The 144,179-nt window shown below is 45.4% G+C and overlaps 2 protein-coding genes across 3 annotated transcripts; one reads left to right on the top strand and one right to left on the bottom strand.

Annotated features, from left to right (window-relative positions):
* Nucleotides 1-2,350: 2,350 nt before the first annotated feature.
* On the bottom strand, nt 2,351-23,888 carry LOC136572487 (OCIA domain-containing protein 2-like). 2 transcript variants are annotated; one of them, XM_066573093.1, is made up of 8 exons: nt 23,832-23,888; nt 15,514-15,592; nt 9,065-9,149; nt 7,192-7,245; nt 5,323-5,370; nt 5,046-5,202; nt 3,496-3,589; nt 2,351-2,431 (listed from the first exon to the last, which is right to left on the bottom strand). In XM_066573093.1, the coding sequence occupies exons 2-7, from the start codon at nt 15,574-15,576 to the stop codon at nt 3,502-3,504; spliced, it is 495 nt and encodes a 164-aa protein (XP_066429190.1). In that variant the 5' UTR covers nt 15,577-15,592; nt 23,832-23,888; the 3' UTR covers nt 2,351-2,431; nt 3,496-3,501. The 2 variants fall into 2 exon arrangements, with proteins under 2 accessions (XP_066429190.1, XP_066429191.1); XM_066573094.1 differs by lacking the exon at nt 23,832-23,888 and having other exon boundaries at nt 3,466-3,589; nt 15,514-15,730.
* A 72,195-nt stretch (nt 23,889-96,083) lies between these two features.
* Nucleotides 96,084-138,968, top strand: DCUN1D4 (defective in cullin neddylation 1 domain containing 4). The gene is made up of 11 exons (XM_066573092.1): nt 96,084-96,211; nt 120,864-120,934; nt 123,558-123,597; nt 125,458-125,572; nt 127,199-127,290; nt 129,098-129,168; nt 130,014-130,105; nt 132,967-133,075; nt 133,996-134,100; nt 136,919-137,021; nt 138,471-138,968. The coding sequence occupies exons 1-11, from the start codon at nt 96,193-96,195 to the stop codon at nt 138,524-138,526; spliced, it is 873 nt and encodes a 290-aa protein (XP_066429189.1). The 5' UTR covers nt 96,084-96,192; the 3' UTR covers nt 138,527-138,968.
* Nucleotides 138,969-144,179: the final 5,211 nt, after the last annotated feature.

The raw sequence follows: 144,179 nt of genomic DNA, 5'->3' as shown, positions 1-144,179 counted from the left end.
GGAAACCATTGGTTTCATAATCTGCTTTTTTTCCTGACTCTCGCATCACACAAAAAGTGATTTTATCGCCCGTGTAAAACCAGCCCTATTGTGAAATGCTGCTGTGTTTCAGAATAACCACTTTGAAGTAGTGTAACTCTAGAAGGCCTCTCCCCCACCCGCACCATTGTTGACAGACAGCTCCCTTCCCTATAGTGTATAGGGAGAGCACTCTCACTCTTCATGCTGCGGGTGGAAGGAGTGGGCACAGCCGGCCTCTTTGACTCGCAGCTCCTTCCCAGAGTTACACTATTTCATACTATGCTGAAACACATACATGGGGCAATGGGGATACCTGTCCTGGGTTCAGCCTGCCAGACCGTCTGACAGGTTCCCTTATAGATACTCAATATTTTCTTGCTTTAACTGGTTAACTGAGTTTTTCTTCCCCCCACACCTATCGGGATATGATAATCCACAAGTATCCGTGCATGGTCTATACTGGCTTTTGTAATCGTTTCCTGGCCCCACCTTTTGCCAATTTAAATCCACCTACCAATTTAGGACTCATGCCCACAGCCAGGTCAGATTCCGCCTGCAAACTTTCGCAGCAGAATCAGACCCAGCGCCCCCCCTCTACTCACCTCTCCAGATCCACGGCGAGAGTCTTGGGCAACGTGCCTGGCAGTGCAGCGCATGACGTGCCAGTGCTGGGCTTTAACGCAAATTCCTGCGATACTTCCGCTGTGCTCACATTCCTCTTTTTTTTTTTTTAAACATACATACATGTGAACAAACCCATTAAAATGAATGTGTTCCATTTTCTGTACGTCGCACATGCAAAACACTTGTGTGAATCCGTCAGATGTACCTACTTGCACACTACCTTCTTCATATACTTAAGGGGATTATAGAAGTTCTGTCTTAACTACAAGAGGCTGGAAAAAGGGCTTCACATTTTGTCTTCTTTTACAATCTGCAGTTCCATTCCAGAGTTTTGTCTGAATCCAAAACACTAATAAGTTCAGGCCTCATAGCTTGAGATAGAGATATATATATATATATATATATATATATATATATATATATATATATATTAGGGCTGCATAGCCGTAGATGGGCCAGGGATCAGTATAGGCATTCTGACAATTACATGAGTCTCACAACTGGACCATGGAAGAAGGTGACCCGGTCTGATCACTTTTATCATGATGGGGATAGCCAGGTGTGCGTATGCATTGCTTACCTGGAGAAGCGGTGATACCAGGATACACTACGGGAAGCAGACAAGCCAACGGAGGCCACATTCTGCTGGGAAACCTCGATTCCTGGCATACATGTGGATGTTACTTTGATGTGTACCAGACCACCTAACTAAACATTGTGCAGACTGGTAGCCCCCCCCTTCACGGTGGCCGTCTCATTCAGCAGGACCATACACTCACCCACACTGCAGAGGTTATTCAGGAACATGACAAAGATGAAAGTAATGACTTAATGTGATCAATCATCTGCTCATGTACAGGAAAAACAAGTCTGATCCATGGAGGCCCTAAATCATAAGTAACAGGACCGCAAAAGATCTGGTGCTAACACCTTGCTGCCATATACTACAAGACTCCTTTAGAGGTCTTGGGGAGTCCATGCATCCAGTCAGCTGCTTTGATGGCACAAGGGAGGACCTACACAATACTAGGTGGTTGGGTTTAACCGCTGGATAGTGGGATTATGTATGCATTAAAAAAATAATAAAAAATGTACAAGTGTTGATACATCTGACATTTCTAAATGGCACTTGCAGAATTGCCTGCACATGTAGGAGTAACAGCCCCATTCAGATATGCAGTGTGTGAGTATTCCCATACACATGGCTACTAAGGATTTAATGCAATGGTCTGCATTCTTACAGAAAGATTAACCAGCGTTTCCATATGACAGATTCTCTATTAACTCCTTAAGAGCCAAGTGTGATAAATTTAAGGCACTTGTTCTGGGCTTGAATCCTGGCCAATAGCAAAAGTATGACACCGGAGTAAAGCTCCCGATTCTACAATCAAGCAGGAGCAGGTTGGATCCTCGCATGTCAGGCACAGCTGAGGATATGGAAGAGAAGGGAGAAGAGGTTTTTAATTGCTTCTGCCTTCTCTTTTCCAGGCTACATAGCGCTCAATGAGAGCTATGTACTAAAGAGATGGGTGACGTGACTGCCGGCCCCCCCCCCCCTGCACAGAAGAGCTGCAGGGTCCTAGCGGGCAGGGGTCAGCTTTGTTAGTGACAATGGTCACTACAGGGGAAGTTTTACGTAGATTAGTTTTCATGGGAGAGGAGATATGAAATCTACTTCAGAGTCATTTGGGACAAGATGCTGGAATTGTTTTTACAAAACTTTTATTAAACAAAAAGAGGATTAGATATTCAGGCCAGGCGGCGCTTCCACATTCATGGCGGTAACCTAAAGAGACAAAGAAGGAAAGATGAACACAATCCGGAATCACAACACAATCCAATGTGTTTAATGCGCTTGTGAATACGGCTTATCATAGCTGTTCATGTGACATTTGTTACACGGGTGGTTCAGGTGTGTACGTGGTTGGTCCAGTATTTGGTGGATGGGTCTATAGTGCTAGGTCTTGTAGTGACAGCAGTTGGGAGCACTGTGGCCCTTGCTTGCCCTCATAGTCCAGGTAGCCTGATATGAAGAGCACAAGCTCTGGGGGAGCCAAAGCTTTATGTCACAGTATGTTCCTCACATGGGCGTACTTTGTGCTCAAAAACTAAGATACGTACCAGGTTTTATTTTTGTGCACGAGCATAGCACACATTAAAGCCAATTTAACTTAATTGCCCATTAAAATCAATAAGCGCATACTTGCATGTACAAAACAAAACACCCACACATAAAAATACAACACCCATCATGCAATGGTCTTGGTATGAATAAGCTCTTAGGAGCAATATCTCTAGGAAATGTTGTGGTGCGACAGCATCAATCTGGAAATTTAAGTTCCAGACATGGGGAGGTCTTTAATCAGGGTGATCGCCCTGCTTCTAGGCGGGGTCCATCACACCAAAAGTTGGTTAGGGATTGCATTTCCATCCCCGTATTTCCATTGTGGTTTGCCCTACTTTGTGTTCTCTGCTTTCTGGCATTATAGTACATGTCTATTTAGCCAGTGTGGCAAAGCTATGTCAAAGGCTGCCATCACACTGGCAATAATAATCGTGCCATGTGAGAGCGAGGGAAAAAAAACATGCAGAATTATGGAACCCATGCTTTTGAATGGTTTCATTCACATCTGCAAGGTTTCTCCTCATGCAATGTTGCAAGACTGGGGGGTGGATAAGACGGGTCATGATTGGTTTCCTGCATCGTGCTGCAATGTAATACAGGAAAACATTGCATCTTTTGAATGGGGTCATACACATGAGCATAAATCTTGCATGATTTTCTCAGCCATGTGAAAACAGCCTTATTCTAATACACACACAGTCCCCAGCAGCGGAGAGGATACCCACGCGGGTTCAGGAGGAGTCGGTGGTGGGCTGGGTGGGCTGCTCTTTACCCTTGGTGCATTCCTTCTTGCAGTCCTCACAGGTGTGGTGACAATGCCTAGATGTACAGAAATACTATGGTTACTGTGGGGTTAGTCATCCAGGAGAGACTTGTATTGCCAGCAGTTATTTGTCAGTAAACACACACATCTAGCACAGTCAATAATGGATAATAAGTATGGCTGCCCCAGGGCCAAGGCTCCAGGGGGCCCGCAGTCACCCAAGTTACCCCCAATGATATTCTGGCGCTAAGGAAATGTTAAACGGAAAAGTTATACTCTTGCACCGCTCCTGGCCTCGCAGTCCATGCTGTCCACCCGCTGAGTTCTTGGTAGAGCGATCATGTGACATGCGTGTGATTGTTGCAGCCGATAACTGGCCTCATTGACCACTCTACCTGGAAGTGAGCGGGCAGCACAGACTGCAGAGGCGGAGCAACACGGGTGATTTTTTTTTCTTAATGCTATACACCACAACTCAGTGGGGGCAGGGGTCACCATTATTCAGTGGGGTGGGGGTGGGGCATAATTGCTAAGTGAGGGACATTACTCAGTGGGGGCAGGGGTGACCATTATTCAGTGGGGTGGGGGGCATAATTACTAAGTGAGGGACATTACTCAGTGGGATCTATATGGAGCATTATTACTGAGTGGGGCCATATATGGTGTGTTACTGAGTGTGAATGTCCTTTTGTGTGTATGTGTGCAAACACACGGGAGCGGGCAAGATACATGGGTATATGTGCATTTTGGCCGTGCAAATATGAGTTTGCAGGAATGCGCTTATGCCCGGGAGAATGAGCCCTTATGGGCAATCATGTTGGGCCTATTAGGGTATTTTCACACATCCACACAGTGCCTTATGTGGTGCAGAGTGCTAAGGCAGCAGAAATGCAGTCCTAAGCTCTCGCTCACAACCTGAAGGTTGTGAGTTCAATCTCCGCATGGTTCAGCTGGCCAGTTCAAGGTAAACTGAGCCTTCTATCCTTCAAGGTCGGTAAAATGAGTACCCAGCTTGGTGGGGGTAATAAATTACTTGAAAGCACTGTGGAATAAGTTGGCGCTAAACAAATAAGATTTATTTTATTACAATGGATTTGGTACAAAATGTATAGATCTGCAACAGAACAGCTGGAAATGGGACAACTCCTCTATGGCACGGTGAGCAGCAGCCTTGTTGCTGCCAAAAGCCATGTAGGCATGAAAGTCTGTGTAGTCTTGAAATCCAGCACTTTGTGTTAATTGATTGACAATTTAAAATGGTCATGTGATTTATGGGCCAACAATGAATTTTGAAATTGTCTATTAGGGCATGTGGACAGCGGATACCCGTAGGAGACAATCCCTTTAATAAAATGGTTCAAACTTTGTTTAGACCAATGTTACATTCTGATATTAGGGCTGCATAGAACGATCAATGTCATTTACATACAAGTCAGTGGATGTCATCAAGAGACTAATAAGCAGCTATACACGACAGCTCTGAACACCGGCGTCCATACTTTTTACACATACTTGTGATAATGTCTGGAAAACCCTGGACCGAAGGGACCAGCCATGCCTGGGGCAAAGCCAGCTTCGAATGGACACTCCAACCCTAGTTTCTCAAACTTTTTCTGGCACGCTCCCATATAGGACATCTTTCCAATGACAAACCCAAGGAAGCCAGCCACTATAACACAAGGACATTAGTTACTTCACAGTAGATTAGTCATTCATTTACCATTTTCCTCAAACATGTTTGCATTCAAAAGAGGCTGCGATTAGTAATAGACAAGGCCCTCGTACTTACATGCAAGCTTTGGCAGAGAACCAAAGCGTGGGTTTTTTGATAGATATCCTGCAAGGGAAAACAAGTCCAATTAACTATTATTTACAACATTTAGGCTAGCCATACATATTATACAGCAGTCAGTCCCCTCCCCATACAATATGCATGATCAGCTTGGTTGAGTGTGCATGTTTTCCCAATGGGGAGAAGGGAATAAGCTGCTGCCATACCCCTCTGACAGACTTATCGCCTCCAAGACTAAAAGGATAGGGGATGTCGAAATACAACTTCCCAACCCTTCTTAGTATCAACATCGGGAAGAGTCGTGAGGTCCCTTATACGCAAGAGATTGTCACCCACTCCTGCCATAATTGGTGGGTTTGACTGACGTTTATCTGAGGGCATACTACCATAGTATTTTTAGGGGCTCTGATTTTTGGGGTTTTTAGATAAATAAAATGTACATTTATTTAGCCACTAACCAATGGGTGATGTTTACATGCTTTAGTGTTGGCTGCTTTTTAGCTCTATAATCCACAGATGATTTTGAGTCAAAATCCATACCAATGGTGAGAAAGGTCAATGGGGGTCCCCTCTGAGTTAAAGAGAATCATTTTGCTGGCACAGAGAGGAGTTGTGTGCCATAGCTCAACAACATGTTATTAAAAGCAGCTGCTGGTGAAATACTCCCCTTGCTTCATGAATGATCCATGCACCCTTGAGAAACATGAATACCAGATGCCCAACTTCTCATACCCAAATATTCCTAAAGCAGTAGTAGTGTATAAGACAGCAGCAAGCTTCCCCGCTGTGCAGGAGGCCATGGAGCACCACCTCCCTAAGAGCCAATATATAGAGGGTCACAGCATTATGAGGGAGACACCCAACAATTCTAGAAAGCTGCCTTATTTACAAAGGACCAGTTACGATAGGAACAACACTTCAACATTTTGGAAGTTTTTCACTCAACCCTGCTGAACTTTATTCTAACTGGACCTCTGTAAATGAGCAGCTTCCTGGGATTGTTGGGATGCTATGACTCCATCTCCAAATATTCCTTAGACAATTTAAAAAAGGTGCGGTTGTAGACTGTAGGCATGCTTCTCCCAGGTTCAGCTCCTATATGGAGTAACTTGGGAAGACTCTACCTGCTGGCTGAGTAGTTAGGTAATCCAGTGGGTGGATATTTAAAGGAGCAGCTTACAGTCTAGTAGTGGCTCTGCTGAAAGCTGGTGTGTGTGACCTAAAAATGTGATCTGCAATTATAGTTGCTCAAGTCTATTGTTTTGTAAGCTGGCAGGGAGAAGCTCTCCGCCTGTTAGAAAGGGTTCTTCTGTGCATTATGGTCAGCTAACACCAGCATGCGGTAAAACTGGCTTTGTTCCGCAATTTTGACTGTGCATCTCATGCAGTCTTCCTGTTTTGTTTTTTTTGCTTCCTGCCCTGTCGCATTTTGATGCAGTGTAATTGCATCTGTATGGCGTTTTGTACACACCTAGAGCCATATTCTCTATATCGCATGCAATAACGTTTTGGAAAAAAGACATGATCCCAGCAAAGGCGATCCCAAGCTAGCCCACATCACAATGGGTATTCCTATACAGTATCATTCATGGCATTTCCAGCTAGAGGTCAAACCCACAATTATCTCCAATCTCGTTCTGGCTCACTGCAATTATGGAAACAACCCAACTATCTGTTACACATAGTTCCTATAACTTTCATTCACTTCTAGGGGAGTTATGGAAATAGTGTAGAACAGCCTGTTCAGCCGTTTCTATAATCCAGGCTACTGATTGCTGTGACATTAGGATGATTATTCCCATCTCAGCCTCATTCAGACTGCAGCAGATGGATCTTGTCCTTGTGTAGCTTGATACATATGCTTACCCTGATGAATGAGGACTTGCGTGCCTAGCATGCTTGTAACGGACAGAGGCAGAGCTGAAAGAACAAACACCAGAGATGAGGACCAAAATATTTAGATACAGCTTCAGTCAGGCATTACAGCATTAACTTTTTCATCCTTAAAATCTCTCTAATCATAGACAACCTTCCATAAATTGAAAGTAAAAGCCAATGAGAAGTTTTGTAATATGGCATATATTATAGCCCCCCCTTCTGCCCCGTGCACATAGACTTCTGTAGAAGTCTACATGTCTGTCTTCAGCTGCCAAGATGGCAAGCAACGAGGAAAGCTGAAGGGGCATAGCGCTTGTGTGAGCGCTGCAGCCTCCTCATTTCAGTGATCAGCAGGGGTCTCTGCAGCAGGAGCCCACCGATCCAACCTTGACAGTCTGAAAACAGTGCATTTACACTTTAAATACTTGCAAGAACTCCGCTGTGTAAACAGCCCAAGAGCCCATGCATATGGCCATATTATGACCGTTTTGTATAGTGCCGTAAGAAGACTTTTATGGAGGTAAATTACCCCGTTACTGTATCTCCATATATGGCCTTATTCAAAAGACAAGTCCCTCCCTGTCTGATACTGTACAAATCCAACAAAAGTAGAAGTTATGGCATGCTTTAAGCTCATAAAATTTGGCACATGTCCAATTTGCACAAAAATTGTGACCTTTTGACAGGTAAGCCAATTTTCCAAAAGGAAGAAGTGTCAGTAGTGGGCCAGCTCCTCTCTGCGCATGTGCTGCAGAGAGGAGATGCCGGGAGCCGGTGACCCGCAGGCCTCTGCAGGGACACGGGACCGCATCCCGCTGCGAGAATCCTCTCAGCGGGATCCAACCCGGACGTCTGCAGGCGGCCTATGATGCACATTTTACGCTCTATGCAAGAAACTAATGACCAATTCAATAAGGCTTTGTTTATAATTTCTGTAACTACATTGAAAAACCCTTCAGTAAAAAAAAAAAAAATTATATCATAAACTAGCGTAAATTATACTAGAAATCCAATCCAGTTCCTTGCTGGGGTAGACTTACATGCAGGAGCACAGAGCAGCCAAATACCCCCAACACTGTATATGAAGAGTTGTGTGCCTCTTTATACATTAAGTATATCGAACACAAACAGGGATAATATTAAGGCTTCATGGGCGGTCATGCATGCTCTATGCCACTGCGCATGAGTCCTAAGACCCAAACAAAGAACATATACTTAGACCTCACAAGTGTTCAGAATACGGTAGGACAGTCTTTGATTTAAGTGATGTCTGAATGGCCCAAAAACCCCTCCCCGGCCATTCCAAAAATTCCCAACCTTTGTATAACATAGTTTGTCTTCCCGCACAGAAGTGTATAGTAACAAATAGTAATAAACTTCAGGCGTGCTCTAAAAACGCACCTCTCAAGGAGGCCTACCATATCTCCTAAACCAAACCCCTTTGTACTCTGCCTGATAACATGCTCTCTGACCTACTGACTGCAGCTCCTGCTAGCTGTAATCTACCAGCATCTGCAGTCATATCGATTCCACCACTATATGGCCTGAGCATTGCCTGTGTGTATATCACCCCTCACACTCCACCGCGCCATACCGTGCACATCTCCAGCCCCTATAACGTCTGTATCACCCCATTACTTGTAGTATGTAAGCTCGTTGAAGCTGGACCCTCACCCCTACTGTCTCCATCAATTGATTACTTCATGTAACTGTGGTATTGTTTTATTTTCCCTGTATTGTAAGCGCTGCGGAATATGTTGGCGCTATATAAATAAAGATATCATCATTATCAGAGTTTGAAACCAGGTCTAAGAAGTATCCTTATATTTACACAAGATGTAATAGTAGTTATACTGATTACCTCTGTACCAGAAGCTCTCCTCTTTACATTCCTTGATAGTCTTAAAGAACTTTTCCCTGTTCTCATGAGACATGGAGGAATGCGTCTGTAATATAAGAAGTACAACTTCATGAACATGTATATAGACATGCATTTACAACACGGTATTCAAAGGAAGCAATGCAGAAAAGCACACACACACACACACACACACACACACACACACACACACACACACACACTTTTGGCTGCAAGCCCTGATGGTCAATCTGTGTACCAGATTGTTCTGTAATGCAGATACCTGCAGCATCTCGCCGTCAGTCATGCGCAGTACAGTTTGCCCCCTCAATATTTGTATTCCCTGCACCATTGCCCAGCAATCACACGGGTACCCGCAGCCCATATACAGTACAATGTTAATTGCATATGGGCTGCAGTTCGGATGGCCTACATTGACTTAAATAGAGTGAGTCCGTGGCAAAGTAGAGCATGCTGCGATTTTTCTTCCACTTGTGGAATACGCAATTCGTATCCACAAGTGAGAAGGAAAAAACAAAAGTTCATTCCTTTCAATGCCAACATTTTGCCGTGAATCCTCCACACGGACGCCAATCGCAGATTCCACAATTGGAATCCGTTTGTGTGAGACCCCCTTACAGTAATTGAACTTGCGCCAGTCTGACACCGAGGACCTATTATTTCTGTACGTTTGTGGTTGGACAGTCTGTTTACACTACATGGTGTGTGGCATGCCAGCGCTAATAAACATTCCCCATTGTATTCATGAGATATATAATTATTAAACCCACCTTCTATTTTACAGTTCCAAATACACAATCAAATGGGAGGCTAGAGCAGCATGAGAGAGCTTGTAAAGTTTGCTTTGTATGTGCTTGTTGGTTCAAGCAGTAGTTGCACACACCCTTACTGTAATTGTGGCGAGGGGTGGAAATGAGCGAGAGGTTAGGACAGTGAGTAACAAAACTAGTGACAGGGAACAAGTCTAGGCTGGACTGACATCTGCAGTGTTTACAGTATAAAGGAGGCCTAAGGGCCATATTACACGGGACGATCTGTCAAGTGCAGAAGTAACAGTCATCCCAGCGATCACGCCTGCCGATGACCACTCAGTGAGCGGAGAGCGCTCCATTCACAGTCAACAGGCAGTCGTTCATAGATGAGAGGCTACCCGTTTACACCGGCCAATCGATGTTTGATTTTTATGCCTGCACAATCTTAATGGGGAACAAATTATCGTTCAGATTCACACAATCCAGCAAGAATCTGAACCATAATCATTCCATGTAAAAGGGCTCCAAGGTCTCATTTGTTCTTGCAAACTTTGCTCAGCATTGTAAGTCAGTATTAATAAGGAGTAGGTCGAAAACACCGAGGAGGTACAAATCTTTCCATTATACATTTTATATGGTTGCGACTTAGAAATATTGATACAAGTATATCGCTCATATACCTTGGCACACGGTGGATTTATTGCAGAAATTTCAGTAATGGTTCTATTCCTTAGGGCTCTTTCCCACGAGCATATATCGGCCCGTAGTTTTCACAGCCGGCCAATATGCGCTGTGATCTGATGCATTGGATTCTAATGCATCAAATCACATGGGCGTATTTCTGAGACGTAAAAAACACCCAGCCAAGCCAATATAGCACCGGGCGTTTTTACGTCGGGCCCAAAACATAGTCCTGGAACTATCTTTTGGTCCGGAATACGTCGGCTGCTGCATGAGTTCCTATGGGAGCCCATGGCAGCGGTTGTAGGTGGAAGGGAGTTAGTTTAGCAGCGTGGCTGCTAAAATTCCCGCCCTCTGATGTCCTTTCCCCACGCAGGCTCCTCTCTTGTTCCTCCCTGCTCATTCTGTGCAATGGGAGGGTAGGGGCAGGGCGGAGCTAAGCGATGGTCTGCCCCACCTCCTCCCATTGATGGCCATGGACAGGGGGCGGGATGTGGGCTGAGCTAAGTGCCTGCCCTCTCCCCACCTCTTGTTCATAGACATCAATGGGAGGAGGCGGGACAGACCACTTAGCTCCGCCCCCATCCCTCCCATTGCACAGAATGAGCGGGGAGCCTGTGATGGGGAGGGAGGGGAAGTGGGCGATGGCCTGGTGAGCTCGGCCCATTTGGGCCGGGCTCACAAACGTTTCATTTGTGCGCCCGTTCACCAGATTTTCCTCTCCCAACGTAGTGCATATCAGACGGCTGTGAAAACGGCAGCCGATATGCGCTCGTGGGAATAAAGCTTTAGAAGGAGGCTTGCAAAAAATAAAATAAATAGTCTGTGTCCATGCAATTCCACCAATATGTATGTGTTACCACAATTTGCGCTATTCAATATACTGTGGGTGCCATAACCCTTCCCCTAAAAATAAATCAATACTCACCTATCCGGTGGCGTCTGGGTCCCTCGCGCTGATCTACGGCAGGCAGCCGTGTCCTCTGTGCTGACATATCACTCTTTCTGGTGACAGGGCTTTGAATACCCAGCCTCCAGCAAGCTAGTACTGTGATTGGATCAAGTGCCAGCCAATCAGAGGCGGCGCTTGATCTCTCACAGCCATTCAATGAATGACATCACTGAATAGCTGCGATTGGTTCATCGAGTGCCGGCTCTGATTGGCTGAGCCAGCGGCGCTCGAGATCCAGTCATAGCACTTGCTTGCTGGAGGTGGGGTATTCAGAGCCCCATTACCAGAAAGAGTGATATGTCAGCGCAGAGGACGTGGCAGCAGTGTGAGGGACCCAGACACCGCCGGCTAGGTGAGTATAAGCCCCCTCCCTCTGAAAATGAGACACTGCCTCTTTTGGGGGAAAAAAAAATCTAAGACAGTGTCTTATTTTCAGAAAAAGACTGTAGGTATTCAAATACAGGAAGGTGGGACATTCACGTACATTACAACATTTAGTATGCCAATAGGTCATTCTCATAGGGAGGCATTTGTGAGCTCGTTTACTGGGTAGGAGCTTCCCCCTTGAGCATGCTCTATTCATTTCTGAAAAACACGAAAGATGGCTTTATATTCCCAATAGTTGATCACTTGTTATAAGGTCACTGTGATATGAAGGAATGCTTCCATCCAATAGATGGCGCTGTAGAGGTATTTTTCCATCTTTCTTGTTCGTATATATTTCCCAGAGGACCACTGCCTTATAAGTCTCCTTACTTAGATTTAAGGTGTCCCCACACCCATTCTGGGGGCTCTCCTTGGGGAGAGACTGTACCATCCCCTGATTTACTCACCCCCTAGGTGTCTCCACAAACGTTTTGGGTGCTCTCCTTAAGGAGACATGACACCTATCCTATTTATTTCTGACTTGCTGTCCAGAAGAAATACTTCCTGTGTTTCTCTTCAGTCATTTCCTGTTCTTCAAACAAAGACATTCCTTTTTGCCATGCGGGCTGTCACTTGAGCCTTGGGATCTTCTGCTGATAAAACTAGTCTGACCTGTTTAGATCATACAGGAGAGTGGAAATGGTCCCTTCCCCAAGGAGTTTAGAGACTCTAGACATGAGTAAAGGTGCATTTACACGGGACGACTGTCGGGCAAATGATGCCAGACAGTCATCCCTGTGTCTCCGCACTCCCGTGCTGTCACACGGGAGCTAGCAGAGCTGTCTCGCTCACAGAGCAGCCAGCAGAGGGCGGGACAGTGCAGGAGATTCCTCTAACTCCCCCGCCCCTCTTTATTGCCAAAACACAGCGGCCGCTCACTATTGAACGGCTGCTGTTTAAACTAAACGATGAGCTCATCATTTATGAAGCATAAAAAAGTTATACATTGCTGTAGTTTATAATGCATTTTCTTATAGCGAAAAGAATCCATTTTTGTGATAATTGTGCTAAGAGCTGCCATAGTAATAAGAGGCTTGGTAAGTATTTTTTATTTATTTATTTATTTTTTTAATTCCTCCAAAAAGTGGGTGCACCAGGACTAGACTGTTGATGACCCATCCTCATGATAGATCATCAATATCAGATTGGTGGGGGTAATGAGCATCAGGCTGCCCCTATCCAGAAAAAGCACAGTTTCATGCTTTGTCCAGTGGCCTGGAATGATACTGCAAGCTCAAGAGAGCTGCAATACCATTCCAGACCACTACATGCTGTACAGAGCTGTGCCAGCTCCAGCACAGACCCTTCAAATTAGCTCATTGGTAGGGGTATTGGGGTTGGACCCCATTGATCTGATATTGATACTCTATCCCATGGATAGGGCTTCAATACTATAGTACCAGAATAAGCCTTTAATTTTCTGAGGACACATGCATGTGGCTTAATTAAAACGCTATTTAGTTTATAGCTGCCATAGATTGTACAAGTCCTCTACTGTACTTCTCTCATATACAAAGACACACATTTTTTCCTGCTGCATGCTATACAAATTAAAGGGAAATAAAATAAAAACAATCCATAGGCATGATGCTGTTGGGAAGTGATGCTTCCAGGGAAGAATATGCATGTATATTCCAAGTCTGACAGAACCTGTATGTAACGCACAAAGGCTGTGTGCCTCTGTACGACCTGCATGTACAGGACCCTGATGAAGGGCTCCTTCACATCTATACATTAAAGTACAGATCAAATCTGGATGCACAATACAGATTTAGTAATTTTTTGTTAAACGATTAGCTACTATTTTTTGCTGTTCTAATGTAACAGAAAACTAGATGGCAAGAAGAAATTATATATATATATTTTTTTAAATTGAAGCCGTTGACTTCTATGGGATGAAAACGGTAATCAACAAGAAAAAAAAAAGGCAGGGGCGAATGACAAACTTCTAACATACAATTGCGGTTGAGCAGAAGGCTGGATTTGAGAGGCGACAAGGGGGCATGTAGGTTGAGACATTGCAGCCTCGGCATATATGCACCAGGCCAGGGCAGTCTGCATAGGTGCACAAACGTTAGATTTGTGCATGCGTTTTTAAGTCGCCAGCGGACGAACATAACGCAGACGCGCGTGTGAATCCAGCCGAAGTCAAATTAGCAGGGCTAATTTGCGGAACTTAGCCCCGCCCCCACCTCCTTTCATTGCAAATAGTGCAGAGGGGCGGAGAGGAGGCAGAGAGGGGGCGGGAGCTCAGTTCCTGCTCCTGGCTCTTCCATCCTCCCCCCCTGCAGATGAGGACGACGTATATCGGCTCGGTGTGAAAACCGAGCCGATATATGTTTGTGTGAATTCAGCCTTAAGTAGGGTCTACGTTTATACTGAGCAGAATAATATGTTCTGGGTCTTCATAAAAACAACAAATACGGGTATTTACAGGGAACACATGATGATGAAAGAACGTCATTCATCATCGCTGCGCTCTGTATATGTTTACTTTCAGTTGTATCTTTCAGCTCTCTAAATGCTGGAACTGTATACTAAAAAGTCAAAACACTAATGTGGAAAGCACTTAAGACAAAGAATATAGTCACACAGGGCTTCCCCCACAGCCCTAATAAAAGCCATTCCATTTTTTCACCAGGTGTGCAATTTTCATCTGCTTATACACACAGAGGAAGAAAGAAAATCAAACAAAAAACCCAACCCACCACTTTGATTGGTTCTGTACACTATTTTTTTTTTAAACACACCCATAGACTTACATGGGCAGGTTTTGTATTTATTATATTTTTTTTTTCTTACATCTCCATATGATAATATGCTTTATTTGCTTTTATTTTTACAGACAGAATTATTGTTCGTGTGCATATACTGCAGCACAAGCAATTTTGGCTAGGGGCCCCTTCATACAGACAGCAGATGTTCACACTTCACATCTTTTTTGTATGTTGTTGAACTGTGAAAAAGAGAAAAAGAGCTACATGCGGTTTTTGAGCTACTTTGCGGTTCAGAAATGTACTAAAACTGCACCATAAGATGCAAACTGTGAATGCAGCCCTAGAGGAGCACCAAGCAATGCTGGTTTAAGTGGTCTTTAGATAGCCCAACACACTAGGGAAGAAAAACTAGTCCCCAATAAGGACCTTTCACACATATGGAATATTTCTGCAATACGCATCTAAAAAGGTGCAGCTGACTGCTACTGTGGAGTTCTGCTAATTATAATAAATATATATTACACACAACAAACGAGCATTCATTCATTCAAGGCAGATTTATACGGATTAAGGCTTGTGCCGGATCATCAGTCTGCATAAAACGGCCTGAACAATAGCACAGGTGTGAGCGCTCCTCCACCGTAGGCAGATACCAGCATCTACGTGCATTACTGACAAGCATTGCGAGCACGAACATAATAGGGGAACGTGCTAGAATATACTAGACAGTTGTGGAAATGTTATTCCACTCTTCAGTCTACGCAGGATTGTGCTGGACAATACGAGTCAGTGACCCCCAGCCTGTGACCCCCCAACTCTTGCATGCACATAGTAGCAGAGTCACAGGTTGGGTGGAACCAGGAATATAGATAGAGGAAAGTAGTCCATAAAATAATGACTTACTGAGCACTTCTTTACTGCATCATTGGCACTCTGGCCGGGAACTTCTTGGGAGTCAGCTGCCATCTCTTCTGCTAGTGATCTGCAAAGAAGGAGAGTCTATAACAAAGTGCATGCAAGAACAGGAGGAGACTGCTGCAGTTATGTAGTGAGGAGGCTGGGAGTGATTCCTGGAAACACCCTTTACTAGATGACGCTGCGAGTCTCTATGGGGCCTGCGCTGGGTGCATAGGGCAGCAGTGAGCGCAGGGCTGACTCTAATCATACAGGACTGAAGGTCGAACAAGCTGCACAGCAGATATGTAGCACTGAGACATAGTAATCCCAAAAAGGAGAACACAAGTATAAGTCCTCGAGTTGTCCTCTGCTACCGGGTTATTAACCCTTTGAGGGCGCGGCCACTTTTTTTTCCTTCCTGGTTTCTTTAAAAAAAACAAACATAATTTTTTAAACTTTTCCTCCTGTCCACGGGCGATATTTCACTGCGTTACCTGCGGCGATAATCCGCACACAGGTAACGCATTGAGCGTTTTCAACAGGATAACTATGGAAAGCGCAGCCCGATGTACACGAGCAGAAAATCACAGTGAAAATCCCCTCGCGTATAAAAATCGTGGCATGTGGAAAATCGCGGTGACATTAGTGCTCCCGGTATATCGCACCGCCCATGAACAGCCGGCCTAACTGTCTTGTTTTTTGAGAGGCAGATTGTAATTTTCAATGTTACTATTTAATGTACCCTATAATGTACTGAAAAAAAGTGCTAAGCGGAGTGAAATGAAAAAATCGTGCCATTTTTAGGGGGTCTTGTTTTTAGGGCTTATTCACACGTCCGTATATCGGCCGGGTTTCTACGCCTGGCTGGTAATACGGTGTCCCTTTCTGCAGGGGGAGGAGGTGGGCTGGGCCGGAAACAGTGCACTCAGCTCCCGCCACTATTAGCAATGGGAGGGGGCGGGATAGGGCAGAACTTAGCTCCGCCCCCACTCGACCCTCCCATTGCAAACAGTGGCATGGGACGTGTGAATAAGCCCTTATAGTGTACACAGTGCTACAAAAATGACATGAAAAAGTTATGATGTGATTCAGTACGATTACAGTGATACCAAATTTAGTTAGTTTTTTTTTGTTCTGGTTATTTAAAAAAAATAAACAATGTTTAAGGCCGATTCACACGATATGCGCTACATCCTTGCAGAATGAGCCTTGCCAATTTGCACGTGAAATTGCCTTTTTTACTGTACTTTATGAGCGCGCAAACTATGCGCTTTTGTGCATGCAAAAAGACACGTGACAATGCCATTGGAATGGCCAGTTTGTGTTATGAGTTCACTATGTGCTAATCCACAGGAAAATATAACATTGCGTGTTTTTTTACACAACTGAAATGCGCACACAAAACACATACATGGGAACGAACCCATTGAAATCAGCTCTGCTTGGTACACCATGCACATACCAACAGCTAACACAAGGTGTATGCCCAGCAATTCTGAGGAAGGGGCGTTGACCCGAAACGCGTCTTTTTTTGCTGGTAGAAAATAAAACGGAGAAGCTGCACCTACACCCATCACATTTTTCTCCTTCACACAAACCATCAGTCTATGTGAAAAAAATGCCTGTCCGTGTGCGGTCCGTGAAATACTCGAACAATACATAATAGATTTGCAGTGGAGTCTTCACAGTAGGAAAATCTACAACAAATCCTCACCAAAAATCTGCACCTTTTGGCGTGGATTTTGAAAGTTTTTGATAGATCTCATGTGCATATGCCTAAATAGGAATATTGTGATATTGGAATGGGCCCCTCTATTGTCCACGACGGAGGTTATATTCCTCATAGACTTGTTAGGGGGGTGGAGGATGCACTAAAAGGTAGGCCAGATGGGTCAGGGATCTAGCTGTTGAATTCCACAGGTGCATGGTAAGAGAATGCTGATACTAAGACACCCATATTTTTTCATATGACGTTTCATGGTCCATAAGAATAGCTGCCAACTTCTCATTGACCATGATCCAAGAAATCTTAGTTTTCACGAAGTCGATGCTAACTGAAGTCTTCCTCCACGAGCGAGTGATTGATATTCGTGCTGATAGAAAGCAATAAGCTATCCATTTGTGTATGGGTCTGGGAGTGTTGGGGATACTCCTGCCCAAGAGAGCTTCTCAACGTGATTTGTGTAGCGATAAGTATATGATGGAGAATAATAGGGTGTATGCCTGAACCCAAAAATGATGGAGCTTTGGGCAGTTCCACCAAGCGCATAAAAGGGTGCCCTCACCTCTACATCCCATAAAACATAGGCCTGATGTTCCCGGGAACATGTTGGAGATTCTCCTAGGAATCATGTACCATCTCATTAGGAGTTTCTTGCCAGCCTCAGTGATTGATGCATTGATGGAGAGTTTTGCTATAGTTAAAGTGATTTTATGCCAATCCTACATTAATTGATAATTCTTCGCCCAATTCCATTTCCCATCTCTTCATGTTGGGAAGCTTATCCATAGGTGTTGTAAAGTTAGAGTATAGTTTGGCAATTATTCCAGGGCCCCTGATATTTGTGTTGCAAAGGCTTTTGAAAATGGTCATATTGGCCAAATCTCGTGTGTTTACGGAGAGAGATAATACATAGTGCTTAATTTGTTGAAGGCAAATGATCTCTGAGTTTGGTTTTGAATGGACTGCTGGGAAATATTCGAATTGTCTGAAGCCTAGTCTGTCAACAAAGTTGACTATTACGGTGACTTTTCTAGCTATCCACCATCCAAAGTCAGTTTCATTGGTACCAGGGGGGAAAGCTGCATGGCTGAATATGCTTGATATAGGAAGATGTCTAGATATCAGGTTATATCTTTTGGATAGTCTGTCCCATAATGCCAGAGAGGATAGGGTAGGACTCATAATTGCTTTTTTGTGTTCCGTTCTATGCCAAAAAACCCTTTGAGTGATTGTGGGAAAACTGCCTGTGCTTCAATCGATACTCATTGGGGCTTATCGTGGTGGGAGAAAATAGAGGTTAATTGTGCTAACTGGGCTGCGTGGTAGTACTTTAGGATGTTAGGAACTCTCAGGCCTCCTGCGCTACAAGACACATATAAGGTGGGTTGTTGGATGCGTTTGGATTTGTTAGACCAAATGAAGGTCAACAGTTTGGATTGTAGGCATTTCAGATCTACTGCTGGGATTGGGATAGTCAAGGCATGAAAGAGATATAGAATTTTTGGGAGCCATGACATTTTGATTGAGTGGATTCTGCCTAACCAGGAGAGATTATGGGATGCCCAAGTATTCAGGTCTTTTTCCAGGGTCTTAAACAGGGAAGGATAGTTAGCTTGGTATAAGGTCTCAAAGGAGTTTGTGAGATGTATTCCCAAGTAAGGAAGGCTCTTAACAAACCATTGGAAGTTGAAGCTAAATTTCAAGAGTTTTAGCATAGGGGGATGTAAGTTTAGGTTTAAGGCCAGCGATTTAGTGTCATTGACTGTGACGCCCGAGATTACTCCAAATTTGTCCAGGATGTGATATATGTTGGGGAAAGAAGTAAGGGGGAGGGGGATGAACAGCAAGACATCATCTGTATAGAGGGAACATTTGTGTTCCTGTCCCCCAGTGTGGATACCCTTCACCTTTTCGTTTGCTCTGATCATTGTTGCTAAAGGTTCAATTGCTAATGTGAATAGGTGAGGCGATAAGGGGACAGCCCTGCCGCATTCCCCACTTAATGGTTATTGCGTCGGACTGGAAGCCACGAATCCAGACTGAAGGCGAGGGGAAGGAATACAGCGCTTGAATGAGAGTCATGAATTTCATTTCAAATCTCATTCCTTCTAGAATATAGAAAAAATATTGCCATGATAATGAGCCAAAAGCTTTGCGTAGATCTAGGCTAATGAGAAGACCTCGCTTATTCTCTTCCCCTTCCCATCGAGATCGCACGGCCGAGATTATGTCAATTGTCCGTCTTGTTTGATCAGTGGCTTGACAACCTGGAAAGAATCCCACCTGGTCGGTTAAATATACTGGCTTATGAAGGTATTGAGTCTAATGGTCATGATTTTGGAGAGAATGTTTAAGCCATTGTTAATTAGGGTGGTAGGGCGATAGTTTTCACAAGTTGTGTGATCCTTGTTAGGTTTGGGGATAACATAAATGAAGGCTCTATTGGCTGAGAGGGATAGATATGGGGTTTGTAGGAGAGACTTGAAAAACCCTACAAGAGAGACGCCCAGGGATGCATGAAATTTCTTGAAATAAATATTGGAGAAACTGTCAGGTCCAGGGGCTCTGGAGGGTTTAAGTGATTTTATTGCCATCCATGCTTCCTCCACCATCACCTCCTCTTGGAGGATGTCTCTGTGCTTCAGTGCTAACCTAGGAAGGGCTTTATCGAACAGTTTCCTGCACATTTGGCCTGGGAAGCGTTTTTTAGTGTATAGACTATTGTAGAACTGACCGAATGCTCCTTCACTCTCAACTGGGTTTTGGCTCAAGTTGCCATTCTGGAGACATAATTTAGGGAATGCTGAGAGGAAGGGCCTTGGGCGCAAGATGCCGAGCCAGTAGTCTACCCTGTCAGTTCCCTTGTGGGAAAAATTTATATCTGGACCATCTCAATTGTTTTTCTGCTATGGTAGTCAAACATAAATTTAGTTCTGTGCATACTTTAGCGATCTCAGACCGGAGATCCTGAGAGGGATTCGTTTTATGACGTTCGAGTATGGAAGAGAATTGGGCCTCTTTTTGCTGTAATTCCATTGCCCGTTGTGCCTTCAATTGGAATGAATTTCCCTTTAACCACCACCTTGTGGGCTTCTCAATTGGTAGCATAAGATGTGTCTGCAGGGTGGTTGTACATAAAGAAGTCCTCAATAGTATCTAGGATCTCCTTTTGTACAGATTCATAATTGAGGAGAGATTCATTCAATCGCCAGTGCCCAGTTGTTTTATAGCTGGCTAGTTCAGTAACAGAGATTAAGTATGCAGAATGATCTGACAACGGCGACATCAACATTTTTGCTTAGGAAATTTTGGGGATAAATCTAGTTTGGATTAAGACATTGTCTATTCTTGTGTTTGTATTATGAGCGACTGAATAATATGTATAGACTCTATCCGTGGAGTGAGAATCCCGCTAAATATCCACGAGATCGAAAGAATGCAAAAACTTAGGGAAGCGAAGGGGCAAGGCTGTTGGGGGGGTAGGTTTTGACCTGTCAGAATTAGATTTATCGAGGGAGGTATCTAAATTAGAATCTCCAAGCATGATAATTGGGCCTTTGAAGCAGGGGAGCCAAATGGAGATTGGGATTATGCAAAAATGGGAGTTGTTTAGTGTTGGGGGCATAATAATTAAGAAGAGTGACTTGTGAACCATTAGGTGTACCCAAAATTATTAGGGACCTACTCTCATGGTCCTGGCGGATCTTCTGTAGAGCATAAGATAGAAGCCTAGATATCCATATCCCCACACCTCTCTTCTTCTCCTGAGTGAAGGCCACAGTCCCTGTGCGGCATTGCACTGGGCTGGTTGAGCTGCAGCTTGCCTCTGTTGCCTGAGATGATATCCCAACTCTGTTTTACATAGTGTTTCTTACTATGATGGGAGGCACCAAGAAAAATTTTGCTCAGAGCGCCATCTAACCCAAGGCCGGGCCTACATGCGACTCATGTCACCGCGTAGCTCTAGCCTGAGCTGCAAATAAAAAAACATTCAGGTACTGTATATGTAATGAATATTTCTACAACCAGTCTGACAGGTGTGAACATGCTGCAAGCCATGGACCCTACATTCATCTATAATGAATGACGAATGGCTGGGGGCAATGTCACAATGTCAGGGACAAGGTAGACACAGGAACTCTTATTGCATCATTCACTATTAAATTGCACAACTATGGGAAGACTTTTCACCCAAAGACAAGCCTTGTGGCTGCAATCCAGTAGCAATCAGTGATCACAGATCTGAGGCAACAGCAAGCAAGGTGTCGGGCACATGAATGCAGAGCGGTGCAATTACTACTATGACCCTGTAGTAATGTTGTAACATTATACTGTATGGAAATAAGATTGGTAACAAATAGTTTTGTCTGAAGGTTACATCAGATATACGGGGGCAAGTAGAGGACAATAAGAACTTCCTGTTAAAATTCATCTATATGTTCTCTGCTTACTGTATCCAGAATTGGTTCTTTACAGGCGTTTTCATGTAGTTTTGTTAATGTATTGTTAAACTTCACCAAAGCTGTATGGGGAAAACCTCACACATTTCTCCTTCAATTTTTAGTGTGTTTGTGTTTTTTACTGGTGAAACATAAAATAAATGTTCCACCTGTTAAAACTCAACCGAATCAAAAACTGTGGCAAAAATGTGGACTATGATGCGAGCGAAATTAGGTCTTAGTCTTAGACTACGTAGTGCCTTTGACCGTCCGTGACCAAACATCACTGTGTAGCAATGCGACCTCGCACTGCCATTGAAGTCAATGGAGTCACAGGTAGCCACGACCATGACATCATAATAGCAAAAAATCCACTGAGGTCACGGAAACCTGCAACTTGCACTGCAACTCCATTGAGTTTGATGGCAGTGTGAGGTTGCAGTTCTATACAATGATCTTTGGTTACGCGATCTCTTTCATGGCCAAAGTTGCCATGTAGCTCTAGCCTTAAGGCAAATTTACATGCAAAGATATCTTTCAAATGATTGAAAGATTATCAATCGTTTTGCCTAAAGTACTAATGGGCACTAATGCCCATTAGTACTTTATCAGCTTCATTTATGTGCAAATGAGCCTCTGGGAGCTGTTGCAGAACTGTGCAGGTGGTCTGAGCTCTGCAATTAGCTGCACTGTTTAGCCACAGGCTGTTAAGAGAATACAGTTTAACCTCTAGGTCCGAGGAGCTAACAGCCCACTGTCTGTTTTCTCTCATGGGCTGCAGAGAGAATACAATGTAATCTCCTGCTCCCGTCGAGAATACAGCGTGTGGTCTGAACGATGGTTTTTAAACTCACCTAAAAATGATCGTTCAGATGAAAAGTGCACGATAGTAGCATTTACACGCAACGATTATCACTCAAAAGCCATTGTTTTAACAAATTTTGAGCGATAATAGTTGTTTGTAAATGGGCCTTTAGACTTGGCTCTGTGTTGGACAGGTAACAGGTAATAACAAAGAGAAAGGTGAAAGATTAGTACTAACTTGGGAAGATATCAGACAAGGTCACAAATAACCAAGTTACAGTTGCTTAGTCTTGACTGCAAGCTGATTCACAGGCCAAGATAATTCAGGCAAGCAAATGGGAGATGCTACAATGCCCGCCTATTAGAAGCAGTTTGACTGGAAATATAAGCCAAAGCCAGAGTCTTCTACAGAAGGAAAAGATATCTGGTGAAGACCTTGGCTTTGGCTTATATTCCGATTTATGTTACAAGGCCTGTTAGAAAGTTGGACATTGACTTGTAGGAAGGCTACCTTCTAGTAGGTAGCGCTGCTGAGGCATTGTAACATCGCCAATTTGCATACTAAATATCCCAGGGGAGCATTGCATGGCCTTATGTCTTGTTACACCTACTTGGTGGTCCCCATAAGGAGAAACTATACCGCTCCCCACCTGAATCAGGCAAAGCCACGAACCAGTTAAGGCAATGCAGTTAAATAGAAGATCTAACTGCTTGATTCATACCACACCAGACAATGGTATAAGAAAACGGACATGAGAAAGCAGCAGAATCGCAAGAGTGATGGGTTCACCTATGCTCACCCCATAGCAACTGCAAGGCTTTGGTTCAACCTAGCTGCTTAAAATTGGGTTTATCATCGGAAAGCCTAAAATAATATATATATAGGGACTACACAACAGACATACAGATGTGCAGTAAAAACACAGGAGATACACAGTAAAATAAGCCGGTTTGACCACTCCTAATCTTTGCCTTGAGAGACACATACATATTTGAATATACAGAGACTCTTGGAGACAAATTTGCAAGTCATGCTTATTTGCAGCATGTGGCGGAGTGCAGGAGGAGGATCGAATTCTCTGCTGCTCTAAATGAGTAATGACAGTTCTCTGAGTTTCTGTAATGTTTTCTCATTTGAAATAACGTCTCAATAACCAACAGAGATAATGCGAATACTGCTGAACAAGGCCTCCTGCACATGGCAGAGCCAGATTCCACATGCGGAATCTTGCAACGGAATCTGGCCGTGGCAGCGGCAACGTCCACACGTCCCTGTTTTCTTGAATCTTATATTACTTTTTGCCCCAAAAGAGGTACAGTCTCTTATTTTTTGGAGGGTAGGGGGGGCTTATGCTCACCTGGTCCATGGCGTCTGGGTCCCTGGCGCTGATGATCTCCAGCAGCAGGCTGCAGTGTCCTCTGCGTTCACACAGAAGCCCACCTCCAGCAAGCGAGTGCTGTGAATGGCTCACGAGCGCTGTGGCTCAGCCAATCACTTGCTTGCTGGAGGCGGGTTATTCAAAGCCCTGTTACCAAAAGGAGAGTCCTGTGTCAGTGCAGAGGATACGGCAGCCTGCCGCAGCCTCGGGGAGGATCGCGAAGAGTAGGTAAATATTGATGTTTTTTACTTTTCAATTTGCTAGGGCTTATTTTCAGTGGAGGGCTTATATTTCAAGCCCCCGAAAATATGAGTAGAGCTTATTATTGGAGTAGGGATTATTTTCGGGGAAACGGTACAAGAGCTGTCTGGCTCCTTTCTCCGGCCTGGCAGTCGTCTTCTGTCTTCTGTAGGCCGGGGATTGAAAAATCCCCGCCTCCAGAATGCGCTGCCTCTGATTGGCTGAACCATCATTGAATGACAGCTGAGCGCTGCCTGTGATTGTTTACAGCGCTCAGCCAATCACAGGCAGCTCTCAGCAATTTTTTTTTTTTACAGCCAAGTCTTATTTTCAGGTAAGGCTTATATTTCAAGCCCTTCCCTGAAAATCATTGCTGCGGTGTTTGCCTGCAGTGCAACCCATTGCTTTCAATAGGGCGGCAGCATCCCATTGAAAGCAATGGGATAGTTTTGCGGACCTTCGCCACAGCTGTGACAGCTGTGGAAGAGGATTCCTCCATCCCCGCGGAAATGGAGGAATCCCCTGCTATAGCTGTCACAGCTGTGTCAGGGGACTGCGATGTACTCTCTATATTTTCAATGGGGCTTGCGCTGCTGCTGCTGGCCCCGTTGAAATCAATGGGCGATGGCGCAGATTTTTCTTAGTGCTGCGAGGCTTCAGTGAAAACATTGCAAATGAGTATGAAACCATTGAAAATCATTGGATTCATAATCATCACTGTCGCATCGCAAGAAAATATATTGCTAGGGGGTAGAAGCCCTTAGACAGCGGCAATGCAGATTCAGTTTCTTTTAAAACATGTTTTTATAGTGCTAAAGTAGTAAAAAATAAAAAGAATCTATATAAACTTGGTATGGCAGTAATCATGCCGATCCAGATAAGAAAGTTATTACAGTATTTTTAACGAAACCCCCAAAACAATAGTGGAATTTCTGGACTTCTCTCAATCTCCCCTTTCCCCAAAAAATTTTTAGTAAAATTTATACAGCTCATTATATGCACCCCGGAGCGGTTCCATTAAAATATACAACTCATCCCGAAAGAACAAGCCCTCATACAGTTACGTTATGTTTCTTGCAATGTGATAATGATGATAATGTGGTACTTAAAGGGTTTTCTATGTTATTTCTTGTCAATAGTTTTCGGATTCCTATGCCAAAAATTATATAAAAGAAATGTACTCACGAGGTACCAGATCTCTGTCTTGGCAATCCGTCGCTGTGGCATCTGACAGGTGATGTCACCTAGCCAGAAGGCGCTGCAGCCAATAACAGAGCTAAGCAATAGCGTAGTCTATAAACGTGACATCAGAGGGGAGACATGGAGCCGGAACGCGGGACACAACGGGAGCCTGGAGAGGTGAGTATATGACCATTTGTTATATTACTGTGTGGGGAAGAGACTTTTACTGTACTAATATAACTCAGACCACCCCTAAATTAAAAAAAAATCAAATATATAAAAATTATATAATTGCTATTGCCTATTTGTATCCGTAAAAGTCTGAATAATTAAACTATCTTGTTATTTATCTCATAAGATGAACGCCATAAAAAACAATAAATAATGCCGGGATTTCTGTTTTTGGTGATCTTACCTCCCAAAAAATGGGATAGAAAGTGATCAAAAAAGTTGAATGTTCCCCATGATTTTACCAGTGAAAACTACAGCTTGTACAAAAAAAGAAGAACAAGCCCTTATTCAGCTCCATCGAGAAATAAATTAATTAGTTATGGGTCTTAGAATATGAAGAAATAAAATTTATATGACTCTTGGAATCCATGGATAAAAACACTGAAAGAGTCAGCGCCAAAATTGGCGGTGAGAGGAAGGGGTTAACAGAAAGGCTTTGTGTTGATATCTAACTCCTAGAATCAACCTTTGAGCTCACTAGCTGCTCATTAGCAAACTCCAAGATAGGTGTGTCACAGGAATGGCATTGACCCACAACAATAGAAAGAGTTCTAGAACTTGAGAGGTTGGTGCGCTTCTGTCCCTTGCAGTAACACACATGTACTGAGGCTACTCCTGAGGAATCAACCCGGAGGTTTGCTGCAGCGAAGGCCAGATACCTCTAAAAAAGGGGTTAAAGGGTGAAGACCAGAAGTGGCCTTCAGGAGTAGGCAAAGTCTCATTTCTGCCCTCCTGCCTGTCTCTTGGGTTGGACTTGCTGCTATCACGGCAATTTCAGAAGGCCCTTTTGTTTGAACTCATGGTCAGAGCTGCATTTGCCCTATTTCTTGGTACTGCGGCTATTATAACCTCTTCCTAACACCTCCACATGGCAGTGCCACAGCACTCAGCACCAGACTCCGCCTGACCTGGGCTAACACTGGGCACCTCCATTTGACTGGAAGCCAGCAGACTTATTTTCCTGGAGCACCACATAGAGTTGCTACTGCGGTTTCAAGATTAGGCGTTACCTGTTCTGTACAGAGGAGTGTGCCAGAGTCCCGGTCAAGATGGCTGGAGAAGGAGTGATGACTGGAGCAAGAACAGAAAGGGGACGTGTTGTTGTGTCAGGGCAGCATACATCCTAATGAGATGTCCTGAAATGGAAATCTGTGAGGTGGGGAAACCCGGCCACTGGTCATCACTTGTATTGTTCCAGGACAAGCAATGGGACTGCGTGACAGGGAGAGAGCCGCCCACTATTCACAGAAGTTGTACTAAAGTTAAAATGGTTGTGGATCAGAGCTTTGATCCAAAAAAAGGCAGGGTTTCTACCAGACAGTCAATTACTAGTTTAAGTCAGAGTGACCTTAGAAAATCAAAGGCACCTGGAGTAAAGAGCAAGTAGTCAAGGATGACTGACATTGAGAGTGCTTCTGGGCTGCTAAGCTGGATCTTGATAGAGACTTGCCACATCATATAGTTAACATTGTTTCGAGACAGCTGAAGTTTATCTATAGTCATACATTTATATGCCACATTGTCATACCTGTTACACCACTATATTAGTTGTTGGATAATGATCAGTAAAGACACCCAATTCTTGTCTTGCTGGTATTTTCACCATCTTCTTGCACAACTAAGGTTGCTTTCACATCTGCGATGGGGATTCCATTTTCCTGCTCTGTTCGGGGAACAAGAAAGGGGCATCTCTTGGCCGAATGGGTCCGTCTTATGACAGAACCGGACAGCACCAAACAGACCCCCTTGACTATAATGGGGTCCGTTCGGTTTCCACTCAGCTGCCCGGCATTGTACCAGAAAAAAGAAAAAGAGCTGCACTTTTTCTTTCGGTATGTTGTGCCAGGGCAGGAGTTTCCAGCGGAGATGTGAAACCACCCTTATACAGGCAACTGTTAATAATGGAAGTATTTGGTAGTAACCCTGTTTGCAGAAGCTGCTCAATGCAAAAAAAGAAAAGGAAACAGGTAGACACTAGGGGGCAAACAATGTCAAACACAATGAGGGTAGTTAAAGGGGTTGTCCCGCGCCGAAACGTTTTTTTTTTTTTTTTAACCCCCCCCCCCGTTCGGCGCGAGACAACCCCGATGCAGGGGTTAAAAAAACAAACCAGAGAGTGCTTACCTGAATCCCGGCGGTCCGGCGTCTTCATACTCACCTGCTGAAGATGGCCGCCGGGGTCTGCTCCCTCCGTGGACCGCAGCTCTTCTGTGCGGTCCATTGCCGATTCCAGCTTCCTGATTGGCTGGAATCGGCACGTGACGGGGCGGAGCTACACGGAGCCGGCATTCTGCACGAGCAGCCCCATTGAAGACAGCAGAAGACCCGGACTGCGCAAGCGCGGCTAATTTGGCCATCGGAGGCCGAAAATTAGTCGGCACCATGGAGACGAGGACGCCAGCAACGGAGCAGGTAAGTATAAAACTTTTGATAACTTCTGTATGGCTCATAATTAATGCACAATGTACATTACAAAGTGCATTAATATGGCCATACAGAAGTGTATAGACCCACTTGCTGCCGCGGGACAACCCCTTTAAGGTTAACTCTTAGATGCCTAAAGAACCCAGCATGCGTATGGTACAGGGGTGTAGCTATAGGGGTTGCAGTACTAGCAGTTGCTACCGGACCATGGAGCCTTAGGGGACCCAAAGACTACTATCACATCAGAAGACACAATATTATAAATGGCAGATAGGTGGCCTTTACAAATTCTGCACTGGGGCCTGGAGCTTCTACCGTGTTTCCCCGAAAATAAGACAGTGTCTTATATTATATATATTTTTGTTCAAGAAGGTTTAACTTTTTTACATGTATAGCTGCCTGGACATTATTTAAATTGACTTTTTTAAATTAACTGTTAGCAGGGATTAATTTTGGAGTAGGGCTTATATTTCAAGCATCCTCAAAAAGCCTGAAAAATCATTTTGCATCCCCAAAAATTCTGGAAAATCATGCTATGCCTTATTTTCAGGGTATGTTTTATTTTCAGAGAAACAGGTAGTTACTCCTCTGGTATGGTATGCATTGGTAACTGGAATAAAATAAAACAGAGTTAAAGCAACATAAAGTTCAGCTGGTTGGCAGATATGGTGCAAGACCCCTGCAAGAGACGGATGCTTCAATCCCTGCTAAAAGACCTGATGAAACAATATGAAATGGAACAGATCCGCTAAGTGTTTTACTTCAGCACAGCACACAGACGCCATCTAGTGGTCACTGTATATCCTGCACAAACAGGTCTCTATAATCCAGGAAGTGTCACTTACAAATAAAGGATCAGCTCATCATTATCGGTCTTCATTTATTCATTCATTCTAAATGAACAGTATACAATATATTAATTTACTGTAAGTTAACAGAATTCTGTATCATGTTCTTCTCTTGAAAGTATTTTTTAAAGGCTTTCTTGTAACTTGGGGCTTACTTTTTACTAAAAAGTTGCCTTTTGCGTCAATTATAAAAATCACAGCAAAAAAGTTTAATATAAAGTCTCATGCAAATGAACCTTAAGGCCTCATGTCCACGGGGAAATTAACAATTAAAATCCGCAGAGTTTTTCCTGCACGCGGATCCGCCCCATAGGGATGCACTAGACACCCGCAGGTAGTTAAATACCTGCGGATGTCATTTTTCCCTGTAGGCGCGGGTCCCGCGTGCAGGGAAAAATCCGGACATGCTCCATTTTCGTGCGGGTCTCCCGCAGGGACGGCTCCTGCAGACTTCTATTGAAGCCTATGGAAGCCATCCGGATCCACGGGAGACCCGCGCCTGAATTAAACTCACCTGCTCCAGACAGTGCGGTTCTTCCCTTCTTCGCGGCCGGATCCTCTTTCTTCGGCCCGGCGGATGTGCCCAGCACATGTACACGGCACGCAGCTGGCGTGCCGGGCACATCTGCCGGACCGAAGAAAGAAGATACGGCCGTGAAGAAGGAAAGACCTGCACCGTCTGCAGGAGGTGAGTTTTTTCTTATTTTTCAGCCTCATGTCCGCGGGGCAGGAGGGACCCGCTGCAGATTCTCCATGGAGAATCCGTAGCGGGCCTGATTTTCCCCGTGGACATGAGGCCTAAAGGGGTTGTCCAGGGCTTTACTATCAGGATGACAAGCGCAGAGTTTGAAAATTCTGAGAAAAAAACCACAAAACCCGTTCATGTGCAACTACCCTCCGTAGCAGCGAGCGTAGTTGCGCATATGCCTGTGTGTTTTTGCCCTAATATACTAGGTTTGGTATGGGTAGTTAAAAAAAAAGGACGAAATAGGTCAGCACTTCCCAATAGCAATCATCTGAAAACTTGGTCACCTGGACGTTGCTAGATGGGCCAATATGATTTGATCAAATGATACACCAAGCACCTTGCATTATTTAATGTGGTTAGGGTATTTATTATAGGTATGTATATTTCTTATATCAAATGTATTTTGAGTGCTGTTGGTACTTTTTGGTTTCTGCTTCTATGGTATAGGTAGTTAATCCTCACATTTAGGGCTTCTTCACACGGGCGTATTTTTCATTAGTGTTTTGTGAGCCCAAACCAAAAGTGGAACATACAGAGAGAAAGTAGAATGGAAAGATTTGTATTTTGGACCCAGTCTTGGTTTTGGCTCACGAAATATTGATGAAAAATACACCCATGCGAAGGAGGCCTTAGGATATGTGGAGAGTAGCGTAAAAAAAACGGACAGTTTTCCATCTGCGTGCAGTGCCATGCGCCATCCATATGTAGTCAGTGTGTCCACTTTATACTTCTGTATGTTGGTCCTTTTTCTCGTTCTGCATTAAAAAAAAACCCCACCTGAGGTCTTCTTCAGACGGGCGCATGCGCAAATACGGTCTCTGCTACAGAGTGTATTTGCGCATGAACCTGTCCAAAAACTTTTTTATCTTTGAACGTTCAAACTTTGCGCCAAAGCACGCAAAAGAAAACAAAATCAGAAAGGTAGGTCCTGTCCTATCTTTTCTCACACATATAAAAACTACACACAAAAAAGTTAGGGCAAAGCCTGTTTTTTCTCATGCATAGTAATATCATGCGTAGTCAATAGGGAGGGGGCAGCTGTGCTGGGGGAGAAGTTAGCCAGAGGGTTGGAAGAGTGTTTAAACTAGGGACTGGAGGGGAAAAAGCAACAAGAGCAATAGGGGGAAGACAGTGTAGACAGTGACCTGGGACTAAGTAATGAAAATAGGGGGGGAGCGGCGGAAGGGGCTAGTACAGTAAGAACTGGCAGAACAGTTAGTAGGGATACACGTAATATAAAAAATAACCAAAACCTTCTAAACTGTATGGTGACTAATGCTAGAAGTCTGACCAATAAAGTTGACAAACTGGAAGTAATAATGTCTGAGGAAAAATACGACATAGCAGGAGTAACGGAGACCTGGTTGGATGAAAGCTGTGACTGGACGGTGAACTTACTGGGTTACAGTCTATTCAGAAGTGATCATAAAAACCAAAAGGGGAGGGGTTTGTCTTTATGTTAAATCCTGTTTAAAGCCCACATTACGGGAAGATATATGGAAGGGAGATGAACATGTGGAGCCTCTATGGGTCAAAATACATGGAGGGAAAGCAACAAAAAAATCATAAGGGTTTTCTATAAACCACAAAATATAACAGAAGCTATTGAAAATCTATTGAAGCAAATAGATGAAACAGCAAATCAATCAATGAGGTAATTATTATGGGGGGTTTTAACTATCTGGATATAAACTGGAAGGTCGAAACCTGTGGATCTCATAAAGGTAAAAACTTTCTGTCGATTAGTAAAGATTATTTCCTTACTTAATATTAACCAACAGACCTGACAGAATAACAGGGGTGCAAGTTGGGGGGCATCTGGGAAATAGTGACCATAATATAATAAATTTCCAATAGTGTTTCATCAGGGAGCTACAAAAATACTAAACTTTCGGAGGGCAAAATTCATTTGGCTTAAAGATGCCTTTAACCTTATTGACTGGGACAATGTCCTCAAAAATAGGAGTACAAACAATAAGGGTAAATGTTTACGCTTACTATGAGTTCATTGGACACAGTATCGGTCAGCGGCCACTATATTTGAGAAAGCATCGTTCTTCTCGAGTAACTGCATACTCGTCCGAGCAAATGCGGGGGTGAGATGGGGGGAGAGAGATCTCTCTCACTTCCCCCCCTCCCCCACCCCCGCATTTGCTCGGACGATATGCAGTTACTCGAGAAGAGCAATGCTCGCTCGAGTATCTGCCTTTACCGAGCATGCTCGCTCATCTCTATTTATTTCCATATATACATATACAGGAAAATGAAACATTTATAGCGACGGAAGATGATATCAAGACAAATAATGTTATATATGACTATAAAATGTTCTTCTCAGGGGCGTAACTAAAGGCTCAGGGGCCCTGATGCAAAAGGTGAGCTGGGGCCCCCCCTCTATCTGTATCTGTAACCGTACCCATACCTAAACCATGCTGCACAGAGGCATAACTTGAAGCTCCCGGGCCCCAATGCAAAACTTGTAACAGGGCCTCCAACTATAATGCTTTACTCATAGTACTGGGCTCCCTATATGGAGAAGAGAGGCCTTATGGGCCCCCTAAGGCTCCTGGGCCCGGGTGCAAGCGCATCTCCTGCACCCTTTATAGTTACGCCCCTGGTTCTTCTGTTAATGCACACAGTTCCAATTCAATGTCCTGGAATATGTTTTTTTGTCTTTCACAAAATAAAAAAAAATCCCTTTGAACATAAATAGAGTGAGCAGTTCATACCTTACAGGAATAAAAGGGTTAGGATTAAAAAAAAAAAAGAACAGCCAATCAATGCAGCGCTCGAAGAACCAGTCAGAGCCATCGCTTGCTGGAGGCGGGGTTTACAAACTCTGTTACCAGGAAGCGATGTTCTGCCAGCTGCCGAGGACTGAAGCAAGAGCTCTGGAGACCAGCAGGAGCGACCCAGACGGCGCCTGGTAGTTAAGTATTGTTTTTTTGCAGCTAGGGCTTATTTTTGGGGTACGGCTTATATTTTAAGCCCCCCCTGAAGATCAGGATAGGGCTTATTTCCAGGGTAGGCCCTACTTTTGGGGAAACGTGGTACGTGTTATTTGGTTGAAATGAAACTCTCTACTTCACCAACTTTCTGTAATCCCCATATAGATATAGGCTTATTTATTAGAGGGAAGCATGCTGGATATTGGGCAGACGTATGCCTTTACCAAGTTCTATCTGGTCATATAACGTGCTCATTTTGGTGTTGCTATAATTGTCCCTTAGGCTGCTCTCACACAGCCGTTCAGCATGACGTGTCAAATGCTGCAATAAATGCAGTAAAGCACTGACATTGATTTCAGACTAACATTCGAACGCAGCTATTTTTGTATGTTGGTTTCTACACAACATAGAAGGGGGTTCTTTACTGTAACAGCAGTGAGACTTTGGAACTTTCTGCCTGACGACGTGGCGATGGCAAACTCGATAAAAGAGTACAAGAGGGGCCTGGACACCTTTCTTGAGCGTTATAATATTACATGTTTTAGTCACTGATTACTTCAGAGGGGTCGGTGATCCTGGGATTATTCTGATTGCCAGACTGGAATCAGAAAGGATTTTTTTCCTTTAAATGAAGAAAATTGGCTTCTAAACCATTGTTTTTTTTTTTTGCCTTCCTCTGGATCAACATTGGGGGTTAATACACTGAACTAGATGGACATAGGTCTTTTTTCAGCCTAACATATTATGTTACTATGAGGCCATATGCTGTCTGAGTCTAGTCCGTTTTTAACTGGGACAGCACACAGAGTGAAAAAAACCCGCTAGTTAGCCATAGACATTACTTGTGACTAGCAGTGATCTGCCTTGAACCTACTTTTGTCAGCAGTGGCTATGGTTTGGATTTATGTTTCCTTTCTTGGTTGGGCTCTATTGGCAGCTAACATTTGTGGCCATCTCATTTTGGAGTCTGGGTAATTTTACTGAGTCTCAAAGGAACATTGTTCACCCCCTGCCACCTGCTTCTATAGGGAATGTTCTCCTGCATGCTTCTGGCATAACAGGATCAGATTAGTTCTTCTAATTATTAGACTAGAAATATACATAAAATACAAAGGGAAGGATCATTTTCTGACCACAACATGAAACATAATTGCAGCTGAAATTAGCTTTTTAGGGTGTTTCACTATACAATATGAAGCCGGTACTTCTGTAGGACGAAAAATGACAATTATTAGAGATGAGCAAGTATACTTGCTAAGGCACATTACTCGAGCGAGTAGTGTCTTAGCCGAGTATCTCCCCACTTGTATCTAAAGATTCGGGGGCTGGCGGCGGGCGGGGAGATCTCTCTCCCCCCCCCCCCGCTCCCTGCCGCAACTCACTTGTCACCCGCGCCGGCCCCCGAATCTTTAGAGACGAGCGGGGAGATACTCGGCTAAGGCACTACTCGCTCGAGTAATGTGCCTTAGCAAGTATACTCACTTATCTCTAAGAATTATACTTTCCAACTTTACATTTTAGTCTCCTGAAACTCACTATATTTCTACAGGAAAATGAAGCCACAGCTGAACACAGGAAAGATGATGAAAAACAGGACTTGGCATCAACAGAAGGCCGTATGAGGTGACCCCACACCCTAAAAATAGTAGGAGCCATTAATCTAGATAGGAAGTTAGGATGGGTGTTGCCCAGTTGACCAAGGTGCAATATCACAGTTTGACTGGGTTCATTATGTAATTTGAGCTATGTTAACCCCTTAAGGACCAAGAGATGTAAATATACGGCACTTGATCCTGGGCTTAAATACCGGTAGATAGCAAAAGTACTGTGGGATTAAAGCCTTTGTTCCTGCAATCAAGCAAGTTGGACCCTCAGCTATCAAACAGAGTCAAGGACCCAGAGGAGAAGGGAGAAGCATTTTTTAACTGCTTCTGCCTTCTCTTTTCCAGTGTCTATGGGAGTGTTCTGCTACCTGATGCACCTGCCTAGCAATTATGGAGGGCTTTTATTGCTATCTTGGCTGTGGACTGGTGCTGATTATTCTTCTGTCTTCATCTGATGGTGGTTAGTGTCAGAGCTGAATCTTGGTCTACTGTCTTTTCCTGCTCATCTCAAGCTAAGTACTGTTGTTACTGGTGGATGTTGTATGCTTACTTAGTTGTTTACTTCTGCTATGGCAACCCGGAAGCCAGACAATGGCGTCTGGGTCTACCATGACCTACAATCGCTATTATTAGTGATAATACAGTGCAGTACAGAAGTACTTCAATGTATAATCATAGCAATTATAAGTCCATAGGTTCAAAGCCCCTACAGGGATATAAGAAAAGTTAGGAAAAAAAACATGTAAAAAACAGTAATAGAAAAAACATTTTTTGGGGCACTCTACACTCTTTGTTTTAAAAAGAAGGTTAAAAAACCCCAATGTTTGCTTTAGTCCCATTTGTAATGACTTATACAATAAATTGAATGCAGTTTTTATCCCGCACGGCAAATGCTCAAAAAAAGCCAAAATAAGTCAAACTGCTTTTTTTTTGCCAGAATTGATGTGTTTTTCTCCCTGCCCTACAAAAAAAATGAATAAAAATTATACATTATATGTACCCAAAAAATGGTACCAATAAAAAATACAGCTTGTCAAAAAAAAGCCCTCACTTCCGGATCCGGCGCCATGGAGTTAAGCAGCAGGGACACAGAGCTCTGGCAACCCCGCTCCAGAGAATACCACAAACACAGCTGCTGTCGGCCCTTCAAGAAGGAGAGCTTCACCGCTGCCGCGGAGAAGCAGTACGACGTATCGGAGAGTGAAGGGAGACGGGAGACAGCAGCGCAAACCCCACCAGCCCCGCTGCCAGCCGGCCGCGCGGCAAAGCAAAATCCCACTACTCCACATCAACCCTTACCTGCACCCTCGGAACCTGCTAGTGACGACCGCGGGAGAGGACGGGAACTCCACGGACCATAGCCAGCACAGCTCCCGACGGCGCTCCTGCTGCAGAGGGGACGGAGCCGCGGAGAACAGAAGTGAGTGCAGGAAGGTAGGAGACACGTGTCCCCCTCCCCCCAGGTGGCGGCGGCGGCCATTACAGTCTCTGCCTATGCTAGAAACTGCTGTGGGACCCCACAGGTGACGGGGAACGTGGAGACTGCCTCACCCATAAAAGTAAAAATAAAAAAAAAGTGCAGAGCTCAGCGAGGGGCAGAAAAGGAGGGTAGGCAACCCCACAAAAGCACTCCTCCAGTATATCAGAGGGCCTCCAGCTCTATGAGGGCATGTAATGTAATGCAACATACTTGACTACCTGGCCCCCTTGAGACCTGAACACCAGCAAAGTTACAACTCGGTACTCAAGACCCTGGCACTCGTGCAACAATATAATCGCAGGCCCTGCTCCCCCCGCCTTGACACTCGAGCAACAATATACCCAGCGCATATTCCCTACTACTCTGCCACTCGTGCAACAATAGACTGTGAGTGCAATAATTTTGGTCTGTCCGGACACTCGTGCAACAATAGACTCCAGGCGCAGTGCTCGCTACTCGGTCACTTGTGCAACAATATACTCTGGAGGCAACACCCGCTGATCTGACGCTCATGCAACAATAGACTCTGGGCACAGTGCTTGTTGATCTGACACTTGTGCACCAACAGATTCTGGGCGCAATACTCGCCGCTCGGTCACTCGTGCAACAATATACTCTAGGCAAGACACCTGTTGCTTGGCCACTCGGGCAACAAAATGCTCTGGGCGCAGTACCCGCTGTTCGGTCACTCGTGCAACAATAGTCTCTGAGCGCAACATCTGCTGTTCAGTCACACGTGCAACAATATACCTTGGGCGCAATACGGGCTATTCTGACACTAGTGCAACAATATACTAACCGCCTTCGGACCCGCCTGGGCCCAGGGTCGCCTGCGCTTGGGGCTGTTTGTGCTCAGAACCGCGTGTACCCGGAATCGCATATTTCCAAAACCATCTAGTTCCAAAACTGCTTACTGGTAACGCTGCCTGTCTACAAAACCGCTTACTGCCCGAGCTGCCTAGCAACGGACCCACTTATCACCAGAACCGCGCATCTTCAAAACTACCCATCTTCAGAACCGACCTCCGGTAAAATCACAGACCACCAGAACCGCTCGACTTCAAGACCACGTGCTCACAAATCCAGAGGTTTCCAAAACAACCAAAACAAGCAGTTCTCAGTACCACTCATCTCTAAACCAGCAACCTCGCAACCGCTAACAAAGTGCATACCCCAAGCCGCGGCTACATCATTGGATGGAGGACTTTATAGCTAAGATGGGCCGCACCAAAGGAGAACAAGTGGAGACAACCGCAAAAAACATAACTAAAATGACGCTGGAAAAAGAAGATACCGCTAGAGAAAACTACCCTCGAGCACCTAGTCCTAGTCTTTCCACACCATCAGACACTGAGACTCAAGCCAAACACGATACAGCGATCCTGGACTACAAAGCATTGGCGACTGAAGTGGCTCGAGTACTTATCTGACAACGAAATACATTTTAATTACCCCCAACTACTCTGGGATGTGGCAAAGGCAGTTATACGAGGTAGAATAATCGCATACATGGCATCACTAAAAAGAAATATTAATGACAAAATTAAGCAATTTAGCAAACAACTACGAAATGCCTACTCACGATTCCAAGAAACGCCGAACAATAACAACAAGCAAAACTGGACCATAGCAAAGGAATCATACGAATCCTGGCTAAATAAAAGAGAAATGCTAGCCTATTCACGCAAAGAAGCAAAGCTTTTCAAATTCGGCAACAAGGCAGGAAAATTAATGGCAAACCTAGCACGAGGGCCTTATCAGAAAAATAACATAGCAGGCCTGAAAGACACAACAGGGAAGGTACATGCGCATCCCAAAAAGATCAATCACATATTCTATGAATACTACTCAAATCTTTACTCACAAGCACAAACAGAAACAACTCCACAGGAGAACTTATTCTCAAACATAACCTGGCCCACACTATCCGACGAACAACGCGAAATGCTAAATTCCCCAATCTCCCAAACGGAAATCAAAGACGGCATCAAAGGACTAGGAAATAGTAAAGCCCTGGGACCCGACGGTTACACAGGCGAATTCCTTAAAATATTAAAAGATCAAACCACCCCAGTGCTAGAAAAACTGTTTGAAGGATATATGCGAGATAACCCCATTCCCTCAGACATGAACACAGCATACATCAAACTATTACCAAAACCAGGCAAGGACCCTGCCAACGCAAAATCATACAGACCAATTTCTCTAATTAACACCGACCTAAAATTAATGGCTAAAATCATGGCAGACCGTCTGGCCAATATCATGCTGCACATGCTCTCACCCATGCAAACAGGTTTTATGAAGGGACGCTCAGCTATCACAAATATAAGAAAGATCTTAACAATTTTAGACGATATCAAACTACACCCAACAGGCCACCCCACACCGGCCCTACTTACAATAGACGCGGAGAAAGCTTTCGATAACGTGTCGTGGAATTGGCTGAAGGGAACACTAGACAGAATGGGGTTCGCCGGACCAGTCTACACTTACATATGGAAACTATACTCCTCCCCTCAGGCGCAAATCAATACCCCAGGCTTCCTCTTACCAAGATTCCCCCTACAGAAGGGCACTAGACAGGGGTGCCACCTATCACCACTCTTATTTAATCTAGCAATCGAACCACTAGCAAGGCTACTAGAAAATAACACAGAAATCAGAGGTATAAAATTTGGGAAAAAGAGGTCAAAACAATGCTATTTGCAGACGACATTTTATTAGCACTCGCCCAGCCAAAATTGGACTTACCATGAGTATTTGCCCTACTGGAAGCTTTCGGGAACAGGTCAGGCTTCAAAATTAATACCACCAAGTGCGAAATACTAGATATCTCTCCTCAGGGAAAAATTACAGACAAAGATTTCGAAAAATGTCCAGTAACCATAGCACATAACCATATTAAATATCTAGGTATAAACATAGGCAAGAGACCGGAGTCCCTCTACGCTCTAAATTACCCTCCAACAATATTAAAAATAACAAAAGAGTTAGACAGATGGAACAACCTCCCGCTCTCCCTCTCCGGCAGATGCCACCTGATTAAAATGATCAGTTTCCCAAGACTCCTATACCCACTACAAACAATCCCACTTCTACTCCAAAGCAGCGACCTGACGAAACTGCACAAAGCGTTCTTGGCTTTCATATGGTCACGAAAGAGACCACGCATTGCCTTAAAAAAACTACCCAAGAATAGAGGAGGCCTCAATTTTCCTGACATTCGACTATACAATGTTGCTAGTCTCATGAGACACGCCTTGGACTGGCTGAAAGCCTCCAATGATCACTCGAATATTACCCTGGAAGCAGAACTGTTTGAGCCATGGAGTCTCAATGCCCTTATTCATACAACATATACCAACCTTCCAGGTGAATGCAAGCAGTCGATAATGGCTAGAGACACCCCAGCGGCCTGGAAGATAACCCGTAAATCATTTGGCTTATCATTTAAAATCTCAAAACATATGGATATATGGGACCATCCGGAATTCAAAGAGGGAAGGGAAAATAAAATGTTTAAACTATGGCGACATAAAGGAATTACAAAAGTTCACCACCTCCTCCACCCAGAGAACCCCAGATATAAAACCTTCGAAGAACTCTGCAGGGAATACAACTTGCCCACAACGCATTTCCTGCCTTTCGCTCAAGTGCGAAATTTCTTAAGGGAAAGACTAACAGACATATCAAAGGAAAAAATACTAAACCCAATTGATAGAATGATAAACAACCAGGCAGGTAAACAATCAATATCCGCGATATATCACAGACTTAGAGAAGGGTGGATGAAAGACAATGACGCTGCACTGTCTAAAAAATGGGCAAGAGACTTAAATGACCCAGAACTACCAGAAGGAATAATTAAAAGTTGGAACGCAATGAGGCAGACGACATCAAACGAGCGCGGGCGAGAAACCTATTTTAAACTGATCCATAGAGCAATATACGGGTTTGACAAACCTTGGAACCCTATTGGCCCGGACAGATTACAGGCATGCCCGCGATGCGCCCTGACACATTCAGATCTTCTACATGGTATCTGGCAATGCCCTAAAATCAAAAAATACTGGGAAGAAATCCTCAAAATAATCCGAGACATGGGGGAACTAAACCTACACGTAATACCGCAAATCTTTATATTCCATCAATTACCAGACAACACAAGAAATGCCAAACTGATCCACAACATCCTATTAATTGGTAAAAGATGTATCCTAAACAACTGGTCGATAGCCAAACCACCAGACATAAAAGACGTCATGCAACAACTAAAATACCTATTAAAAATGGAGAGGTTAGAGATAGAAAGATGCGCGGAGTCCCAAGCTAAAAATTTTTTCAGAAAATGGAGAGAATTCATAGAAAAATTTCTTGATCCCATTGAAATCAAAGATTGCATGCTCCAATTTGCCAATACGACATGGTACCATGAACAAAAGCACATGAACCGGCTGGGAACCCTTAAAATCAGATGACAAAATATAGTAGGAAAACAAAATGTTAAGCGGGATAGTTTAACAAACCATTAGTTATTTGTTAGATTTATATTCACTTAAAGGGACAACCCCGAGGCAGGGGTTAAAAAAACAAACCGGGTAGTACTTACCCGAATCCCGGCGGTCCGGCGTCTTCATACTCACCTGCTGAAGATGGCCGCCGGGATCCTCTCTCTTTGTGGACCGCAGGGCTTCTGTGCGGTCCATTGCCGATTCCAGCCTCCTGATTGGCTGGAATCGGCACGTGACGGGGCGGAGCTACACGGAGCCGGCATTCTGCACGAGCGGCCCCATTGAAGACAGCAGAAGACCCGGACTGCGCAAGCGCGGCTAATTTGGCCATTAGAGGCCGAAAATTAGTCGGCACCATGGAGACGAGGACGCCAGCAATGGAGCAGGTAAGTATAAAACTTTTGATAACTTCTGTATGGCTCATAATTAATGCACAATGTATATTACAAAGTGCATTATTATGGCCATGCAGAAGTGTATAGACCCACTTGCTGCCGCGGGACAACCCCTTTAAGTTTATACAGTAAAGTATTACGTTTTTGAGGAATTAAGGGAGGGGGGGGGGAATAAAAAGGGGGGAAAAAATGAAGGCATATAAATGTTACGAGCAAAGATTAACAAATGGAAACTGTAATGACAGCAAGTAAGATGTATACAAAAATGTAATCAGCCAGGGTATGTTTCTTTCATGTGTGAATTAATGCCAATAAAAAGAGTTTGAAAAAAAAAAAAAAGCCCTCATAGGGTTATATTGATAGAAAAAAGTTATGGCTTTTGAGAAGTGGAGATGAAAATCCCCCCAAAATTGTCACGTTCTAAGGTCCAAAATAGGCCATTTCAGGAGTTAACAAGTTCTGAAATAAATCTGCAGTGGTAGGCATGCTAATATTTTCTCCTTGTGTCCTCCTATTTTGTAATTTAGGACTAGTGCAAACAGCTTGTGTAGTCATGATCTTGTAGACACAGAGTATTCAGAATAGAAAAGCTGCTGCAGATCCAAGTGTGTCTGACTCCTGAAAGTGTAGACCTGGTTGAACGCAAAGTCAGCGTAAAAGGGGTCCAAATATCAAAGGCTGTACACAAGCCATACTGTTATGCCTGCCCCGGCCCGAGAGGTACAGCCAAACCATCCATTGCCTTATTAACAATTGTGAGAAAAGTTACAGTTTTGGGCATCCAAGTTGACCTCCACCATATTTATTATTCCACTGGGAAATTCCTATTTCCACACTAGGTGACAGTCGGAAGCCCCAGCTGCTTATCCACCACTAGTCAGGGGCATCAGGTATCTGGGTATATGGGCAAGCGCCATGAAAATTGTCCCTTATTACAAGTGCACCTCCTGCACTATATGTGCCGTATACTTAACTGATGCCTCCCTCAAACTGCATCCTCACTTCATCCAGCAGTGGAAGAGGACTGTGGTCACTTGGGTGGTTGCGCTTTGCTTGCAGCCTCAGAGTCGCTGGGCACCAGTCTTAGACATCTCTACCATAGGCAGTCAATTTGACATCTAATACAGAAGGCTGTCCCGGCATACACAAACAGGATAGGGTAAAACCTCCTATACTGGATTATATTGAATTTGTGTCCAGTACCCAAGGATGCTGAATCTCAGAGGGGGCAACAGTGCAGCTCAGTACCGGCAGCCACTGTCAGACTGGGAATCCTGTGCCTGGCCTTTGCCTTGGTCTATTTCTGTCCTGTAGGCTCCCTCAGTAGCTGGCTGACTGGCTCTTGCCTTAGACTATTAGCCCTCTTAGCTCTGTGAGTCTGGCATACACGAAAATAGCCGATGGCGGCTATTGCCCGCGGGTGTCAGCTGTACGTCCTGGAGCGGGAAAGGGTTAAAGACCAATCCAGATAGATCCATGGTTAGTATGAAAAGATCATGTTTTTTTGCTTTGGTCTGGTGCAACGGATGCGTTTGATGAGTTTTTAGCACACCTGAACAGAAATACCATCAGTCTAAAGTTGACACATCAATTACATTTTTTGATGTCTGTAATAACTGTTTCCAATCCACTGTCTGACTTTTTTAGACACTCTGATTGAAGGCTGTACAGCTCCAATGTCGGAAGACGTCTGATAGGGTATTCTTACTGTAGATTACCGGCCGCTCTGTTGTTGGGGGCCTCTCCAGCATGTTCCATACCGCAGTACTGGTTCTAGCCAGCAGATGGCAGAAGGAGAAAGCCCCCTAGGAAACCCTGAATCCACAATTGGATTGCAAAGGGTTAACAAGACAACAGAAGGTACTCTTTCGTCGAGTCTATTTAGGAAACCTACTGCTACCAACAGCCTCCTTTCATGGGAGAGCTGTCATCCATATCCCCTTAGAAGGGGTATCCCAAAAGGCCAATTCTTGCGTCTAAGGAGAAATTGCTTAAATCTGAAGGATTTTAGATAAGAGAGCCTCCATTTGGGTGAGAGATTTTAAATGCCGCTGTCAGAATTGACAGCGGCATTTAAAGCGGTAATATCTGCGATTGGCTGTGTGGCTGATTGCGGCTATTGCATGCGGGTGTCAGCTGTAATAAACAGTTGACGCCCCCGCTGTATGAAGAGAGGTCACCCCCCCCGTATGAGGAGAGGTCACCCCCTCTCTTCATACATACCCCAACACTGCAGGACATAAATTTACGTCCTAGTGCGGGAAGGGGTTAAAGAAAAAAAATTGATTCTGCATTGTCGCATTCGAAAGCCCATAAGATTTTTATGGGTATTTTATCTGGTAATGGATTTTGTGGCGAAAAATGTGTACTTTTTTCTTTTTAAATTAAACTTTATTGAACTTTTGACGCTATTTTTTAGTGTGTGAAGGGCACTTGAAGATGCAACTGATTAATCACTAGGATAGTACACTGCGTTACTTATGTACTGCATTACTTATCTACTGCATTCTACTAAAGGCCCATTTGCACGGAGTGATTACCAAAAATTGCTCAAAAGACAGCTTGAGTGACAGCTTTGAGTGATCATTTGCATAAACTATTAAGTAGCCACTCAGCTACTTAATAGCTAATTAGCGTGCAAATGAAGCCTTTAGCTGAATGCAGTTAATAGCCGGAGGGCTCTTATCTCCATTCAGCTCCTTTGTTCTCCGACGGGTTAAATAGCTGAAACAATACTATCAGCACTACATAGTGATAAGACCGCACAATGATTTTTAGTTTGGCTTGAATTTAACGATCAGCTAGCAGTGCACGATGGCCGCGCATTTAGACGTAACAATTATCGCTCAAACGATCGCTTTTTAGTGATTTTTGAGCGATCATCGCTCTGTGTAAATGGGCCTTAAGCCTTTGACAAAAGTTGTGATTTCCAAATACTTGTTAATGTTTAAAGGGGTATTCTGGAATTATTTTTGTCCATTGATCGACAAGTTAGATAGATGGTTGTTGGGGACTCGCCTCTCAGATTCCTGCTGATCAGCTGATTCCAGTTGTTGCTATATCCATGGTCAGCAAAGGAATCAACCAGGTCTGAACATAGCGCAGCAGCACAGGCTGGTACCGAATTCAACAGGAGCTTTGCCTGCAATACTAACCTGGGACACAGCACTATGGTCAGTGCTTTCTGCAGTGACAGCGGTGCAGGAATCTTTTTATCGGTGGGGTACCGATGAGCTGTGTCCAGTTTTGCAGTACATCCCTATGCAAGTGAAGAACTGAACTGCAATATCTGACAAAAGTCACGACAAAAAGTGGTGAGGTTTATGGGAGTACTTTTTGCTTTGGAGTTGCTGTGTAACCCTGTTTTTTTCTATATTGTGCATCTATAGGGGTGGCTTTTTCCATCTTGGATGTGCAGTCTTCCTCATTTGCCCATGGCTGTTTCTAATCAGAAGTATGGCTGGATCCTACTTGCCCCGAGTTCACTTCGTAGGCCTGTAAGCCCAGGAGAGGCAGGTCTTTTAGAGTTGGGGTCTCATCTGTAGAGGTCCCCTTATCAGGGCAGATGGGCTCTCACAATTTGATCAAAACACGCACCAAGAACCTCATATTTATAAGTGCAACAGTAATTAATTGGGAGTGCTGCTGCTTCTTCCTGCATAAGAATGTATGAGATATGGCCTGACATGGGGGAAGGACAAAGAAACATCATCAGGTTATGACAGTATAAATATATAATACATACAGTATGAAACAAATGCATCTAGAACTGTAGTACTGTAAGCCTGGGTTCACACAGGGCGGATTTACCGTGGATTTGCCGCGGTTTGCCGTTGCATATCCGCACTGCGGTCAAACCGCTGTGTTTGCAGTGCAATGCAGTGCAAATGTGTTTGGGCAAAAAGCTGTTCTCACAGGGCGGATTTTTTAAGCACAGCCGCAGTTCGGAAATGCAGCTGCGGTGCGGTTTTTCAAGACACAGCATGTCAATTCTTTTGACTTTTCCACAGCGCTTTTTTGTCCATAGACCTCTATGGACGCACCAAAATCCACACCAAAATACGCTGCAAAAGTAAAAAAGCGCTGCAGAAAAAAACGCTTGCGGATTTTCCGCGCGGAAAATCTGCAAGACAAAAATAACCTTTGAAGCAGTTTTTCTGCAGCAAATCCGCCCTGTGTGAACTCAGGCGAAACTCTGGCGAAACTCTAGGACAGTGATGGCGAACCTTTTAGAGACTGAGTGCCCAAACTGCAACCCAAAGCTCACTCATTTACCGCAAAGTGCCAACAGGGGGTGGGGCTTATCACGACATATGATTTTACCACCATCATCCTAAAAAGGATGGGGCCGCTTCAAAATAGACAGGGTGCAAATTTTAACTGCTTTTTGGATGCAGAAATGCTGCAGAATGTCCTCAGCGGAACTTTCTGTGGAAAATTCTGCAGCATTTCCGCATCCAAAAAGCAGTCAAAATTTGCACCCTGTCTATTTTGAAACAGCCCTGCCCATTTCCGCCACATGTAAACATACCCTAGCAGTAATAGCGACACCCCACAGCAATAATAGTGACATCCCACAGCGGTCCCTAGCAGTAATAATAGTGACACCCCCCAAAGCAGCCCCCCAGCAGTAATAATAGTGACACCCCTAGCAGCCACCCAGCAGTAATAATAGTGACACCCCCCAGCAGCCCTCCAGCAGTAATAATAGTGACACCCCCCAGTGGCCCCCAGCAGTAATAAGTGATACCCCCCCAGCAGTAATAATAGTGACACCCCCCAGCGGCCCCCAGCAGTAATAATAGTGACACCCCCCAGCGGCCCCCCAGCAGTAATAATAGTGACAGCCCCCAGCAGTTAAAATGGTGACACCACCCCAGCAGTAATGATAGTGACAACCCCCAGTGGCCCCCCAGCAGTAATAATAGTGACAACCCACAGTGGCCCACCAGCAGTAATAATAGTGACACCTCCCAGCAGTAATAATAGTGACATCCCCCAGCGGTCCCCCAACAGTAATAATAGTGACAACCCACAGTGGCCCACCAGCAGTAATAATAGTGACACCTCCCAGCAGTAATAATAGTGACATCCCCCAGCGGCCCCCCAGCAGTAATAATAGTGACACTCCCCCAGCAGTAATAATAGTGACACTGCCCCAGGGGTCCCCCAGCAGTAATAATAGTGACACACCCCCCAGCGGTCCCCAGCAGTGATAATAGTGACACCCTCCTAGCAGTAATATTTTGTGACACCCCCCCAGCGGCCCCCCAGCAGTAATAATAGTGACATCCCCCAGCAGTTAAAATGGTGACACCACCCCAGCAGTAATAATAGTGACAACCCCCAGTGGCCCCCCAGCAGTAATAATAGTGACACCCCGGGCAGTAATAATAGTGACACCCCCAGCAGTAATAATAGTGACACCCCCCAGCAGTAAAAATAGTGACATCACCCCAGCAGTAATAATAGTGACACCCCCCAGCGGCCCCCCAGCAGTAATAATGCCCCCCCAGCAGTATTAATGCCCCCCCAGTGGTCCCCCAGCAGTAATAATGCCCCCCAGCAGTCCCTCAGCAGTAATAATAGTGACCCCCCCCCAGCAGTAATAATAGTGACACCCCCCCAGGGGCCACCCAGCAGTAATAATGCCCCCTCCCCACCAACGGTTCGCCAGCAGTAATAATGCCCCCTCCCCCCAGTGGTCCCCCAGCAGTAATAATGCCCGCCCCCCACAAGCCCCACATACTTACCCCTCCTCCTCGTGGAAGCAACACTCCTCTTCTTTCTGATTGCTGGTGCACACTGACTTCACTGTGCTGCCGGATGCCTCCTCCCCCTGCTCTCGCGGAACTAAGTAGGAGACATCGGGGGACGGGGGGGGAGGAGGATCCCGGCTGCACACTGATGTCACAGTGTGCGCCGGGATCAGCGCAGATAGCAGTGCTGATGGCAGCGCGCTGATGAGTGAATGCCGGCTGGGGAGCTGCTGCCCCTGCAGGCATTCACTAATGTGGTGAGTGGACGATGGTGACACGTGCCAGCAGGGAGGGCTCAGCGTGCCGCCTCTGGCACACGTGCCATAGGTTCGCAACCACTGCTCACACAAGGCTGAAAACGCAGCGTCTTTAACGCTGCACTTTGGCAGTGTTGCATGTTCGATCTTTAGCCGTTTTCAGCCCTGTGTTGCCAATTGAAATGAATGGGCAGCGGTTTCAGCACTGACAAAAACATGGCACAACTTGGTACTGCGCCTTTGGCAGCGCTAAACACCCTAACTACACTATCTGAGTCAAAAAAAAAAAATCAATACTCCCCTTATAGGTGATGTCGCTGTCCCCAGCAGCGCTCACGGGACTTCTCAGCCGGCAGAGGATTATTTGCTAGTGACAGAGATCAGAAATCGCTGCCTACAGCAAGACATTGCTCTGATTGGCTGAGCGACACTGAGTGACAGCCCGCTCAGCCAACCACAGCCAGAGCTGGATGCGCTAATCACAGGCATTCATTGGAGCATCCAGCGCTGGCTGTGATTCGCTGAGCAGGCTGTCACTCAGCGGCGCTCAGCCAATCAGAGCCATCTCTTACTGGAGGAGAGGATTTCTAATCTCTGTCACTAGCAGAAGATCTTCTGCTGGCTTGACAAGTGCCCAGCAGCCTGCATGGAGGTCCAGAGAGTCCCCGACGGCACTTGCTAGGTGAATATGGATATATTTTTTTCCAGCATCCTTGGCTGCGTTTTCAGCTGGCATAACGGATGTTGGCGCTCCTGAAACTGGGCGAATCTGCAGTAAATGCAGCATTGAAAAACACAGCGGTTCTGCAAACGCCTGTGTGAGGGAGGCCTTACACAGATCGATAGTCGCGAATTGCCCCGATTCTCTGCGGCCAGCCTATCTATCAGATAGGGCTGACCGGCAGAGATTCGACGGCGGCTCCTGCACCCGGCTGGCAGCTCCTGCGGCGGAGATTTGCCACGGGACTTCGCAACGCCCGTGTACAGGGGGCCTTAGGATGCTATTACACTGAGCGATGTATCGTTCGCACGATACATTTTAAAACAAACACTAATTGTCAGCCCTAAATACATGCACTTAAGTGAACCCCCTCCCTCCTCCCCCCAAAGGGGTCCATAGCTTTTAAAGTGCATCAATATTAAATACTTTTTAAAGCTAATATTAAGGGGATTGTCTTCTTTTTGCAAACCCGTTTTGTTAAGAGCGCCCTGATTGATGAGCCGATCAGAGCTTGTTGTGCTGCTGGAATCTACAGCAATCAACTGCGATCAGTGGAGAAATACACCAGCAAGGTTTTCATTTTCCTGCAGCGCCACCTCAGGAGAAATAAGACATTACACAGCACCATTAAAAAAAAGCCAATGGGCTGTGAGTGAAACACATGGACGAGCCAGGACCTCCACTGCCAGAAAAACTCTCAATACCTGCTATAACTGATAGAGGAACTGACTGGGGGGAACAACTGGTGATTCAGAATTCTCTAATGTTTGATAATGGGTTTTCTAAACCAGACAAACCCTTTAAAAATGATGAAATGGGTACCAGTGGCAAACACTAGACCGCCCCCTTGTGGCAGTAATGTCGCCTAATGACTGCATCAGTCAAGTAAAAAGCGGTTTCTGCTCACAGTGATGAGTTTGGCAAAGAGCGGGAAGATGGGTAATGACCCCCTTACACTCCAGTAACTGATCCAAGCAAATGTGACTAATAGGTGTTCTTCTCGCCCTCCTTCTTTCACCATTTTAGGTAACCTTCCAGGTAGGGGAGATAAAATTCATTTGATTGCATAATATGGAGCAACATAACACTGAGCAGTGGAGAGGTCATGTAAAACACCATGAAACCCTTGAGATGAGGTTGGCTTATCCTTCATTCCACCATTCACTATATACGCCTAGTTGTTGGTTCCTAATCACATGCCTCTCGCAGTGCAGAATATAATATCCCTAACATGAATATCATGTCGGACATCAGTCTATGGTAGAAGGGAGCATCAGTTGTGCCACATCGATTACTACTTGTTCCCTTTTAAACACTGTAAAGCCCGAACCCGTGCCGTACACAGACCAGCGGCCTTCTTCCTTTGGCCACTATCATACGTTATAGTTTCTGTACTCCGAATCCTTTGGAGACTGCATGCACGGCGCCTCCTCATCTTCTTTCGATGGTTTGCTGCCATCTGCTGGAACTGCATGGAATAAGGTATTGTCAGTCTTTGGTAAAAACCAGCGTTTAATGGCACTTGAACGCTCTCCGGGGGGCATTACATCTAGCTGCTTAGCCCTCTGCTGCGGAGTTGGAAACAATGTTCCTTGAAATACTCGGAATGCAAATCTGTATGGAATAGAAATGAGAAGAAGAATTAAAATACAGTTTTCTACACTTCTGATTTACAAAAGATACGGAATTAAGGACAAGTATTAGGAGGAAAGAGATGATAAAAGACGGCTATTTATCCATATAAATATTTTATATAATGGGAGCCTGAGAGACACATATGCCACTTTATGGTATACAGTAGCGAAGATTACAGGCTAGGAATCCCCTCCAAGAGAGGAGAAAGTGGGGGGCTACAGGGGGATCTGTGACATATCTCCCCATATTTGGAAAGATAAGGGGCGGGGCGGGCTGAAGCTAGTGGATTTCCCCGGAAGCGGGGGTGGGGCTTGAGAGCGACGGGGCCAGAGGGGTTGTTATAGTGATCCCTCTCTAGCCAAGTAAAGGGGCAGGGCTGTCTGGTACTGCCCGCTAGCCCTGCCCCCTCAATTGGTTAGAGAGAGGTTACTATAATAACCCCTCTAGTCCCGCTCCCTCTAAAGCCCTGCTCGTGGAGAAACCCACTAGCCGCATCCCTACCTCTTCAAATATGTGTAGATTCCCCTGTAGCCCCCCATCTCCTCTCTCAGAGGGATTCATAGCCTTCCGCACGATTTTCTCATATCGATTTCAATGGGTGATATCGCACATTCTTCTTGCGATGTGAGGTTAGAGTAAAAACATCGCTAATGAAAATGAAACCATTGAAAGTCATTGGTTTCATTATCATGCGTTTTCACTCACACTCGCATCGCAGGGAAGTCGTATCTCCAGTGGGTAAGAGCCCATAGGAATGTACTATTGTAACACCCCAATACTCCTACTGTGCCGGAGGCCTAGTCTTTGTCACGGTGACACCACACTCTAATCGGACACTCCGGATGACATGCCGCAGAAATAACAGAGACAAGTCCAGTATAGATTAGTAATCTGAGAGTGAGCACATTTACTAACTCGGTAATTTGCAATGAATACAGTGGATTACAGTAATTGGTGAAAATGTAATTGAACAGAAATACAGGCGCAGCAAGCAGGCAGAGTACAATTGCAATGATGACACTTGAACTTCAACGCTCTCTCTATAATATATACTGTAGATTGATGAACTAGACAATTTCCCCACTAGTAGATTTGACTGAAGAAATGATTTAGATTTACTGAAGCAGGAGGATAAGTGGCAAGAAAACTGATCACGGTTATGACTTCACTGTAAAGTTATGACTCACTATTTTTTGTAGAAATGGATCTCGGAGAGATGCTTCTCTTCCTCTTCTGTGGGATACCAAGGGAACGGATATTTACCGCGTTCGACCTTGTGGCAAAACGTGCTGCACTGCTCGCTGTCTCTGACTGACGTCCTCCTCTCTGAATCTGCTCTGTCTTCCTTCCTTTTATAACCTCTCTTGTCCTACCCGCACTTTCTCAACTTCTCCTCCTGCATAGGGACTAATAGAGCTGCTTCCTTGGGCTCTGCACCAGTAAGATTAAACCTGACTGTCAGCCAATGATGAGCCAGCTGACATCAGTGACGAGTTCATGGGTTAGAGCAGAAAGGAGAGACACAGGGTCTCTCCCACAGATGGCACCTCCTGTATCCAAGGATGGCATACAGACCGATAAGACAGGGCGAGTGTGCTGTGTGTGTTTTTGTAGTGTCCGCTGGGAGACTACACTATTACTGTCTTAGACTTTGACAATGAAACAATTCCTTGGTCTGACCACGCAACAATATCTATTAACAATGAAGAGCAATATAATCAAACACCAACATACTTCTGGAAATATAACGATTTTTTGTTATCTCAGCCAGGACACAAAAATATTCTTAAAGAGGCCTCAAGGAATATTTCAATATTCATGTATTCCCAGAGGTGAACCCTCATATAGAACACTTATGCCAGAGGCTCGTTGGCAAGATTAGGTCACTATTTAAAAAAAGGAACAACTAAGGGTGGCTTCACATGAGTGTGCTTTTTGTGTGTGCATATGCACGCACAAAAACACGCTTCTATTGGCAACATTGCATTTCCTATGGTGTATGCACATGTCCGTACTTTACAGGCGTCATAGGGAATGCACGCATTGTTTTCAATGGAGCCGCGGCTGCTACTGGTGGCTCCATTGAAAACAATGGTCTGCCAACACCCCTGCATTCTTTTCCAGGGAAGAGCTTCACATATAAGCCCTTATAAATAAATAAAAAATATACTTACTTGTCCACCACTGCCGGGCCCCCCGCGGGGATGAACACATCTGCATCTGACAGATGCCGCAGAGGAATTCTTCATTTCTCTACCGCAGCTGTCACACATGTCAGCTGCGGTAGAGGATTCTGCTGCCATCAATTAATTTCAGTGAAGAGCTTTAAATATAAGCCCTTTCTGAAAATCAAGTAAAAGTGGTTTAAAAAACAAAAGAAATACCTACTTACCTCCCTTCAGCCGCCGGGGCTCAGCCGCGTCTTCTCCTCACTGTCCCTGGCTCTCTAGTGCTGATCTATCAGCAGGCGGGGATTTAAAATCCCTGCCTGCTGAAAGAGCGGTTTGTGATTGGCTGACGTGCTCAGCCAATCACAGGCAGCTCTCGCCCGTCATTCATTCATCATTCACAGATGTAGCAGATGTAGCAGCAGTTTTTTTTACTAGCAGGGATGACGGAAACATCTGCCGCATGCGGCAGATGTGTTCTTCATCCCCGCAGGGGTCACGGCAGCGGCGGACAGGTAGGTATACATATATATATATTTTTTTTACACTAACATTTTTCTTTTTCAGGGAAGGGCTTATTTGTAAAGCCCTTCCCTGAAAAAGAATGTAGGGGTGCCGGCGTGTTATATTGTGAGTGCTATACCGCAGCTAATTTAGCCGCGTAAATATCTTTAAGTGGAACTCATTGGGTATCATTACTCTGCCACATTTACTGCAGGGAAAATCACTTAGGGCCCATTTATACTCAACAATTATTGCTCAAAATTCGTTCTAACGAGTGAAGTGAGCGATAATTGCTACGTGTAAATGCAAAGCCATTGTGTGCCATGCGTTCACTTGTCACTTATCACTGAGTTTCAGCCTGCATTTAAATAGTCATTAGGTAGTTCACTATTCGTTCCGTTTAAATGGCTTCAGCGTAGGGGTGATTGCCATGCTAAAACACAATGACTACTTGTTTACTCATGCCTACAGAGGACAATGTCTTATCTTCACAATAATTAAAAACCTGAAGGCCAGAGATTTCCTTGCATAAACACACGCCCATCTGAGCAAACAACATATACAGGGTTTACTTTAGCTAATAAGGGAAATGGAAAGGATTTCAGATGATTATCTGTACATTTAAATGTACAGCATTTTATGCAAAAAATCCATTCATTTGTTCAGTCGTTTAAATGATAATTGTTGCATGTAAAAGGGCCTTTATACCATATCATCAGTTATTGTCTCAGTGCATTTTGCCCCTGGAGATCATTGCAAATACTTACAAGTCCACCATTTTTGTAAATGCCCATAAACCATCTTAATTTCAGGGTAACCTTCAAGATATTTTCCAGAGGGACTAAAGGGCTAAAGCCTTCCTATACCTTATTGCATTACCGAGTAATTTTCCAAAAAATAGATCCACTAAAGGTATGGGAGAGGTAACTTACTTAAACATTCAATGATCAAGAATGAAAACAAGCCTTTTATCTGACACATAAAGCTTATAAATGTAGTTCCCATGTGGAGACATTAATGAAGATCACACCGAGATGGTATTATACTCCAGTCCAATTAGCTGAAATGTATCCTTACTGTACAGTCAGCTGCTGGAGAAATTGTGGCAATAAGGGTACATTGTCGCATGTCTTGTGGAGCTGCCCACTTCTCCAACAATGGGACTCTGTACTTCAAATGTTATCCTCCCTAGTGGGTTGTGTGGTGCTGAAAGCCCCTTCCTTAGCTTTGTTAAATATTGGCTCACATGCAATCCCTCCAGAGCTTTGGATTGTAGGTTGCAAGATACTAACTTTTATCCAATCTTACCATATTGAGAAATTGGAAAAGCACAGATGTCCCCGGTATGGGAGAAACTGTATCCTCCATAAATCAGACATATATTTATATATGAGAAAATGCATGCACGTAACACCCGTACGCTTCGCAAATTCCATCACATATGGAGAGCATGGTCATCTAGCACTTACTCTGTAGTTAGTGGATTATGGCCCTATTCCCAGGATAAGCCTTCAATCCATTAGGGTGAATTGGCAAATGCATGAAACACTGATTATGATGTTTTTACAAACCTGGTAACTACTTTTACATTTCTATGCTTTGTTTTTTCTATTTCTCCTTCTCTTCTAGTTATACGTTTTACAGATTTCAATCCAATTTTTAACTACCATACAATTAATTTTGTACGCTACATGATCTACTATGCCTATATTTCCATGTACGTGAATGGTGACTATCTTATTTGTCGTACCCGATTTTCAAATTTAATACCACATGGTGAATGGTGGGGTTTTTGTACAACTCGTCTCCTAAAAAATGCTATAAAAACTGATCAAAAAGTTAACTGCCTCCACAATGGTACCAATGAGAACTTCAGCTCATCGCACAAAAAAACAAGCCCCCTCACAGCATTGTAGATAGAAAAATAAAAATGTTATAGCTCTCTGAAAATGGAGATGAACAAATATTTTTATTGAGCAAAAGTAGTAGAACATTAAAAAAAATACAGAATAAACTTGGTTTCACTATAATCATATGGACCCATAGAATAAAGTTGACATGTCATTTATACTGCGTGGTGAATGAATGCCATATAATTGAAACCAGTACAACAATGATAGAAATGCTGTTTTTCCCACCCCTTTCCCAAAATGATTAAAGGAGATGTCCCGCGCCGAAACGGGTTTTTTTTTTTTTTAACCCCCCCCCCCGTTCGGCGCGAGACAACCCCGATGCAGGGGTTAAAAAAACCACCCGCACAGCGCTTACCTGAATCCCGGCGGTCCGGCGTCTTCATACTCACCTGCTGAAGATGGCCGCCGGGATCCTCCGTCTTCGTGGACCGCAGCTCTTCTGTGCGGTCCACTGCCGATTCCAGCCTCCTGATTGGCTGGAATCGGCACGTGACGGGGCGGAGCTACACGGAGCCGCTCTCTGGCACGAGCGGCTCCATAGAAGACTGCTGAAGACCCGGACTGCGCAAGCGCGGCTAATTTGGCCATCGGAGGCCAAAAATTAGTCGGCTCCATGGAGACGAGGACGCCAGCAACGGAGCAGGTAAGTATAAAACTTTTTATAACTTCTGTATGGCTCATAATTAATGCACAATGTACATTACAAAGTGCATTATTATGGCCATACAGAAGTGTATAGACCCACTTGCTGCCTCGGGACATCTCCTTTAAGCCTCGACGTATTTCACACATCTTACATATTTCCCGATATTATAAATTGACCAGTAAGAGCCCAAATAAAACTATTCTTTTTGTACAGTGTACAATTTGCAAATTGGGGACAGTTGTGCGGAGTTCCACTGTACTGGGTACCTTTTGGGGCCCTTTAGATGGGAAATGCCAGCTAAAAATAATTTCAGCAAAATCTGCGCCTTCCTTCAGAGCCCTGCCATTAACCCAAACATCAGCTTACCTCCACATATGGGGTAATTCTATAGTCAAGAGAAATTGCCTAGCAAACTGTTGGGTGTTTTTTCCATAATTGCTTCCAATGAAAATTAAACATTTGGTGCTAAACCTATGAAAATGTTAATTTTTCATAGCCCAATCTTAAAACAATTCTCCAAACTCCTGTAGGGTCAAAATGCTTATTATACCTCCTGTTCAATTGTATGAGGGGCAAAGTTTCCAAACTGGAGTGACATTTGGGGGGTTCCACTGTACTGTTCTACCTATTTAGGACCTAAAGAATGCTCCTGCCAAATTTCATGTTTGTACGACATCAGGAAGTTAGAGAATTAGATTTGGTACATTACACAGGAGTGCCAATACTTTTGCGCTTGGCATTGGATTTTTGAGTTGTGACCCCTCTACTTTTCCTATTTAGGACCTAAAGAATGTTCTTGCCAAATTCCTGAGCCCTGCCATGCATCCAAGCAGCAGTTTGTGTCCACATATGGGACATTTCTGGACCCAGGAAAAGTGGGTATGAAATTTAGCTATGCTTTGTCTCATATGGCCTCAAATAAAAAAATCTGGGGCTAAACTTTCAATTTTTCATGTCTATAGTTAGATGTAAACAACTATAATCAAATACCCGTGGGGTCAAAATGCCCCCTATAACACTAGATACATTCTTTGAGCGATCTAGTTTAAAAAATAGAAGTCACTTTTGGGGTAGTCCACTGTTTTGGGTACTTCATGGGTTTGCAAATGTGACACAGCGTCCAAAAATTATTCTGGCAAAATGTGTATTCCAAATAACACCACTTCCCTTCTGAACCTTGCCATGTGTCCAAACTGCAGTTTACATCCCTATATATATATATATGGCACATTTCCATACTGGGGAGAAATTGGCTAACTAATTGTGGAGCTATTTTTTCCTATTTCCTCTTATGCAAATGAAAATTTGGGGTTAAAACCTGTGTGTTTTTGGAAAAATTATAATTGTTCATTTCCAAAGTCCAATTCTAAAACACCTGTGGATTTAAAGCACGCACTGAACACCTTTATAAATGCTTTTAGGGGTGTGATTTCTGATTTTCTTTCTTTTGAGCAGTGTTTCTTATGTCTTGGCATAAAAAAAGCCTTTGTAAACCTGAAATAGTGCTTGAAAAATGTTCCAACAACAGGGAGGCTCCAAAATCCACAAGGTGGTCCTTAATTTCTAAGGCCTGTGGTTGAGTTATGTTGTAGACTGGGGCCACATGTGGGATATTTCTAAGAACTGTAGATTCAGGGAAATAAACATTGAGTTTTGTGTTACAGAAAAAATTCAAAAAATTGAAAATGAAAAAAAAGAAATGAATTTTTCAAATTTCAGCTCCACTTTGCTTTCATTTCTATAAAATATCTAAAGAATTAACAGACTCCCTAAATGCAGTTTTGAAAACTTTGAGGAGTGCAGTTTTTAAAATGGCATAATTTATAGGGGGTTGTTATATATAGGCCCCTCAAAGTCACTGTTCTGGAGTAGGATATGCTTGCGCTCACATATTCTGTCTTCTATAGACATATGACATTATTACACTGGCACATTCTGTCCAGGCCAGGTGCATTAATATTCAATGGTTTCCTGGTCCCATCCTGAATGGGGTTTTGATCCCATCATCTTTCCTTTTATTCTAACCAGGATGTTCCATTTAGCATGTGCGTGTCTTTCCTGTTCTTAGCCAGATTCTGTGTTTCTGAGCTGGTCCCACCCAAGAGGACCCTAAGATAATGGCTCAGTCTGAAGGGACAAAAGGTTTCAATAACGACTTATGGAACACCCTGTGAACCCTTCATGTGGCTGGCAACCCCAGCTCGTAGGCGAGTGGGTTCACCACACGTGTGATGGCAAACGGCCCCACGTAACGTGGCGCCAGCTTCAAGGACGGGACCCGTAATTTGAGATTTTTAGAAGACAGGTATACCTTCTGTCCCACCCTGTAAGGTTCAGACACAGACAGACTCTTCTCACTACGCAACTGCATACGGGCCCCTGTTGCCTCCAAGTTTCTCTGTACCTCTTTCCATACTCCCTGAAGCGTATCTGTGGCGACATCAGCTGCAGGACAGACCGACGGAGTAGGGATTGCAGTAAGGAAGCGAGGATGCTGACCGTATACACAAGAAAATGGAGATACCCCAGTGGAAGAACAAAGACGGTTGTTTAGTGCAAACTCTGCCAACGGCAGGAATTCTGCCCACTGATGAGCCTTTTCGCTAGCAAACAACAGTAAATATTGCACTAAATCTTGGTTCTTCCGCTCAGTCTGACCATTAGTCTACGGGTGGAACGCTGAAGAGAAGGAAAGCGACGTTCCCAGGTTTCTGCAGAAGGCACGCCAAAACTGCGACACAAACTGAACCCCGCGATCAGATACAATATTTTGGGGAACCCCATGTAGGCGAATTATTTCTTTTACAAAAATTGTGGTGAATTCTTTTGCCGAGGGTAGCTTTTTTAACGCCACCACTAAGATAGTGGTGCACTTCTGGGATTCAGGTAGGTCAGTGATGAAATCTACCGATAAGTGCGACCATGGACTGGAAGGAACCGGTAGCGGTCTCAGAGGACCCTCCGGAGGACGCCGCCGACTCTTATTGCGAGCACAGACCGAGCAACCCCTCACAAAGTTGCGGATCTCCTGAGACATGCCTGGCCACCAGAAGTGTCTGAAACTAAGCTCCAGGGTCCCCTGGAGCCCTGGATGCCCTGCGAGAACCGACGAGTGAGATTCATCCATGACTCTAGGACGTAGGGTCTCTGGCACAAACCATCTGCCCTCCGGCACCCCCGAAGGAGCGTCCTGCTGAGCATCCTGTAGTTGAGGGACGAAGTTAGACTCAACAGCTGCCACCACCACGCCGGGGGCTAAGATATTCTCGGGAGTCATGGTCTCACTATCCGGTACCCCGAAACTCCATGACAGGGCGTCCGCCTTCACGTTCTTCTCTCCTGGGATATATGTCACGACGAAATTAAACCTGGCGAAGAACAACGCCCACCTGGCTTGACGAGCTGTGAGTCTCTTAGCATTGGCGAGATATACCAGATTCTTGTGATCTGTATATACGGTAATTGGGTGTCTAGCACCCTCAAGATGGTGTCGCCACTCTTCCAGAGCCCATTTGATAGCCAATAATTCACGGTTACCCACGTCGTAGTTGCGCTCTGCTGAATTGAACTTCCGCGAAAAGAACGCACATGGGCTATACCCAGATCTCCCACTGACTTCCTGCGACAATACTGCTCCTGTCCCCTCTTCAGACGCATCTACCTCAATGAAAAAGGGTAGTCGTGCGTCCGGCTGTATTAGCACTGGGGCAGTAGTGCTAATGCCCTTTTTAGACGGCTAAAGGCCTCAAGGGCTGCAGGCAACCACTTTACCAAGTCGGCCCCCTTCTTAGTCAGATCGGTCAGAGGTTGAGCAATAACTGAGTAATTCCTAATGAATTTGCGGTAAAAATTTGCGAAACCTAAGAACCGCTGGAGAGCCTTGAGGTTGTCTGGTCTGACCTATTGGGAGATTGCTGCTACTTTATCAGACTCCATCTGAATCTCTGTGGGTGAGATTACATAACCAAGGAAGGATACTTGTTTAGAACCAAATGTACATTTCTCTAACTTGACAAAAAGTTGATACTCGCGCAAACGGGTCAGGACCAACCACAGGTGCCGCACATGTGAGTCCCAGTCAGGCGAGTACACCAGAATGTCGTCAAGATAGATGACCAGAAATACCCCCAGGAAGTCGTGAAAGACCGCGTTCATAAAACCCTGAAACACAGCGGGAGCGTTACAGAGTCCGAAAGGCATGACCAGACATTCAAAATGTCCTAACGGGGTGTTGAACGCCGTCTTCCATTCATCTCCCTCTCTAATGCGAATTAGATTGTAAGCCCCCCGCAAGTCCAGTTTGGAGAACCAGTGGGCCCCTACCACCTGATTCAACAAGTCAGGAATCAGGGGCAAAGAGCAGTGGTTCTTCACTGTGATTTTATTCAAGGCCCGATAATCCCCACAAGGCCTTAGTGAGCCGTCTTTCTTCTCTACAAAGAAGAGACCAGCCCCGGCGGGTGACCTGGACGGCCGGATATGTCGGTTGGCCAGAGCCTCCGAGATATAGGACTTGAGGGCCTCGTGCTCGCGGCCTGACAAATTAAACATGGCTCCCTTAGGGATGGGACTGTCGGGAATCAGGTCAATACCACAATCCCACTCCCTATGTGGAGGCAGAGCCTCAGACAGTTTTTTGGAGAACACATCCTGAAAGTCTGACAAATACTCCGGAATGAGCACAGTAGACAGGTGACTATGACAGGATGGTCCCCAATGAGTCAACTCCCGGGTGGACCAATCAAACTGGGGATTGTGCAGTGCCAACCAGGGCATACCAAGCACCACATCAACCGACATTTTTTCCATAACCAGGAAAGACAGTTCTTCGAAGTGGAGAATCCCCACCGTGAACTGCAGTTCTGGGGTCCTCTATCGCACCAGGCCTGTAGAGAGAGGGGTAGCATCAATGCTGGTAAAGTGAATTGGCGTCTTCAGCGCCACAAATTCCGCCATCAGGGAACGGACAAAACACAGACTTATCAAGTTAGCAGCCACTCCGGAATCAATGAACGCCCGCCCTGATCGGGAAAAATCACGGAATCTAACATGCCACGGTACCAAAAGTTTAGGAAGTACCTGAAGTCCTAGGCGATCCTCCCTGCAATCGCCTAGGACTCTGAGTTTTCCGCCGGTTCTGGCTGCGAGCGTTGAGACCTCAGGGGGCAGGTTATCACCCGATGTCCAGCTTTCCCGCAGTAGAGGCAGAGACGATGCAACAAACGGATCCGGCGTCGCTCTTTGGGGTCCAGCGGATCTACCTCCATCGGCTCGGGAACAGAGGCTGGTAAGGAGGAAGAGGGACCAGGGCAACCGACCTCCCCGACTCTACGGGTCTACCTGTCCTGCTTCCTAGGCCTGAGCCTCCTATCTGCCTTCACCGCTAGCTCCATAGCCTCCCTTAAAGACCCAGGAACGGGATGGGAAATTAACAGGTCTTTAACTGCGTCCAAGAGACCCTGCAGAAAAACGTCTTTCAGAGCGCTATCGTTCCATGCCGTATCCCCCGCATAGTGTCTGAAGTTGGAGCAATAATCCTCCACACAAAGCGACCCCTGCCGCAGCGCCAACAGCCGCGAAACCGCCAACCCCGCTCGGTCTGGTTCGTCGAACATACCCCCGAGTTCCTGGAAAAAGGAGTCCACGGACTGCAGGCAGGAGGAACCCTCGGGGATGGAAAAAGCCCAGGTCTGGGCAGAGCCTCGCAGCAGGGACATTATCAGCCCAACCCTCTGAGCCTCCGACCCGGACGAACGGGGACGCATCCGAGAAAACAGGCGACACGCCTGTCATAAAACAAAAAACTTGTTCCTCTTCCCAGAAAACAGCTGAGGAAGAGGGCACTTGGGTTCTGGGCTGGTTGAGGCGTCCGGCCCCTGCGACACCCCCCGCTGCTCCTTGGCCACCATGCGGGCAGATAAATCCTGGATCACAGGCACCAGGGCCTGCAGCTGGTTTGCGAGGGAACTGATCGCCTCCATGACAAAACAGTTTTTTAAGGGCCAGTTATTATGTTACGGCACTCTGCCCCCCGAGCGCCAGGTGGGGTGCCCTGATCTTCTTGCACCCCACTGTCCCTGCCTACTTGCCTCGGCCCTGGCTAACCCAGGCGGACAACTGGGCGGCGGTCCCTGCTCTGGCTAGGGACCTGGCGACTACCTAGATGGAACTAACTAACGGGGGACAGAGTGCTGACAGAGGAGGCAGGTGGAACAGACCAACAAAACAAAGACTGAGCAAAGACAGGCAGGAGGAAACTGACTAGCTAACTAGGAGCTGCTGAGACTCACTGCAGACAGACTAACTAGTGGCTAACAGAACCAATAACTGGCAGTGAGCTCAGGTCACTGCCAGCCTTTTAACTTCAAGCCTCCGCCCAGGGGCGGAGAGTGGGAGGAGCCGACTCTCCCACTGTTGCATAAGGAAGGTGGGGGAGAGCAGGCGGCACCCTACGGGCAGACACGCCCACGCCGCCGCACGCTGGCTGCCCCACGCCGCCGGGAGAGCCCTGACTGCAGAGCTCTGGGAGGCCGGAGCCGACACCGGAGCGGCGCGCGACGGCCGCGGGACCCAGCGCCGCCCTGTATGGTAACACCAGGCTTGTAGGCTTATTGGAAAAGGTGACTCCTTCCAAAGCACCCAGACGAAAGACAACTATAAGTTCAGAGAATTCATCAATTGCAAAACAGCTAACTTGGTTTATATCACATTATATTGTGTTCTTGCCCCAAGAATTATATAGGCAAGACAACAGCTTAGAAGGCAGATTTGGGCGCATGTGGGGAACATCAGGAGGGGCAAAAATATGCCCATTGCTGACCGCATGCGCCTCTTCCATAAGGGTGATGAATATAATATAAAATTCCAGGACATTGAAATAGTACGCTTTTACGGAAGGAGGGGTGACCTAGACAAATGAGTCCTACAAAAAGAAGCAGAGTGGATATACAGGTTGGAATCTGTCTCCCCAAAAGGTTTTAACGAGGTTCTATCATTTCAACAGTTTTCTGTAGACATTACTGTACCGTTCTCCGTATTGCATTCAGATCCCCTTATTTTTTGGTTCTTACATGTATCCACCTACTACCGGGATACATTACTCAAATTCGGTTATAACTGATGATCACATACATGTTCTCTGTGTGGACAAGATCTGTTGGTCTCATCCTGGTTATAAGTGAATTTGTACTCATGTCGATATAATATAATATCCCTAATGTATCTGACGATCCCCTAGACATATTTAAGGGTTACGCTATCTGCCATTATGCTGCTGATCTGTTTATATTTGAAAATCATGCCATTTTGCTATGATATTGATGGCATTTTGCCAATTTATTTATATGACCAATGTCAGTGTATTCTAAATTATGGGCCACTTCTATGTTCCTGTGGTTTTTGAACTACGTGTATCATATTGTTGTTTTCAGTCTATGCCTGTACAGAATTTTTCATGTTTTCAATTATTCATTTTTTTTAGTAGCCTATCTGTTTTTATTATATTATGATTATAGATTTCCCTAATGTGAAAGAATTTATGATTTAACTAGCTGATATCCCTGGCCTCGCCCGAGTTAATTTGATACAGGTGTTTACGTGTTATTTGCATGGAAAATTTTATGAAGTCAAGGTTACTTTAGAGTAACTGAGGAATAAAATATGTATACACATGGAGAATCAATAGATTCTCCTCAGGCTGCATGTACCGATGTCCCTCTGCAGAATGTGCCAACCCTCCCACTTTCCTCATTTAGGACTAGAGATGAGCGAACACGTTCGGCTCCGCCCCTTTTTCGCCCGAACACCGAACTTTGCGAACACTTCAGTGTTCGGGCGAAAAAGTTCGGGGGCCGCCGTGGCAGCGCGGGGGGGTGCGGCGGGGAGTGGGGGGGAGAGGGAGAGAGAGAGGGCTCCCCCCTGTTCCCCGCTACTGCCGCCCGCGCCGCCGCGCATCTCCCCGCCCCCCGGCGGCACCCGGACACTTACGCGCGAACACTGCAGTGTTCGGCAAAGCCGGTGTCCGGGTGCGGATGTGTCCGTAACGGACACGTTCGCTCATCCCTATTTAGGACCTAAAAAATGCTCGTGCCAAATTTCACGCTTGTACGACAACAAGAAGTTACATCACACAGGGGTGCGCTTACTTTTGCAATTAGCATTGATTAATCGAGTTGTGACCCCTTTATTTTTCCTATTTAGGACCTAAAGAATGCTCCTGCCAAATTTCATGTTTGTACGACATCAGGAAGTTAGAGAATTAGATTTGGTACATTACATAGGGGTGCTAATACTTTTGCACTTAGCAGTGAATAATCAAGTTGTGACTGGTGATGAGCGAGCATACTCGCTAAGGGCAATTGCTTGAGCGAGCATTGCCCTTAGCGAGTACCTGCCCGCTTGAGAGAAAAGGTTCGGCTTCTGGCGGCGGGCAGAGAGCTGCAGGGGAGAGCGGGGAGGAACGGAGGGGAGATCTCTCTCTCCCTCTCTCCCCTCGCTCCCCCCTGCTGACTGCCGCAACTCACCTGTCACCCGCGCCGGCAGCCGAACCTTTTCTCTCGAGCGGGCAGGTACTCGCTAAGGACAATGCTCGCTCGAGTAATTGCCCTTAGCGAGTATACTCGCTCATTTTTAGTTGTGACCCCTTTACTTTCCCTATTTAGGACCTAAAGAATGCTCCTGCCAAATTTAATGTTTGTACGACATCAGGAAGTTAGAGAATTAGATTTGGTACATTACATAGGGGTGCTAATACTTTTGCACTTAGCAGTGAATAATCAAGTTGTGACTGGTGATGAGCTAGCATACTCGCTAAGGGCAATTGCTTGAGCGAGCATTGCCCTTAGCGAGTACCTGCCCACTTGAGAAAAAAGGTTCGGCTTCTGGCAGCGGGCAGGGAGCTGCAGGGGAGAGCGGGGAGGAACGGAGGGGAGATCTCTCTCTCCCTCTCTCCCCCCGCTCCCCCCTGCTGACTGCCGCAACTCACCTGTCACCCGCGCCGGCAGCCGAACCTTTTCTCTCGAGCGGGCAGGTACTCGCTAAGGACAATGCTCGCTCGAGTAATTGCCCTTAGCGAGTATGCTCGCTCATCTTTAGTTGTGACCCCTTTACTTTTCCTATTTAGGACCTAAAGAATGCTACTGCCAAATTTCATGTTTGTACGACATCAGGAAGTTAGAGAATTAGATTTGGTACATTACATAGGGGTGCTAATACTTTTGCACTTAGCAGTGAATAATCAAGTTGTGACTGGTGATGAGCGAGCATACTCGCTAAGGGCAATTGCTTGAGCTAGCATTGCCCTTAGCGAGTACCTGCCCACTTGAGAGAAAAGGTTCGGCTTCTGGCAGCGGGCAGGGAGCTGCAGGGGAGAGCGGGGAGGAACGGAGGGGAGATCTCTCTCTCCCTCTCTCCCCCCGCTCCCCCTGCTGACTGCCGCAACTCACCTGTCACCCGCGCCGGCAGCCGAACCTTTTCTCTCGAGCGGGCAGGTACTCGCTAAGGACAATGCTCGCTCGAGTAATTGCCCTTAGCGAGTATGCTCGCTCATCTCTAGTTGTGACCCCTTTACTTTTCCTATTTAGGACCTAAAGAATGCTCCTGCCAAATTTCATGTTTGTACGACATCAGGAAGTTAGAGAATTAGATTTGGTACATTACACAGGGGTGCCAATACTTTTGCACTTAGCATTGAATTTTCGAGTTGTGACCCCTCTACTTTTTCTATTTAGGACATAAAGAATGCTCCTGCCAAATTTCATGTTTGTGCGACATTGGGAAGTTAGAGAATTAGTGGCGAGTCAGTCAGTGAGGGTTTTCACCTTTTTATATATATATATATATATATATATATATATATATATATATATATATATATATATACATATAGATACAGCCTTATGCAGTATGTGGACTGCATTTCGTTTTTTGCAGTGCCTGTCACATTTGATATATTTTACCTGTTGTTCTGGTTACTATGGTAATGTGGGGTTAGTTGGGTTAATGTTAACCATACCGACTATCATTGAGGGTTGGTCACTGTGGGGTTAAATCCACCCCTTAATAGGTGTTCTTCATCTTGTTTCCACCAACTATCCCCTTTGCATTTGGCTGTATTGGCTCTGACTGACCTGGGTCACCCAATGATGTCTTGTCAGGTGACGCATTATGTGATCGCTTGCTGCCGGATGGAGGGATCACCTTCTGGATGTTTATTATACATCTAAATATAATTCGTTGATGCCGCAGGTTACATTCTTGCATCCAATTAGGTAATCCCTCTCCTCTGCCTACATGCATACCAGGGGCTAGACTTGATTAGCAGCAGTATCATTAGATTGCATACTATTTATCATGGGAATTGTTAGCCCACGTCCATATTGGGGGCATATCCTAATTTATCTGGCTTTTGATTGTCAAAGGGATACCTACCCCCTGTAAGGGTGGATCAGAAGAGGGCTTTAAATTAGGAGCACTGAGGCTATTTCCTTCATTGCTCTCCAGTCTACCTTCAAGGCTGGAGATGCTACTGGGTCCTTATTTATTATTTTCATTTCTTATTTTAGGGGCATGGGGCAAGGACTAGGGAGGTTCTTTAGAAGTGAGATTGGTCACAATACTTAGAACTGCAACTATTGCTAGACTAGCCAGATATACCCTTAATACAGATAAGGACACTCGCTATGAGATGGTTTAGTCACTTATTTTTATCCTATTTAGGCACTCAAAAAATTATCAATGCAGTTTCAGGCCTTAGTCAGACTGGCGTTTTTACGCGCGATTTGCGCATGCGCATGCGTCCGGCGATTTTTTAAAACCATTGCTTTCCAATGGTATCGGACACATGAGCGCTTTTTATGCGCTCGTCCGATAAATTCTAGAACAGAAATCGCAGATCGCACCTATCTGCGATCTGCGATTCCTGTTCTCTTCTCTATATGCGCTCAATGGGGCCGGCGGCAGCAGCGCCGACCCCATTGAGAACATATAGAAAACAAATCATTCTTCTCTGCCACAGCTGTAACAGCTGTGGCAGAGAAGAATGATGTTTGCCCATTGAATTCAATGGAGCCGGCAATACAGCCGGCTCCATTGAAAGCAATGGGCTGCCGGCGTGCGCGTGATGAATTGTCGGGAAGGGCTTAAATATATAAGCCCTTCCCTGCAATTCATCCAGAAAAGTGTTAAAATAAAAAAAAATATATACTCACCTGCTCCCGGCAGCCGGAGTTCCGCGCGACCGGTCTGCAGTGGGTGTGAAGGGGGTGTGAGTCAGACCTGCCTCTGATTGGCTCAGCACTGAGCCGCGGGGAACTCCAGCTGCCGGGAGCAGGTGAGTATGTTTATTTTTTTTATTTTAACACTTTTCTGGATGAATTGCAGGGAAGGGCTTATATATTTAAGCCCTTCCCGACAATTCATCCCACACTCACCCGCAGCGCATTGCTTTCAATGGAGCCAGCTGTATTGCCGGCTCCATTGAATGCAATGCGCTGGACAGCTCCGGCCCGTTTCTAATGAAACGCGGCTAGGAGCAGATTTTCGGGCGATTTTCAGGCACCGGTCACGCGATTTGCGGATGTGCATCCGTCGTGCGATCCACAAATCGCGCGAAAAAACGCCCGTCTGACTAAGGCCTTACTCTAGAGCATTTTTACTAGAGAATACGTTGGTCCTGGCATCCTTGGTCATCATTATACCTTGGTGATATCTAGTATTTTTAACTTAATGTAATGGTTTCTGAGGAGTCGTGTTTACAACGAAATGCGTCAAACCTATTTGAACCACCCGCAATCATTTAACATTTCAATATTATGAAATGTGTTCAGTACAAACCTATACTTGGATATAGATCTGGGGTTTATCCCAGTCTGGGGGTTGTCCCAGTCTTTTAAAAAATCTTTTTGGACTTGATCATCCAAGACAAAAAGGCCCCCGTTCTTCATTTGTGACTACTCAGGCTATTTTTGATCCTGACCGTATAGCTGTATGGGATACTCCATAAGAGTGTTCATCAGTTGATAGTGCCCTTTATGCCAACTCTAGCACATAACACTCTTTGCTTTATTTCATTGTCCTATGTAATTGAGGATTATCTTACTCCGGTAAGGATATACCCGTAGGGCGACACCCTGGTGATATTTGGGATAATAAAAATATGCAAGTTCCAATATTCACCTAGGGGTCCCTGCTACATATGGGTGTGACTATTGAGTATATAGGAGACTAAAACCGTCATAGTCCCATATCTATCAGGACTACTTTTGCACAAAGTGACCCATTTTTTAGCCTCCTGTTGGGCACCCATTTATGTTGTTTTTGTATGTGTGTTAGCGCACCCCTACGGAATTGCTATCCGTTGGGACTGCAGGAGTAAGGCGGTGGAGTCACTTCACATCCTCTCGCATCTCCCTTACTCCAGTACTGTTCCTTTATTTGTCCTTTTGAAGCTCGCCTTTTAACGGTGATTATAAATAAAAGTTAAGTTCTAAGAGTCAATCCAGTGACAATAGAAAAATTCAAAGTTTGAAAATTGCAACATTTTCAAAGTTTTTTGTAAATTTAGTACATATAGACAATATTGACCACTAACATAAAGCACAAAAAATGTGTGTCACGTAAAAAGAATTTCAGAATCAGTTGGATAAGTAAAAGCATTGCAAAACTATTACCAGATAAAGAAATACTTATCAGATTTGAAAAAATGGGGCTCGGTCAGGAAGGCCAAAACTGTCTGCAGGAAAAAGGGGGAAAATAGTCAACTCGCACGCTTACTCATTCCATTCAAATGTGTCCAATTATCTGATCATGTAAATGGGCCTTTGCCATCATTAACCCTTTCCAATCCACTGTCTGACCTCTGAAGACATTATGATTTAAGGCTGTACAGCTCCGATGTTGGAAGACATCCGTCGGGGTTCTCTTACTGTATATTGCCAGCCTCTCTGCTGTTGGAGCCTATCCAACGTGTCACCTCATGCAGTACTGGCTTTAGCCAGCATATAGCGTTGTTGCATAATGGCAGAAAAAGACTAAGCCCCCTAGGAAAACCAGGATACAAATTGGATTGGAAAGGGTTAAAAATAAAATGACACTGCAATAATAAACACATCACATCCTAGCAATGCAATTCATTAATTGGTATGAACTTCAAATATAACTAATTGGGAATTAATTTCACCGGCATTCAAGCTCCAGTCAAGTAGAAACATTTCTCAACTATGTAGCTCTGTGGACAATTTATTTTGTACCTAGATTGGAACTATTAATGTACTTTGCAGGCACTCAGACCAGCCACCCTGGGAACACAGTGCTAAACACTAAGAGGCAAAGTAAACCCCGGAGCTGAATTTGTATCAAAACCCTATAAAGAATAATATTTCTAAAGTCTAAATTAACTTTGTAAATACATTGCATATGGCAATATGACAATCTCTTATTTAGATAGAGCCATCATGCAGCACACATAGAAGTCTATGGAGCCATACTGTACTTCTGTATGCCTTCAATTTTCTATTGATGGACAAAGAGATTTTGCAACATGTTATCAATCTCATAAATGGTACTGTGTCTGGGAACCATGTGGCTTCTGCTGTATTAACCCGACTAAGGCTATGTTCACATGGGATGGATGTGCCGTGGATTTTGCGTGTAGACGCTCTGCATGAAAAATGCATGGCATTTACAATAGCAGCAAAGTGCATCAGATATGGAAATAGACCTGGGGGTGCTAGTGGATTGTAGACTAAACTGGAGTAACCAATGCCAGTCAGCTGCTGCAAAAGCTAATAAAGTCTTGGGGTGCATTAAAAGAGGTATAGGGGCGAAGGACGAGAACATTATCCTTCCATTATATAAGGCACTTGTCAGGCCTCACATGGAATACTGCGTACAGTTCTGGACACCGGTGCTCAGGAAAGATGTTACAGTGCTTGAGGGGGTTCAAAGAAGGGCAACTAAACTAATACATGGAATGACGGGACTGGAATACCCAGAGAGTCTATCCAAATTGGGATTATTTACTCTAGAAAAAAGACAGCTAAGGGGCGATCAAATGAGGGGACAATACAAGGATCTCTCCCATGATCTGCTAATACCCAGGACTGTGACGGTAACAAGAGGGCATCCGCTACGTCTAGAGGAAAGCAGGTTTCATCACCAACACAGAAAAGGGTTCTTTACTGTAAGAGCAGTTAGACTGTGGAACTCTCTGCCTGAGGAAGTGGGGATGGCAAAATCCATAGAGGAGTTTAAAAGGGGACTTGATGTCTTTTGAGAGCGGAAGGATATTACAGGATATAAATCTTGGGTTAATTGTTAATCCAGGTATACAGGCAGGTAGGAACTATTAGGCCTCATGTCCACGGGGAAAATCAGGCCCGCTACGGATTCTCCATGGAGAATCCGTAGCGGGTCCCTCCTGCCCCGCGGACATGAGCGCTGAAAAGAAGAATTTATAAGAATTAACTTACCTGCAGCGGACCGGGCACATCTTCTCTTCTTCACGGCCGGATCTTCTTTCTTCGGCCGGCGGATGTACTCGGCACATCGGCGGAGTGCCGCGTGCATGCGCCGGGCACATCCGCCGGGCTGAAGCAAGAAGATCCGGCCGTGAAGAAGAGAAGACGTGCCCGGTCCGCTGCGGGTAAGTTATTCTTCTTCAATAGAAGCCTGTGGGAGCCGTCCCCGCGGGAGACCTGCACGAAAATGGAGCATGTCACGTTTTTTTTCATGCTCCATTTTTTTTTCCTTTTATTGACCATCCGCGGGTATTTATCTACCCGCGGGTGGTCAATGCATCCCTATGGGGTGCGGATCCGCGGGCGGGAGAAGAGTTAAAATCCGCTGCGGATTTTAATTCTTCTTTTGCCCGTGAACATGAGGCCTTAGGGGTTGATCCATGGATTAGTCTGATTGCCATTAGGGAGTCGGGAAGGAATTTTTCCCCCAAAAGGGCTAATCGGCTTCTGCTCTCGGGGTTTTTTGCCTTCCTCTGGATCAACAACACAGGAGGATAACAGACTGGACTAGATGGACATTGTCTTCATTCGGCCTTACATACTATGTTACTATGTAGGTTTTCAAAATCTTGTCCATATGCTGTGGAGAAAATTAGCACAAAACCCACATGAAAAGTGACTTGCAGTGTGGAATTTAAATCTGCAGCATGCCAAGAACAGCACTGGATTTTTGGTATGGATTCCCCCTCCTCAAATGAGGGGGGTGAATTCGGCACCAAAATCTGCAATAATTGGTGCGGTTTTTGATGCAGATTTTCCACTGTGGAAATTCTGCATCAAATTGGATGCCTTATGTACTGTAAGGGCTTCTTCACATGGACATGATTTAAATCCGTTATTATCACGGCCGCATAACGGGACGAATCAAAACCACTGATTTCAATGGTTTCGTTTTCACTAGTGGTACTCTCGTCTGTTAATAGTAGGGCAAGAAAAGATAGGACTTGCCCTATCTTCGCGTACATAGTTAATATTACATCAGGAAAAGATAGGGCAGGACCTATCTCACCGCTATTTTATTCAAACGCACGCGCTATAGTGTAGAGTTTGAATACTCCGAGAAAAAAGAAACGTTCATGCGCAATTACGCTCCGTAGTAGCGAGCGTAGTTGTGCATATGGCCATGTGAAGAAGCCCGGGGGCTGCATTCACACGAACGTATATCGGCTCGGTTTTCACGCCGAGCCGATATACATCGTCCTCATCTGCAGAGGGGGGAGGATGGAAGAGCCAGGAGCAGGAACAGAGCTCCCGCCCCCTCTCTGCCCCTCTGCACTATTTGCAATGGGGAGAGGCGGGACAAGGGCTGGGCTAATTCTCGAAACTTAGCCCCGCCCCCGTCCCGCCTCTCCCCATTGCAAATAGTGCAGAGGGGTGGAGAGGAGGCAGAGAGGAGGGGGGAGCTCAGTTCCTGCTCCTGGCTCTTCCATCCTCCCCCCTCTGCAGATGAGGACGACGTATATCGGCTCGGCGTGAAAACCGAGCCGATATACGTTCGTGTGAATGCAGCCTAATAGTGTAATGGTGCTATGTTTATAGGGAGGAGTAGCTTTTTACATACATCCCTTGGCAGTGCACAAACACCACTGTATAATCTTCAAGCATTGCTCTATAGGCTCCGTCAGGTGCCCCCTCCCCCCTATGCAGGTGCCCCCTCCCCCCTATGCAGGTGCCCCCTCCCCCCTATGCAGGTGCCCCCCCCCCCCCTCCTATGCAGGTGCCCCTCCTATGCAGAGGGGGCACCTAACAGTCTTTATTATAATCCAGAACTACAGTACAATCAGACTTTTTCAAGCTTGCTTGATGATTTGCTGTCTGAACATCTGGAAAGTTCATTCTGTATGCTGGAACTAGCTATTCCTAAGCATTAAAGGGGTATTTCTATCTGAGACTTTTTGGCATCCCTATGCCATAAAAATCTAATAGCTGTGGGTTCCACCACTGGGATCTGCACCTATCTTCAGTTTTGTCCTCCTGTCAACTGGTCTGATTGAATGCAGTGTCCGGGGTTGGATGGTATTTACAGAAATAGTCAAGGGGCTGCACTACTGTTTCCGTAACTCGGGAAATATGGAAACAGAGTAGCTTGCTGTGCTATGCTGTTTTATAACTCCCACAAATTTCTATGGAGGTTATAGAAACAGCATAGAACAGCCTGTTTGGCTGCTTCTGTAACTCCCGACTACCCTGACTGCCTCGTACTGTAAAGTATTCCCATCTCAGCCATGATCGGCCGAGAGAACTCATTGTTGAAAAACTTAGTAACCTATATTTAAATTTTATGTTTCAAAACAGCACATTATTATAACATTTCCATTCTTGCTTCTGATGAGGCTGGGCTTGTAATTAGTGCAGCTAAGTTTGTAATTTAGTGCTATGTACTAGTGGTAGTGTGTCTGTACTACTGACTGCTAAGTACTGTGACACACGGCATCAAACGATAGGCCATGTAGCTCTCAGTTTAAAGGGGTTGTACCAGAATGAACTTTTATCACTTAGCCATAAGATAGGCGATAAAAGACTGATTAGTGGGGTCTCACCGCTGAGACTCCCACCTTTCCTGAGAACAGGGGTCCCATTTTGCCTGTCCTCCTCATTGTGGAGTCACTGCATCACCAGCAGTAAGGAGGAGATTGAATGAAGTGATGGCTGCGCATTCATTTTCAACAGGACTGCCAGAGATAGTGGAGTACAAGCTCATTTCTATCAGCCCCATTGAAATGTATGGAGCGGCTCCATTCAGTGTGACAGCGCTGTGGCTGGGAGAAGCAGCCCCACATTGGCAAGAAGAGGGGTCACAGGTCCACCAGTCTCTGTAGCGGTGAGACCCCACTGATTAGACTTTTATCACCTATCCTATAAATAGGTGATAAAAGTCAATTTTGGTACATCCCCTTTAATCATACTACACAGTATTCTATTATTGCAACCCCTGTGCCAGAGTTTACAGCACCTTTCTGTTATTAAGAATGATCCTTTCCAACAGTCTGAAAGTTGAGTCTGGCATTTAGGGGACTTAGAGATGTGGCAGAGTTTAACAAGATAACTTCTGTTACAAGTTATCTTATTTTAAACCATTAAAAAGGTGTTGTTTTCTAATCATAAGCCAAGAAAAGCCTTTGTAAAATAATTACCACGGTTAACAAACTGTTGCACAAAAATTGAGTTAAAAGTGGTGTTGAACTTTGCTGCATCCATAAGTGTTCTGGTTGCTGTGACATGTTTCTGTCAATGTGTAAAGTGGTGGGTGGCAGGTTCTTTTAGATGGTGCAGAAATAAATGGCAGGCGGAGGCAAAGTACAACTGCAGCACACATACATCTTACATGATTTACATTGATTCGCTCCACAGCTGGGCAGATGACTTTGTATCAGTGCAAAATGTTATTCTGCAAGAAAGTGGGTTTTAAAAAAAAACAAACAAACAAAGTTACAATGTTTTAGGTTTCCATTGAATATAATACGAGAAACTATTTCAAAATTGTGAAATATAATGTTACAATCCATAAATATGGAAAATTGTGGTGTGAATATCCATAAATTCTAGGTGGGAAGGAAAAAGGAAAATCAAAGGGGAAAATCAAGGGCCCCTAAAACACGTTTAACAGAGAGAATATGATATGTTGAAATCTAAATATTGGTTTGCCAATAATAAACGTAAGTTTGCATATAGATAAGGTTATATTATTTAAAGGGGTTGTCCCGCGCCGAAACGGGTTTTTTTTTTTTTTTAACCCCCCCCCCCGTTCGGCGCGAGACAACCCCGATGCAGGGGTTAAAAAAACAACCCGCACAGCGCTTACCTGAATCCCGGCAGTCCGGCGTCTTCATACTCACCTGCTGAAGATGGCCGCCGGGATCCTCTGTCTCCGTGGACCGCAGGGCTTCTGTGCGGTCCATTGCCGATTCCAGCCTCCTGATTGGCTGGAATCGGCACGTGACGGGGCGGAGCTACACGGAGCCCCATTGAGAACAGAAGAAGACCCGGACTGCGCAAGCGCGGCTAATTTGGCCATCGGAGGGCGAAAATTAGTCGGCTCCATGGGAACGAGGACGCTAGCAACGGAGCAGGTAAGTATAAAACTTTTTATAACTTTTGTATGGCTCATAATTAATGCACAATGTACATTACAAAGTGCATTAATATGGCCATACAGAAGTGTATAGACCCACTTGCTGCCGCGGGACAACCCCTTTAACTATACTATAAGGGTTGCTAGTCGATCTAATAAGTAATAAAGGGCGTTTTGAGTAAAAAACAGTATTTAAATAAAGGCCGGCGCTCATAATTGCAAGCGCAGCTCCCATTGAAATTAATTAGGGTTGCGCTTGTAATTGCAGGGCGGGGTCCCATTGATTTCAGTGAGAGCTTCACCTGCAATTACAAGCGCCGGCCTTTACACAGGAGTCGGAGCAGTAATTCCGTTCTGACCCCTGTGTATCCTGGCGGGCGCTGCCTGCATAACCCCTTTAGGCCTCATGTCCACGGGGAAAATCAGGTCCGCTACGGTTTCTCCATGGAGAATCCGTAGCGGGTCCCTCCTGCCTCGCGGACATGAGCCATTAAAATAACAATTACTCACCTCTCCGCACGCTCTGGATCTTCACGGATTGATCTTCTCTCCGTCGCGGCCGGATCTTCTTTCTTCGGCCCCGGCAGATTTGCTCGGCACGCGGACCGCGTGCCGCGTGCATGCGCCAGGCACATCCGCCCGGCCAAAGAAGGAAGATCCGGCCGCAAAGAAGGAAGATCAGCATCGCCCGGAGCAGGTGAGTGTAATTCAGCCTGCGGGAGCCGTCCCCGCGGGAGACCCGCACCTAAATGGAGCATGTCCATTTTTTTTCATGCTCCATGATTTTTTAAATCACTTTTATTGACCATCCGCGGGTATTTATCTACCCGCGGGTGGTCAATGCATCCCTATGGGGTGCGGATCCGCGTGCGGGTGAAGAGTTAAAATCCGCTGCGAATTTTAATTCTTCTTTTGCCAGTGGACATGAGCCCTAAGGCATTACATCATAAAACCAATACCTTGTGGGATGTTTCAGGACATTTTTTGTTTTTAAAAACAATTTTCTTATAAGAAATGATCATTTTAACTATGTTATGCCATTGAGCCATAGCTGGAGGTCTCCTATCCATCCATTTCATTGTTATTATCTTACGGGCTGTAAAAAAGTGTTTCACGTAGAAAGATTTATATATGGTGTTTCTGCAGTTGAAGATCCAGAAGATCTAATAAACACATTTCTGTAGATTTCGGAACAGGGAGTCCGACTATTTGGCTTAGTAAGTTTGTCACTTCATTTCCAAAAGTCTGAATCTCATTGCAATTGCATATTAGGTGCAAAAAAAATCAGCATTTAGTGTTCAACAATTATGGCATTGAGAGGTGGGTTGTCCCCCCATACAATGTAGTCTAGGAGGGGTTAGGTAACATTGGTGGAATGTGTAAAGTTGAATACATTTATTATTTGCTGCTGGAAATACTGACAGATGAGATTCCATAGTGTTAGGGCCCATTTAGGCATAAAGATTATTGCTCAAAATTCGCTCAAAAGCCATCTTTTGAGCAATAATCGTTGTGTGTAAATGTGCCCATCTTTCAGTTTTCTGCCGAACACTGGATCTCAGTTTGGCTTGAAATCCGTCGTTCAGCAAAACAGCCGACAAGACGGACAGCACGCTGCGCTCTGCCCCAGGGACCGCTGATAACAGCTGATTGCATTGTCTTAGCTGTTCTCAGCTGTCAGCCCCGCCGGCAGAACAAAGTAATTTTATTCAGAGAACAGCGGATGGTCCTTTGAATAAATTCAACTCCCGGCGGCTCACACGCTACTAATTGGTACTAATAGGCATTAATTCCAATTACTAGATTATGTAAAATGATCGCTCAAAAGCCATCTTTAGGTGTCTAGAATATAATCTTTGATTTTTCAAGACTGTCCACGGAAGAGTGGAGAATCAATGTATTGAGTGTTATTCGGCATTAGGCTAGTCTCACATGACCAGATTTGAATTGTGGATTCTGCGATCACTATCCATCCAATACCCATTAATACACTAACATTGAAAGGCATGGGCTTTCACCGGTTAGCTCAGATGTGTGGATAGGAATTGGGGATTCCGCAAGCAGAAGAAAAATCGCAGCATGCTCTATTTCATTGCGGATTCTGACCGTATGGGCTCCATTGACCTCTATGGATGCATGTGATCCGCAGTGCATACGCAATTAATATTGCGTATTGGCGCAAATTCGTTCGCAACTTGCTAGGAGACCAAATACAAAAGAGAGAGAGAGAGACTCATAACGGTTACCTGAGCAATGTTCGCCTACTTTCTGATGTCATTCTCTGCTTGCAATCTTTCGTCTGTGCAGACGGTACACTGTCCATACGTGTACATCCGTGTGAAAAACTGCACATATAAGCGACCATTCACAATTTATTTCCGAGATCACTCGCAAGTTGTTAGGTGCACTGTTCAGACACAATCTTCTGCTTCTGTGTCTGGCAAATATGGGCGTTGGCCCATTCTTTCTGTTCCCTGAGCTTATATTCACTCTCTTTCAGTACTCCTAGGGTTAATAGCTTCAAGCCTTCTGTTCAGCTGATGCTCCTTTTCTAATCACCATCCTGTATAGCTGCCCTGAGCCTTCCAGACCTTGCTGCAGGGTTGTTGAGAGTTTGTTCCTATCTCTTCATGTCCAGCCGCTGCTTCGGCAGTTACCTTGCTGTTTGCTTATGTTCTGTGTTCTTCGTTCGTGTACTCTGTGGTCTGTTATTCCTGTTGTCTGCTTCTCTGTTTATCCTTGTCAGCTTGTTCCTCCTTTGTTTCTGTACTCCCCAGTGTTATTCTATCTTTGTCCTATAGGTGTTCTGGCCCACCAGCGTAAGTCAGTGCCTAGAGGAAGGGGTCATCCTCATCAGTACGAGTCCTCCGCTTATTGGCAGGAGTCTCCCTCTTCTGGTTATCAGATTAGGGTAAGATACCTTCCCTAGTTTCCATCCATATATGGGGCTGCTCATCTGGTATCTTACTTCTGATGCTGGGGTTGGCTGTCAGCCATGCTGGATCGTATCTTCACCTACCCAGTAGGTTGACACAGTGGTTCCACATCCACAGTCCTTACAGTACACTGCAGCCATGGATCTCGCTGACTCCAACCACAGAGGTCTTTCTGAATTATTCCAGGAGATGATGTGTGAACATGAGGGGCAAGAGCAAATCTTGGCATATCTTCACAATGTGAGTATCTGTCATTCTAATCTTTCCCCCACCATAGTGGTACCGCAGTCTCCCGCTGTTGTGGCAAGTGGTGCATCACCTCCACTGGCAGACGCTGTTTCTAGTTACGGACCTTGCCTGGCGGCGCAGCCTCGCTATTATGGGGATCCCAGACAATGTTGCGGTTTTGTTAATCAATGTACCTTGCACTTTGAGCATTTATAGTGTCTCACCTTACAGGTCAGGCTTTGGCGTGGGTCAATCCCCTCTAGGAACGCAATGATCCACTGGTTAATAACCTCAGTCTGTTCATTGAGTTCTTTCAAAAGGTGTTTGACGAGCCTGGTCGTTCATCTTCTGCTGCGTCCGCCCTGTTGCGTCTCCGTCAAAATAACCTCATTGTAGGCCAATATGCTATACAGTTTCGAACTTTGGCCTCAGAGCTGGGGTGGAACAATGAAGCCCTGGTGGCGGCATTTTGGGATGGACTAGCAGGTCGCATTAAAGACGAGTTGGTGGGTCGTGAGGTCTCTACCTTTTTGGATGCCCTGATTTCTCTGGCTACGAGGATTGACCTGAGGTCCCAAGAGAGATCCAGGGAGGTTATGCAAGAGAGGAGATCAATCCGTCTGGCTCCTCACTTCCAGAGACCATTCTCCTCGCCGCCGACCACTACCCAGTCTAGCTATCCTGAGCCAATGCAGGTGGATTGGCTTAGACTATCCGAGAAGGAACACGCACACTGACGCTCTCGGAACCTTTGTATGTATTGCAGATCTCCAGGTCACCTTGCTTGCGCATGTCACCTAGAACCGGGAAACTCCTCTGCCTAGGGTCAGTTGGAGAGGCTACCCTAGGTGAAGATTGCTTCTCTCCCAGGCTGAACTTGCCTGTAACCATGGTTCTTTCCGGTGCCCAGGTATCAGTGGCGGCTTTCCTGGATTCCAGCTCTGCTGGCAACTTCCTCTAACAGGCTTTGGTGGACCGCTACCGGATTCCCGTCCGGCGTCTCGAGAAACCACTCGCGGTCACTACCGTTAATGGTAGTACTCTCTCTGAGACGATCCGGTTTGTCACTGTGCCGCTGGAGTTGAGGATTGGTGCTCTCTATTCTGAAAGGATTTCTCTGCTGGTGATGCCTGGGCGACCAGCTCTTTACTTTTGGGTTTGCCGTGGCTCCGATTACACAACCCCACCTTGGACTGGAGTACCGGTGAGGTATTAAGTTGGGGCACCACCTGCTATACCAAGTGCTTGTGTCCTGTGCATCCTGTCCACCGGGTTACTTTACCATCTAACCTCCAGGGTCTACCGGAACCATATTATGGTTTTGCAGATGTCTTTGACAAGAAAGAGGCTAAATGTCTGCCACGCATCGTCCCTACGATTGCCCAATTAACCTTGTGCCTGGTTCCGTGCCTCCTCGAGGTAGAGTAGGCATGGATTTTCCTGCCCGAGACACAGGCCAGGGCCGAATATGTTAAGGAGAACCTGGCCAGGGGTTTATCCATAAGTCTTCATCTCCTGCCGGAGCTGTTTTTTTCTTCGTCAAAAAGGACAGATTGTTACGGCCCTATATTGACTATCATGGTCTGAATGCGGTCACGATTAAGAATAAATACCCTTTACCCTTGATCCCTGAGTTATTTGATCACCTGCGGGGCGCTCGGATTTTCACCAAGCTTGATCTGCGTGGTACTTATAACTTGATCTGCATCCGCGAGGGAGATGATTGGAAGACAGCTTTCAATTCCTGAGACGGACACTACCAATACTTGGTGATGCCCTTTGGTCTGGTTAACGCTCCAGGCGTCTTTCAGGAATTTGTTAATGACATTTTCAGAGATCTCCTTCAGCAATGTGTTGTCGTGTACCTGGACAATATCCTGATTTTTTTTTCCCCCAGATATACCCTCGCACCAGAGGCAGGTTCGCACGGTTCTCCAGCGATTAAGGGAGAATCGTTTGTTCGCTAAAATGGAAAAATGCGTTTTTGTACGCGAGTCGCTTCCCTTTTTGGGGTATATTGTCCCCAAACAGAGTTTGGAGATGGATCCTGAAAAAGTCTCTGCAGTGCTGAATTGGCCTCGTCCCTCAGGCCTTCGGGTAATCCAGCGATTCCTGGGCTTTGCACACTATTACCGACAGTTCATCCCACACTTCTTCTCCCATCTCTGCTCTCACACGTAAGGGAGCTGATGCCAAGCAGTGGTCCCCGGAGGCAGAATCTGCTTTTCAAGCTCTAAAGGTAGCCTTCTCGTCTGCCTCTGTGCTGCACCAACCGGATGGTACAAGCAGTTCATTCTCGAGGTCGATGCTTCTTCCTTCGGGTGCAGGGGCAGTCCTACTGCAAAAAGGGGCATCTGGCAAGAAGGTGGCATGCGGGTTTTTCTCAAAGTCATTTTCCACAGCAGAATTACTTTTACCGCGAGCTACTAGTTAGCAAGATGGCTGTGGAATTTTGGCAGTATCTGCTGGAGGGAGCTTCTCATCCCATTGTAATTTACACCGACCATGAGAATCTAACGTATCTTCAGATCACACAACGGCTCAACCACCGTCAAGCTCGGTGGGCCTTGTTTTTCGCACGGTTTGATTTTATTCCGTATTTTCGGCCTGCCGACGCTTTGATCGCCCCTGCAGTATGACGTAATGCTATAGCATTACGTCATACTGCTTTTTGACAGGCAGTCTATCAAGCCACCCCACGGGGATGGCTTGATAGGCAGTCTGTTAAGGCAGTCCTGGGGCCTTTCATTAGGCCCCTGGCTGCCATGACACCAGCACGGCTCCCCCGATCTCACTGCGGGGGGGCCGTGCGGGACGCCCGCACATCGTTCGGGAGATTTAAATGCCGCTGTCAGAGTTGACAGCGGCATTTAAATGGTTAATAGCCGCGATCAGTCGCGCGGCCGCTCGCGGCTATTGCCCGCGGGTGTCAGCTGTTATAAACAGCTGACGCCCGCACTGTATGAAGAGAGGTTGCCACACAACCTCTCTTCATACATACCCCGATGCTCCATGACGTATCGGTACGTCATTGGTCGTGAAGGCATTAATACTGACGCACTATCCAGAGCATTTGACTGTAACGACACTGAAGAGGCTCCACAATTCATCATTGAACCTGCCAGATTAGTGACCGTAGCTCCTGTTCGGGTTAAGGACATCCTGCCAGGGAAGACGTTCGTGCCTGAGGCAAGAGGAGAGGTGTCCTATCCTGGGGTCACTATTTTAAAGTAGCTGGTCATTCTGGGCAACGAAAGACTAGCAAGTTAATTCGTCGCCAGTACTGGTGGACGTCCATGATGAAGGATATCCGCGATCTCATGTCCTCCTGTACCTCCTGTGCCCAGTATAAACCACAGAAACTGAGACCTGCAGGGCCCTTGTTTCCATTACCCATACCTGAGACTCCATGGCAGCATATTGCCATGGACTTTATTACAGATTTACCTCCGTCCAGTAGTTGTACTGTTATATGGGTAGTAGTGGACCGATTCTCTAAAATGGCCCATTTTGTGCCTCTGCACGGTTTGGCGTCTGCCAGTCAACTTGCCGAGAAGTTCATTGATCACATTTTCCGCCTCCATGGTTTTCCTAAGCATATTGTGTCAGACAGATGCAATTTACATCTAAATTTTGGAGATCTCTTTGTAAATTGTTGGATATATCATTAGACGTCTCTTTGGCCTATCATCCACAGTCCAATGGGCAGGTGGAGCATACCAACCAGATCCTGACCGGATATCTCCGCCATTTTACCAATGCCCACCAGGATGATTGGGCATCAACCCAGAGTTCCCCTGCCAGTCTCCACGACTTCCGAGGTTCCAGCAGCAGCTTCTTCAGCAGGAGGTTTTGCCAAGATTTGGCAGAAACCAAGCTTAATCTGGAGAGGTCAGTTGCTTCCATGAAGAGGTTTGCTGATTGCAGGCATGTCTTTCCCACAGTTTGTCCCAGGGGATAAAGTGTGGCTTTCCTCCAAACATATAAGGCTGAAAGTTCCATTTTATAAGTTCGCCCCACGATTTTTGGGTCCGTTTGAAGTGTTGGAGAGAATTAATTCCGTTTGTTACAGGCTGAAACTCCCACCCTCCCTGCATATCCCCAACTCCTTCCATGTCTCTCTCCTCAAATCACTTGTGCTCAATAGATTTTCCAAAAATCCCAGACCACATGCTACTCGGGTTAGTTCAGAGAACATCTTCGAGGTGAAAAATATTCCTAATCAGAGATGAGCGAATATACTCGTTTCGAGTAATTACTCGATCGAGCACCGCGATTTTCGAGTACTTCCGTACTCGGGTGAAAAGATTCGGGGGGCGCCGGGGACAGGGGGAGGCGTGACGGAGCAGGGGGGTAGCAGTGGGGAACAGGGGGGAGCTCTCTCTCTCTCCCCCCCACTCTCCGCTGCAACCCCCCACTCACCCACGGCGCCCCCCGAATCTTTTCACCCAAGTACGGAAGTACTCGACAATCGCGGCGCTCGGGCGAAAAAGGGGCGTGTCCGAGTAGGTTCGCTCATCTCTTTTCTTAATGTTAAGGTCAGGAACAAAAAAACCTTTTACCTAGTGGATATCTATGCAAGCTTCTGATTTCTTTAAATCTTAGCTGGAGTCTGGTTGACTGGACCCTTAATGAGTCAGCTGTATTACTTGAGCAAGGTCGTTCTTATTCCCTTTTTCCCTGTCCCTATTTCCCTATTTTTGTCCCCCCCCCCCTTTCCCCTTACTTAGTTTTGTTTAGATCACAGATAATCCGTTATTTTTCAATCAGTCATATTATTATTTCTCAGTGATGTGTTTTACTCAAGTCTTGATTGAAGATTGTTTCCAGACTGATTTATTGTATTGTTGTTGCCTATTATCTGAAATGTTTAATAAAATGACTGAACATAAAAGATGACAATAAGGAATTTACTGTGTTAAAGAACTGCTGTGGTGTTATAACATCAGCATGTTTAATACCTTAACGCTACAGGATATAAATTTACATCCTGAGTTGGGGGTAAGTAACATTACAGGACATAAACTTCCGTCCTGTGGATAGCGCGGGCTCTGAAGTGAGTCCGTGCCATCCTGTATTGGGAGCCAGCTGTGACTGATAGCCAGCCTCCCGGTGCAAAAGTGGAGATCGATAAGAACCGTGATCCATACTGTTAACCCCCTACATATCGCAATCAGTGTACATTGCGGCATGTAAAGGGTTTATAGAGGAAATGTGCCCCCTCTGTGACTTCATCGGCATTCCATGATGTAATCGCGGAAGGCAAATGGGTTACCATGGAAACTGGACACCAGACACTGGTGTCCCGGCTTGCGATGGCCTATGATTGCTATTGTAAGCGATAAGGCATTGCAGTACAGAAGTACTGCAATGCATTGTCATAGCAACCAGAGCTTTTATGGTTCGAGTACCCTACAGGGTCATAAAAAATGTAAAACAAAAAAAACATGTACAAAAACCTATTTTGTGCTCTTTCCAGTTTGAAAAAAAATATATATATATATATATATATTGTTTTAAATCCAAAGTATCATCATATCTATAACAACCTGTACCATAAATTGAACACACTATTTATCCTGCACAGCAAATAACGTTAAGAAAAAAATTAAAAAACGGAAGCAAAATGCTTATTTTGTTCGTTTTGCCTCCCATAAAATGCAATAAAAGTGATCAAAAAATCCCTATGTACCCCAAAATGATACTAATGAAAACTACAACTCGTCACGCAAAGAACAAGCCCTCACAAAGCTCCGTCCGTGGAAAGTCCCTCTTTTATTCTTCGGCTCATTTTCCAGTTGGTCACATCCTGACCACTCTCAAGGTGATGACTTTTGGGTAAGTCTCCGACTACCATTAGGGCACCTGCCACTAATCACTGACTATTTTGGGTTCTCCTTAGAGCCTACATTTCCAGTTAACCTGCATTGAACTGATTGCAGCATAGAGATTTGGTGAAAAACTTAACACTAACTTCTAGTAAATGCTACAATAGTTTTGCCAATAGATAAGAAGAAAACTGCTGTTCTGTTTGGATCCCCGGTACAGACCCATCTGTTTTTGAAGTCTCTTTGATGGTAAATAAGTTACTCCAACAAAATCTGCTACTTTTAGAATCTCAGAACAATTTTGCATAGACATTCGGGTTTCCAGGACAACGGTGTGTTAACATTTGCAGTCCCAGCTGGAATAATATTGTGTACCAGTTCATTAGACTGTTAAATCTAGGTTTGTCACCGCTTGAACAGTCTAAGAAAAAGAACAAAATACTGATGGTAAGCGCTATATCAGGGGTGTCAAACTCATTTTTACCAAGGGCCACATCAGCCTAATGGCTGGCTTCAAAGGGCCCATTGTAATTGTAAGACTCTATAGTAAGGGCATGTTCACACCAATGTACTTGCACAGGGTATTATGCGCGCAAACATGCGTATTCACAGTATTTCAATGGGCCTGTCTGCGGTCCTTTTTGTGTGCACAAATGCGCAGTGTATTTGCCCACACAAAAACAGGGGGGATTTTTATGCCCCTGTAAACGAGCCCTAATAGTGACACCTATAGTGGCCGCGGTAGTAATGGTGTCCCCCATAGTGTCCCAGTAAAAATAGTGCCCCTACAATAACCCCAGTAATAATAGTAAGGCCTCATGTCCATGGCACGTGCAGATTTTTCATGTGGATTTCCGCAGCGGATGCACTGCGAGTCATCATTAAATTTTTTATTGCTTGCAGGAAATCGCGGATTGTGTGGTTTTTTGTTTTTTTTTTGCGCGCGGATGTGCGCGAATGCACTGCGGATCATAAACGTGGAAAAAATCTGCATATCCACCTCCGAGCCTTGTCCCCACCTCCCTAATTGATTTTGACCTTCAAATCTGCAGTGTATTTGTGGATGCACTGTGGATCAAAAGCTCCCATAGAGATGAATGGAGCACATCTGCGCGTGATCTGCGGTAAAATAGACCATGCTGCGATTTATTATCTGCACGTGGCATCCGCAAATCAAAACAAATCCGCAGGTGTTAAAGGAAGTGCGGACACCCAATTCTTCCCTATGGGCGACTTGATTTGCGGATCTCATGTGCTACGCGCAGGATTCCGCAAATCAAATCCGCACATGGACTTTGGGCCTAAATCACATAGTGCCCCAGTAATAATAGTGACCCTTATAGTGACCCTAGTAATAATAGTGGCCCCAGTAGTACTAGTGACCCTCGATAGTGATAGTAACCCCAGTAGTGATAGTGTCCCCTATATTGGCGGCAGTCGTAATTAGTGATCCCTATAGTAGTCCCAGTAGTAAAAGTGACCTCCCTGTTAGCTCAGCCAATCAGAGCCAGCGCTCGATGAAATAAATAAAGGCATTGATTCATTCATTGAATGGCTGTGATTAGTTCATCGAGCTATGGCTCTTATTTCCTGAGCCTCGGTGCTCGAGAACCAATCACAGCTAGCCCTTCCTGGAGGCGGGGATTTTGATCCTCCAATCCAGGAAGGGCTGGCAAAAGATGTGCACCGAAGATGACAGCGCTTCTTAAGTGATGTATTTTGGTTTTTTTGATGCAGCTAGGGTTTAGTTTAGGGCTTTTGCAGTAGGATTTCCTATTGTAAGAGTTGCACCACACAAAAACCTTGTTTTCGTTCGATACGATGCAACACAAAGGAAGGCTCCATAAAGAAACATAGTAACATAGTATGTTAGCCTGAATGAAGACAATGTCCATTCTAGTTCAGAGTGTTTCAACCCCCTTGTTGATCCAGAGGAAGGCAAAAAAAAAACAAGAGGCAGAATCCAATCAGCCCATTCGGGGGAAAAAATTCTTTCCTGACTCCATAATGACAGTCGGAATAATCCCTGGATAAACCTTTGATAGTTCCTACCTGAATGTAAGACCTGGATCAACAACCCCCTGGTCACCTAATGTCTATATCCTGTAATATCATAGCCCTCTAGAAAGACATCTAGTCCCTCTTAAACTCCTCTATGGATTTTGCCATCACCACGTCCTCAGGCAGATAGTTCCACAGTTTCACTGCTGTTATAGTAAAGAACCCCCTTCAGTGTTGGTGATAAAACCTGCTTTCTTTTAGACGTAGCCGATGCCCTCTTGTTACCGTCGCAGTCCTGGGTATAAACAGATCATGGGAGAGATCCTTGCATTGTCCCCTCATGTATTTATACATAGTTACTTGATCAAACGTCCGCAGACTTCCTCCACTACAAATTCATGCTCAGAACCTACAACCTTGCCCTCCACCATGCCAAACAAGTCTATTTCACCTCTCTAGTCTCCTCACTATCCCACAACCCTAAACGGCTCTTTGATACTTTTCACTCCCTTCTCAGCCCTAAACCACAGCCCCGGTGACGGATCTCAGTGCCGAAGAGCTGGCTGCTTACTTCAAAAAGAAAATTGATGACATCCGTCAGGAAATAACTTCCCAATCCCAGACTAGCCCTGACCCTAGTCTTGTCAGCACTGCATCTAGCTCCTGCTCACTGTCTGTACTCAGACCAGCGACAGAGGAAGAAGTCTCCAAATTGCTCTTCTCTGCTCGCCCCACCACCTGCGCTAGCGACCCCCTCCCCTCACACCTCTTCCGTTCCTTCTCCCCAGTGGTCATCTCCCATCTTACCACTATATTCAACCTCTCTCTGACTTCTGGTATCTTTCCTTCTTCTTTCAAACATGCCATCATATCCCCACTGCTAAAGAAGCCGACTCTGGACGCGACTGATGCTGCCAACTACCGACCCATCTCAAACCTCACCTTCATCTCTAAACTACTAGAACAGCTGGTTTACTCCCGCCTTGTAAGCTACCTATCAGAGCACTCTCTCCTAGACCCCCTACAGTCTGGCTTTCGACCTCAACACTCGACAGAAACTGCCCTTACAAGGGTATCCAATGACCTACTGACAGCCAAATCGAGGGGCAATTACTCCCTACTGTTCCTCCTCGACCTCCCCGCAGCATTTGACACTGTTGACCACAAACTCCTCCTCAGTATGCTACGCTCCATTGGCCTAAAGGACACTGCCCTCTCCTGGTTCTCTTCCTACCTATCTGACCGCTCTTTCAGTGTCTCCTTTGCTGGCTCTACCTCCCCTCCTCTTCCCCTTGCTGTTGGGGTCCCCCAGGGCTCTGTCCTCGGCCCCCTTCTTTTCTCTATCTACACAGCCCCTATTGGACAAACCATCAGGATATTTGGCCTCCAATACCACCTGTATGCTGATGACACCCAGCTATACACCTCTTCCCGTGACATCTCTGCACCTTTACTCCAAAACATCACTAACTGTCTGTCCACTGTCTCTAACACTACGTCCTCTCTCTGCCTAAAACTAAACCTCTCTAAAACTGACTTACTGGTATTTCCACCCTCCACTAACCGACCTCATTCTGACATCTCCATCTCAGTGTGTGGCACCACCATAACTCCTAGACAACATGCCCACTGCCTTGGAGTCATATTTGACTCTGATCTCTGTTTACCCCCTACATCCAATCTCTGGCCCGAACATGTCAGCTGCACCTCAAGAACATCGCAAGAATCCGCTCTTTTCTCACTGTGGACACGCTAAAAACGCTTACTGTTGCCCTCATCCACTCCCGGCTCGATTATTGCAACTCGTTGCTGATCGGCCTCCCCTGCACCAGACTCTACCCTCTCCAATCCATCCTGAATGCGGCAGCCAGGCTCATCTTCCTGTCCAGCCGCTACTCGGACGCCTCTGCCCTGTGCCGGTCACTGCACTGGCTGCCCGTTAAATACAGAATTCAATTTAAACTCGCCACCTTCATCCACAAAGCCCTCCACAGTGCAGCACCCTCCTATATCGCCTCCCTCATCTCAATCCATCAACCAGCCTGGGCTCTCCGCTCTGCTAACGAAACCAGATTGAGCACCCCTTTAATTTGAACTTCTCGTTCCCGCCTCCAAGACTTCTCCAGAGCAGCACCGGTCCTCTGGAACGCACTACCAAAGGCTACCCGAGCAATCCAGGACTCGCAGAACTTCAGGCGTGCTCTAAAAACGCACCTCTTCAGGGAGGCATACCGAATTCCCTAAACAAACCCCTCTGTACTCCGCCTGATAACATGCTCCCTGACCTACTGACTGCAATCCCTGCTAGCCATCATAAACCGCTCCTGCAGTCATACTGTTTCTGCCGTCACACGGCTAAATGTCTGACCATTGTCTATGTGTATATCACCCCTCACTCTCCACCTCGCCATACCGTGCACATCTCAAGCCCCTTTACCTTCTGTATCACCCCATTACTTGTAGTATGTAAGCTCGTTGGAGCAGGACCCGCACCCCTATTGTTTCCATCAATTGATTACTATGTAAGGGCGCCCACCCACTGGCGTTTTTTTTTCCCTGCGAAATTCGCAGCATTTTTTTTCTGCAGGGGTCTATGGGACTTGTAATGTTAAAATCGCGATCGCGCAAAAAAAATTTTCTGCAGGGGTCTATGGGACTTGTAATATTAAAATCGCGATCGCGCAAAAGCGCAATATTGCGATTTTGCGCGATCGCGATTTTAACATTACAAGTCCAATAGACCCCAGGAGAAAAAAAAATGCTGCGAATTTCGCAGGGAAAAAAAAACGCCAGTGGGTGGGCACCCTAACTGTGGTTCTGTAATGTTTGTACTTTTGTCTTTCTGTATCCCCTGTCTATGTAAGCGCTGCGGAATATGTTGGCGCTATACAAATAAAGATTATTATTATTATTACTTGATCACCCCTAAGCACTATTTTTTCCAGGGTAAATAATCCCAGTTTTGTTAGCCTCTCTGGGTATTCTAGTCCTTTCATTCTGTTTATTAAAGGGGTTGTCCCGCGAAAGCAAGTGGGGTTATACACTTCTGTATGGCCATATTAATGCACTTTGTAATGTACATTGTGCATTAATTATGAGCCATACAGAAGTTATCAGAAGTTATTCACTCACCTGTTCCGTTGCTAGCGTCCTCGTCTCCATGGTGCCGTCTAATTTTCAGCGTCTAATTGCCGGATTAGACGCGCTTGCGCAGTCCGGTCTTCTTCTTTTCTGTATGGGGCCGCTCGTGCCGGAGAGCGGCTCCTTGTAGCTCCGCCCCGTCACGTGCCGATTCCAGCCAATCAGGAGGCTGGAATCGGCAATGGACCGCACAGAAGACCTGCGGTCCACCGAGAGAGAAGATCCCGGCGGCCATCTTCACCAGGTAAGTAAGAAGTCACCGGAGCGCGGGGATTCAGGTAAGCACTATCCCGTTTTCTTTTTTAACCCCTGCATCGGGTTTGTCTCGCGCCGAACGGGGGGCTATTGGAAAAAAAACAAAACGTTTCGGCGCGGGACAACCCCTTTAATTTAGTTGCCCTTCTTTGAACCCCCTCAAGCACTGCTACATCTTTCCTGAGCACCGGTGACCAGAACTGTACACAGTATTCCATGTGGGGCCTGACTAGTGCCTTATATAGTGGAAGAATAATGTTCTCGTTCCTCGCCCCTATACCTCTTTTACTGCACCCCAATACTTTATTAGATTTTGCAGCAGCTGACTGGCATTGGTTGCTCCAGTTAAGTCTACAGTCCGCTAGTACTCCCAGGTCTTTTTACATATCACTTAGCTGTACCCCATTTAGTGTATATTGGTGACATCCGTTTCTCCTGCCCATGTGCACAACCTTACATTTATCCACATTGAACTTCATTTGCCATTTTTCTGCCCAAGTCCCCAGCTTGTCTAGGTCCTTTTATAGCCGCATATTGCCCTCCATTGTATTCATTATCTTGCATAATTTTGTATCATCTGCAAATATTGATATTTTACTGTGCAGTCCCTCTATCAGGTCATTGAGAAATATATTGAATAGAATGGGGCCTAGTACTGAGCCCTGTGGCACCTCACTAACGACGCCCAATCAGAGTACGAAGCATTTATTACCACCCTCTGCTTTCTATCTCTGAGCCAATTCTTTACCCAGATACACACATTTTTGCCCAGTCCGAGCTGTCTCATTTTATATAATCAACCTATTATGCAGCACGGTGTCAAATGCTTGAGGGAAATTCAGCTGTACGAGATCAATAGACTCTCTCCCAGGTTCAGCTTAGAACTTACTTCATTGTAGAAGCTGATCAAACTGGTCTGACATGATTGACCGTCCCTCATGAACCCATGCTGGTGAGGAGTTATACCGTTGTTCCCCTTGAGGTATTCTACGATGGCGTCTTTCAGAAACCCCTTGAATATTTTTCTGGCTATTGAAGTGAGACTTACCGGCCTGTAGTTACCAGGCTCTCTTTTGGACCCCTTTTTGTATATTGGAATCACATTGGCAATGCGCCAATCCAATGGTACAACCCCCATAAATATAAGAAATAGCGGTCTAGCTATTACATCACTTAGTTCCCTTAGAACCCTTGAGTGTTGTCCATCTCGGCCCGGCAATTTATCAATTTTAATCCCCTTCAACCGGCTCTGCACTTCCTCCTGTGTTAGGTATGCAATATTTAGCAGGGGGTTCGTTTTATTTCCCTACGTCTTGTATGACATTTCTTTTTCGTTCGTGACTACACTGAAATAGTTTCTTTTCTTGTTTTAGCAGTTTAAAGGCTTTCTTTTTTTCACTTATTGCCCCTCTTACTGTCTTGTCGAGCCACAATGGTTTCTTTCTACTTGTAGTTCTTTTGTTTTTAAAGGGTATGAACTGCTCACATGAGGTAATTAGAATGTTTTTAAACTTTTCCCATTTGTCATCTCTAGTGATATTTTTGAGGATGTTGTCCCAATTAATGTTACCGATAGTAGTTCTGAGCTAATCAAACTTTGCTTTACTAAAGTTTAGCTTTTTTGTCGCTCCCTGATAAGGTTTCTTATTGAATGACAGCTGGAAATTAATTACATGGTGGTCACTATTTCCCAAGTGTCCCTACACCTGCACCCCGTGATTCTGTCTGGTTTGTTAGTTATTAATAAGTCCAGAGTGGCCCTACCACTAGTTGGCTGTAACACAAGATGGGTAAGATAGTTATCTTTAATTGTTCTCAAGAACTTATCACCTTTGTGAGATTTGCAGGTTTTGTTTTCCCATATTATATCCGGATAATTAAAGTCCCCCATAATAATTATTTCATTGCGGTTTGACACCTCTTCTATTTGCCTTAATAATAAGATTTAAGTTTCTTCTGTTGCTTTTGGTTGTCTATAGAAAACCCCTATCAGGATTTTATTTTTTTCCCTGTATTTCTACCCACAGAGATTCCATGTATTCATCTCCTGCACCTATATCCTCCCGTAGCCTCGGCATTAAGTAGGATTTACTGTACATACATACCGCTCCCCCTTTCTGGTTTCCACGGTCTCTTCTGAAGAGATTGTAACCCTGTAAATTCACCGCCCAATCACACTTATCATCAAGCCATATTTCTGTTATACCTACTATATCATAATTTTCATCAGACATTCTCGCTTCAAGCTCACCCACTTTACCGATCAGAATTCTTGCATTCATTGCCATACAATTTATACAGTTCTTTATATTAATTTTGCTACTAATGGTACTATTGGCTGATCTGTCAGTTCTAACTGTACTAACCCCACCCCCTGCTCGACCCCCATTCCCATTACTTGGCCTCAGGTCGCTATCTACACTGTCTACCCCCTGTTTCTCTTTTTGCTCTCCCCCCAGTTCCTGGTTTAAACACATTCTCCAGCCTTCTAACCATCTGCTCCCCCACCACAGCCGCACCCTCCCCATTAAGATGCAGCCCGTTCCTACTGTACAGCAAAGTCAGCACAGTTCTCCAGGAACCTGAACCTCTCCTTCTTACACCAACTCTGGAGCCACTTGTTTACCTCCCTAAGATCCTTCTGCCTTTCTAGTGTGACTTGTGGTACAGGTAGTATTTCCGAGAAAACTACCTTAGAGGTCCTCGCCCTAAGCTTGGATCCTAGGTCCTAGGTCAAATCATTTTTGAGGGCCCTCCATTGACCTCTAATTTGTTCATTGCCAATGTGCACCATGATTGCTGGATCCTCACCAGCCCCTCCCAGTAATCTGTCAATCCGATCCGCGATGTGTCGAACTCGAGCACCAGGAAGACAACACACCGTTCAACGATCCAGTCTTTGTGGCAGATTGCCCTATCTGTCCCCATTAAAATTGAATCCCCCACCACTAGACCTGCCCAACCTCCCCTACGCTCCCCATCCCCTTCTCACTGGAGCAGTCATTCCCCTGGTGTTCAGAGGGCATGTTGTGCTGCAGTGGTGCTGGCTCTGTAATGGCATTCCCCTCATCTGCCAACTTTGCAAACTTGTTGGGTTGTGCCAGTTCAGGACTAGCCTCCCTGGTTCTCTTCCCTCTACCCCTCCTTCAACCAGGTAGCTGCCTGCTCCCCCTGATCTTCCGAACTACCGTCTGCCCCGCCTCTACCTCAGAGAGTGCCAGCTCAGTGAGAAACAAACTTCTTTCCATGTTGTCAATGGCTCTCAGTATTGCCAGTCGCTCATATAGATCCAGGATTTGGGCTTCCAAATGTGCGATGTGCATGCATCTTGCGTAACAGTATGCACCCTCGATCGGCTGTTTAAGGACCGCATACATTGCACAAGTAGCACACTGGCCGGACATGGGCTACAAAAAAATCGCAGCTGTATAGAAAATGCTGTGATTTTGTAGTCTCGCAATATCGCAGGCTACAAAACATCGGTCATGCAGAAGAACCCATAGGAAAGCATGGGCTGTACATACATGCGATTTGTAGCACTCTCGCATCGCGACATTATCACACGATAAAGTCGCCCGTGTGGAAGCAGCCTCAATCTGATAAACTATGAGTACAAATTACAAATGTCTATTCACAATATTTCCAACCCTTGGAAAATCCCCATCATATTTTAAGTACTTTTGTATCAAGTAGTTCACTGATCTGGTCCATGGCGTAAACTGGTTTGATGGTTTCCATTGGTTAAGTATATAAAGGACATTTACATGAGCCCCTGATCAGGCAAGAATTTTTGTTTGCCTGATCATTGGGCCAGCAATCAACTAACAGATGAGCAAATGCTTGTTAATTGGCTGATTGTATCTTCTGTGTAATCAAAAATGTCATAATTATTGGCAGCACATCTCCCCATGTAAATGGAAAATCTGCTACCGACAATAATGAAACTGTATGGGGGGACAAACGATTGCATGTACGATTGTTCAGACCTCATGCATTTTGAATTGGCTTGCGTGAACGACTAGTAAATGAGCATCGATCTCGTTCATTAGCACTCGTATCTATCTGACTTGCATCAAGCTATGTAAAAAGACCCCTAATTCAGGTCTAAAGTGGTTTGCTTCCTCATTCCATAGTCTCAGTCTCTGGTCATTGATATCCATTGGTTTTGTATTCCAGTCATGGGTGTTCTACATTACTATGTTACACTAATATCTGAAGTACAATGTTTTGTTGCCCTCAGTCCTCGGGGGCCAATTGCGTTCTTCTTGCTTGGTGCTCCCAATTTCTGATTTCCATTTCTGTACCCCAGTTCAGGTTGTCAGTAGTTTGATGCCTCTTGTCCTGGGTACATAGTGGTTACCATTCCCAATATCTGAAATTTAGGTTGTATGTTGATGCAAATCACTACAATTTAGGTCTTTGTCATTTTCAGCATCTAGTGGTATATAACAATTTTGTTTGCTCATTGCTTTAACCTAGTCCCTAGGGTTTTGTTTCCTCCAGGTCATGGGGTAGACTGGTTCCCTAGTCGTTGGGGATCAGTAGTATATTTCTTTCCATCTTACAAAGACCTAAAAAGTAGTCCAAACTCTACTTCTTTTGCTTTACAGAATCATCAAATAGCTGATGGATTTAGACTTCTTGCTCCTGCACTTATCTTTGTCCCAGGGAATCGATGCAAGAAGAAGAGAATAGGGCAATTAACAGTAATTTACTGATAAGGGCTTTTACCCACTAGCGGTTTTTTTAACGCTGTAATATCGCTGCATTTTTTTTCAATGGGACTTTCTAATGTAAAATTCACAAATGCACAAACTTGTGATTTTGGTGCGATGCGATTTTAACATTAGACAGTCCCATTGAAAAAAATGCAGCGATATCGCAGAGTTAAAAAAAACGCTAGTGGGTAAAAGCCCTAAGTATTGGCAGTCATCTGACAGCATCTATGGTTGTCATTGGCAGAAGCATTTTATCAGCACTACTATGTATTAAAGAAATGTAAAAAAACAACCTAGAAAGTAGGTCACTATATATTGAGAATTGGGCTGACAAAACTGTTTTTGAAGTTTGAAAGTTTTCTTTAACCCTTTCCAATCCACTGTCCGACATCTTCCTACATTCTGATTGAAGCTTGTACAGCTCCAATGTCATAAGACGTCCGACAGGGTATTCTTACCGTCTATTGCCAGCCACTCTGCTGCCGGAGCCTCTCTGGTGCGCACACACTGGCTTTAGCCAGCAGATGGCACCGTTGTATAACAGTGAAAAGAGAAAGTCTTTTAGGAAACCCTGAATCCAAAATTGGAATGGAAAGGATTAATGCTTGTTACCCCAATAATGTCTGTTGCACCCCAAATAAAGTTTCATAGATACTCATATTTAAGCATTCCCACAATCTCAGGAGAAAGTGAGATGTGAATATCAGGCACCAACAAAAATGTTTGGGCACCAATTTCTGCATATATTCATAGCTGCAAGAAGCATTCATGATGGAAAAAATAGGGGAAAGCATCAACTATGAGCCACTAAATTTAAAGAGGACCTGTCATGTCACTATGTCAACTGGGCTGACTACATAGCTTCCCAGCTGCTTCCCTGCTGACTCTATCGCTACCGTTTTTTTCTTCATATTCCCCCAAGTTCGGCCATACAGATTCTTCTAAGATCTGGCTCCCAGCACTGTGAATCTATCAAATAGGTGGTCTCCATCACTTATTGTCAATGGGTGATGTTAGGCTTCCTTCGCCCACTTATGTCACCCATTGACATTGAGCAGTGGGCACCGGCCAATTAACAGATTCAGAACACTGAGAGCCGAATCTAAGAAAGACCCTTTCAGGAGAACGGGGGTGAGTTTGAAGTTCTGAGTGGGGCCACGTCTTCACGGGACGGCCAATCCGCTGCGGTAAGTCCGGCTGGAACTGCGGCCGCGGTTTCAGAATATGCAGCATGTCCATTCTTTTTTTCATTCCGCTGCGGCCACGCTCTCCTCTATGGGAGCGTCGGCCGCAGCGAAAGAGCGAGCTGCAGGGGCTGCTTCAAAGCCGCCGCGGCTTTTTCTGCAGCGGTTCTCCCGGCGGAAATCTCGCGGTTTTTGCTGCGGCCAAACAGCGAGATTTCTGAAGGGAATCTGCCCCGTGTGAACCCAGGCTTAGTTGTGACAGATGCTCTTTAAAGGGGTCCTCCAGGACATTTACTATTGATGATCTATCCTCAAGATAGGCGGGTGAAGAGAAGTAAAGCGTGGGTAGAGCATCCTAGTTGTGGTATCCATAAGCTTGTGAGACTGGAGCAAAGCCATGGAGCCATGAAGAAGTGATACAACAATATGGAGGTGCTGCCCAAACAGATGGGCACCCTACTGGGTGTGAGCGTACAGTGACACAAAGTAGGAAATTGAAATAAGCTGGTGCATGGTGCAACCTTCCAATAAAGAAAGCAGAAAATAGTCCAACTTCTCTTTTTATTGAGTAAACCTGCCATAGAGCAATAGAGCTGGCCCCACAGACATAATGACATGACAGGTTCTCTTTAAAGGGGTTCTCCACGACTTTTACTATTGATGACTTATACTCAAATTAGATCATCAATAGTTGGTCGTGGGGGTCTATCGTTTGGGATCCCCATCAAGCAGCTCATTTCCGGCAGCGCTGTCAGTACTGAAAGCAGACAATGCTGTCCGTATTGCGGCAGCCCGGTTTGGTACTATAGGCACAACCCACACTGAATTCAATAGAAGCTGTGCCTGCAGTACCAAATTGGGCAGCTGCAATGTTGACAGCACTATTTGCTTCCAGTGCTGTCCGTGCTGCCAGCTGAATGAGCTGATTGAAGGGCCCCCTAGCAATGGACTTCTGCCAATCAATTATTGATGACCTATCCTGAGTATAAGTCAGCACTAGTAGAAGTCCTGGAGAACCCCTTCAACAATCTTTATCATTATGGTTTTTCAATGTGCCCGCAAAGAACATTGGTTGTCTGTGATTTTAGGAAAAGTTGTTCAGAAAAATGGAAATTCTGGTTGGCAACCCTGCCAGGAAATTGAGGCTTTCATTAGTCAAACTGAAAGTTCTTTCTGTTCCTTGCTGGCATTTGTTCTGGACAAAGCCGTACCAATGCGAATCGACCGATAAATAAAGCGGCATGTATCAGGTATTTGCAAACTGAGAAAAAAATCTAAAATTTGGCCTCATGTTGCAGGTGGGTTGTCAGAAGGCGGGCCCGAAACATATATAGATGGGACCAGCAAGCTGTTAGCTGTAGCTACATGTATGATAGGTAGGGACAATGCAAAAATACAAGGGCAGGTGGAGCCTTTAGAGTAGGCAGGCCTAAGGCACAAATAAGCAAGGTTTGGCACTGGTAGACTAGGTCAAAGCCATACAGTAGTTTGTTGACCAAACACACCAGTGGGTGGAGCGCACGTCACTCATGTCAGCATGGCCAGGTGCGGAATTGTTAATTATTCTATTGTCTTTCAGGTGAGATGGCCCCCATGAGTAATGTAAAGTAGCGGACAGCCCCCTAAATAACAGTCACTGGCCCAGTGGGAATTTTTCCTGTAGAATACATTGCCAATCCTGAGTGACAGACCCATCGATGGTCTATTGGTGACCTATCTTGAAGATAGGGGATCCCAAGCAATGGTCCCATTGATCGATTATTGATGACCTATCCTAAAGATAGGGGATCCCAAGTGATGGACCCCTGTTGATCAACTATTGTTGACCTATTCAGAAGATAGGCAATCCCAAGTGACAGACCCATTGATCGACTGTTAATAACCTATCCTGAAGCTAGGGGATCCGATGGACTGACTCCTGTCAATTGACTATTGATGACCTATCCTGAAAATAGGGGGACCAGAGTGACGGACCCGTCAATTAACTATTAACGACCTATCTTGAAAATAGGGAATCCCGAGCGATGGACCGCCATTAATCAACTATTGATTACCTATCCTGAGGATAGGGGATCCTGAGTGACAGAATCCTGTCAATGGACTATTGATGACCTATCCTGAAGATGGTGGATCCCCAGTGACGGACCAATCAATTGACTATTGATGACCTATCTTGAAGATAGGGGATCCTGAGTGATGGACCCCTGTTGGTGGACTATTGGTGACCTATCTTGAAGATAGGGGATCCCAAGCGATGAAAACCCACTAATCAACTATTGATGACCTATCTTGAAAATAGGGGATCTCAAGCGATGGATCCCAGTTAATCAAATATTGATGACCTATCTTGAAAATAGGGGATCCCAAGCGATGGATCCCAGTTAATCAACTATTGATGACCTATCCTGAAGTTATGGGATCAAGAGCGACGGACTTGTCAATCAACTATTAATGACCTATCTTGAAAACAGGGAATCCTGAGCGATGGATCCTCGTTAATCAACTATTGATAACCTATCCTAAAGATAGTGGATCCCGAGTGATGGACCCCTGTTTATGGACTATTGGTGACCTATCTTGAAGACGGGGGGTCCTGAGCGACTAATCCCCATTAATCAACTATTGATGACCTGTCTTGAAAATAGGAGATCCCGAGCGATGGATCCCCGTTAATTAACTATTGAGGACCTATCCTAAAGACACGGGATCCTCAGCAACAGACTCCTGTCTATCGACTATTGATAATCTATAGGAGATAAATAGTAAAAGTTGTGGACAACCCCTTTAAGTAAAAGAACCCATGAATCAGAATTCTCCAAGGTATGTGAACAGTTCCTACTATGAGCCCTTCCTGTCTCACACCCCACACTCACAAACTCTATTTAGCTGCTGATGACGTCAGGGAGAAGGAGCCTCAGGACACAAATAATGGATTTGGTACGTAAACTGCTGTTTATTTATGGGCGTGGTCTGGGAGAGAAGCTAGTTATGACGTCATCGATTAGCCACCTCCCAAAGCCTATGAAACCCGCCCCGAGCACCCGCAAACCTCTAGTCTCCGCCCATTGTCTCGCTGAACCAATCCTAGTGATGGAGAGGGTGGGTACTCGGAAATGTCCTACCAATCCGTGCAGCCGTGGGTGTGGCTGAGCAGAGTGCGTGTGCCCTGAGAAGTGAGTGCGGGTCGAGTAGCTGAAGCGGGGGGACCGGGCTGCTAGTGCCTGGCTGTCTGCGTCACACGAAAATGCACTCGGATGCTGTCAGTAAGTAGAGGCCGCGGCAGAGTGCGCCACACCTGCTATCACCGCCGCAATGTGCCCGGAGACGCCGCAAGAGCTCCGGCTGGAGAGGGTCTGTGTGCGTCATATGTTCTGCAGCTGGCGCCCCCTAGGTGCAGGCGCTGGGGCAATAGGGGCATTGTGCTGCTGCGTAATACTAGCGGCCGCCATCATCCTCTGGCGCTCCCTCCCCCTCTCCCAGACAGACCTCCTTCTCCCCCACCCCTGTGGGATAGAAAGCTCGGCTGTCACTGGGGGTGCAGAGGGAGAGTGCCGGTTCAGTGCTGCCACCTGCTGGCAGGGCAGGGACGTCCTTCTCAGGTTTCCTTTGTGCGCAGGTAGGGGCCGTCCCAGGATGCCTGCTGGGTGATAGCCTGCATAGCAGTGCTGGGGGACAGCTGTCACTGCTGTCATGTCATTGCACTAAGGTTTAGCCCCTCCTCTTACGACAAAGATGTTGGCGTGGTTGGTAAGTGCGCCAGGCGAGGGCGTAATATGTTCAAAGTGTAAAGCTTCCGGAATATTTGGATGCCATTGTGAAGAATTTCCTATAAAAGATGCGAATAGCGGTATACGTGCGCCCGGGCAGGAAGACCATCATCCGCGTAGGAGTTCGGTCCGTTGTCTAGGGAGGCGTAACGGACTAATGTGTGCGCAGGCGAATTTTCCGGGTCATTAATATATATCCTTTTTTTTTTTCTCGACTCCATTTTTGAATGGTGCCCCTACATGATCCCGTGTGCGCACGGCCGCCGACCGTCTCGTGTAAAGTTGCCTTAAGCCCTTTAAAAGTGTTCTCCATGTCCTTTCCCATTGATCACCTATCCTCAGGACAAGTAATTAACGATTGATCGGTGGGGTCTGTCACTCAGGATCTGTGCTGAGCACCCAGTTAGCTGATAGTGCTGTCTGTACCGCAGTGGTCTGCTTTGGTACTGCAGGCATAGCTCCCATGCATTGTTGGCAGCTCTATCTGCTTTCAGTGCTGTTCACACGGACAGCGGCCTGGTGATCAGCCGATCGGTGGGGATACCACCGCCAATCAACTATCGATGAGCTATACTGACGACAGGCCCTCAATAGTAGGGGCTCGTTCACATGTGGTAGAATGACTGCCTGTTCACACGGAGGCAGGCGGCCGGAAGAGATCTTTGGCGCACTCCACCTCCCTCCGGCCACTGAACGGCTGCTGCTCCTATGTGAAAGAGCAGAGCCATAGTCGCCACGTGTAAAAGTAGCCTTCAATGCAGTCTGCTGATGACTGACTAGAGATGTTCCCATATGGCTGCTCTCACTCCTCCGTTGGGGTCAATTTAGGTTTCTGTTTTTCTTCTCTGTTTTTGAAATAAAACTTTTAAAAGCTATTTTCCCATCCAAAAAAACGGAAACAAACTGTCATCCCAGCAATGAGAGCCCCAAGTTCACTAGGAGCTCCTAGGACCCCAAATAAAGTCCCCTTCTGTCCTATAATTGGGGACCAGAATCTACACTATCGTTTCTCCTTAGGGAGAGCACCTAGAAGGTGAGTGAGGAGACTTATAAGGCCATGCATGCTCCTCTGGGTAATATGCAAATAAGGAAGATGGAGCAATACCTCTGCAGCGCCACCTATTGGAAGGCAGCATTCCTTCAAATCAATGTTAGACTCTTTATACAAGCCTTGTAACAATAACCGGGAATTGAAAGCAATTGGGGACCCTCATGGTTATAATGTGGGGGGATTATATTACATGTCAATGGGAAGCATCCACTGATATGTCTGTAATTATTTGCATCCACATCACATTCTGATCAGAAGACTCGCAGGTTATAATAGATAAGGGGTGTTAGATGGCCGCTGATCATCTTTCTGTAGGACTTTTACACGAAGTTACAGTTCTGTTTTTAAGGGCTCACTCACATGGGCATATGCGGGCGGTGTAGTGCGCAAAATATGTAGCCCTAAGAGCCCATTGAATTACAGTTGGCCGCTCGGACCTGCATTGTCTTCTCACGCATATCATGAAAGCGCGTCATGTCCTGCTTTGGTGCGTTATCTGCCCATTATAGGCTATGTGCAGCAAATATGCATCTTGCATGCGTTTCGCTCACACGGATTTGAAATACGCATGTAGAAAAGGTGGCGTTACTTCCTGACTTGGACTTTGCATCAGGATTTCTGCACGTGGACTTGCTGATTTAGAAAAGGGGATAAACCTGCATGCAGATCCGCAGGAATGTATCTGCAGTAGATATCTGTTGGGATCTTTAGTGACGGAACCCCGTCAATCAACTACTGATGTCCTATTCTGGGGATAGGTCGTTAATTCTAGTCTCAGAGAACCCCTCTAATGCACCCAGAGCATAACTGATACATTCAAAGACTCTTAGAAGTAGGGATGGGAAATCAGTTTGATAACTCATTATTTCGCTGGCACAATTCTATTTTTTTTTGTCTGAAATTTAATTGAGATTAGTCCTGCTGCCTGTGGGTGGGGCTTATATTGGGTCAGGGGCGGTGGTGAGGAGTAGTGGCCTATAGTAAGCGCAGCGGTGCTGGTCAGATCATACAGAAGTGGCATCACCTGACCAGCGGCGCTATGCTCACTAAAGGCGGTTAGGTGTTGGAGAATGCTGACAGCGCAAAGACTTCGAAGTTGAGGGAAGCTCCGTATCTTCCGAGATCGGCTTGGGGTATGTATCTGATTTCGAGTGCTTGCCTATCTTTGGCACTGCCATAGAGATGAGTAGAGCGCAGAGGACACGCTCAACCGCTGCTCCATACGTTTCGGGGGGCACATTGAGAATAGTTTATTTTGTAGCCGAGTTCCTGAGACATGGTGTCAGCAGGAGTGTTCTGAGAAGGACTACTCATCTTAGGGGGCAAGAGAAACAGCCAATTGGGGTATTTGCTGAGGCGTAAGGACCAGTGTCCACCGGTGGATCAGATTTGCGGAAGATGCCCAAATCAGGCCGTCCATAGGGATACATGGGCGTCCGCAAATTAAATAAAGCATGCAGATTTGATGACCTTTTGGTCCAGAAAAAGAATCGCAGCACGCTCCATTTCAGCGCGGATCCCACACCGACTGCTTCTATGGAAGTCAATGGAAGCTGTCCGTTCCGCGGCCCGTCCGCAATTGAATTGCGGGTTCTGTAGGAAAACAGAAGTTACAACAAAAAAGTACTGCGCATGCGCGTCCGCACTTCTGCAGACACAGAGATAGAAGACCTGGAGAGGTAACCGCAGTGTCCTTGGCCGCGGGCAGGGTCGGATTCCACCTGTGGACATTAGCCTTAGGCCACCTGCACACGGGATTTCCGCCACTGAAAGTTTGCATAGGAGTGCATTAAAATACGCACTCCTATGCAGACGGCCGCGGTTTGGCCGCGCGAAATCTCGCGCGGCATGTCCTATTTTTGTGCGGGGCACGCACTCACCCGGCCGCCGGCTCCGGTCTGCGCATGCGCCGGCTGCGCGGCAGCCGGCACATGAAAGAGGCGGGGCCGCCAGGCGCGGGTGAGTACACGCTCATCCCTGCAGGCTCTGGGGTCAGGTCCCGCGGCGAGAATTCTCGCTGCCGGATCCGACCCGCTCGTGTGCAGGCGGCCTAAGAGTTCCATCTATAAAGGACTACAAGCGCCGAGCCTGCCGGAGGACTCCGTTGTCTTCTATGTAGTGCTCTTGTGCTTACATCGGATCACTGGTTGTATGCTGGTACCGTTGGGCTAACTTCGCACAGACGGGTGTGATATCGGGGCCGTGAATAACGCCTCAATCTCGCGCTCGCCAATATGCGATTTCCTTGCAAATACGAGGCATTTTTATATCCAAACTGTCATCACGGGGAGGTAGCGATCCTCCCCTGCGGCTGTCGGCTGTGACAGAGGATCGCAGAGTTTCTTTCATTGTTTTCTGCCGCCAGTCCCATTGAAATCCATGGGAGATTTGATGCGAGAGCGCGCACCAAGATCGGATGTGCCGCGATTGGCGTATGGGGTTTATATTTGTGAGTCTTGCAACACACAAATCTTGCGCGATTTTCTCACTGTGTGAAGTCGGCATTAGGGTGGCTTTACGTAGGACAACTGATGTCCATATAGTCCCTTGATGGAGTGAATGTCAGCACTAGTGTTCCTGTGTGAACGGGGCGATCTGCGAATTTTTTTTTTTTTTGCTACAGTGTTTCCCCAAAAATAAGACAGTGTCTTATATTAATTTTTGTTCAAAAAGGTTTAACCTTTTTACATGTATAGCTGCCTGGACACTATTTAAATTGACTTTTTTAATTAACTGTTAGCAGGGCTTAATTTTGGAGTAGGGCTTATATTTCAAGCATCCTCAAAAAGCCTGAAAAATCATTTCGCATCCTCAAAAATTCTGGAAAATCATGCTATGTCTTATTTTCAGGGAAACAGGGTAGTTGCTTAGTTTCAGCTCACCTTAAAAATAGTTGCTGGCGGAATAATTCTCGTCTGGTGTAAGCAGGTAATGGTTTGTCTTTCAGCGACTCACCAATAACTTTGCGGGGAGGGGTGCGAACAAGTCAGCAACACTTGCTTTGTCTCAAACTACACAAACCCTGGTATGCTGCCAACTCACTATCCAAGTATTCGGAGGTTAATTGTGCCATCTCACCTCCAGGCCTCCTGCCAACGGACGGAGCGGAATACGCCCGCGGTCTTACGCCTGGGAAATCCCGCGGGGATAAACAAAGTCCCTTCTGGCGATTGCAGAAAGACGTGGCAAAATAGAACATGCAGCGTGTGTGTTTCTTTTTTTTGTCATGCGGCATAAATCCGCGGCAGAATCCTGCATGTGAGGACTGAGCCATTAGGTTCAATAGAACCCAATAGCTGCATTATTCCGCTGCGGATTTACACCATGGGGACTGCAGCATAAATCCGTCCGTGGGCATTAGCCCTTAGGAGGCTGTCCTATCGGAGAACCATTTTCAGGGCTTCTGGTGCCCATGTTGGGGTCTGTTTACACCAAATGATTTCTCATTCGGAGGAGTGAAGAATGTCAGAGTTTGCCCTTCCAGCCTGTTTGTACAAGCCAACGATGTATCTGCCTGCATAAACGAGATATCAGTCAGTCGTTCCCATCTGCTGTTTCACTGACTGAGAACGACTGAACAATCGGTAATTAAAAAAACAAATCTTATTTGTATAGCGCCAATTTATTCCGCAGCACTTTTAGGTAATTTATTTATTACCCCCCCCCCCCCCCCCCCAACAAGCTGGGTACTCATGTTACCAACCGTGGAAGGATGGAAGGCTGAGTCAACCTTGAGCCGGCTACCTGAACCTTGAGCTCGCAACCTTCAGGTCGTGAGCGAGAGCTTAGGAGTACATTTCTGCTTTAAACTGAACGATTAGTGAACGAGCCAACAACGATTGTTACGCCTGCATAAGATGAACGACAAATGGAAAGTGACCGATTGTTGGCTGCGTTTACACCGGACGATAATCGTTCTGTCTAGAAGGCCCCTGAGTATCTGGTTTTGGCAGGGTAGGTACACTATGTAGTGTTACATGGCAGCTAGAGATGAGCGAATGTGCTCGTTTGAGCAATTACTCGATCGAACATCGCTTTTTTCGAGTAACTGCCTGTTTGGGCGGAAAGATTCAGGGGGCGCCGGGGGTGGGTGGGGGGTTGCTGTGGGGGGGGGGGGGGGGGGAGAGAGAGAGAGCTCCACCCCCGCCGCCCCCCGCATCTTTTCGCCCGAATAGGCAGTTACTCGAAAAAAGCGATGCTCGTTCGAGTAATTGTCCTAAACGAGCACGTTCGCTCATCTCTAATGGCGGCCGTTCGGATGACGGTTCGAGTCGACCAGAATGGGAGAAAAACGTACAGCGTGGAGTAGCCTTCATCTGTCATGTTGTCCTCATGAGACATCCCCACATTGGGCCTCCTTTATCAAAACTGTTCGCACACAGCTGACCTGCTGCAGATCTGCACCAAAAACCGCGGCAAATCAGCGATGTGTTAACACATCCTAAGGCCTCGTTCACACAAGCGTGGTTTTAGCGCAGTATAGGGGCGTGAAAAGATCACGACTATACTGCACTAGTGATAGCGTGAACGGGTGATTTCCAGCTATTAAGTCTCAAGCTTAATTAGCAGTGAAATTGGCCATTCACACCATCGGAGCTGCCTGTTATCCAGCTCCCATAGGAGTCTATGGAAACCCCTGCGTGGCTCGCACCAGGTAGGTCAGGTCCTATCTCTTCTCGCAGCATGGACCTTGGATGTGAGCTTTGCACATGCATGTCCTATCTTTGTTAGGTGCGAGCCTTTTGCGCGTCTAAAACGCCTTCATGTGAACGCTTCTATAGGAAATCATTGGTTCTATTAGACGCAATCTCTTCACGTGCCTATAATGCGCTAAAACCACGCTCATGTGAACCAGGACTAAGTTAGAGCGTTGTTGCCCATAGCAACCAATCCGAGATTAGACTTTATTTCTGAAACTATTGGGATAAAATGAAAGCTGAGCACCGATTGGTCTCTATGGGTAACGACGACAGTGGGTTTTTGGGGGGTGGGGGGGAAAGTCGGCCCATTGTGATTTGCCCCTGCTTGTGTTGACCATAAATAGGGCTGTATGTTAGTAGGCTGGGGGGTCCGTGTATTCCAAGATCCGGGCAGTAATTCCTAATGGGGGTGTTGGGGCATATGTTGTCCTCCGTAGGAACACCCCAATATACTGACAGACTCGACAGGGACTTTCTGATCTGTGGGGACAAGACATCCCCCTAATGTTTATGTGGTAAGCAGATGGACGGGTAAGGGGGGTTTTACACGAATTTGAAGGCCCGAGCGGTGTGAGAAAGGGGAGGTGGGGGGAATAAAATGGGAAATATATATATTTTTTGTTTTTAATTTATTTAATTCTGTAAACAACTCCTTTCCATTGTCACATCTGCCCTGTAATCCAAGATGGTACATGTATATCAGTGTCCAGAGCAAAATGGCAACCCCATTCCTGTACTCCAGTGTAACATAAATATAATAAGATTAAAAATAAAGTGTACATTTTAAAACACTTTTTTTGTACACCTTAGCGCTAATTAAAATAAAATAAAAAAAGTGGTGGAGGAGAAAGTTATTAAAAAATGCCCCTATAGCTGACGAAGCAAAAAAAATGCAGCAAAAATAATTTTGGCAAGCCAGGAAAAAGAAAATGGGGCCAGAAAACCGCCACATGGGTAACATTGCTTAAAGATGTCTGTCTTTAAGGGGTGACACTAACCTTGCCGGACACCGGTACTTGCCACCCACATCGTTTTGTTTGCTGGCTGTCGAAGCGCTATGTGTTCGCGCTCCACACCTGTGCTCGAGTACAGCGGCTCACGCATGCGCTCTTCTACAGTCAGCGGAGTACCGGCGGAGCACATGCACGATCTGCTGTAGCACTTCAGACCAAATTGTGTGGGTGGTAGCGGCTCGTGGCCGGCAGTGTTCATTTGAGGTTCTGTGATTTGGGACTTCTTGTGAAAGCCAAGCGGAGTATCAGGAGATTTAAACCCTGGGCGGTAATCGGGTGCGCAATATATTGTTCGGAGGACGGACCCCTCTGTATTGTAAAGGTATTTGAGCATATTGATATTTGGGAGCCTTGTAACCGGTAGGGTACCGCCTTAATGTACTTGACGTTGGTTTTAATCAGTTTACTGTATTTCATAGTCTTTAGGTTTTTAATAAAACTTTTGTGCCTACCACGTTTATCTCTTATGTTCACCTTGAGAGCCATTTTATTTTTTGCTTTTTTTTTTATATTGTTTTTAGTGCATGGCTACCATACTGTACTAGTATCCAATATTTACATCCTAAAGTTTGGGGTAGAACTATACATATTAATAGCTACTAAATTATGCAGAAATGTTAGTACCCACGCCAGTCCTTATAGACAGTCCCCCGGGATACAGAACTAATGTTACAGTGGAATGGCCAGACAGGCAGAATCTGCGTCAAATATCAGAGGCTGGCCCTAGATTTCTGCTGGGACTTTTGATTTTTGGATGTGCGGATCCAAATTTTAATCCCCCCCCCCCACGGTGTGAACCAGACTTCTATTGACATCAATGGACTGCTGAATTACAGTCGATGCCAACGCGGACTTTGACCTGGAAACCGTTTCAGTAAAACTCCATATTAGCGGGACCTGTAGATATGCGCATGCAATATAATCATTCTTCATAGTTTTATTAATTTTTTAAAATTTTTTTTTTTATTACAATAATTTTAATGTTAAAATTTCAGTGGCAAACGGCAACAAAAAAACGCGCATCAGGCCGGTTTCACACGGGCGAGAAAATTACGGCATTTTTCTCTCACAATGCGACAGCGCTATAAATCGCATGTATGTGAAGCTCTTACTTTCCTATGGGTTTTTTCACATTTGCGGTGTTTTCCAGCTTCCTACATTGTGAGGAAAATAAGTCGCGGCTAGCTGAATATTGCGACAATTTGCGAGGTTTTGTATCCCATGTTTCCATATGGAGCCTTCCTTTCTGTTGCATCGCACGAAAATGTTTTTTTTTTTTTTTGTTTGTTTTTTTTTTCCCCGTGTGATCCAATTTTTACAGTAGAAAATCCTACTGTAAAAGCCCTATAATAAGCCCTAGCTGCATTAGGAAACAAAAAAATTGCCTAACAGGCGCTGTTCACTGAACCACGTCTTCTATGCAGCTCCCCCGCACTTGCTTGCAGTTTTCTCTCAGTGCTTCGTGGTCAGAGGTTCAAATTTCCCACCTCCAGGAAACGCTGGCTGTTCTCGAGCGCCGGGTCTCAGCAATGGCTATTATTTGTTCATCAAGTGCTAGCTCCGATTGGCTGAGCCGTGGCGCTCGAGAACCAATCACAGACAGCGCTTCCTGGAGGCGGGGAATTTGAACCCCTGACCAGGAATCCCTGAGTGAAAACTACAAGCAAGTACTGTGGAACTGCAGAGAAGACACGGCGGAGTGAACAGTGGCCGTTAGGCGATGATTTAGAAAAATATATATATGCGCAGCTAGGGCTTATTTTTGGGGTAGGAGTATATTTCAAGAACCTGCCCCCTGAAAACTCGCACATGGTGCTACAAAGTCGTGTGACCTTGTAGCGACACAATCACAATACCGCTGCTAGAAAACAGTGATATCGCACAGACCATCCATGCAATATCGCTGCGCTTTTTTTTTTTTCTAGCTGCAATATCGCGTTGCCCGTGTGAAAGGGGCAGATTATAGGAGCATATTGAGTCACTGAATATATGCATTCTACTGACACTGGGTTGAAATAAAGTTGCAAATGCCCTTTACTCGGGAAAGGGGTTAACCAGTTTTTTAACCCCTAAGTGACGGACCTATTTTTTGCATTAGGGGCCAAGTGATCCTCATCAGATTGCAAGAGTCGTAACTTGTTGACGTGGCCGTATGAGGGCTTGGTTTTCTGGAATGAGTTGTAATGTTTTTTAATTGACACCACTCTGTGCTACATATAACGTGTTCAGTAAAAATAACTTTATTCGCATCAGTACCATTACTGCAATACAAACTTGTTTTTTTTACTACTTTTACATACCAAAAACATGCTTCTAAAGAAAAACCACTAAATCTGCTCGCCACATTCTTAGGCTGGATTCACACGAACGTATATCGGCTCGGTTTTCACGCCGAGCCGATATACGTCGTCCTCATCTGCAGGGGTGAGGGGTGGGGGAGGATGGAAGAGCCAGGAGCAGGAACAGAGCTCCCGCCCCCTCTCTGCCTCCTCTCCACCCCTCTGCACTATTTGCAATGAAAGGAGCCTTGGTGTATCAAGTGCTGCATTGATTGGCTAAGCAGTACTCGAAAACAAATCACAGCTATCACTTCCTGGAGGCGGGATTTATGTATCTCATAACCAGGAAGCGATCTTCTGTGGGCAGCCAAAGACTGCAGCAAGCGCGCTGGAGCTCTGGACAGCAGCGGGAGGACGTGGAACGAGCCTAATAAGTAATGCATTGCTTTTTTGTGTGTGTAATGCAGCTAGGGCTTATTCTTGGGGTATGGCTTAAATTTCAATCCTCTCAAAAATCAGGGTAGGGCTTATCAGGGTAGGTCTTATTTTGGGGAAACGGTAGTTATATGGAAGAGTGGAATTGACCAATTTCCACCACATTGACACTGAGGGATTTTTATGATCCATCCAGCGTAATGCTATTACTTTTCCTAGCCAATAAAAGTACCTCTCTCAAAAATATTGTAATATGGTGCTGGAGTATCCCGAATATGCATATTTCAGGGCATGTAGGGACAGGGGTTCCCAAAACCTCCACAAGTAGGTCAGTGACTTCTCCCCAGAAGCCTTGAATAACTGGACACTCCCAAATCATGTTCCAGAAATCATCAGTCACATGGACATCTAATACACGTGGATGATGATATTCTGCCCATTTTTTGCAGCCTTGCTGGAGGAAGGTGGCACTGATGCACGATATATAGCTGTATCATTTTGTTATTCGCTGCAGGAGAAACCAATAGAGGGGAGGCTAGTAGATCTTGAAAGGATTCCTCTGTCAAAGTTGGTATCAGTGTTTTCAATCTCAGCAGGGTTGGTGGCATGTTGTGAGAGGTATTTGCTGCAATTAGGAAGGACCTGAAGGTTGTGGGTTCAATCCCTGCATGGTTCAGGTAACCGGCTCAATGTTGGCTCGGCCTTCCATCCTTCCTAGGTCGGTAAAATGAGTACCCAGCTTGTTGCAGGGGGTAAAAGATGACTGGGGAAGGCAATGGCAAACCACCTTGCAAAAACAGTCTGCCAAGAAGATGTCACCCGAGGAGTCGGTTATGACTTGGTGCTTGCACCAGGGGACTTTACCTTACAGTGTGGATATGCACGTGGTCTCCACCAGAGTTATGGCTGGCCAGCCGAAGCTAGAGGGAACGCCTACGGCTCATGATTGGCTGCTCAATACACCTGCACCGAGCTGAGCGGTGGAGATTCAGAAGGCGCTTTTTTCTCTCCCTCGCTCTGCAGCAAGTATGTTCCTCCTCCTCGTTCCACTCGAATACTTCGTCCCCGAGCACTTTCCCCATGCTCTTTAGCAACTCTGTTCCTCCAGCCCCCGGCTGTACTGTCTGTTATTTCTCTCGACCAGTTCTCAGCCGCTGATAAAGCGGGAGGTGGGCTGCCACTGTGAGCGAGTTACCAGAGCTCCTAGGTGCTGGCCGACGGGGAGATCTGACAGCCGGTTGGGGACGGGGAGAGACACAGCGGGGCCGTCCAGGTGACAACATGGCCGCCTTCATAGGCGGAGGACTACGACCGCACGCATTACAGTTTATATGGCAGGCCGTGGGGGTGACTATCAGCGCAGGAGGCGAGAAGGGAGAGCGGCTGCGACGGTGACAGGAGCCGGTAGGGGTGATGATGGAGATGGAGCAGCGTGACCATACTTGCTGCAGGTTAGCAGAACGGGAGCCAGAAAAGCGCCTTCTGAATCTCCTCAGCTTGGTGCAGGTGTGTAGCTCCAATCAGGAGCTGCAGGCATTCCCTCTAGTTCTTGCCAGCCAGCCCATGTCTCCACCCATAACTGTGGTGGAGACAAGATGCACCAGTACCGAGGCTCTGTCGGCCTTGGGAGTGTAATATACTGATCAGGGGGCAATGTAATGTAGAGGGCCCAGGAGATGGGAGTTGTGTCTGCAGTGCGGGTCTGATTTGTAGGAATCTGAAAAAAATGGGTAGTCGGTAGTTTGTATTTAGCCTTTAGTTGTTCGTAGGGGGAGAAAGTCTTAGAAGTGTACAGATCACGCAGAGTTCTTATTCCATAGTTTTCCCACCCGGAGGCGTCCTGTAGAGGAAGCAGCTCTGTCAGACCAGGGTTATGCCACAAGGGAGTGTCTGCCACAATATCTGTGAATTTATGGATTGATTTAGATTGTCTCCATACATTCTAGTCCCTTTTTATGTACTGGAAGCAATTTGCAAGTTAGTTAGGAGGGAGACTCCAGCTTCTGCCACAAATTGAGGATTTTTAGAAAATGAGCTAAATGTAACTCCGAATTGGTCATCCCTCAACCACCTTCTTAAGTGAACCAGTTGGCTAGCAATGTACTAGAGGAGTAATGCCTCTTTCACACAGGCGTTGCGACTTGCGTCCACCCGCATCGCGGCTGAAAATCGCATGATCAGGAGAAAGCCGTGACCAAGTCGTGGCTAAATCTACCATTTTCTCACCTGTTCACACAGCAAGGTTGCGACGTATATATGCCACAGCCCAGAATTCCATGGGCTGGGGGAAGAGATCTTAGCACTGCTAAGGTCTCTCTCCCCCTCCCCTAGACAGCAGATAGCGGCAATAGTAGCCCCCAAAGAGGCCTATGGGAGCTGCTGGCAAGAGGAGCCTATGGGAACAGCCAGTCCTATCTTTCCCAGCCGTGCATAAAAGCGACCGACCGGAATGCACACCATATGCGCTATCTTTGCTGGACAATTTTCGCGCACCGGAAAATCGCCCAAATGCATTGGAATCCGATGCTTCAGATGGTCGCGATTTTCGGCCAGCGTTTTATTAAAAAATTCCCACCTCCTGGAAGCGCTGTCTGACTGGCTGAGTGTCATAGCATTCAGCCAATCAGAGCCAGTGCTCAATGAATGGTTGTGATTGGTTTTTCGAGTGCAGGCTCTGATTGGCTAAGCGTCACAGCATTCAGCCAATCAGAGACAGTGCTTCCAGGAGACACAGATTTTTCAATCCCTGGCCAGAAGAGATGATTAACAGTAGTGCCTGGAAGAAGATGCAGCGCAGCCGAACAGCGCTTCCAGGTGGTGTATTCTTTTTTTTCTTTCTTTTTTTTTATTTTAAGGACTTATTTTCAGGTTAGGGCTTATATTTCAGGCATTCCCCAATCGCACCCTCCAAAAATCCATGCAAGTGCTCCTACAAAATCACGGTATTGCTGCGAATAAAAACGCAGCGATGTCGATATTTTGTAGCCTGAAAGAACCCACTGGAAACCATGGGCTTCACAGACATGCGTTTTGTAGCGAGATTTTGTAGCCTGTGTGGATGCAGCCTCAGGCTCATTAGTGAGGCCAGTAAAAGGACTCATTGGCTGTTGCTAGAGGGTTAAAATTGATTGCCTCTCAGTATGATGGATCATCAATACAGGAACGATGGCTGTCCAGCTCACCTGTTTAAGGTGGCTGCAGCTCATCAGCAAGTGCCGTGTGCCCTTCATTTTTTACCAAGCATGGCTTCACACATATCATAGTTTTGCCCTATTTATGTGAATGAAAAAAGGGTGATTATACCTACCCGATATTCAGGTTTCCAGGAGTCTCCACGACAGCACCACCTGAGATCGCCTCCTCCTGATAGGACAGGAACATACTGAGAGGTTAAAATCCCCCCCTTTTTCCACACTACTGCCTTGCATATCTGCTCTACTGACGCCGAGCTATGCTCGGCCCATGAGGTCGCTGTTGCCCTCGTGGAATGGGCTTTAAGAGCCGAGGGGGCCTCCTTCCCCAAGGTCCTATATGATTCGCTAATGGCCAGGCGGATCCACCTGGCTATAGAGCTTTTAGCCGCTTTTTTCCCCTTGTTAGGGCCTGAAAATTGGACAAACAAGTTGTCGTCCTGCCTCTAAGGGCCTGTGGCATCGATGTATCTCAGGACCGCTCTCCTGACATCTAAGCAATTTAGGGCCCTCTCTCTCTCGTCTTTTGGGTGATTATAGAACGAGGGGATTACTATGTTCTGGGCCCTATGGAATGGAGACACTACTTTAGGCAGGAAGGTCGGGTCCGTTTTGAAGACTAATTTGGTGTTCGTTACTTTGAGGAGCAGGTGGCGGATGGATAGGGCTTGTAGCTCGCTGACCCGTCTGGCTGAGGAAATGGCCACTAGGAAGATTGTTTTAATTGTGAGCATTCTTATTGAGAGCCCCTCAATTGGTTCGAAGGGTTCCGCTGACATGGCCCCCAAGACCAAATTTAGGTTCCAGTCTGGGCATATGTTAGGTTGCGACCTAGACCTACCATCTGCCGCTGTCAGGAATCTACTGATCCACCTGTCCCCTCCTAGCTTAGTGTCGAATAGGGCGCTAAGGGCTGCCGTCTGGACCCTTGGGGTGCTCGGGGAGAGGCCCATATCCAGGCCCTCCTGCAGGAAATCCAGGATTAATGGGATGTCAGTGCCGCTGCTCGAGGAGTCCTTCCCCTGTCTCCAAGAGCTAAACCTCTTCCAAATTTTTTGGTAGATGCAGTTGGTTGTCTCCTTTCTACTTGCCATTAGTGTCCTGACTACCTTGTCCGAGAACCCCCTGCCCCTCAGTATGAATTCTTTAGTATCCAGGCTGTTAAATGGAGTCTGCTTATGTTGGGGTAGTTCAAAGGCCCCTGTGTTAGTAGATTCGCTTGGGCCGGAAGGGTGACTGGCTCCTGGATGCTCAGGCTTCTTAGAAGGCTGAACCAGCTCCTTCTTGGCCAAAAGGGAGTCACTAGGATCAGAGTGCATGCCTGTGACCTGAAGTGCTGCAACACCCTTGGGATTAACAGAATTGGGGGAAAGGCGTACACCAGTTCTCCCCAATCCTGGCTCAGGGCGTCCACTGCTGTTGGCCGGTCCTCCGGTCTGAGGGAGAAGAAGTTTTCTACCCTGGCGTTTTGTCTGGATGCGAACAGGTCCAGTTGTGGGAGACCCCACCTGTCCGTCATGATCCGGAATGCTTCCTGGGATAGAGACCATTCCCCTGGGTCTATACGCCCTCGGCTGAGGAAGTCTGCCCTCTGATTCAGGGATCCCTTCAAGTGTACTGCTGATAATGAGAGGATGCGGCCTTCTGCCCATTGAAAGATTCTTTGCGTGATGCTTTGTAGAGCTGGCGACCTCGTGCCCCCCTGGTGCCGAATATGGGCTACTGCCGTGGTGTTGTCTGATAGCACTCTTATGTGCTGTTTTTTTACTGCGTCCCCCAGGTGCTGGAGGGCCTTCCAGATCGCCTGCAGTTCTCTGTAGTTTGAGGACTGGTGTTTCATCCCCAGCGGCCAGGGGTCCTGTAGGAGGTTGTCTCCGACGTGGGCCCCCCCACCCCCAGGAGCTTGCGTCTGTCGTGACCTGCACGGCCGGATTCAGTATCCAGTGGACCCCCCCCTTCGCAGATTTCCTGGGGATGTCCACTAGCGCAAGGATATCTTCACAGAGTTCCTTATCTGCATTCTTCTTTCTAGTGAGGATTGCTTGCCGTCCCATGCTGAGAGAACCACTGCTTGCAGAGGTCTGGTATGCGCCTGAGCCCATGCTACCCCCAGGATGCATGATGTCAGGCTTCCCAGGAGAGACATAGCCTCCTGGATTGAGCATGACCGTCTCCGAAGGAAGGATTCTACTATCTGTCAGATCTTCTGCGCTTTTGTCTCGGGGAGGAAGGAGCATTGAACTTCTGAATCGAGTGTTATGCCTAAAAACACCTTCTCCCTGCTGGGGTCTAGGCTGGACTTCTCCCAATTTACTATCCATCCTAAAAACTGTAGCAGGTTGAGTACAGTTGCCAGGTTTTCTGCTAGGAGCTCTCTGGACTCGGCTATAATTAAGATGTCGTCCAGGTAGGGGACTATCAGAATCGATCTCTGCCTCAGGTAGGCTGCAAGCTCCGCCATGATTTTCGTGAAGATGCAGGGTGCCGAGGAGATTCCAAAGGGCAGGTATCTGAATTGGAGAGTCCCTGTGTATTGGTACATGAAAGTAGGCGTCCTTCAAGTCGATAGATGCCATATAGGCTCCCTTGGGGATCAACCTTACTGCTGAAGCGATCGACTCCATCCTGAGCTTTCTATATTTGACGAAGGTGTTCAGGGGTTTTAGATTTATTATCATGCGTGAGCCTCCGCCAGTTTTTTTTATTAGGAAGAGTCTGGAGTAATGCCCCCAGGTCTCTTCTCTCTGTGGCACAAAGGACACTGCCTTTAGACGTTGTAGGTCCCGAACCACCTGCTGGAGCGGGTGCAGTTGTTGCGCTGGACCTCTGGTAGTAATGTATCTTCTCCTGGGGAGGGACACCAGTTCGATTCGGTATCCCTGCTGCAGGATCTCCGGGATCCACGGGCTCCTGCAAACTGAGGCCCATCGATCCGCGAAGCTCTGCAGCCTCGCCCCCACTGGGATGGCGTCAGGGCTTCTGTTTGGCTGGATCCCCCTGATGAGGGTTGAAGAGGAAGTTCCTCCCTCTGCCCCCTTTGGGGTAACTCCAGTGGCCTATCTTGCCCTTGCCTCTATATGGTTCTGGCTGCTGGGCTGGGGCCCAGAAGAAGGTCTTCCCTTTATGCTGTTTCTCTTCCAGGAATCCTTTCTTTTTATCTGACGCCTTCTCTAGGATCTTGTCCAGGTCTGGACCAAAGAGGAACTGGCCATGAAAAGGGAGCGAACATAATTTATTTTTTGATGCCAGGTCACCTGACCATGATCTTAGCCACAGGACTCTTCTGGCAGAGTTGGTTAAGGCTGTTGCTTTTGCCGAGAGTTTCACCGACTCCGCCGCTGCGTCCGCCAAAAAATTGGTGGCCATTTTTAGTATAGGGAGGGAATCTATATTTTGTTCCCTCGGTGTTTTACTTGAAATATGCAGCTCCAGCTGCTCTAGCCATACCCTCAGGGTTCTAGCGACACACGTGGCTGCGACCCCTGGTCTGAGTGTACTGGCGGCTGCCTCCCAGGATCTTCTTAATAGACCCTCCGCCTTCCGATCCATTGGATCTCTCAGCTGTGTGGCGTCTTCAAAGAGCAAGGTCGTCCTCTTCGCCACCTTAGCCACTGGGACGTCCACTCTGGGTATTTCTTCCCAACTCGCGCATACCTCCTCCTCAAACGGATAGCATCTCTTAACCCCTCTGGAGGAGAAGGATCCCGCGTCGGTTTTTTTCCACTCTTTTTAGTATCATCTTGGAGATGTTGTTGTGGACCGGGAAGGTATGCTTACGTCTCTCTCCTAATCCCCCAAAGACCTCGTCTTGTATGGTGCGGGGCTCTTTGGGTTCTTCCATCTTCAGCGTGGCTCTAACTGATTTGATAAGTTCCGCTAGGTCCTCTCTATGGAAGAGGTACTTTTTGTAGTCCTCTTCTTCTGAGGACTCCTCGAGCACCAGCTCTTCAGAGTCTGAGTGCTCCTCTGGGCTATACGCCCTTTTCCGGGGTTTCGCCCCCGTTGGTGGCGTTTTTGGAGTTGTCAGGGCTGACCTTACTTCCTCTCGGACTAGCTTCCTGACGTCCTCGAGGAATTTCCCCCCCCCCCCCCCCCCCTTCCCCCGATTCGTCCTTGACTAGCTTGGCTATGTATGTTTTGCATAATGACTTCACATGCGAAGCCGGCAGTCTTGCGCCGCATTCTGCGCATTTTTTCGCTTTGGTTCTGGGAGGGGCATCTCTTTTATCCCCCTGGCAGATAAACCAAAATTTTGGCATATAAGGATGCAACATTCACCATAACATACACGAATATGCATGACCTTGTTTGCCCCACTGCTACTTACGGTTCCCGCTGCGGCTGAACATTCCGCAACCTCTGGTGCTGGAGCACTCATATTTGCTACTGGTGCTGCAGACACTCTTGGGGCAGCAAGCCAAATACTCACTGACTGGCCCTTGCTTGATCTGCGCCATCTTCTCTCAGGTTCCTTTTTTATTTTTTTGAATTTAGCGCCTTTAATTTTAAGCCCCGCCCCCTCCGAGCGCCGGCTGAGCCGGCCGCGATGACATCATCGCGCTAGTCACTAAGCCGGCGCCTGAGGAGAGCTGGAGCCCCGCTTTGAACCCCCCATGGGCCACTGCGGGAGGAACCTGGCCCGGGGGAACCACACCATGTGGCGTCCCGGGAGTCGCTCTGCAGGAAGGGAGGACAGACTGACCCACTGCCCTCCGATCCGCCAGTAAGATCTTCAGGCTGGCGTCTCCACGAGCCCCTCTCAGTGATCCTGCCTCCTGGCAGGACAGGAAGACACTGAGGAGGGGAGGACAGGGGGGAGATTTTAACCTCTCGGTGTGTTCCTGTCCTATCAGGAGGAGGCGATCTCAGGTGGTGCTGGTCGTGGAGACGACCTGGGAAACTGGGCTTTCAAGGGAACCTATTGCCTCCCTGTCGCACCATAAACTAAGCTGGAGTCGGCGTGCCATACTGAACGTCCAACTCTCTTCACAGTGCCATGCATTGCTGTAGGGAGGTGACAGGTTCCCTTAAAGCCCTTCCCACCACAGGGCATAACTGTATGCCCTGGCAGGCTGGTACTTAGCGCAACAGGGCGTACAGTTAAGCCCTACGGATAGCGCGAGATCTCTTATGATCCAGCGCTATCCGGCAGCGGGAGTCGGATGTCACCGATAGCCAGGCTCCCCCTGCAACAGCGGGGGTGCATCGGGATGGCGACCCCCGCTTTTAACCCTTCCCTGCTGCAATCTATGTCCTTAAGGGGTTAATACCCAGCCCAGATGCTACTGAATGCATTGCCCTGTGCATGGTGACAGTAAAGAGGCTGCATTGGCCTTGTCAAATAGCTTATTGGCTCGGGTGTAGAGTCTATACCGATGGGCTGTCCTTAGGATCGGCCACCATTCTTACGGGACTTACCCTTGTAAGGACAGCTGCCGTTTACCATTTCGTTATGTTGCATCGCTATCCTCTGTTTTTATGCATAAACTGAGTATTAATCATGTATGCATGCAGGGAAAGGAAATTCTCTGTTACAGGGCCGCCGTATCCCTTTAGGCAAGGCTTGCACTAGAAAAAACTGCAAAAGCTGTGTGTTTCCTTTTCCTTAAGATGGAGCTTGGTTGCTCCTTGCATATTGTTCTCAATGCAGCCCAGACCCACCCCACTATAGCTGCGGGGTCCATTTTTCTATCGTGGGACAGATTTGGAATTCTGTGTTCCCACTTTCATAGCAGAAGGAGAAAACTGAAATCAGAATGCTGGTATGAACCAAACTAAAGGCAGGCAGACACGAGCGCGTGGTAAAATGCTGCGTTTTACCATGTTGTGGACCTGCATATGGTATAGGTTTTGGCCTGCGCAGTACAATGTATCTCACGTGCGCTGTCATGCGCAGTCTTCCTGGCTTTTTTTAATTTTTTTTTTTTCATTTACCATTGTCATTTAGATAAATATGCACATATGCAATGTAAATACGTATGTACTACATGTTGTACTCTCCCATAGAGAGCAATAGGGCTCTAGCGCACATAATATGCTTTTTTTTTTTTTTTTTTTTTTTCTCCCAATGAAAAACCGCTAGTGTGAGTGTAAGGCCAGGCTCTCACGAACAGATTAGAATTGCTTGCATGATTACATATAATACCAGGTACATCGCGGCAATTCAAATACACTGATTTTCGCTGGTACACTCGCACTAATGTTTTTTCATTGTGTATAATACGCAAGTAAACAAATGCAGCACGTTCTGTTTTGCCATGTATTTCACGCAATGAAGTCCTATTTTCTATAGGTGCGTACAAAACGCTGTACTTGCACAATTTCATTGTATGTGTGCAGCATTTATACACAACATCGCTAAGCAACGGAGCCGAAAATCGCTGCAATACGCAGGTCCGCACCACAGTAAAATGCTGGCCTAACAGCAAAAATCTTGAATTGCTGTGATGTACCACGTATTATACGTGCGTAATACACAATTCAAATACGCTTCTGTGAGCCTGGCCTAGATGTGTCTTCAGCAAGCATCCCCTAGTGGCAGCTACTAAAATTGCATCAGATTTTAAAAAACATCTGTCGTAAATTTGTAGAAGGAATAAAGGGGGCCGTACATCCGTTATAGGAAAAGATGGCTGCTCCAAACCGGCTTTATGAGGAAGTATGTTGTTAACCCCTTAGTGACAGGCCTATTTTGTGCCTTAAGAGCCAAGTGACTTTCATTCCGCATTATAAGAGCTGTAACTTGTTGACAGCCCTGTGGGGGCTTTTTTGAGACCCCCCTCTAAAGTACACCTGATGTGTTGTATCCCTTTTATTACAGTTGTTGGCAGGAGATGGGAAAACCCCCAGAAATGTTACCAAATATTTTTTGGTTTGTTTTTATGGGATTTACCATTCAGTAAAAATAATATAAATTTCTTATCATGATTACTGCAATAATACATTTTATGTAGATTTTTTTTTTTTTACTACTTTAGCACAATAAAAGCCTGTTTTTTTTTGGTTTTTTTTTAAGACGAGTAATTAAAGCCTTTTTATTTTTCTGTCAGCGGAGCCATGCGGTCTTTTTCGGGAAGGGTTGTAGTTTTTATTACCATTTTAGGGTACACGGGACTTTTGTATTGCTTTATATTGTGCATTTTGGTAGGCTAACAAAAGAAATATAGCAATTCTAGCATTACTCGTTTTATTACTTTTTAAAGCTTTTACAGTGTTCAGTACGTGCGATAACAATATTTTCATTGTTTGGGTCGTTCCAAATGCACTAAGCTCTATTATGTACTGTTTTTAATATGATAAAACATAATTTTTTAAATCTTGCAAAGATTGTGGGGGATTCTTTTTAAAGCGGAGATTTTTTTGTAAAATTAAACTTGTATTGGACCTTTTTTTTTTTTTTTTATAGTTTTAGTCCGTCAAGGAGAGTTAAAGATGCAATTGTTCGATCACTACAATACTACACTGCAATAATTATGTAGTGCATTCTACTATGCCTATGACAGCAGCTTATTAGACTGTGCTCGAGGCAGAGTTTAACAGGCTACTTTTACATGGCAGACACGGAGGCCTTTGTCAGGTGTTCAGCTATCAAGAGAAGCCAATTGGTATCTTGTGATCGCATTTTTGGTTACATATGGGTGACAAGAGCCCCTTCCCCTGTTGGATAATTAAATGCTGTATTTGCTATTTGCCTGTGGCATGTAAGGGATGAAACTGCCAGGATCTGAGGTTTCTCCACTTCTGGCAGTTAGAGCAGGAGCCTGGCTGTCAGTCAGCTAAACCACCTCCCTTAAAAGATGTATGTGCAGATTTAAAGTCAATTAGTCAGGTATCAGTCACTATGGGGTTAAAACAGGTGAGGTGACAGGTCCTACCACAGCCAGACAAATTTACTATAATGTCCACCGGAAGCTGACATAAATTTTAGTATAAATCTACACTCTTAGCTGGTGGAGATTCCTGATTTGAGCCTAAAGATGGCCAGAAAGATGCTGTAAATGTGGCACATCTTACTCCGCCGCACTTCATATTAACCCTTTCTAATCCAATTTGTATCCTGGTTTTCCTAGGGGGCTTACTCTTTTTCTGCTGTTATACAACGGCGCTATATGCTGGCCAAAGCCAGTACTGCATGAGATGACACATTGGATAGGCTCCAACAGCAGAGAGGCTGGCAATATACAGTAAAAGCACCTCAACGGACGTCTTCCAACATCGGAGCTGTACCGCCTTAAATCATAATGTCTTCAGAGGTCGGACAGTGGATTGGAAAGGGTTAAGACTCTCTACAGATTTCCATTGGCTCATTCTACCATGGGTGCCCAAACAAAACCTGGAACCCATTAATCAATGAGTTCTGTCACTTTGAATGACACGGCAGCCATTTTATTTTTCGTTCTTTACTTTTCAGACTAAAAACATGGTTTTCGTTGCATTTCGGGGGAATACAGTGTAAGATATGGCAACCATAATTAACTTTGTTTCCACATTGCGCACATTGTTACAGGCGTAAATACACCATGTGGTATACATGAGACCTCGGGCTAGATCTACACAGTGACTGATCATGTGACATCAGGATTGCAAGGTCGCGTTGTGACCGCCAAGTAGTAATTGTGAATTTGCTTGCTTCATTACATGCAACCGTGACATGACCGTTGTGCCAATCCAGTCTTGGGTGATTTTTGGTTGCAGATCGCAAGTGGCTTTTCCAGAATACAGCTCAGTGGCAGTTGTGTACCAGTTAGGCCCCCTGCGCTCACCTGACAATCTGTACTTGGATGGACCCGGCAGCCTGCCGTCGCACAGGCGCAGTACAGATTTTTATTTTCCCTTGCGCCGTCACTAGGCGATGACACTGAATCCGAGATCTGTCCACAAAGTGCATGGCGGACGGGCCGTGGATTGGATGGCTTACACTGACTTCAATGGAAGTCGTCGGTGCGGAATCCACACAAAAATGGAACATGCTGAGCTTTTTTTTTTTTTCCTCCGTGAGTAGAAATCGCAGTTGATTCCCGCTTGCATGGAGGAAGCAGCAGTTCTCCATAGTAAGTAATAGGCGGTGTTTGCTGCGGATTCGCGGTGCGGACGCTGACCACGAATTATACAGCAATAAACAGGAGCCCTAACTTGTGACATGTCAACATCTAATGGGTTTTGTCCATTCTAAGGCCTCATGTCCACGGGCAGGCCGGATTCCGCATGCAGGGGCCCGCAGTGGAATCCGACTCTGCCTGCGGCCGAGGACCGTGCGTACCTGTCTGGGTGGTCCTCCTTTACTGCCGATGTGTGTAGAAGCGCTGGCAGTAGGACATGTGTTGTAGAGTTGTGTTTTTTGTTTTTCTTTTGTTTTTCCAAACTCCAGCTTTCCCCACGGAATCTGTTGTCCGTCCGCAATGTGAATTGCAAACGGGCCGCAGATCAGATTGCTTCTATTGTCTTCACTGGAAGCGGTCCGTGCGGGAACCTCACTGAAAACTAACAGGCTGTGATTTGATTTCTCCATACTTTAATTCAGGTGTGGACGTCCATGTTTCCCTATGGGTGGTTTGAACTGCGTATCATCTACATGGGTGCCCCGTGCGGATTCTGCAATTCAAATTCACCCGTGCACATTGGGCCTAAGTTCCGCATGAGTAGCAACCAAGTTGTACCCTACAATAGTCCTACAACAGCAATTTACACACCATTATGGCCATACAGATGGATGTCCTGTGATCAGTCTCCTTAAAGGGGTTGTCCCGCGCCGAAACAGGTTTTTTGTTTTTTTTTCCAGTAGCCCCCCTGTTCGGCGCGAGACAAACCCGATGCAGGGGTTAAAAAAGAAAACGGGATAGTGCTTACCTGAATCCCCGCGCTCCGGTGACTTCTTACTTACCTGGTGAAGATGGCCGCCGGGATCTTCTCCCTCGGTGGACCGCAGCTCTTCTGTGCGGTCCATTACCGATTCGAGCCTCCTGATTGGCTGGAATCGGCACGTGACGGGGCGGAGCTACAAGGAGCCGCTCTCTGGCACGAGCGGCCCCATTCAGAAAAGAAGACAGGACTGCGCAAGCGCGTCTAATCGGGCGATTAGACGCTGAAAATTAGACGGCACCATGGAGACGAGGACGCTAGCAACGGAACAGGTAAGTGAATAACTTCTGTATGGCTCATAATTAATGCACAATGTACATTACAAAGTGCATTAATATGGCCATACAGAAGTGTATACCCCCACTTGCTTTCGCGGGACAACCCCTTTAAGGCACTTTAACACAGCCTGGTGATCAGGCAAGTGAAACTTTGAGCTTTGGTCTCTGTTTACGTCATGGCGGCCTGTGGTTCCATCTCGATGCTGTTTAGGGTGAATCACACAGAGACTATACCGCTATGTGGATGCCACTATTTTCACTGTAGAACAATAGTGCCAGCAGTGGTGCCCCATCCAGCAGAGCAAACTTTCATTGTAACAACGATTTGGGGGAGATTGCTACATACATTAACTACAGTTGATGAAAATTAGAATATAATTTCACATGTAAGAACACTTGGGCGCAAAATTTGATGCAAAAAACATGATGCCATCTGTGTCCTGCCCAATGTACACATAGGGGCATAGATCCTGTCTGTGTGCTGGCTGTGTATTTCACGGAGAGCACAGGGACCCATTATAGCCATCTGGACTATTCGCACAGGCATGGACTGATGGTTCATGTGAAAAAAAAAATTGCAGCATGTCTTATTTTGATCCTTATAAACCAGAATCTGACGTATAATGTCCGCTGCCCGCAGGGATCGGGCAACACACAGAGTTACATATACAGTCGTGTGAATAATCCCTTACTGGAGACTTACCAACTCTGCTGAGTCCAGAAGATCCCCTCCTTCATTACAGGAGGTTCTTGACCGCCCTGGAGGAGCACAGGATATCGGTTAGCTTTACGCCGCATGCACACTACTGGGCCGGATCCTGCAGTGGAATATGACCTGATGCCCAGCCGATGACACCTGCGTACCTGTCCCAATTCTTTTCCTGTGTGCTGCGGATGCACCAACTGGCGCACATGCGCAGTACAGATTTGAACGCACCGTCGCTATGACGCGGATCCAACGGCCTTTCTGCAATGATGATGATAGTGGACGGGCCACAGGATGAACTGCTTCCATTGAGTTCAATGGAAGCGTCTGTGCGTAGGCCGCACTAAAATAGAGCATGCTGCAATTTATTTTTTTTCCCCCGCCAGCAGAAAATCGCAATGTATTTCTGCTCATGGGCAAGAAAAAACGTCTTTCCCATAGCATGCTACGGCAGGTATATGCTGTGGAATCCGGAAGCAGACACCCACTCGGGATTCTGCCATGCAAATCCACCCATGTGCATTTGGCCTTATATCGTGTACATGTATTGTATTTTTAGTAGATAATTTTTTTTTTTCTCAATACTTGAAAAATGACTGCCATCTTGTAAAACCGTTTTTCTTATCTCAACTTGCAGATTTTCAACTGAACTCTCATCTATCAACACTGGCAAATATTCACAAGATATACCACACACTCAACCGGCTGGTAATAATAACTCATTGATGTGAAGATATATTAGACTTGTTACATGCAGTTTATTCTCTGACAGCAAATTGTAAAAATCCATCTCCATGGGTTTTTCATTTTGGAGAGAGTGGAGGTTATTGAATAATAATAATCAGGTCTGGCTGTTGTTATAGGGCCTCGTGTACGTATACGGCAGTTTGCCGAGCGGCTGTATATTTACCGCCCCCCTTTCTCTCTGCCACATCTTATCATTCAAATTCCGGCGATCCAGCGAGAATCTAAACCATTATTCAGTGTAAAAGGCCCTCACCGCCTCTGATCCGGGTGCCGTTATCAGAACCTGATTTAGTTCGGGTGCCGCTATCAAGACCTGGATCAAAAGCTGTTGGTTTAACCCCTTGAGTGGCACGCCCGGAAATTTTCCTGGACGAGCTCCACTGCAGATAGTGATATAGCCCGGAAGATTTCCGGGCTATGTATCACTATGGGAGCTGCAGAGCACAATGCCACAAGCTGTGGCATTGTGCTCTGCCTGCACAGACCCACAGAGAACAAAGCAGGACATTGAGAAGCAGGAAGATATTGCCGATATGCCGGCAGTCTCCTGCTTCTAATCTCCTGCTTTGTTTATAGGTTGCCATAGAGACCATCGGCTTGTCAGAAGCAAGCCGATGATCTCTGTGGCAGGGAGAGCTGGTGCTTGGCTGTCAGAGGACAAGCAGGCACCAGCTCTTACAGCAGAGATCAGAGAAAACCTCCGATCTCTGCTGTGTTAACCCTTTACATGCGGCAGTCTGTGACTGCAGCATGTAAAGGGCTGTCACTGCAGCATGTAAAGGGCTGTCACCATCAGACCCCCGGAAAGTGATCAGGGGGTCCTGATGGGTCCCTGTGGAAGTCCCCTAAAGGGATAAAAATAAAAAAAGTAAAAAAAAACGAAAGTAAAAAAAATTATTAAAAAATAAAAATAAAAACCCTTGTCTCCCTTTACTTTGTAAAAAATGTGAAATAAAATCACACGTGGTATCCGTGCATCATAATGACCCAGAGAAGGAAGTTGGTACGTTATTTAACCCCTTAATGACATGGCCCCCTTTTTTCTTTTTTCCCCATTTCTTTTTTTCCTCCCAGAAACCTAAAAACAGTATAAACTTGGTATCGCCGGAATCATGATGACTCAGAGAATAATGATATCACATTATTTATTCTGCATGTTGAACGCCGTAAAAATGAAATCCAAAAAACAAATGGCAGAATTTCTTTTTTTTTCCCCCCAATCTCCCTACAAATGTTTTTACAAAATTTATGCAATACATTATATCTACCCCCAAAAATGATGCCATCAAAAAGTACAACTTGTCCCGCATAAAACAAGCCCTCATATGGCTGTGTCAATGGGAAAATGAAAAAGTTATGGCTCTTGGAACGCAACTGCAAAATTAGTTGAAATTCAATGATTAGACCATTTAAAAAACCTGCCCTGGTGGGCACGACAGGGTGGTAGGAAACCCGCCACTCAAGGGGTTAACCCTTCCCATACTGCAGGAAACCCCGCAATCGTCAGGTCCCTGCAGCACAGGAGTTATTAGCTGTCGCAGTAATTAATATGGGGACCTTTTCCAAATGTTGCGTGTTCTGACAGCTTGATCCATCCTGTGCTGCAGTAACCCGCCGATCACGGGGTTTCCAGCTGTATTGGGATAATTCTGAATCGTCCCCCAAAAGCGGAAACGCTGCTTCCTCATTCCGGTAATTCCTGTAACATCAGTAATGACATCATCGTAATTACATTCCCTCTGTATGTCTGCGACTACAAATCACTAAGGATGGTTTCACAGGGCGATACCTCAGCAAGAAAATCGCGGAAATGTCGCAATTTTGCTCATGGGGTGCCTGAGCGGCAGCAGTGCATTTTCTCTCGAGAAAGACGATAGGACTTTCTAATGTTAAAAACGCATTGCATGAAAATTGCGAGTTTGTGCATTGTAAAACGATCAAATAAAGGCTGCATAGGGAAACCTAAGCTATTTATTTTTTTAATTTAATTTTTTTAAAAGCAAGAAAATGCAGAAAAATAGAACATGCAACCATTTTTTTTTTTTTAAATTTTTTTTGCACAAGTAAAATGGAGGCTGCGACTAAAGCTAAGGGAAGAACATACATTTATGGCTACAATAGGGGTTTTATTTATGTTCTATAATGTACATGTATGTGATATAATTATACATGTTAGTTGAGCAAACTACCTTGAATCATAGTGTGGGAAAATGAGGAAAATAACCCTTTTTTTTTTTTTTCTCCTATTTTCTTCTTCCCTTTTTCGGTCCCCTCCCAAACAACAACTAAAAAACTACTACAAAATTAATATCTACTCCAATTTTAAATAATAAGGACTTCTCGTGTTCTGAAAATAAACACAGCATTTTTTGGTAGACTAAAAACTGGCAAAAAAAATCACCTTTTAGAATACAGCATTCCAAAAGGTGAAATCTTGCTCAGGACATGAAGACCAAAACACTTCTGGTCATGAAAGGGTTTAGATGCAGCAGAAAGCATATAAGTCAATACAATGTCTGAAGCGCATTGAGACGCGAGTCTGTATGATATGTTAGTAGATTAACTTTTCATATCCTGTTTGTAGAACTTGACGGAAGACGTGGGTCAAGACGATCACCAGACAGGTAGACCTTTAACATCTAATGTTCCTTACGTTTATTTCTAGGTTTAACACTATAAAAAAAATTGTAATGTATCCATGTGAGAAATAAGAATCTCTCATCAATACGGTTGGGCTCTGTTCAGACTAGCGTAATAGTTTCTGATCTCACTGGAGCCATGACTGTTATGATGGATCCAATCTGTAACAGATCCCGTTGACTCTGTAGTCTACACTATTTTGACATCCTGAAGCAGAAACCTGTCCCTAATGGTAATGTGGACGGAGCCTTATCCTTACAATAAAGGGCCTTTTATAGGCCCGGCTATTAAGAACGAACACCTTTCCCTGATCACTAGGCCATGTAGAAGTGTAATCTTTTAGCTTTTTATCAACTGATCTCCTTGTTTATGCTGTACAAAAAACTTTAGTTCTTGGCAATACATGTCCCCATATGAACGAGGAATGTAGTGCTGATTAATGCTGTGGTCTGCAGAAACTGTAGGGCAAGTGTCAGAAAAACTAAAGCTAATAATGAATTGATTCTTGCAACAGAGGCCTAAAACAATAAAAAAGGATTTGGGGGGTATGTCAAAGGCAAAAGAAAAGTCAAAGATTCTATTGGATGCTTACAGGATGAAATGATGAATTGGTTAAGAAAAATGTTGAGAAGGCAGAACTTTTAAATTCCTATTATGTATCTGTTTTCTCTCAGAAAGTAGATGGAGATCAGCTGATCTTCCCTGTGCTATTGGAGGAATAAAATAATGCAGGTTATCTATAAGCAGAGAGATGGTGAGGGAACACTTAACTAACTTAAATGAATTCAAGTCTCAAGGTCTGGATGAATTACATCCTAGGATACTAAAGGAAGCAACGGAGGTAATTGCCGAGCCACTCGCCATAGTCTTTAAAAATTCCTGGAGAATAGAAGTCCCAGAAGATTGGTAAAGGGTAAATGTTGTCCCCATCTTCAAAAAAGGGAAGCAGGTGGATCCAGGAAACTACAGGCCTGTGAGCCTGACCTCTATACCGGGAAAGATCTTTGAACAAATTATTAAACGTCATGTATGCAAGTACTTGGGAAAAAATGGAGTAATTAACCAGAGCCAGTATGGGTTTGTAACAAACAAGTCATGCCAGACTAATCTAATTTCCTGCTATGACAGAATTACCGACTGAGTTGATCAGGGAAATGCAGTGGATATAGAATATCTTGACTTTAGTAAAGCATTTGACAAAGTATCTCATACCATACTTATTAAAGAAATGACCAAATATAGGATTGACAAGATAACTGTTAAGTGGATTCAGAACTGGCTGAGTGATCGTACTCAAAGATTGGTCATAAATGGCTGCACATCCAAGTGGAAGAATGTATCAAGTGGGAACCACAAGGCTCTGTCCTAGCCCAGTGGTGTTCAACATTTTTATAAATGATCTGGAGGAGGGAATTGATGGAAAACTAATCAAATTTGCTGATGACTAGAGATGAGCGAGCATACTCGCTAAGGCAAACTGCTTGAGTGAGTAGTGCCTTATTCGAGTACCTGCCCGCTCGTATCTAAAGATTCGGCTGCCGACGGGGGAGAACGGGGAGGAACGGAGGGGAGATCTTTCTCCCTCCTCTCCCCCCCGCGCTCACTGCCGCAACTCACCTTTCACACATGCCGGCAGCCGAATCTTTAGAGACAAGCGGGCAGGTACTCAAATAAGGCACTACTTGCTCGAGTAGTTTGCCTTAGCGAGTATGGTCGCTCATCTCTATTGATGGCACAAAGCTAGGAGGGATAGCTAACACTAGGGAAGAGAGGGAGTATTCATATGTGTGGTACACATCTTATATAGAGAAATAATTTCTCATCTGTTTCCTATTCTTATTCAGGAAGTCTGCGTTCCTGCAGTACCTCGGACTGCTTCAATAAAACTATGCCCCCACGAAAAAAGAGGAGACCTGCTGCTGGTGACGACCTGTTGGCCAAGAAAAGTAGACATGATGGGTGAGATTAACAGCAATATCTATTTATGGAAACCTTCCATAACAAATTCTAAACTGTTTCTGCAGACTTTGGAATGTGTTAAGGCCCATTTACACGTATTGACTGACGCTCAAAATTAGTTCAAATGACCGAAAATGATTGATAATCATGACCTATAAACGCTGCTATCATGCACTTTTTGTTTGAACGATGATTTTAAGGTGAACTTAAAATCCATCGTTCAGCTATTAAGAGAGACTGCAGGCTGTTAACTCCATGGGAGCTGGCAGATAACATTGTAACCTGCGGACAGCAGAAGAAAATAATGCAGCTGTTTGCACAACCGGGCGTGTCATTAATTGCATGCTGGGCTCTGCAAACAGCTCCTGGAAGTCCTTTTTACATGCAAGTGAAGATGATGGTGTTAATGGCCATTAACACTTTATGTAAAAAGATCGCAGTCGTTTGAAAGATTATCTTTGCATGTAAAAGAGCTTTTACCCATATTTTGTTTTTACAAATTAAAACCACAAAGTGAAACTTTTTTATATATTTCTATAATCTGTTTTGTGTTCATTTTTTTCCAATTCTCTTTTGTGTATATGACTACGGGGGTCTGCCACCTTGACTGAGCTCAAATTAACAGCATTAAGAAATTTGCTTTATAGAATCTTCATGGGCCATAGACACAATGGACAGGAGAGTACCTATAGAGGTCATTATGCAGGGGAGGAGGTGAGCTGTGACAATCATTCTGTGGATGGTAGATGCTCTGTTATCTATATATAGGTGTCCCTTTTTATTGTTATCCTGCCTGGGATGATAATGAGATGACAGCTGAAACAGGAAGTGTCCGACTATTGGGGTTGGTGGTCCGTGTTAAAACTGCTGGAATTTAGTTTTTTTTTTTCTTGTTAAATATAAATGGTGACAGTGAGAATTAAAAAGAAAATTTGCCAAAAATTCTAAAATATGTTTAACATAAATTGATTTATACAATAAGTCTTTTTGATTACACTTTCCTCTAAAGGTATGTTTACACATAGTGGAATATGGTGTGGATTTTCAGCAGTGGAAAATCCACCCCCAAAGCTGTACCATTAAAAATCTATTAAAAAGGTAAAATAGGCTGCATATCTGAACCAAAGCCTGTGCCAATGGTGCTGATTTTGATACTAGGAAATGATGCGCATCTTCAACTATGTGTGAACATTCCCTGAGTGGGAAATGAACTGGCTGCACTTGGCATCTAAGGGTTCGGCCAGACAGGTTGTGCCAGGATTCCACCGTAAAGACGTCAACAAATTTATGGCAAAATCCATGAGTATTCCATAAGGATTAGCCATTGAATTGACCCTATACACTTTGTAAAGTGATAAACTGTGTTATTAGATGGGCGGCAGCACAGAGGGCACTACGTGAGGGAAGACTAAAGGGGATCCGTGCCTTAAAACCATGATTTACTACAGGGACGTATCTAGTCGGACTGTTTCCTTGTAAAATAATTTTCAGTAGTACAAACCTATGTGGCCTGTAAGTGCTCAGAGATGACCAAGAGATGCTAGAAGACTGGTTACTACTGGCAGCCCCCCGCCGCGGTGCACAGTGTTACTGAACATCATTTCTCTCTACGTCTTACCATTTAAGAATGTATAAGAAATACGACCCTTCCAGGATAAGAGCAGAGGACGAAGCTTTCTCGAGCAAGAGGTGCCTAGAATGGTTTTATGAATACGCAGGTATGCTCCAAATATTTAATATTGTTTTATAGTTAAAGGGGAAATACAGTTCTAATGTCACAAGCCACTGTATGAACTAGAGTGAAGACCCACAAAGTAGCAGCCGCATCTCTCTGGAGGCCGTCATTAAATTGTGATAGGGGTTTACATAGAAAAATTACATAGTTTACTGTAATACTGCATGGGTCTGCCCATGCTAGACAACTTTCTTTTAATAAGATAGAAGCTCAAAATTGCTATACAAATATGTATCTAATGGGGATGATTGCCACTTATTTTACCTTGATTCTTGCTCCTTGACTGCTTTTTGGCTCCCCTTTGTTTAGGACAGAGCTGTGGATCTGTGACTATAGTTTAGCTAAGGTACCTAATCTGTAGTCTGGGACACACCCTCTGCCATCATTGGTTCAGGCTGCAGAGGAAGCAGACTGGGGGTGTGTCCCAGACTACTTCAGATTAGGCACTGTAGGTTAACTATAGTCAGAGATGAGCCAAAAAGTAGTCAAGGAGCAAGAGCTGAAGATAAAATAAATGGCAACTAGTCATCCCTTGTAGGCAATGACTTACATACTGGTTTTGAGCTACTCACTGGAGGGTCACTTTAAAAATACTTCAAGATCACTGAAAAAAGACTAGAAACATCCTCTCTTTCTCACTGTAGGGAAATAAGGAAACGTACAGTTTATTAATACCTGTAAAATATCACAAGCTGATTAAAGCAAACATTCTAAACCGAAATAAGTCCAGATTGGATTGCTCTCTGAACTGTTCAGATTCAAATAACGGCACCCATAACTGTGTACTCTTCATGGGGAGGAGGTTTGGAGCCATAGAAATATACAAGGGGAGATGGTTAGGAGATGAGGATCTGCTGGTGCATCGTTCTCCTATTCTCTTCCCTCTTTACTTTAGCCTCCCTGTTGCTCCACTGTGTAGAAGACAGACTGTAGATTTTTATTTTTTTAGAATAAAAGATATTTAAAAAAAAAACCACATCAACATAATGTTCGTCATAGTTAGATCATAGACCAATAATCGTAAACCAGAATAATAATGGCAATGAACACTTCCCATTCCTGATTCCCTCAATATATTATAGCAAACTAGGTTGGTCTTCCAAACCCTATGCCGCGGAGCTAGCCTTTGGTAGAAAATGAACGGAGAGTATTCTGTTAGCCCCGGTTAGGGTCCGGCGGTTCTGCCTGCCAAAGGAGGGGGGGTTGATTCCATTAAAGGAGATCCCCATTCTACTTTTCCATTATTTCATGCTTGTGCATGACTCCAACCTCTCTATAAACCCTACCCAGTTCTATCTGAGGGAGAATTCTTCTCATTTTTCTTCTTAGATGCGCAGCTATTTGGGGAGGGGAGGGAGGAGCAGCCAAACAGAAAGCGATTGGAGGTAAGGAAGGTGATGGAGGAAAGAGGAGAGCGGGGAAGAGGGTCCCGAGCGATGGACCTCGGCCAGTCAACTATTGATGACCTATCCTGATGATAGGTCATCAATAGTATTTCCCTGCAAAACCCCTTTAACGGATGACTGACAGCCATGTGCAGTGCTCGGCTATCTCCATAGACAGTGATGGGACAGTTCAGTGGTCATGCATGCTCACCACTGCTGTTCTCGTAATTCCTGGGGGTCCCAGCGGTTGGACCTCCAGCGATCGATCACTTATTGCCTATTTATCATAGATCATAAATATTTTTTTGTTTTAAAATACTTTCCATTTAAAAGCGCTACTGTAACTACACAGTTCAACTTGTGACCCTAGAATCTGTAATAAAAATGTCATGCTTCACTTTACAGGAACTGATGACATAGTAGGTCCGGAAGGCATGGAGAAGTTTTGTGAAGATATTGGCGTAGAACCTGAAAATGTAAAACTTATTTTTTTATGCACTAGCCTATAAAAAAAAAAAAATACAAAAGGTAGCTTATGCATGTCCCCTATACACATGAGTGTAAATAAGGGACGGCAGATTTATGTTTGTGTGCTGCAGATCCACAATAACATTTAGCACTTTTCGATAGGAAAATCCACCTGCAGAAATCCTGACACATCAGGAAGTGACTTTTTTTTCCCCTGCTCACTGATTTGAAATCCCTACGTGGAAAAAAACTCCATGCTACGTAGACTGCGGCGCAGATTCGTATCCAAAAGAATGGGGCATCAAATTGTGGCAAAATTCCGTCATGTGACCTTGTGCTAGTTACACATTCCACAAATTCACCCATTTTATGGGTGAAGAATAGGACATCCAGATGCATGTGAATGTGCCGTGGTCTTATTTATTGGCCAACACATGTACTGCTGTCCAATGTGAGTTGTGCCCGAGTCTCATGAACGCACTTATAATAGTGTGACACTAAGCTTGGGGTACCTGTGTTTTTTTTTTGTTTTTTTTTCCCAGTTGCAAATGCAGGTGCAGCCCAATAGTCAGTGGTAAACCCCATGAACTAGCCACGGTTGGTTCACACTGCTGAAAATGTGGAAATGATGGCAGATTCCCCCAGTTGTCTACCGTAGCAGTCATAATAATCCTCTTGGCGTCAGTGGAGATAGCTGATAGAACAAACCCCTTCAAAAAGCTGATATTGATCAGCATAGCTGTGAAAGAATAATTTTGCCTCCAAAGTTGCGCTCCCTGGGAATGTTCCTCTTCTGGTTGGGTTTTAGTGGGTTTATTGCAGGCAGTCATTGTAACCTCTTCCTCTCCAACAGGTAGTAATGCTCGTTTTAGCCTGGAAACTGGATGCACAGAATATGGGCTACTTTACATTACAAGAATGGTTAAAAGGAATGACTTCCCTACAGTAAGTACATATTTATTCATCCCCTCCGGAAATAAAAACTGCCTACTACTTCGCCTTTACAGTTCAATGACCTGATGGCTGTAGTAATTGTAGACTCATTGTCAAAAAAAAATTCAGACAACTCCTGTGTGTCATTGTAACATTGATATAAGTAAGTGATTACAATATCAGAGCCAAATTATTTATTGCAGAAAACTGAACACTTGAAGGGAGGCTCTAGTACCCTGTTGAGCCGCCTCTAGCTTGGATACAAGATGTGATACAGGCCGACATGGAGGCATACAGGTTCCGTATGGTATCCTGCGGCATATCGCTCCACATTTGCTGTAATTGAACTTCTCTAGATTGTGTAAACTTGTAGGCTGTCGAAGTTGGCCTCCCAGATGGTCCCATACATGTTCTATTGGCGATAAATCTGGCGACTGGGTAGGCCACGGAAGTTTGGCAATGTGTCAGAGGAATGCCTCCGCAGTCCTTTCCTTTTTTTTTTTTTTTTTTTTTAAATTCTTTATTTTTGGTTTTTTAGTTTTACAACAGAAGGGAGGAAATTGTTAGGACTTTTTCAGGAATCTTAGTACAATTAACTATTGTAATGTCCTGGGTCACAAACAGGTGTTCTTAGAAGTGTGCCTGCGTGACTCCCAAATTCACGCTGGCCCGGTGGTCAGTTCCTTGTTACTAAACTCCTTCCATATGTTCTGGGTGCGCTTTTTTTGAAAGTCTGTTACTAGTAACCGTTCAAACGTTGCATATTAAAGAACTCGTGTGACCTTAACATGTAAACTTCTTGGAAACATGACGGAGGACATGACACAGTGGGGAGCAAGTAGGTTTAGGTAAGTAGGTGGTCCGGGGGGGGGGGGGGGGTTGTATAGGAGTGGGTTTTATGACCTTTGGCGGCTGGGGTCTAGTAGCCTCCGATACTCCTCGGAATTCTGGAAGTCCAACCAATAGAACCAGGTCTTCTTAGTGAACTTTTCTTGAGTACCTTTGATCGATGCCGTGAGGTCCTCCATTTCTCTGATTCCCTGTACTGTGTTGAACCAGAGCGCTATCGTGGGGGGAGTTGTCAGGCGCCAGAGTTTCGGTATACAGGAACGGCAGTCATTTCCTTATGCGGCTGAGCATTATCCTGCTGGAAAATGCCTCTTGGAAGCCGCCATGAGAGGAACACATGTGGCTGTAGGATGTCCTGAACATATCGCTGAGCTGTCATTCTCCCTCCTACCACTACTAGAGGTGACCGACTGTTGTATGCAATGTTTCCCCAGACCATCACACCAGCAGTAGGGGTAATGTGCTCAAAAGCAAAGGCAGGATTTAGTCGCTCCCCCTTAGGTCTCCAGACACTAATATTGCCATCTTCAGTGCCCAAATTAAATCTGGATTAATCACTGAAGAAAATCTGGTTCCACCATGTAGCAGTCTAGTTTTATCGTTCATAACACCACTGCAAATTAAGCCATGGTGGGTGTCAAAGGCAGTACTCATAATGGGTGCCATGAGACCAAATGTCCTTCAGCCAAGCACCTGGAAATGTTTAACAGAAACAGGGGCCTGTTATGATGGTGCCACCTGTCTCTAGATGGCGGACCTTGTCCGACAAGCACAGGCAGCTAGATTTCAATCAGATGATCCTCTCTACTCGTCGTCTTTCGAGGGCATCCTGAGCCTGGCTTCCTTGTATGTGCCTTCACGCGTCTATTGGTCCTCCTAACAGTTTGGTCAGAACGGCCCAGGTGACGGGCAATTTGTCGATACGACCATCTAGCTTCTCGTATTCCAATGATTCGCTCCCTTACAGACTCTGTTAACTGGGCAAAATGTCTTCAAGGAACAAGGTCCTGGATATGGTTCCATTGATGTGCTTGTTAATGTAGGGGGTGGTTTTTAGAAAGCTTGCTACTACTAGGTACTATACCAAATAGTCATTCCGCTAGAAATTCCTCCTAATGACTGCTTGGTCCACCTTTTTAGCTGATCATGGTTTTCAGATGACTGGGAACAGATTCCACAAGGTGGCAAACATCCTCCATACTCAACTAGACCCATGGCGACTGCTGCTGCAGCAGCTCCGTCAGTTAATGCCATTTTGTGAATAAGTGGGAGCAGATCTCACAGCCCATTCCAGTATATCCCAAACATGTTCAGTGAGATTCAGCTTCATGCTGTTTACACCTGAAGTGGAACTGGCCATCCGTATGATTCAGACAGAAATAAGACTTGTCACTCCCAGATGACCTTCTGCCATGTGTCCAAGGTCCATTGATGTCTTTCCTGGGGCCATGTGAGATATTGTTGGTGATGATACGGAGTCATGAGAGGCACCCTTGTTTGTCTTCAGCTATTGAACCCCAGTCGACGAAAGGTACACTGCATGTTCATTGTGGAATTTTTGTCTAAGTTCCTCAGTTGTACTGCTGGGTCAGTTGGTCCACTGGGGCATGTCATTACTGAGATACCAGACATGCCACCTGTCGCTCGCCTCTAGGATCAACCACACGTGGCCTGCCGGTATGTGATCATCTGTCAGATGTCTGTCCATGGTTCAACCAGTTTTTGTACACTCTTGATTCCATGGTTCAGGAACAGCCAACAAGTACAACTATTTCAGAAATACTGGCACCACACCTCTGCACACCAATAATCTGCCCATGATCAAAGCCACTCAAGTCACCAGGTTTACTCTTGACTACCAAATGTTGCCTTATGCTGCACAGAGCAGAGGTCAGCACATTATCTGAGGGCAGATTGTGATTCGTCCATCATGTGGTACCGTATTACTGATCACAAGATGTCATGTGCCAGCTGTTAGTATCTGACATTTTAACAGACAAATCTGTTTGTACATTCTCTTTCAGATGTGACGCCACTGAGAAACTTAGGAATACTTTGGATTACTTGAGATCTTTATTAAATGAGCCAGCTAATTTTAAACTTATTTATAGATATGCTTTTGATTTTGCACGGGTAAGTAACCTTATTAGACCAATTCTATTGCAGTTCTACACCTGTATTTCAAATAAAATGTACAATTTCACAACCCGAGAAGTAAACTGGCATGTGTCCGATATTTGTCTACAGAAAATGTAACACCAATCACAGCAATCTCTCGCTGGAGGCGGGGTATTCGAGCCCCGTTACCAGGAAGAGAATGCACTCTCAGCGCTGAGGACTACATGGAAGACTGCCGCAGCGCCAGAGTATTGTTTTCTCTTTTTATATAGTGTAGCTAGCGGCTTATTTTCAGGGGAGGGCTTATTTCACAGCTCCACCCCCTGAAAATCAGGGTAGGTCTTATTATCGAGGCAGGTCTTATTTTTGGGGGCACATGGTGGTAGCACACTAAGACTGATCTGAGATAACCAGTTAGGAAACTCCTCTAACAGGAGAAAAAAAACAAAAAAGTGAGCTTTACAAACTTTTTCTAACCTTCTATCTGGCAGCAGGTTTCGATACTGGAGTATATTTTGTGGATAATATGGATATAATTATACATTTTAAATCCTTTTCATTTTCAGTGGTTATTAAAATTGTATGTACACTTCCAGGAAAATCTTCTCCTGTCACAGGAACATGTCAGAACCTTTGATCGGTGGGACTCTGGGTTTAGAGATACTGGGCGATCAAAACTTGACATCTCCAAACCCAGAGTCCCATTGCTCAAAATTTTTGACACCTGTGTGGAAAATGTTCTGGAATTAAAGTTATACTTTTTAAAACTTTTTTTTGCAAAATCTCATCCACATGGATTAGGCGCCGTGGGCGGATTTGCCGCACGGAATTTCCGTGGCAAATCCGTCCCATGTGAACTCAGCCTAAACCTGCCATTCTCTGTGAGGTTGCTTTTTTATTTCTTACTATTCTGATTTTTATGTAATGTTTTCTAGGAAAAAGATCAGCGGAGCCTAGATATGAATACCGCAAAGTGTATGTTAGGCCTTTTATTAGGAAAAACATGGCCTCTGTTTCCCGTGTTTCATCAGTTCCTAGAGGTACGGTGCTGCATATCACTTACTAAATCTCTTGCATTTTGCTAGGTCAGGAACGCTGTGTGTATTTATAGCGCTTGCAAAAAAGAAAAACGCAACCATGCTCCCACTCATTGAAATGGGCAATTAAGTTAATTCAAGATGTGCTATTTTCGTGTACAAATGTGCTGAAAAATGGAGCATGCTGTTTTTTGGGTTTTTTTTTGCGCGAACGATGTGTACGCAAAATGTGTTTTAGGTTGAAGGAACCCACTGAAATCAAAACGCTGTGCAAATCTGCTTGTGTGACACAGGCCTAAAGGTTTCCATGAAAATGACTTAAAAGTATCCTCAGCTGTATATGGTCGGTGTTTGCGGAGACTGCACAGTTGCTGCAGGGGGCGCTGTTGCATAGTCTATGTTTATAATTTGCGAGGCAGTCCTGTTGCATTGAATAGCTTTTCATTTTTACGTCTTTTAGAAAATGCAAGACTTGGTCGCAGGCAGTAGAAGGCTTTATTCCACCTAAAACGCCAACCAAAGAATAAATCTAAAAATACATAGTTTAAAAAAAATGCTAATTTTTTTTAAAGTGTTTTTTTTTGGGTGGAGTTTTTATCCCTAAAAAAGCAAAGTAAATTTACTCCAATACAAAAAACTGGAATACAGAGCTAAGTGTTGTCTGACAATAGAAAATGATGTATTCTAAGAATTAAACACTGCATATTTACAATAGAAGTGTAGGCTCTCATATGCAGGAGTGAAACACTTTAAGCCTCATTTATTAAACCTCACCATGCCATCGCCCACTTCCTCTCCCCCCCCCCCCCCCCTCCCATCGCAGGCTCACCTCTGTTCCTCCCCGTTTGTTCTGTGCAATGGGAGGGGCGGAGCTAAGCACCGTTCCACCCACCTCCTCCCACTGATGGCTATGGACAAGGGGCGGGTAGAGGGCAGGCGCTTGGCGCATATTTCTGCAGGATTTCGGTCCCGTGTTCCCCCCCCCCCCCAGCCTAAAATCATAAAATTTGAGTTTGATACATTGAGTGACCAGTCAGGCAAGGCCAAAGTTCCCATGTTAAGTCTAGCTGGTGCAGTTGCGCTTCAGCTAACGGCGCCACTAGGGAGTGGCAAGCGTTGCTAAGCGACGTTCATATCATTACCAGTTTGACTGTTGCCATGTCTCCAAAATGTGAAAGACCAAACCGTGGACGGCGAACAGTTCACACCGAATCCTCGGCACAACAGTTCTTACAACATTTTACAACCATTTTTCCAAACCTTCTATCTTTGCGTAGCGAACATCTGGGAAATCTAATTTCTTAAACTGCTCTGGAAAAATGAAAGCTGAGCTCTGATGGATTGCTATGAGTTATGAGGACGGACTTACAACTTTTTGATTTAAACAAGGCCCATTATTTTATTATTGAGGTCTGAATAGCACTATATACATATATCGCTGTAATGGATTGCACAAGGAGTGTCATTTAGAGGGGAAAGGTTGCTGGATGTTTTGGCTCTGTTCTCCAACAAAGTGGAATTAAACTAATGCCTATGAAGTTAGTATAGCGTGACTGGTTATATCCATCACTCTGATCACCCGGGTTGAAATTTTGGCTCTTGTCAGAGATGATCTAAAGTTTAGAGGCTGAGCCATGTCTGAAAGTTATCACCTATCCACAGTACAGAGGTCAATGTCCGATCTGTGGAGATTCAACCACTGGGGCCCCACTGATCCGGAGAGTGGGGCTCTGGTGCAATGCCGCTCCATTTATTTCAGTCAGTCTGCTGAAGATAGCTGAACTGAAGCACTCAACTCTGTTATCCCCTATTCTGTGGATGGGGGTGTTGGTGGGAGGGGGGGGGGCATAACATTCAAACCTGGCAGAACCCTTTAATTGAGTTTGTTATTGTTGCGACTTCAAGCTATGAACTGTCATCTTTCAGCACCCGTTTTGAGGTGGATCCATACTTAAAAAGCATAGCATTCATGCTGACATGTTGCTTTACTCCTCTATCAGTATGTTTGTGTCACACTCCTGGAATAGAGGGATAATGTTGCTGGTGATGTCCGTTATTTAGCGCTGCCTTGGTCAGGCATTTCTAAAATAACATTTTTATCACGGAGATTATAAATGACAGCTACAAATGTGAGTCAAAAATGATCTATCTGCTCTCTAGCTGTGGATTTATCTTCGACTTTCATAAAAGACAAATACAATATTTTTGACATAAGCTCCCTGATTTTCAATACACTTTATCTGTCAAGAATCTATTGTATTCCCTCATTAAAAATGTTTTAGTCTGCGCTGCGAGCCACGAATGCCCCGCTGTCTTCACCTCTTCATCTGATGTGAATCTTCATCCTCTTGGGGCTTCTTTCAGGGGACCAAATAGGTGATAGTTTGATGGGGCAAGATCAGGACTCTAGGGGGGATGCATGAACAAACTTTTTGTAGAATGTTGCCAGGATGGGCAGCGGTGTGCGGACGTGGATGGTCATGCACCAACACAACATCCTTGGATAGCAGGCCTGCGTTTTGTTTTAATTTTAGGCTTGAGCTCTTTAGTGAGCATCGCTCTGTAATGAATACTGTTGATTGCTGAACCTCCTTCTTTCAGGCAAATCACAAGTGGGGCAGCAATTTTTTTCCCCCATACACTGCAGTCACAAATTAACTGACATAACACTGACCGGGGAGACAGTGGCCTATAACTAAGAGATAAGACCGTTCTAATATAACTGGAGTGCGGATTACATTTGACCTCCTATAATGGATCTAATGCATGTAATTCAGGGTATCCAGTGTCATTGGCTAAATGATCCATGTTTTATTTGTAGCAATCAAAATACAAAGTTATCAACAAGGACCAATGGTGCAACGTTCTAGAGTTCAGCCGCACAATTAACCTTGACCTCAGCAATTATGACGAGGATGGGGCCTGTAAGTACTTTGCCTTATTAATAGTATTATTAGTTCCTCCATAATAACAGCTCACCTATTGCTATCTTATATGATCAGTGTTATAGGTGGTATATTTGAGTAATAACAGGTCTTTTTGTGTCTTGTTGCCCCACCTCTTTTTTTTTTTTTCTCCCAGAATTGGGGTAGAGGGCAAATTTCAAGCAGGTGCAACCTGTGCACATCGCCTCTTATAAGAACCTTCTCTAATCTGGAAGTCTGATTGTCTAACCCACATCTTTATGATGTGAAGTGGAAAGGGATCCAATCAACCACCAGCAATCGTGCATTTATTGGCTGATCCACCGGATCAGTGATGAATGTCATTCGAGAGAAACTGTTTAAGGGCTCTTTCACACGGGCGTTGGTCGTTTTTACGTTCGCCTGTTCAGACGGCCCGGGCCCCGCGCATATACAGCGAGCCCGCAATGCTGTTGGGCAGGGGGAGACAGTTTAGCTCTGCTAAGCGGTCTCCACCTTTCCTCCCCCTTGCTGGCTCTCAGCAATGGGAGGAGACGGGGCGGGAGCTAGTGTGCTAAGCTCCCACCCCTTGTCAGCAGCCAGCAATGAAGGAGAGCGGGAGCTTATCAGCTAGCTCCGCCGCATCCTGCCCCCTCCCATTGCAAACAGCCGGCAAGGGGCGGAGAAGAGAAGGGGGAGGGAGTTTAGCAGTCATGTTGCTAAACTCCCTCCCACCTCCCTTCTCCGGCAGCTGTTATAGGCTCCCTTAGGAGCCCATGCAGCGGCCGACGTATTCTGGCCAGAAAGATAGTTCCAGGACTATCCTTCCTGGCTGGCATAAAAGGGCCCAGCGCTATATTGGCCGGCCAGGCGTTTTTATGCTGCAGGAATATGCTTGTGTGATCTGATGAATTGGAATCCAATGAATCAGTTGGTAGCATATATCGAATGGCCATGAAAACAGCGTCCGATATAAGCTCATGTGAAGAAGCCCTAAGGGTGCACTTAGTCATCGCTGATTTGCTGTGTATTTTGTCACAAAATGTGGTGCAGATCTGCTGCAGGTTTCACCCTTTTTTGATTGATTTCAAATTGAAGGGGTGAAATCTGCTGCAAATCTGCAATGTGTGAACGCTTCCTAAGGCGGTTTTCACACCGAGCTCCCGCCCCCTCTCCGCCCCTCTGCACTATTTGCAATGGGGAGAGGCGGGGCGGGGCTAATTACCAACCCTTAGCCTCGCCCCCATCTCGCCTCCTTTCATTGCAAATAGTGCAGAGGGGCAGGGAGGGGGCAGCGAGGGGGCGGGAGCTCAGCTCCTACTCCTGGCTCTTCCATCCCCCCCGCAGATGAGGACGACGCATATCGGCTCGGCGTGAAAACCGAGCCGATATACATTCGTGTGAACGCTCCCTAATAGACATATCTGCTTTTGCACTTTACACTTTAATGTACTGTTCTTCTCCCCACAGGGCCGGTATTGTTGGATGAGTTTGTGGAGTGGTATAAAGAGAAGCAGATGGCATAACAGATCCACTATGCATTGCAGCTGAAGAGTCATTGTTAACACACTTGCGTCAACCATTAGCCATAAATTGCTGTTTGTATGAAATGCATGTTGCTTATTTGCACAGTATATCCCTCTGGCCGGGTTCCCCCGGTGTGTTAGCTGTTTGACAGGCCTGGCTTTATGTGTAGCACTGTTCTCTTTACATGCTGCTTTGCATTTCGTATTTACACTACAGATTGGTGAATATGCCAATGTCCTCACTGTGATACTGTGTATATTGCTGTTCAGTTTTTTTTTTATGTATATGGCTGTACATAACTGCTTACCTTAGACATTTTTGGTTGCTCACATGTGTTGCACAAATAACGTTCTCCCATATTGGTTACATTTTTATTTTCTTCTGTTTTTACTTGAGGAACACAATTGTTTAAAATAAATCTTAGTTTAGTTGTAAGGATTACCTGCTGACGTCATCGGCCTCTTTTTTTAGTTAGAAACCATTTCTCCAATCTACGTTATACAAAAGTACTTGAATTTTCTTCTTTCAAGTAAAAGTGATATAATAATATAATAATTCTATTCTCCAATTTCTTCATGGTCTGACCGCTGGGAAACCCACTGATCACGAGAACGGAGGGCCTGTGTCCACCTATTTGCATAGCTTTGCTGCCACAGCCCCACTGACTCCATTGTCCCTATTCTTGGCGCAACCCACCATCATCTCTTAACCCTTTGCAATCCAATTTTGGATTCAGGGTTTCCTAGCGGGCTTTCTCTTTCTGCCATTATACAATGACGCCATCTGCTGTCTAGAGCAGTACTCTCCGGTATGGGACATGCTGGAGAGGCCCCGCGACAACAGAGCAGCCAGTAACATACAGTAAGAATACCCTGCTGGACGTCTTCCAACATCGGAGCTGTACAGCCTTCAATGAGAATATCCTCAGGAGTCAGACAGTGGATTGGAAAGGGTTAAATTTGCCTTGTGGCTCTTTGAATCTGTCATCCTCTTCCATTCATGATCAATGGATGACATCTTCTCTACCATCTCTACCATCAACTTTCTATAACCCTCCTGAAGGCAGTTTGAGTCCTAGTTATATATCTGGGTCACAAGCCTCTGACATTACTTTGGGTTTGCTCTACCCCTTTCCTTTCTCTGTCCCTCAATCACTATGGGAGTACCAGAGATGGCCGTGTACAAGTGTTCATCTCTATTAGACTGCTAGAGACAACTGAAGCATCAGCGCACATGTTTGGCTACCACTCCATTCCCATAGGGGGATAGAGGACCCCTGTTTTCATGAACTGTGTGGTCCCAGCGATCGGGCCTATAGCGAACAGACATATGTTTTAACTTTCAGTCTTGGATAAATCTTGTAAGTAGGCTGGGTGTCGCACAGATGCGTGGAACAAGGAATATCTGGCTACATAACTGGGCACATCTGGGAACTGTAACAGTAGCCATATTAATTGTCACACACCCTTTCCCGGAATGTCTCATGATGACCATAATTGTACATTTTTCAGACCTGGCTTCAGAAGCCCCTGGAATTCGACATTTATTGTTGTGGCAAGATGCAGCTGGGCTTGTACAGCAGCCATTCATATGGCTGAACATGGCAGGGTCTTCTCTTAATTCATTCTGACAGTTAGAGGGGGACCCTCCTCTTATTATATTCACATGCTCTAATTTCTATTTTGTGACAACCTCTTTCAAGAAATCTTTTACAGCTTGATAACTGAGAATTCTGGATTTACCATATTTTACTTGGTCCTTTTTTTTTTTTTAATAGCAGAAATGATTGTCTTCAACTTTTTATAGGGGTAGTCTGGGACCCAGTCAACTTTTGTCCCTGGCTGCCCTGGGTATTTAAGCATATTGGCCATATACACTTCAAATTATAGGTAATTTGCATCTTTTCTACCTAGTTATGTAGTCCTTGCTGCACCAAGTTTACCTTCTGCTGAGGTCATGTCCAGTGCTCTCCTTGGCACACCGGACCGGAAGGAGGCCTTCAGGTGACGTCAGCCTCCATGCTAATCACAAGAGTGGAAGGACAGGACTGGATGCTGCTATTTCATTGTGAAGGGATTGAGTCGGTTCTCCTGGCTGCAGCAATTTCTGGCTCCACTTCCATAACGCTGGCTCCAGCATGAGTCAGGAATGGCCACAGCCAGAAGTTGCAGCAGTGATCATCCAAAGGTATATGGGGGAGCTTTGTGGGTGGGAGGGCAGGCGTGGGCATCCCTTAAACTTGCTCTCAGAATCACCCTTTAACGCATTGCTGCACTGTGTTCTCTGCTATCCTGGCACAAGGTGACACAATCTGTAGACCTTTGCATTAGAGAAGTCTGTATTTCAGATCTATGTGAGTAGTAATGATTTATAGGAAGTGCTCTGGTTGCCTGCATACAGTTATGGCAGCCAGTCTATGAGACCACCATTTATTCCTCCTTTGGTTCATTATCTATGAAATTGCTCTCTAGCCACAAAAGTGAGGAAACTCACCCGAGAGGCTCAGGCACAACTTGTATCGGACACAAAACAGACATGCATTAATATGTCCTAATTCTTGTTTGTGATTGGACGTGCAGTCCGTTTTTGTTTTTTTTGTATTGGAAGAATAAAAAAAAGCAGTGTGCATAGCACCGTAGGCTGTAATGGGTTCGTGTGCGGTCCGTGAATTACCAGGCGGCACACGGAGCCAAACTCGCTAGTGTGCCGAAAACCTCAGTGAACATGCAATTACAGCTCGCTTGTCGACTGCCGGACACTTTAGCTCCTCCTCCTACTTTCGGCCTATAAGTAAAGTAAATGAAGCATGGCCAGTCCTGGCTTTCCATAGAATTGATCAGCGTAGAGCCATCTATGCTGTGATTTTCCACTGTGTGCCCATTTTAAAAGTGATCCTTTTTGTATCTAGGGAATTCGCAAGCGGTCACAGCCGCCTATTGCGCTCGCCCGTGTGAAGTAAGCATTATAGCGAGCCTGAAAGGGTTTTTCCCAAAAAGTTTAGAAAAATCACAATACTAGCGAATGGATTTGTTTGTATCCGTCTTGCGGTTCCATCCTATCGCTGTTTTCTGCAGTTGTGACGGAATCCCCCAGCCCTACAAAATCGCACAGCGTATTAAATAATGCCATGTAAATGCTCCCTTAGGGCTCCTGCACACTTGCGTTTTTCTTGCATGGTTTTTCACACGATATCGCTGTTATTTTCATGCGATCGTCAATGGGACTTTCTAATGTTAAAAACGCATCACACAAATTGCGAAGCACCAACTTATGATGCGTTTTTAACATTAGAAAGTCCCATTGACAATCGCGTAAAATACCGCAGCGATATCGCAGCGTTACAAAAACACAAGTGGCTGTGAGCCTTATTGTGAAATGCTGCGGAGTTTCAGAATAAACTCATTCTGAAGTTTGACTTGAAACAGAGTCAAAGAGATGGGTCTCTCCCCACTCAGATTATGTAGATTGACAGCACCTCTCCCTGCTTGTGCATAGGGAGAATGCTGTCAGTCAACATGCCGTGGGTGGGGAGGGGCCGTTGTGGCACACCTCTTTGATTTGGAGAGACAAACGGCTAAGTGTTTTTATTCTGAAATGCTGCAGTGTCCCGAACTCGTGATGCTGTTCATTCAGGCAGCGTGAACTTGGTGATAGGTTCCCTTTAACCCCTTAGTGATGGCCCTATAGTATTTTTACGTCCTACAGCTGCAGAACGTGTATGGAGGTAGATTGCGCTGCGATCTCCCTCCATACATCGCGGGTGTCAGCTGTTTCTTACAGCCAACACTTGCGGGCAATAGCCCCAACAAGCCGTGTGGCCGATCGGGGCTGTTAACCCTTTAAATGCCGCAGTGAATTCTGACAGCAGAATTTAAATCCCCGGAACAATGTTTGGGGGTCCCGTTTGACACCCCCCCCCCCCCCCCCCCCCCCCGCGATACGATTGCAGGGAGTCGTGCGGGTGTCATGGCAGCTGAGGGCCTTCTGAAAGGCCCCAGGGCTGTCTTGGCAGTATGCCTATCAAGCTGTCCCCATGGGGTGGCCTGATAGACTGCCTGTCAGATCGCAGTATGATTTAATGCTGTGGCATTGCATTATACTGCAGCAGCGATCAAAGCATCGCAAGTTGTTGCCCCCAAGGGGGACTAAAAGAAAATGTAAGCATAAGAACAATAAAGTTTTACTAATGAAAAAAAAACCTTTTGCCAGATTTACAATAAAATCTAAATAATGGAACAAAACACATATTTGGTATCGCTGCGTCCGTAAAAGTACAATCTATCAAGAACGCCAGAAATGCACTTTTTTGGTCACCCTGTGTCCACTTAGAATTTTTAAAAAGTTTCAGTACATTAAATAGTACAAAAAACAAAGCCCTCATACAGCTAGATCGATGGATAAATAAAGAAGTTACAATTTTTTTAAAAAGTGAAGGAAAAAACGGAAATAGAAAAAAAACAAACTATCACTAAGGGGTTAATATGACACAGTATACATGTTTTGCTTTACATGCCTGGTTCAGCTGAACCAGACTTGCATCATTTGAACACACTAGTCATTTTTCTGGTTCACTAGACCTGTGAGAGGTCCCAGTGTTTGCTTTATTACCCTGTGACAGCAGCCCACATTAGTGGCGGTATAATGTATATATGTGCACACACCACGGAGCACGTACATGTATACTTTCTAGAACTTCACTAGTGATGCAGTGAAGAGAGATCCTGTATATTGTGGCTCTCTTACGCCTCATTAAGTTTTGGGCTAACAGATGGTAAGATCTGAGCGAACTGCATCATGGGAATCTATGATCCTGTTATAATGGATCACAATAAGCCCCCCTGTCCATAATGCTTTCACTAAAATGCAATTTACAGTGTTATCCCCTCCTGTTATGCCTCCTAGATGAAAAATTCAGGCTCTTGAGGTGACATTAAAGGGGTTGTCCAGTTGCAAACTATTGATGGCCAATAGATAGATAAACTAGGGTCTGTCGCCTGGGACCTCCACTGATCAGCTTTTCGCTGGGTCAATGCACTTATTTACTAGGCTCATTTCCGTAGGAAGCAGACGGCTCCGTTCTTACTGTAGTGGCCTGGATTGGTATTGCAGGCCACACATTTCACTGAAGTGAATGGCCTGTAATACAAAGTCTGACCACTGCAGTGAGAACGGAGCTGTCTACGTCCTGCAGAACTTAACTAGGTGCACAAGCACAGTGGCCCAGAGAACTGCTGACTGGCAGAGCTTCCAGGCAACTGAGAATTTGCAATGCAGATTTGGCCACAGATCCACACAAAAAGAAGCATGTGTTACATGCGGATTTGGCTGTGGCTTTCAGTGAAGATCGGACACCTTTTCTGCACAAGAATGTGCATGTGGCGGACATGAAAAGCTACAGCATGCTCTGATTTTCAGGCAGATTTTTTTGTGCTATGTGCATAAGGGGGTATTTACACAGGTGATATTCCCATGCTAATTCTGTCCAATTGCCATATGGATGGAACTCGAATGGGAAAAGAACCCATTGATGTCACTTGGTTTATGTACCCTTGATATTTTATCTTGCAGTGCGAGATCAAAAGTTTGCAGCCTAACCTATTCTTGGGACTTCCAAATACAAGAATCGTCCATTATTTCCTATGGGGGGGGGGG

Source organism: Eleutherodactylus coqui, chromosome 7, assembly GCF_035609145.1.
Source record: "Eleutherodactylus coqui strain aEleCoq1 chromosome 7, aEleCoq1.hap1, whole genome shotgun sequence".
NCBI classification, from domain to species: Eukaryota; Metazoa; Chordata; class Amphibia; order Anura; family Eleutherodactylidae; genus Eleutherodactylus; species Eleutherodactylus coqui.
This window is presented reverse-complemented; position numbering and strand designations above follow the sequence as displayed.

What these genes read in the sequence shown, in the direction of transcription:
- DCUN1D4 (XM_066573092.1), top strand. An exon ending in AAGAAAAGTAGACATGATGG is followed by an intron (nt 125,573 to 127,198) that starts GTGAGATTAACA and finishes TTACCATTTAAG; the next exon opens with AATGTATAAGAAATACGACC. An exon ending in ATGGTTTTATGAATACGCAG is followed by an intron (nt 127,291 to 129,097) that starts GTATGCTCCAAA and finishes TTCACTTTACAG; the next exon opens with GAACTGATGACATAGTAGGT.
- LOC136572487 (XM_066573093.1), bottom strand. Translation starts at nt 15,576, where the DNA reads ATGGCAGCTGACTCCCAAGAAGTTCCCGGCCAGAGTGCCAATGATGCA. An exon ending in GGAGAGCTTCTGGTACAGAG is followed by an intron (nt 7,246 to 9,064) that starts GTAATCAGTATA and finishes TTGTTCTTTCAG; the next exon opens with CTCTGCCTCTGTCCGTTACA. An exon ending in GCAAGTCCTCATTCATCAGG is followed by an intron (nt 5,371 to 7,191) that starts GTAAGCATATGT and finishes TTTCCCTTGCAG; the next exon opens with GATATCTATCAAAAAACCCA.